Genomic DNA, 129,939 nt, shown 5'->3' with positions numbered 1-129,939 from the left:
TGCCTGTCAGGCTGGGGCCTGCTTCACGCCTCTCCAGGGAGGCTGCCAGAAACCCTGGACCAGGGCAGACCCAGAGTGGTGACTCAGGTGAGGGCGGGGCAGCGAGGGAAGGCTGCAGTCTAGGCCAGATTGTGGGGCCTGGCCAGCCAGGGGAAGGGGAGGGAGCACAGGCACCAGGGGCAGGGGCTTGGCCCCCTATCTGGGAGCGTGGTCATGCCTCCCTCGGCAGGAGGGCAGTCTGCTTGGCGTCGAGGCGATCTCAGGCTGACCAAACGGAGCTGATGCCCTGAACACCAGGCAGCCCTCTGTCAATGAAGAGCTTCTACTAAGGACAAAGGGCAGCCACAGTCCAGCCTGCGGCCAGGATAACAGTGGAGGTGGGGTGGGCTGGGGTTTGTCGGTGGGAGCCAGAGCCCGATCCTCTGGACTCGGGGCCCCACGTCTGGCCTCACGGTGGAGGAGAGGCCCTGGAGGCCCTAGGGGACCCTCGGGCCTAGGGGCTGACCAGAGCCACTGAGGTGGCTGAAGTGAGCAACACAGCTGCCTGTTATCCAGGGCCTCTGGGGACCATGCTTAGTGATAACAGATGACATTCGTCCAGCATTTTAAAGTTGACAAAGCACTTTCACAGCTGTAATTTCACGTGATGCTCGCATGAGTCCTGCCAGAGAGGTATTATTGGACCCACTTTACAGATGAGACAACCGAAACCCAGAGATTTGCCCAAGGCCACCTGATAGGAAGTGGCATAGCCCACCTGGGAGCCACGTCTACCCCCAGCGCCCTTGTCTCCTGTCCTGCCCCCACCTCGGCGCCCCCCCCGGCCCCCACAATGCACTAGGCTGCCTCTGCTGCCAATGGGATGAGGGTGGAGGTTGTTGTGTTGGGGGTAATGTGAGGACGAAGCGGGGGGCAAGGGGCCGGTCTGGGGAGGCAGGGAGCCTGGAGTGGGGACTGGAATTCATATGGGGAATGGGGGGCTGAAGATAAGTTCTGACCCCAGTTAGGTACTTCCAGAGGCTCCTTCCCCTTCCAGAATCCCCTGCCCCCTCCTGCAGAGAGTGGCAGGGACAGCTGCAGCCCATGAGGGGAAGAAAAGGATCCCCGTTCAGAGCCCGGTATCTTCACATCAATGAGCAACCAGCACCCGCCTCCCCTCTCCCCCCAGCCCCCCATCCAGGCTGCAGGAGGCTGGCGCCACAGGGAGCCTGGCACAGAGCCACGCAGGCCAGGCTTGGTGGAGGGGGTAGAAGACCAGCCAGACCACCCTGCAACTCAAGGCCCACCCTGGGGGACCCCTGCCTGGGCCTCTCTGCACATCCCCAACTGCCCACCTCTCTGACCGGCCGCTGAGAGTCCTCAGAGCTTGAGCTTCAGTCTGGGCTTCGCACAAGTCCACCCTTTTGGGCACTCCTCCCCCTCCCTACCCTGGGCTCTGTTGGATCCCGCTGGGTAACCCCACAGGGACCCTCCCCGGGTTCCTGAAATGAAGCTCCAAGGCCAGAACACTCTTCCCACCTTTGCTTCTGGTTGTTTGGGCTCCAGTACCCAAGGGACACAAGTGTGACCTTTAGAGTCACACAGTCCTGGGTTCAAATCCCAGCCTGGCCACTTACGAGCTCTGGGATCTTGGGCAAGGTAGTCACACATTCTCACTGAGCCTTTGTTTCTCAGCTGTAAAGTGGGAATAAGTAGCAGCTCCCTTGGAGATTTGCTGTAACACTTAAAGCATATGTATGTGAGATTAGACCTGGCACGACCCTGGCTCACAGATATTTGAATCACTGTCATCCTACCACCCCCGCCCCAGCATCAGAGGCCCCCACAGGAACCCACCCTTTCCTTCCAGCTTATCCCCCACCCTTCAGCCAGACTGGATGACTTGTGTCCCCTGAGTCCAGCCTACGCTTCCTATTTGGGGCTTTTACTGCTGCGCCTACGTCCTGGGGGGCCGTCTCCCCAGCTCTGCCTGTAGCCACATCCCTTTCCCAGCTCCTCCTGGAATTCCTCCCAGATCTCCCTCTCCCACTGCAGGCAGGATATCTCCTTGGCACTGCAGAGAATGGACTCTACTCCATTTTGGGTCCTTGCTTTATCCTATAAGCTGACTCATCTCTGCAACCCTCCCCATCTCCATGGGGGGCTTCCCCCCACCCCACCCCCTAGCCTGTGCATGGTAGGTGCCCAAAAGCCTATGGAGTGGGGCCTTCCCTGGTGGCGCAGTGGTTGAGAGTCCGCCTGCCTATGCAGGGGACGCGGGTTCGTGCCCCGGTCCGGGAAGATCCCACATGCCACGGAGCGGCTGGGCCCGTGAGCCATGGCCGCTGAGCCTGCGCGTCCGGAGCCTGTGCTCCGCAATGGGAGAAGGCCACAACAGTGAGAGGCCCGCGTACCGGGAAAAAAAAAAAAAAAAAAAAAAGCCTATGGAGTGCTGACCGTGTTCCCCCTCCGTGGAGCAAGTTCAGCCCATCTCCCTCCAACCTACTTGGACCCACTTCCACACGGAGCCATCACACCATCCAGCGAGGACAGAGCATTGCCATTCCAAGGGAATTTGGAACCCAGCTGTACCCAGATATGATAAAGAGAGCGGGAAAGTGGAGAAAGCAGCATGTTAATGGGAGCCAGCCCTGTGACTTAATCCAGCTTGACACGCTTGTGCAAAAGCCATTCACCGGTTGTCCCTCTGGCTCCAACCAGGCCAGCAGCTCACACCTTCCCCCATTCTAGGCTGTCGATGTGGAGGCGGTAGAAGCCACCCACAGACGCCAATCTGCAAAACAGACAGAGCCTGGGCCTCCACGCAGGGGCTAGGTGTAGGCTGTAGGGTTGGGGCGAGCAAAGTCGGGGACAATCGCTGAGCTTGGCTGCAGCTGACACAGGACTGGAGACGAATGCATCAGACACCTGTCTGTCTTCTGGGCTGCTCTCCCCCTCCATTCCCCCCTCCAACCTCTTTCAGAGTTTTAGTAAATTCCCTTCTTCGTTTCACCTGAACTGTAAGCTCCCTGTGCCTGATGAACAACTATTAGTACAATTACCCCAGTGTAAAGATGAGGAAACTGAGGCTCAAAGACATATAGTGACTCATAGAGTCACACCATGAATGCACAGCAGAGATGGGAACCCATCTGAGACCTTTTGGGCCTCCATTATTCTGGACTCTTCTCAGAGTCCCCTTTGCGGGGCAGTTTCTCAAGGGCAAGATATTCTCTGCAAACAAATTCCTGAAGCCAGCAAGTTCTGGAGGATTCAGGAGCAGAAAGCAGGCTCCTTCCTCCCCACCCACGCACTCCTAGTGATTTCGGACGCATGCAGCAGTGAACGGTAGCTGACAGTAAGCAGCAGCAGCAGCAAACGGTAGCTGGAAGCAAGATCTTAGTTCCCTGACCAGGAGTCCTAACAGCTAGACCTCAGAGGCCAGGGGCTAGGGCCTAAATCTCCAGTCCTTGCCTGCGTTGACAAGAATGAATTCTGAGGAGGAGGTGGAAGGTAAAGAGAAAAGTAAAACATCTATTGGAAAAGCAGAGTACGTGGGGAAAGACACACGGGCAAACTCTGAGAGAGAGAGTCGCGCCTTTGGGAAGTTTAAATCCTTTATAAGGGGACGGACGGTTTTCCGGGTCTTTGTCTTCCCTCTGGCCAATTGTCTCGTTTTGTCCCCCCCTCTGGCTAATTTGTCTCAGGATCCACCCCACCGCCCCAGGTGCACACACACCTGTCAGCCGAGATGGATCTCGCCGCAAAGGCAGCTGGGAAAAGCAAGACTCATTACGGCCTGGCGTCCCCTGATTTTTGAACCCCAAGGAGACTTTTTGCACATGTGTAGTGTCTCCCTTGCCCCAAGGGGGGAGGTTGTAGGTGATCTCTTGATCCTTTACTCAGACAAGTTTTAACCCTTCTTTGTTCCTGCCATGACTGTTATCTTAAGGTGTCCACAGGGGACAAAGCCTGGGTGTTTACCCTGCTTCTGTTGTTACTTCCATTTCAGAGAGCAAACAGGAGGCTGATTGCAAATGCCTACCTGGAGCCCACCTATCTCCTGTCTCAGGAAATGCAAACAGGAGGCTAGTTGTAAGTGTCTGGCCTGAAGTCCACTTTTTTCCTGCCCCACGAAATGTAAACAAGGAGGCCATTTGTAAATGTCTAACCTGGAGCCCATCTATCTCCTGCCTCACTAGTTCTTCGAGTCACCTCCTAGCTTTGGAGGCCCTAAGCAAGGTCACTGGCCACTGGCCAGAAGGGCCTGCTCGTTCCTGTTTTTTTCAACAAACCCCTAGTCTCCTTCCCTCCCTGCCTTGGCTCTGATGAGGAGGACCTGAGGCCCTTGCGGGGGCAGTGAGCCAGCCAGTGATGCCCCGTGAAAGGCGACTCCAGGGTCTGGCTCCCAGGTTCCAGTCTTTCTGGCACCCAGGGCCATCCCTATATAAATAGCAAAGGGCCGCACTCTTCCCTTCTGCCCGCCTTAGGTCTAACCTCGGTGTCTTCTGCAATTTGGAGCAGACAAAAATTGCTGGCAGCAACTGTTAAGAAGCCCCTAGAGTGATGGGAAAGGCATGATTCTGGTCTCTAGGCAGTTCCCAATCTGAGGGCGTTAACAGGTCGCACTTGGAGTCGGCAGAGAGAGAAAGAGCAGGGGGCCTCATGGCCGGGCAGGGGTGGGGTTGGCAGAGAGAAGGCGACTTGTGTGAGCCGAAAGGGCTCGGAAGGAGTTTTGGGCCGGAGGAAAGGCCTGGGGAGACCCAGCGGCCGGCGTGGGTGGGGGCGGAGGCGCCTGCCCATGGAGCAGGGTGGCTGAGCGGCTGGGGGAGGGCAGGACCCCGGTGCTGGAGGGCCCCCTCCTGGACCCGACTCCGGAGGCTCCAGCCGGGAAACCTAGGTCTGTGGGCCCTCCCCCTTCCCAATCCTCGGGTGCTAAAACGCCCTCGACATTTACGACTTCAGGAGGCTAAAGATCCTGAGAAACGAATCGCAGACCATATGGATTTGTTTCCTGGGTTAAAAAAAAAAAAAAATCCTTCTAATTAGTCCGGGAAAAGCCATTGGCCTGGGTCTCGAGGCCCCTGGATTCAATTAGAGCCCCCACGCGCGGGCCCCCACGCACACAGTCCTCCCCGCCCCCTCCAGGCGCGGGTTCAGAGGTGCCTGGAGAAGGGGCGGGGTCCCGACAGTGTTGTTTTTCACGATGAATTCGATGTTAAATCCCCTGCGGCTGTTGCGAGTCTTCAGCGCCCAATCCTCCCCCCACCCGGCCCCCTCGGCTACTGTCTCTGAGAAGAGAGGTTTGGGGACGGGACCTCCTTGGAGTCCCCTTCTCTCTCTGCCAGGAAAAACTTCTTTACATCAGACTAAAACGGAATCGTTGATCAAGTTGAAAGGTGGAATTATGGGTATTTAACCCCACAAATGTTTTTAAGAGTTGGAGTAAGCCTCTTTCTACGATACACGGAAACGAGCCCGAAAAAGCCCCGAACTCCTCCACCTGTGCTCTGGGTTGTCTCAGAGTCTGTCCCCTCGGTCTATAAGCACGCTCCCACTTTCCGCATCCTAGAACACCTTCTCTGAGCCCTGGCACCCTCGCAAGCCTCTGTCCTCTCGCCTTCCCGTCTAACTCCAGATGCCGGGAGAAAGAAGTTCACGCCCTCCTCCCTCCCACCCTCAACCAACCCTGCTGACCTCCATCTCCCCACCCGCGTCCCGCCCCAAACTGGCCTCTCTCCTTGTGGGACCCCGTGGGTGCTCCCAGGCCTCACCCTCCCAGCCTCCCTGCCCCCCTGCCCCTGTGCTCCAAGGGCCTGGTTGCCCCCGAAACGCTGTGCTCCCAGGACACAGCTACCTTTCCACCTGCTCCTCTGCCCACTGACTGCCCCGGGGCCGAAGCACTGGGTCCCCTTCTGGGCCGTTTACTCTCTCTAGCCCTGCTGTCTTCCTGGCTCACGTCCCCACCCTAAATGGCTCCCCCAAGTCTGTTACCTCAGCACCATCTGTCTCCTGATTTCCTCAGTTTTCTGGTTGCCTGAAAACACTGCCTTTTGCTTGTTCTACTCACACCTCCAGCTCAACGTGCTCAAAATGCAACAAGAATTCATTCTTTATCTACATCACCCCTCCAAAAGCAAGGCAACAGTAACAAAAGTTCCTCCCTCAGAGCTCTGTATTGTCTTTTAATATATATATGTATACAATTCAAAAAGCAGTTTTAGGTTCACAGCAAAGGTGAGTGAAAAGTACCAAAAGAGTACTGACAGTTCCCATGTACCCACTGTCACCCCAACACACATCTTCCTCCACTGTCTACATACCAGACCGCAGTGGTACGCTGGTTACAGGTGATGAACCTACACTGACATTTCATCGTCACCAAAGTCCATATTTACATTAGCGTTCACTTATTTATTTATTTATTTATGACTGTGTTGGGCTTTCGTTGCTGCGCCGGGGGCTTTCTCTAGTTGCAGCGAGCGGGGGCTACTCTTCGTTGCAGTGCGTGGGCTTCTCATTGCAAGTGGCTTCTCTTGTGGCAGAGCATGGGCTCTAGGCTCACAGGCTTCAGTAGTTGTGGTACCCGGGCTCAGTAGTTGTGGTGCTTGAGCTTAGTTGCTCTGCAGCATGTGGGATCTTCCCGGACCAGGGCTTAAACCTGTGTCCCCTGCATTGGCAGGCAGATTCTTAACCACTGCGCCACCAGGGATACCCTAGAGTTCACTTTTAGTGCTGTACATTCTATGGGTTAGGACAAATGTATAATGACATAAATTCACCATTACAGTATCGTACAGAATCGTTTCACTGCCCTAAAAATCCTCTATTTGCCCCTCCTATTGACCCCTCCCTCCCCTAATCCCTGGCAACCACTCATCCTTTTACTGTATCTATAATTTTGCATTTTTGTTATATATATAACATACAGTATGTAGTCTTTTCAGATTGACTTCTTTCACTTAGTAATATGCATTTAAGTTTCCACCATGCCTTTTCATGGCTTGATAGCTCTTTTCATTTTAGTGCTGAATAATATTCCATTGTCTTGATATACTACAGTTTATTCACCTACTGAAGGACATCTTGGCTGCTTCCAAGTTTTTGGCAATTATAAATAAAGCTGCTGTAAACATCTATGTGCAGGTTTTTGTGTGGATGTAAGTTTTCAATTAGTTTGGGTAAACACCAAGGAGTGCAATTGCTGGATTGTATGGTAAGGGTATGTTTAGTTTTGTAAGAAACTGTTAAACTGTTTTCCAAGGTGGCTGTACCATTTTGCATTCCCACCAACAATGAATGAAAGTCCCTGTTGCTCCACATCCTCGCCAGCATTTGGTGTATCAGTGTTTTGGATTTTGGCCATTCTAATAGGCGTGTAGTGGTATATCATTTTTTGTTTGAATTTGCAATTCCCTAGTGACGTATGGTGTTTAACATCTATCCCTATGCTTACTTGTCATCTGTATATCTTCTTTGGTTAGACGTCTGTTCAGGTCTTTTGTCCTTTTTTAAAAAAATTAATTTATTTTATTTACTTATTTTTGGCTGCATTGGGTCTTCGTTGCTGCGCGCTGGCTTTCTCTACTTGCAGTGAGCGGAGGCTACTCTTTGTTGCAGTGCGAGGGGTTCTCATTGCGGTGGCTTCTCTTGTTGTGAAGCACAGGCTCTACATGTGCGGGCTTCAGTAGTTGTGGCACACAGGCTCAGGAGTTGTGGCTTGTGGGCTCTAGAGCGTAGGCTCAGTAGTTGTGGTGCACAGGCTTAGTTGCTCCATGGCACGTGCGATCTTCCCAGACCAGGGCTCAAACCCGTGTCGCCTGCACTGGCAGGCAGATTCTTAACCACAGCACCACCAGGGAAGCCCTTTTGTCCATTTTTTAATCAAGTTGTTTGTTTTCTTATTGTTGAATTTTAAGAATTATTTGTATATGTTGGATAACTGTCCTTTATCAGATATGTCTTTTGCAAATATTTTCTCCCAGTCAGTGGCTTGTCTTCTGATTCTCTTGACATTGTCTTTCACAGAGCAAAAGTTTTTAATTCTAAAGAAGTCCAGCTTATCATGATTTCTTTCAAAGATTGTGCCTTTGGTGGGACTTCCCTGGTGGTCCAGTGGTAAAGAATCTGCCTTCCAAAGCAGGGGACGCAGGTTCGATCCCTGGTTGGGGGAACTAAGATCCCACATGCCACGGGGCAACTAAGCCCACGCACCACAACTACTGAGCCCACATGCCTCAACTAGAGAGTCTGTGTGCCACAAACTACAGAGCCACATGCCCTGGAGCCTGCCCACCATAACTAGAGAGAGAGGAAAAAAAAACCTGAGCACCACAACTAGAGAGAAGACCGTGTGCTGCGACGAAAGATCCTGCATGCTGCAATGAAGATCCTGGATACTGCAACTAAGACCCGATACAGCCCCCACAAAAAAAGATTGTGCCTTTGGTATTGTATCTAGAAAGTCATCACCATACCCCAGGTCAATTAAGTTTTCTCCTATTTATCTTCTAGGAGTTTTAGTTTTGTGTTTTACATTTAAGTCTGTGATCCATTTTGAGTTACTTTTTTGGAAGAGTATAAAGTCTGTCTAGATTCATTTATTTGCATGTGGATGTCCAGTTGTTCCAGCACCATTTGTGGAAAAGACTATCTTTTCTCCATTGTATTGCCTTTGCTCCTTTGTTAAAGATCAGTTGACTGTATGTATATGGCTCTATTTCTGGGCTCTATATTCTGTTCCTTGATCTATTTGTCTATCTTTCCCCAATATCACAGTGTTTTAATTACTGTAGCTTTATGGTAAGTCTTAAAATCGAGTCTTCCACCTTCAACATTGTTTTTCTCCTTCAATATTAAGTTGGCTATTCTGGGTCTTTTGCTTCTCCATATAAATTTCAAAATCAGTTTGTTGATAGCCAGAAAATAACTAACTGGAACTTTGATTAGGATTGCAATGAATCTATAGATAACGTTGGGAAGAGTTGAGATCTTGACAAAATTGAGTCTTCCTATCCATGAACATGGAATACCTATTTACTTAGTTCTTCTTTGATACCTTTCATCAGAGTTTTGTAGTTTTCCTCATATAGATCTTATATGTATTTTTTTAGATTTATATATAAACATTTCATTTGAGGGGATGCTAATGTAAATGATAATGTGTTTTTAATTTCAAATTCCACTTATTCATTGCTGGTGTCAGTAAGAAAGTGATTGCCTTTTATATATTAACCTTATATCCTGCAAACTTGCTATGATCATTTATTAGTTCCAGGTGTTTTTTTGTCAATTATTTCAGATTTTCTATATAGATGATCATGTCATCTATGAACAAAGACAGTTTGAGTTCTTCCTTCTTAATGCCTTTTTTTGTGTTATGATGTCTCTTTAATTTTAATTTTGGGCAAAGAAAAATCCTTTGATATGTGAAAATGATGAATTAGTTAAAAGCAAAAGAACAAACTCACAGACCCCTGAGGGATGGGGCCTTGCCCTTAATTAGGGGTCTCTTTGTTTTTGATTCTGAAAAACTCTGCTTCCTGGCATCCAGAAGTTTCATCTTCTTTCTCAAAACTAATTTTTGATGCCAACTTTAATGGAAATAGTCACATTTTTGTTTTATAACCTGCACTGCTCTAACCACAAAGGAGTGTGGAATGTTCTTGAGTGTGTTATTTAGGCAGGTTACAATCACTTTTGCCATCCTGGCAGGTATGTAAACCACTAATAAATAATGTTGTTTTTACTCCCACTTTTATTCCCGTTAAAACTGATGTAAAACAGTAACAAACAAACAAAACAAACTTTTATTTTCTTCTCTTGTTTTACTGCATTAGCTAGGAATTCCAGTACAATATTGAAAAGCAATGGTGAGAGGGACATCCTTGCCTTGTTCCTGATCTTAGCAGGAAAGCTTTGAGTTTCTCATCATTAAGTATGATGTTAGCTATAGATTTTTTGTAGATGTTCTTTATTAAGATGAGGAGATTTTCCTCTATTCCTAATTTACTAATGGTTTTTATCATGAATGGATGTTGAATTTTGTCAAAAGCTTTTTCTATACCTAGTGATATGATCATGTGATTTTTCCTCTTTAGCCTGTTGATGTGGTGGATTACATTAATTGATTTTCAAATACTGAACCAGCTTTGCATTATCTGAGATAAATCCCACTTGGTCATGTTGTATAATTCTTCTTATGCATTGTTGGATTCGATATGCTTATATTCTGTTGAGAATTTTTACATCTATATTCACGAGAGATATTGGTGTATAGTTTTCTTTTCATGTCATGTCTTTGTCTGGTTTTGGTATTTGGGTAATGCTAGTCTCACAGAATGAATTAGAAAGTATTCCCTCAGCTTTTATCTTCTCGAAGAGATTGTAGAAAATTGGTACAATTTCTTTCTTAATTGTTTGGTAAAATTCACCAGTGAACACATCTGGGCCTGGTGCTTTCTATTTTGAAAGGTTATTAATTATTGATTCAATTTCTTTAATAGATATAGGTCTATTCAGATTGTCTATTAGTGTTCTGTTCTCAATTGATGACACTTCTGCCCACACAGATTAGAATCTTGGCTATCATTGACTCCATCTCACCCCAATTTTTAGCTGCAAACCTAATGGTAGTTACCTTAGTTCAAGTCTCCCTCTCTCAAGAGTAACTGAGGGTTTAGAAGCCGGGTTCCAGGAGACTAAAAGTGTTGTTCCAACACTACCACGCACAAGCTATGTGACCTTCAACAAGACACTGAACCTCTCTGATTTCAGTTCTCCCACCCATAAAATGATGAGGGTTGGTTGTCACAGTCATGTTGTATCAGCACAGCACTCGGCTCTGCAGTGAACAATACTTACATAGTCAAATGCTGTTGTTTTGTTTGTTTGTTTTTGTTTTTCTAAACAAGGATTGATTTTTAGACAAATCACAGAAGGCTTGTCTGTGGTTACAGCCTAGAAGGTAAATGTTAATAACTGGATGTCAAAAGTGTAGCTCACAGTGGCTGGGAGATAGATGTAAGGAAGAGAAGAGACGTGGAGACCAATCATGAGGAAGTGTCTTCACTTCCAAAGTGGGAAATCAAGAGATTTCATCTCTGGTGGGCTGAACAAGTGGTAGAGGCCTTGATGTGTGATGTTGACATTGCAGGGATGAGGAGTGGAGGGTCTGAGAACAGTGGAGTGCAACCACATTTGGGAGGAGAAGAGGAAATGGGAGGTTAAGAGCCAAATCCTCATCAATCCTAAAAGGCAATCAATTAATAATGTCTAACATTGATAAGTCAAGGAAGAGAAATAAAATATTCACCAGAATATCGAAAAATAAAAATGGTTAAAATGGAGAGCAGGACCTCAGATTGGGACAGGGAGAGTTGTTTTTCACTTTAATCTCTTCTGTTTAATTTTTTAACCATATGCATATATTGCTTAGTTAAATTATAAGTATTTAAATAATTGTCTTCAGTTAAAATAAATTTCAACTGAAGAATTTTTTTTAGTTTTCTTTGAATTTTTTTTCTTTATTGAGATATAATAAACTGCACATATTTTAAAGTATGCAACTTGATAGTTTTGACACATGTATACAACTGTGAAGCTCTCACCATAATCAGGATAGAGAATATATCCATCACCCCTAAAAGTTTCTTTATACTCCTTTTAATCCCTCCTTCTCCTTACCCACAATGCAGTTACTGATCTGCTTTCTGTTACCACAGGTTAGTTTCTGTTTTCTAGAGTTTTATATAAATGGGATCATCTAGCATGTGCTAGGTTTTCTGCTTGCTTGTTTTTTGGTTTTTGGTCTGGCTCCTTTCACTCAGTATAATTATTTTGAGGTTCATACGTGTTGTTGCCAGTATCAGCAGTTTATTCTTTTTTATTGCAGTATAATATTGCATTGTACTACAGTTTGTTTATCCACTCAATTGTTGAATGAAACATTTGTGTTGTCTCCAGATTTTATCTATTACAAGTAAAATTGCTGTGAACTTTCATGTGTAAGTCTTTGTATATCTTTTTAAAAATTAATTAATTAATTTTTGATGGTTTATTCTTTTATTTATTTAGGCTGCGTTGGGTCTTCATTGTTGCGTGTGGGCTTTCTTTAGTTGCGGTGAGCAGGGGCTACTCTTCATTGCTGTGCACAAGCTTCCCATTGCGGTGGCTTCTCTTGTTGTGGAGCATGGGCTTAGTTGCTCCACAGCACGTGGGATCTTCCCGGACCAGGGCTCGAACCTGTGTCCCCTGCATTGGCAGGCAGATTCTAACCAATGCGCCACCAGGGAAGCCCTGTATATCTTTTAATATTCTCTTTTCTCTTGATAGACACGTCAGAGTGGAATGGCTGGATCATATGGTAGGTGTATATTTAACTTTTAAGAAACTGTCAGTTTTCCAAAGTGATTGTACCATTTTACATTCCCTTAACCGTGTATGAGAGTCCAATTCCTCCATATCCTTGCTGACAGTTAGTATAATCAGTTTCTAATTCTAAAATTTTAGCCATTAATAGCTAAGTTGTGGTATCTCATGGTAGTTTTAATTTGCATTTCCCTAATGACTAATATTGTTAAGCATCTTTTCATGTGCTTATTTGCCATCCATATATCTTCCTTAAAGTAATATCTTTTCAAATCTTTTGCCCACTTTTTTATTGGGTTGTTTGTTTTCTTACTGTTTTGGAAGTTCTTTATGTATTTCTAGATTCAAGTCCTTTATGAGATATAGGCTTTAGAAATATTTTCTTATCTTTAAAACAGATAACTTTTGCAGTGGTTAAGAATCCACCTGCCAATGCAGGGGACATGAGTTCAATCCCTGGTCCGGGAAGATCCCACATGCCGCAAAGCAGCTAAGCCCGTGCACCACAACTACCAAGCCTGCCCTCTAGAGCCCATGAGCCACAACTACTGAGCCCACGTGCCTACAGCCTGTGCTCTACAGCAAGAGAAGCCACCACAACGAGAAGCTCGCACACTGCAACGAAGATCTAATGCAGCCAAGAATAAATAAATAAAACAAATAATTTTTTTAAAAAATAAGCTTTTAATTTTAGAATAGTGTTACATTTACAGAAAAATAGTGCAGAGTTCCCACATATCCCACACCCAGTTTTCCCTGGTACATTTGTAACATTTGTTACAATTAATAAACCAATACTTCTACATTAATATTAAGGCCCATACTTTATTCAGATTTCCTTACTTTTTATTTAATGTCCTTTTTCTGTTTCAATATCCCATCCATGACACTACATTAGTCTCCTTAGGCTTCTTAGGCTGTAACAACTTCTCAGACTTTCCCTGTATTAATAACTTTGAGAGTTTGAGGAGTACTGTTCAAGTATTCTGTAGAACGTCCCTCCACTGGGATTTGTCTAATGTCTTTTTCATGATTAGACTGGGGTTATGGGTTTGTGGGGAGAGTGCCATTTTTATCATATTATATCAAGGCTACATAATACTAGCATTACTTATCACTGGGATGTTAACCTTGATCACCTAGCTGAGGTAATGTTTGTCATGTGTTTCTACTGTAAAATTACACATTTCTCCCCCTTTTCAAACTGCACTTTCTGGAAGGAGCTCACACTTAAGGGATGGGAAATTATGCTCTACCTCAAGAGTAGGGTATATGTTATTTAGACTTCTTCTGCATGGGAGATTTGTCTATTCTCCCCCATTTATTTACTTACTCAATAATTTATTTATATCAGTATGGACTCATGGATATTTATTGATATTTTATACATTGAGTTATAATCCAATACTACTTCGCTTATTTTGTTGTGCAAATTATTCCAGCTTTGGCCATTGGGAGCTCTTTCAGTTAGGTCCTGTGTTCCTTTGACATATCTTCATGACTGTGTGTGGGGGGAGGTTGTTTATTTGTTTTGTTTTGTTTTGTTTGAGCATTTTCTTACCTCTGGCACTACAAGATTCTTCAGGCTCATCTTGTGTATTTCCTGCCCAAGTCCTAAAAGCAATCATTTTTCTAAGAATCCCCAGTTCCTTTTATTGGAGAATGATATTAGAAACCAAGATCTGGGCATGAAGTGTGCTCATTTCTAATGGGTGTGGTTGCTTCTGGGCCCTCTCAGTTGACATAGCAAAGAAATATATGTATATATATGTATATACCTATGTATATAGATACATCTGTAAATATTTCTATATATAACCATCTGTATCTATTTAAGCTAAACATGAGTTTATACTAATGCCTCCAACTCTAATCCACAAATTGTTCTATCATTCTAGCCTCCTCTCCTTGCTTACCTATACCACTACACAGTAAGAAATCTGGCTCCTACAATCCACTATGCATTTATTTACTTGTTCAATTCCAGTAAACATACATACCAGTATCAGAATTGTGAACCTGTACCCCTGCAGGAAATAACTTTATCAACTAGAACCAGTGCTAATGTACAGTTTCTTCTGACTTTAGTGTTACACATGAAACTCATTCCCATATTTCCCAGAACTTTTTCTCCCCATCTCCTTTAGTGAGGTTGTCTCATACATTTGTAATAGATTATTTTGTCACATTCTGCATTCTTTTGTAACTGAGCAGGACCCTATACGGCCTTCCCAGGACAGACCCCCTCCCATGTCCTCTGCCTGCCTCTTGTTTAGCCTCCTAGGCCTTCCCCAAGTTCCAAAGAATAAGTTTAATCAGAGATGTGAGAAAATGCAGAAAGAAAGGAAAACAGTCAAGCAAGACAAAATAATAATAGTTTTGTCATTAAACAAAGTCAAGGACTCTTAGTTCCTCCTAAAGGGCTATAGACAATATTCTGAGCCATATCCTTTAGCAGTTTTGCAGATACTGAAACCAGGTGGAAAAAGTTAACTATATGCTGCCCACAAGCCATAGACCCCGACTGGTTGGAACTAGAAGGAACTAGAAGGTTGATGATGTTGACTCTTGATTACCTCACCACCAACCAATCAGAAAAATGTCCAAGAGTTGATCACACACCCCACAACCCCCTCCCTCAGCCTGTCTTTAAAAACCTTTCCCTGAGGGACTTCCCTGGTGGTCCAGTGGGTAAGACACGACGCTCCCAGTGCAGGGGGCCCAGGTTTGATCCCTGGTCAGAGAACTAGATCCGGCATGCATGCTGCAACTGAGGAGTCTGCATGACACAACTAATGATCCCGCATTCCACAACTAAGACCCGGTACAACCTAAACAAACAAACAAACACATAAATTAAATAAATATTTTAAAAATAAAAATAACAAAATTAAAACCTTGCCCTGAAAGCCATTGGCGAGTTCAGGTCTTTTAAGCACTAGCTGCCTGGACTCTGCTTGGCACCCTGCAATAAACACTGCATTTTCCTTCACCACAATCTGGTGTCAGTAAATTGATTTTACTGCACGTGGGGGAGTGGACCCAAGTTTGGTTCAGTAACAATTTCCTGAGAGCTCTCAACTTCCTAAAAGATTTTGTAAATTTGTATGCATTACAGTTCACTCTTTGTGCTGTAAGGTAATATGGGTTTTGACAAATGCAGAGTGTCATGTGTCCAGAATTACTGTATCACTATCCTAAAACAAAATCCCCTGTGCTTCACCTATTCAACCTTTCCTTCCTCCTAACAAACTCCTTGCAAACATTGATTTTTTTTTTTTTTTTTCCTGCGGTACGCGGGCCTGTCACTGTTGTGGCCTCTCCCGTTGTGGAGCACAGGCTCCGGATGCGCAGGCTCAGTGGCCATGGCTCACGGGCCCAGCCGCTCCACGGCATGTGGGATCTTCCCGGACCGGGGCACGAACCCGCGTCCCCTGCATCGTCAGGCGGACTCTCAACCACTGCGCCACCAGGGAAGCCCTACTGTCAGGTTTTAAGAGTTCTTTATATATTTTGGATACAAGTCCTTTTTTAGAAATGTGTTTTGCCAATAATTTTTCCCAGTCTGTGGCTTGTCTTTTCATTCTCTTAACAGTATCTCCTGAAAAGAAGATTTTTATTTTGGTGAAGTCCAATTTATCAACTTGTTCTTTTATGAATCCTGGTTTTGGTGTCATATCTCAGAAATCTCTGCCTAACTCAAGGTTATAAATTGCACTATCTTTTATCAATATTAATAATTAATATTTTATCAATATAATTAAAATCTTTTGTTTTCTTCTAGAAGTTTTATAAGTTTTACATTCAGGTCTGTGACAAGCTTTGAGTTTATTTTGTATGTGATGTATCATATGAGTCAAAGATTTTGGGGTTTTGGCTTGGGGGTTTTTGGGCATAGAACTGCCTAATCATTCCAGCGCCATTTATTGCAAAGACGACACTTTCTCCACTGAATTGCCTCTGTACTTTTATTAAGAAACAGTTGCCCATATATGTGTGGGTTATTTCTGGACTCTATTCTGTTCCATTGATCTATTTGTCTATCTCTGTGCCAATACTATATTGTCTTGATTACTACAACTTTATGATAAGTCTTGAAATCAGGTGGCATTAGCTCTCCAACTTTGTTCCAGAGCGGTACTCAGTCTAATCCTTCCCCATCACTGAAGTAACACCTTTCTGGGTACTCTACCCAATGCTGCATGAATTATGGCTTTTTCCAGTCTGGCTGGCGCCAACAGGCACTATTCCTTGATGGACACTGCTCTCTAATCCTTTTGCATTGTCCTTCCTGGCCAGGGGTGGTTTTCTTACCCACGTGCGCTGATAGGTTCTCTGCAGAACACCTGAGGGGTCCCCTCTGCAGATCTGGGGGTGACCTCTGAGCAGGTGTCTCCTCTCAGGTACCGTTTTCTGTTAACTCTAGACTCCTTGGTCTCCCTGGACTCACCTCCACTCCTCCTCTGCAGGAGCCCCTCAGGCTCTGCCTCAGACTCTCCCCGTGCACAGCCTAAAAACCCTCTCCAGGCAGGAGCTGGGGAAACTCAGGGCCCATCTCACGGTTTCCTATCTCTCAGGGATTACTGCCTTCATCGCCTGATGTCCAGTGCCTTGACAACATCGTTGCACATATTCTGTCCTGTGTTTGGGGTTGTTTTGAGAAGGCGGGCAAACACAATCCCTGTTACTCCATCTCTAAATCTTGCCATTGATCTGGGACTTCCCTGGAGGTCCAGTGGTTAAGACTCTGTGCTTCCACGGCAGGGGGCGCGGGTTCGATCCCATCCCACATGCCGCGCGGCACGCCAAAGAAACAAATCTTGCTGTTTATCAAGACTTCTGAGGATCTCCCTCTCCACACATGCCTCCTTGCTGAGTCTAAGACGACCCTGCCAGGGTGCAGGAAGGCGAGGACATGTTAGACAGAATGAAATGTGCAGGGCAGGGCTTGGGGGCTCATGCCAGTAGGAAACAGAAGAGAGAAAGGGGAGCAGGGGAGAGAAAGTCGCATGGCTATAGAAGAGCAGATGGGAGAGGTGTGGGATCCAGGGTAGAGCTGAGGAAATGAGACCCCCGGAGGCCCAGTGAATCACCCTGGGGCACAAGCTGGTACGTGGTAAAGCCACGGCTGAATCTGGCTCCGTCTGATCCAGGGGCTCAAACTCTGAACTGCTTGCAACTTGGCCTGCTCTGAGAGCCCGGCAAGGAAGATAAAGAGGGGAGAGAGGGGCTTGCAGGGACCTAGGCCAAGGGACCCTGCTGGAGGCTCGCAGCTCCCAGGAGTAGCAGAAAAGGTGGGAACAACTGGGTTTTCCTGGGCCCAGAAGGGCCTCTTCCCTCCAGAAGGCTGAATGGAGCCCCTGTTATGTGAGAGGCTTAGCCTTGGAGGCCTCCCAGGAGTCCAGAGCTCCCGCCCGGTGTCCCACGCGGTGCCGAGAGCAGGGGGGCAGAGGCGGTGTCTCATGGGAGACACAAGCCTTCTTGTGCCCCCGAAGATTCTGGGGGTCAGAACTGTTGTAGCCTGTAGTGTCAACCTGGCAACTTGCTGAACATTCAGAAGCCCAGCCCCCTGCCCCCTACGGGAGATGGAGATACAGATTCAGTGGGGCTGGGCCTCTGAGTCCCAGCTGATTCTTTGGCAGCAGGTGGTCTGGGATTCCATTCTGAAAGGCCACGGGCATCTTTCACCCAAGAGTGCCTGGGGAGTCAAGGCCTGGGGAGAGCACAGGCAAATGTGGAGGGAAGGAGCCCAGGTAGGCAGGCCAGAGGTACGCTTGGGAGGGGGCAGCTGTCAGCATCCCTTTAAAGTCTGTCGTGCCCTGGGCTCCCTCCCATCCCAGGGCTTATCTCTGGGTGCTGTCCCTGGATGGAGCTTTCTCTGGGGCACCTCGGGGTCCCTGGGGCAGGAGGAGGGGACAGATCAAAGGGCAGGCGGCCTAACAACGGAACTTGAGATGGCTTCTTTGCATCCTGGAGAGGCCCAGCCTGAGACAGGATGGACGGGAGCCCTGGGCCAGGGGGCAGGGAGGAGGTGTGAGCGGAGAAACCAAATCCTGGTGCATTCACTGTGGACAAAAGGAAGGGCTTGGAGAGGGGCTCAGCCTCCTCTCACAGCTGCTCTGGCTGGAGGCTTCCGGAAAGGTCTGGGGACATCTGGTTCAGGTTCCCTTCAGGGGCAGGAAGGACCCAAAGGAGGTGGTGGTTTGCACGCCTATTGGTTGGGGACCCAGGCCCACTTGCTAAACCCTGCTTTTAGCTGATTCCAAGTTACCCATACCCAGGAGGGGGCCTAGGAGCAGAGCTGGGGGCAGGGGGGAGTAAGAAGTAGCCCCCTGCCAGATTCTCAAATCCCAGACATCCCTCCTGGGAAAGCGGACTAGCCACTTGGGTGTAACACTATCCCTAGGCTTGGGGCTCCCCCACATCTGGAGCCCCAGCTGCTGACCCCCCGTGGATGCTGGGAACTCTTCCCACCAGGTCTACCTGGTCCCAACAACAGGAGCAGAGCCAAGGGAGCAACAACTCTCTGCTCGGGGCGCCTGGGCCACAGGCGGGAGCCAGAGCTCGGTAGGGGGTAATGGGGGGGGATCCGTGTTTCACCTGCCTCTTTGGTAATTTGGGGCCTTACAGTTGGTGTTAGGGTTGGGAGGGTATTTGGGATACAGCTACCCTTACGCCAACTTTGGTCTGAGTTCAAGGAGACCCAGAGACACTAGGACCCTCAAACTATGTACACCGCCCCCCCGCCCCCCGCCAAGGCCCCAATGAGACCAGTTGGATTCCACATAGACTCACTGGACCGAGCACCCGATTCAGCCAGGCCAGGTCTGGAGGTGGAGATGGGTGGGGACTGGGAGGGGTAAACCCAGCAGCAGGTGGGATGTGAAGGCCTGAATTCAGCCCCCTCTCCTCCAGGTTCTCTTGTAGCCCATGACCCTCCCCCCAGCATTCTCCCTGAGCCTCGTTGTTATCTAGACCACCTGGGCTAGTCGCCGAGTAACAAAGTACCACAAATTCAGCAACCGAAAACAATGCACATTTATGAGTTCACGGTTTCCATGGGTCAGAGTCTGGGTCCGGCTTAGCTGGATGCTCCGCTTGGGTCTCACAGGCTGCAGTCAAGGGGCCGGTCAGGCTGCATTCCTTCCTGAGGTTGGTGTCTTCCAGGCTCACAAGGTTGTTGGCAGAGATCAGCTCCTAAGGCTACAGGACTGAGGTTCCAGTTTTCTTGCTGGCTGCCAGCTGGAGGCTGCTCTCAGCTCCTAGAGGCTGCCCACGGTTCTTTGCCAGGTGGCCCTCTCCCAGACCTTCTCACTACAGGGCAGGTTACTTCTTCAAGAAAGACCAACAAGAGAATCTCTCTGACCTCAGGGAGGGCCTCAGTCTCCCTTTTAAGAGCTTTTATCTGATTAAGCCAGGCCCACCCAGAATCAGCTCCCTTCTGAGAACTCATACTCAAAAGATTTGGAACCTAAGTACAGCTGCAAAACCCACTTCTGAGGGGGAGGATGCTCTGAGCTGACTCTGGTCGGATTTTGAAGGCAACCGGGTTGGGAGTGGGTGGGGAAAGGGCTGCTCTGGCCGAGGGACAACCTGACCGGAGATGAATTTGGGGAACCCTGTGGCTGTTGGCCACAAGGCTTTCGATGGAAGGCTCGGGCCAGAGGGCAGATGCAGGAGGGCTGAGCACGGCAGGCTGGGGCAGCAATGGGGAGCCACAAACGTGAACTTCTGTGAGCCGGGGGAAAGACACGCTGTCCTGCCATGGACACAGCCGGGGAGGCCCGTCCCCGTCTCTAAACTGAGCCCCCACTACGAGCCAGACGCTCACAGTTTGGCGCTGTGAACGCAATACTGAATCAGCAGAGAGGGGATTTCAGGGATCCGAGAGACGAGTCAGGGACACAGACATCAACCATATCATCAATTCCATCTGGAATATGAGCTCGGAGGAGAGAAGAGGGTACTGTATGAGCGTAGATCTGGGCCCCGACCTAATCTGGTGAGTCCAGGGAGGCCTGGGGTGGGGTGAAGGTGGCCGGTATATCACACCCCAGCAGAGAACAGAGGAAACAGGAGAGTGCCCCCGGATGCAGTCTGAAAGCAGCCTTCCTGTCCCCAGCTCTCATCCTCTCTAATAGCAAAGGCCACCAGCACGCGCCCCTCCCGTGTGCCTAGCCCAGAGCCAGCACCCTCTCTCTGCCTTCACACGCTGAGAAGGAAAATGCCCTGTGCGGGCCCTCCTGCCCAGGTGGCAAAACGGTGTGTCCCCCAAAGCGTTGGGAGACCCTCTGTGTGACCACAGCAGGCCCAGGGGCCCTGACCCACTTCCTCGCTGCTCCGCACACCCAGCCCCAGATGTTCTCACACCCCGTCGCCCCAGACACAGCCCCGGACAGCTGCACAGCTGGCCGGCCTGTGGGAGAGTGGGCCTGCCAATAGCCCTGGGAAGGAGGACAAAAAGGGGACACCTCAGACAAACAGAGCTGGCTCCCTGAGCCAAAGCATACACCCCGGTCAGAGGCCTGAGCAAGCAGGCTGGCCAGGGGGGTGGGCTTAACCCTTTCTCTCCCAGCAGGGCTCCAAGTACACTCGTCTCTGCCACTGCCCTGCCTCCAGCCGGATGTCCCCGCGCCTCAGCCAAGCCAGCAGACTCTCCTGGCTGGACAAGGGGAATCTTTCCCTGCTCCCTGGGGGCAGGTTCATTCACTTTCATAGAAACAAGACACGGCTCTTGTCCCCAAGGAGCCAGGGTCTGGAAGTTCCTTCTGTTGTCTGACCTCACTCCCACTCTCTGACTTGGTCACCGCTGCCCATCTGCTCCGCCTCTGATCTCCAAGCAGAGGAACAGGAAAGGCGTCCAGGAAGAGCAGGAACAGAAGTGGCGGAGGCCCCAGAGCCTTGGTGACCTCAGGGTGTCACCTTGTTCTGGACGAGGCACAGTGCAGCGGGTGAAGCCTGGGCTCCCGACACAGCCCCCCACCCCCTGACGGTGTGGCCCTAGGCAAGATACCGCGGTCTCTGCTGACCTGTGTGTCAGATGGGAGTGAATGTCGGAGCTGCCTCCCCGGGGCTCAGAGGAAGAAAGAGGCATTTTGTGCAAAGAAACGGGCCTAGACCCATGGGGGCCTACGGTAAGCACTCAGACAGGGCTGCCAGCTGCCGCTCAGGTGACAGCGGGGCCAGCATGCTCCAGGCAGAGACAGACCCGAGCCATCTCAAACTCCCACGCTAGGGGCAGGGGCAGACATGGAACATGTCAGCAGTCAGCAAACGAGATCATCCCAGGCTGTGACGACAGGTGATAAGAAGGCATTCAGGAAGGGTAAGCTGTGACGAAGCGAGAGAGGGGCATGGACATATATACACTACCAAACGTAAAATAGATATAGCTAGTGGGAAGCAGCCGCATGGCACAGGGAGATCAGCTCTGTGCTCTGTGACCACCCAGAGGGGTGGGGTAGGGAGGGTGGGAGGGAGGGAGACGCAAGAGGGAAGAGATATGGGAACATATGTATATGTATAACTGATTCACTTTGTTGTAAAGCAGAAACTAACACACCATTGTAATGCAATTCTACTCCAATAAAGGTGTTAAAAAAAAAAAAAGATGGCATTCAGAGCAGGCTGCCAGGGGGGCCTGGACAGATGGATAAGAGGCAGCGTGGGGAGGGCCAGGGTGTTAGGGAGCAGCCAGTTGTCCATCTCTCTGAGTCTGTGTCCTGGCGAGCAGACGGAGACTTAAAGGTGAGTGGCCGCCAGGCCCCGTGACCAAGACCTCGCAGTCCTGGCAAACGCTCAGAGAGACATGAGGTTACAGGAGCACAGAGCAGTCATCCTTCATCCCCGGGCAAGCAGAGGGAGGAGAGAGGCTTGGGGCCATTGGAGAGAACGTTCAAGGCTGGGATGAGGTAGGGAAGCCCTGTGAGACCAGGTATGCAAGGCTCTGAATTCCAGAGAAGGAGCTGGGAATGGTCTCCTAGGGCAATGGAGAGCCATGGGAGGTTTGGGCCCAGAGGTGACAGTTCAGATGTGGGTTCTGGCTGCGGTGAGGAGAAGAAATTGGAAAGGCTGGCCTGGGGGGGAGGCAGGGAGCCCAGGCAAGGGCCAAGCCTATGTTTGATGGAGGAAAACCAGTAGTTCCTGGCGACTGATGGCGACCTGCAGAGGAGAGAAGCACTGGGTTTCCCTGAGCTGCGCTTTGACTCTTCCTGCCCCGTTCAGTCCAACACACCTCAACACATCTGCTGGGGGCGAGAGACAGCCATGAGCAAGCCACATGAGGGCCTCGAGGAGATCTTAGCCGGAGGGGAAAAGCAGACGTGACACAAACCGCTCTAAGAGTGGTGGTTTCTGAATTATTAAAGGAAAGTGGGACAGGCTGTCTGCTTTAGACCTGAGCTCCCTGAGGGCAGGGGCTGTGTCTCCCCTTCACACTAGAGATGCCTGAGGTCAGGACAGTGTTTTCTCCATGAGGCTGGAGGCTCCCTAAGAGAGGGTCTGTTTTCTGCTGGTCCTGGGGCTGTGGTCTGGCAGCCAGGCACCTGCCCACTCCCCACACCTCCCGAGGGGGGCAGAAACAGAGGCAGCGGGTCACGTCACCCCGAAACACTCAGCAGCCACCCACCATTTCCTGAAGCCAGCCCACGGCTCCCAGGGTGGCAGGACCACCCGCTCTATCTCAGAAGCATCTCTTGGGGTGTGACCGGGCCAGGGGAGGATCAGTTCCCCACAGAGGGTATCCGCTGGGGCTCACCACCGTCCCCAACGCCAGCCTCACCTGCCTGCTCTCCCCCAGCTGTATGCTCACTCAGTTGCCCATGTCCGGGGAGACTGCTAGAAGGGGCCCGGTGGGCACCGGGCAGAAGCCGAAGGTCCATACTCATCCTCAGGAGGGACTTGAGGGGGCAGGACCAGGGTTGGAAGAAGACCCTGGAGAGATTTTGCTAGAACAAGGAGGGTCTAGGAACAAGAGCTGGGAGACAGAGCCCCCAGCCTCTTGCCCTCAATTCCTGTGGGCCTAGGGCAAAGCTCTTGCATTCTATCAGCCTGTTTACCCACAAGGTGATGGGCCTGGGGGGGGCCACTGCCGTCCCTCCTGGCCCTCAGTCTTTTTTTATTCCAACAAGGACAATCATCTCAGAAAACTGTAAGGTCAGGAGACCTCATGTGAGAGCCGCAGGAAGCCAAATGAGAGGAAATGCTGTAGAGCATGAGGGATTTGAGGCTGACACTGAGGAAGACTCCCTGGAAGGAAGGGGCGTGAGCCCCTAAAGAGGCCCTGGGTCACGGCTTTCCAGGGCTCCCTCTGGCTGGGCAGCAGGAGGGACCTGTGGCCAAGGAAGGGGTGGGGGGGGATACCTCCTGCCCTTGTCGCCCGCGATGGCCAGACTTTGTCCTGATCAGGCTGGATTTCCCTTCCTGGCACTCATGAGGTTTGACCTCTGACCTTTGGCTTAGTCATGGGGCGAGGCCCTTTGCTCACTCATCCCATACCATTAGGATTGTGCGGAGCCCAGTGCAGGCTCTGAGCAGGGCGGGCAGTCTGTCTGATGGGGAAGACACAGCCTCTGCCTTCAGGAGCCCAGTGGAGGAAAGGAGTCAGCCCCTCCTTCAGGGGAGAGGCCTGTCACCTAGAGAAATGACCTAGGAGTTAGGCAAACACCAAACCCCCCTCCTCTGGAGGCAGCTGGACCCCCAACTGCGTGTGAATCTGAAACTGGATCAGGGAAGCAGGGCTGGCAGCATGCCCAGCAGTGAGTGCGTGTGTTGGGGAGCTGGTGGGGGTGAGGAAACCCCCGTGCATCCCCCTGCCTCCGGCTTGTCTGCAGACATGTGCATGGGTGTAAGGGAAGAGGGCTGGATGGGAGACTCTGTGCACATCCTTGGGCAGATATCCTTGTACCTGTGTTCAGGCCTGGGAGATGGATGTGCTGGGTGCGTGGTCCTCAGTGCTGGTGAGCGTGCTGTGTGCACAGGCTGCATGGAGGGTCTGCAAGGGTGTGAGGTGCAGCTCGTGCAACACGTGTGAGTGAGTCAGGATGCAGACTCCCCGGGGGAGTGGGGAGACTGGGCCCAGTGTCTGCCCCACGAGGTCATGCTGGGTAATCTGCCCGCCCTCCCTGGACCTCGAGTCCCCTGCACACAGAGAGGTGTCAGCAGAGGGCTGTGTGAGGCTTCCCAAGCTCCATCAGTCTGTGCTCTGAGCACCAGGGAAAACCCCAGGGGCCCTGCCTGCCCACTGCCAGGCCTTCTGTCTGCCCTTGATCCCTCGCCTTGGCGCCGGAACAACTGTGCCTGACCAGCGAATGCAGGCCGGGCCAGCTGTCACTGTGACATCCATTCTCCTCGGTGGGCCTGGGAGCTCCCACCCACCTCCCCCAGCTCCTCTCGCCCTTCTCCCTCCCTGCTGCACCCACATCTGGAAATTAGGCAGGATGACACCTGGAAGCATTCCATGGCCATGGGGTCCCGTGGGGTTCTGAGCCTTAATCCAGGAGCTGGGAGTTCCGCTCCCAGAACCCCCAGAGCCCCACTTTCCACTGTCTCTGCCCCCAGCATTCTGGGAAGATTCCTGGGGCCACAGCCCAGACCAGGAAGAAGGCTTCTTATTTGCATATCACGTACATCTGATTTGCATGTGCCTCCTGGTTGGCCATTTCTAAGCAACCCTGGAATTCGGATCTCACAGGACGCTGAACCTTTTCTAGGAGCTTACTTCTCTCTGTCTCCCCTTGACCCAGGTGCCTCCTAAAGGACAGACACACGCACAGAGACCCCTCCCTACACACACCTGTTCCTGCACACAGGCACAAGAGTATACCAGCCTCCATCTACATGCAAAAATGCAGAGTCCTGGTTCTTATCCCCGTGCACCCTCACCCTTGCTGTGTGGAATATGCGCTGAGTATACGCTCACACATGCTACTGCACAGATGCCCATGCTTCTGTCCTCACACACACTCAAAACTCACACACATTTGTCTACACACATGCCCCCACAGCCCCAGTGCACAAGCAAACACAACTCAGCTTCACGTAGGAGTTGGGGGACTGCACGCAGACTGTGTGCAGTCTGTGTGCCAGGGTGGGCTGCCAGTGAAGTGCCCTAAGCAATAGATCCCTCCCAGACCCCCAAGTGGGCAGGACTAGCAAGGGCACTGCTGTGTGATTGGCTGGGAGGAGACAGCACAGGTCAGGTGGCTGTTTTTAGTGGTTTTACCACCAGTGGGTCCCTGGTGGTAAGAGTAGCACAGTCAGAGTAGCAGTCCTTGAGAGTTTTGTCTTCCCTGAAATATGGCTCCATCCTGAATTTTCTGCATCATTTCTGTTGCTCTCACCCCAGGCCTCCTCCCCTTATTGGTGCCCAAACACAGCTTCCTTGGGTGGCCCTGCTTCTGACCTTTTTCTCCCTGCTCCCCACCAAGAACACCTCCCTGCCTTCCTCCACCATAAACACTCACATCTGTTTTTGTGCTGTGCTGTGCCCTCTTCCTGGATGGGCCTCTTTCTCTGTCCACCCAGCACACTTCTATACATCCTTCAAGTCCCACCTCGAATGTCAGCTCCTAGGTGAATCCTTCTCTAATCTTACCAGGCAGAAGTAATCTCGCTCCTCACTCTGAACATCGAAAGGCAGAGCAGTGGGGTGGAGAGACACGGTTGGTCCTAAATATCTGTACGGGGGATGCTTAGGGGCTTGGAGGCTGCAACCTTTCATTTATAAGGAGGGGACGGACTTTTCTGAAAACTGCAATTACATGGTGAGCATTTGGACTTCAATTATATTCTGTGTTCATTTTCAGCGGAAGAGCAGAAGCACAAGAATCAGACAATGCTGCTTCCATCCCTTCTGCTGTGCACCTTTGAGTGATTGTTGCAGCCTCTCGGGGCCTCAGTTTCCTTGTCTGTAAAATGGGCTCACTGTGGGGGATTATGAGAAGCCAATTAGAGCTTGAACACTTATCGCCTTAATTCCCATTTCATTGAACAGTAAAGATTAATTTGGCTCAAAGGATTTTTGCTCGCTTCTCTGTCTCCCCACTGGACTAGAAGTTCCTTCACAGCAAGGGTTGTATCTCTATCTACAAAATGGGGATAATAATGGGACAGACCTCATTTGTGAGGATTAAATGAATTAACTCATGTAATAGGCTTAGAAGAGTTTCCTGGCACTACTCAGTGTTCACTATTATAGTTATTACCACATACCTTGTCATTTAATTCTTACAGCAATCTTGTGTCGTTGGAGATATTGTTATCCCACTTTACAAGTGGAAAAGTGAGGCTTATAACATTTAGGAGCTTCCTTGCCAAGGTCACACAGTGAGCAAGTATCAGAATCTAGATTTGAGTCTGGATTTAGCAGAGTCTTAACCACCGATCAGGATGTGACAGTTCTGGGCAGACAGATCAAATGTCCAGCCCGCGACTTCCGGATACAGTTTATTTGCACATGCCCACACCCCTTACTGTGTCCCTACAGCACATAGGCCTGTGTTCCATCTGGACTCGGCAACTGATGACAGTGTTGGGCACCCTGAATAGGAGCTGCCCATTGGCCCAATCCCCACAGCTGACTGAGGTTCGTAGGTACCACCCTGAGAACAGGATTCCACCTGGGGAGGGGGAGACAGGGTGACGGCCCGGGGTGAAGTCTTTGTCCACACTGGCCCAGGATGCTGGTCGTTCGGCCCCACCCCACAAATCCATTCGGCATCCCAGCCCAGAGCACCTGGATGGAGAGACACTCTCTACCCCACGTGTCATACCGTGAGTGCCGGACACTCGTGCTGGAAAGCTTGACCTGGAATGTGTTTCCACGCAGCAGGCCAAGCCTCACGCACACCACCGCCCACCAAATACTCTGATGCAACAGCCTCATGGAGCCCCCCAGTCCTGTTGGGGAGCGCCCTGGGGGCAGCAGAGATCCAGGGAGGAAGGGAAACATGGAGCTCTCCAGTGTGTGTGGCAGCTGAATTCCTCCAGATCACACAGCCCGGCTCCCGGAATCAGTGGGAGCCCCTTTTCCTGGCCCTGCTGGGGGTTTAGCCAACAGGCATCTGGAGTCCTTGGATGTTCTGCTGAGGGCCTCTCGTCCTACCCGTGTGCCCAGTAGCTCCAGAGAGCATGGCCCACATGGCCAGAATCCCAGGAGGGAAAATCTAGGCTGGGGCCCAGCCAGCTCTGGGCTTGGGGAGAGAGCAGGGGAGCAGAGATTAGACGCAGGGGCATGGAAGGAATGATTTCTTGAACCCCCTTCAGGCTCCAAATCCAGCCTGCCCACTTCGGCCCAGGCTCAGAGAACCGGACACCCGAAACCTGTGGACACGGTCGTGACCAGGGCTGTGGAGAGAAGAATCTGATGGATGGGGAACCAGCGGACTGCGGGGCACACCCAGGACCTCAGCTTCAGCAAACGGCTCAGGGACGCACTGAGCCCAGCCAAGTACTGCGGTGCCGCAGCGCCCTCTGTTGGCCAGAGGCGGAGGCCGCCTGTCCAGAGCTCTGCAGTGGTTGGGGGAAAGCGGATGCCCGCAGGACTCTGGCCCAACACAAGTTCCCTAAGGACCCCAGGAGTCAGCGCCCATTGAAGTGGTCATCCGAGCTGGGAGAACCTTGGCGACTCCTGCGTCAATCCCTATTTTGTCGCTGGGAAAACTGAAGCCAAGAGAGGGGAGATGATTGACCCCCAAATGGGCTGGCGCCAGGGACTGGATTATGGGGCTGGCTAAATCCCAGTGCTGGTGCCATGGGATGGCCTGGGATTTCCCAGTCACCCCCACCGCCATGCTCCCCACCAACCACCCGGAATCGACCTACATCCGGGCAACTCCAGACAGCTCTACCAGCCTCGCCTCTGCCCCCAACCCTTCTACCCAGACCCCTCCTATAACAATTCTAGAACCTCCCTGTCTCGCCACCAGCCCCCTCCTCAGACACCATACCCTCCAAGCCTCTTCAGCACCCCCGTCCCCCAGACTCAGGAGACTACCTGTGCTCCCCAACAACCAACAATTTCCCACGTAAAGCCTTCTGCTTTTTTCTTATTTTTTTCCCCAGGAAATGAAAACTTCAATTTATTTCTTTTCTTTTTTTTTATTAACTTTATTGGATTTTCTTTTAAATTACAAGCCACAGTACTACATGTTCTTTGTAACAGCTAAACAAACCAGAGGTATCTAAAGAAAAAGTCGATAATCTCCTCTCTCCCTTTCCAGCCCCACACCCCTGAGATCACGAACGTGGTTGAAGGAGTGTTGTCTTTCCTTATTGCTCTAAGGCTGTTCACTCAATAGGTAGGAAGACTTGAAACCTGCTGTGCGTCCGGCCCTGTGCTAAGCCTGGGCTACTGAGGAAAATAAGACAACAGCCACGATGCCCACTGCCCTCAAGGGGCTTACATTCTAGAAGGGCGAGGAGAGACAACAGAGAGTAAATAAGAATATTTCAGGCAGCGATGAGTTCTCTGGGGGGGGAATGGTGGGGGGATGGGCTGGGGGTGATGGGTTCTGAGGCAGGGACCCGGCTGCTTTGGGTGGAATTGCAAGACAAGGGCTCTCTGAGGAGGGACATTTGAGTTGAGGCCCAATTGAGGGCACTGTAGGCCACTGTTCGAATGTTATTCGAAGGGCACCAAAAAGCCACTGAGCATAGGAAGGGGTTGCACAAAGACCCCTTGGGAGAATGGACTTAGGGTGGGCCAGTATGGCTGCCATGAGACAGAGGGAGAGAGAGAGAGAGAGAGATTTTTGCTTTTAGATATTCCTTCTTTTGATATAAAAATGGGCTTAGACTACATACATTGCTCTACTCATGTTCTTTTTCCTTCCAGTACTTCAGTCAGAAAATGCAACTCCAGTTCCAAAGGGTCAGCAGGTCACACACACTCTGGGCAGCCAGCACCCCTCAGCTGCCACAGCCCTGGTGGTTAAATCAATCTTTTAATTTTTCCAATCCAAAGGGTAAAAAATACATCACAGCAATTTAAGCAACAAAATTAATAAAATAGTATTGGATTATAACCCAGAGTGTAAAATAAATATCCATGAGTCCATACTGATTTAAATACATGATTGAATAAACTCATAAATGGGGAAAGAAGAGAGACATCTCCGGTGCAGAAGAATTCCAAGTAAATGATGTAGATACTTCATCCTGAAAGAGAAGCGTATAATCCCCCACTCCTTAACTGGGGGCTGCACATAACGACTTCCTTCTAAAGAGTATAGCACGGAAAGAGGCCGGTTAGGGAGCGGCGGATAATTTTACAGGGAAAAAGCCTGACGAACACTACTTCAGCCAGGCAATCAAGGTCAACCACCGTCATAAGTCATGTTGACAGAATCTGTTACCGAGTCCAAATTGGCTCGTACTGCTTGCCACACAACAGGCCAATAAATCGATGAGTTGTTCAGGGCAAGTAATAGCAACTTTATATGGAAAGCCAGCAGACGGAGAAGATGATGGACTCGTGTCCCAAGGAGCCATCTTGGCTGGGTTTGGATGCAGCTTCTTTTATAGAACAAAGAGGGGGAGGTGAGGAGGTAAAGTTTAAAAGGCAATAAGTTGCTGCAAATATTTCCTGGTTCCGGCCAGATTCTGGAGGGGATGTGTTAATTTCTTCTTGCCCGCAGCCATTCACAGGTGGACCTGGTCAGGATGTTTCCTGTGAGCTAATGCTCAGGCATGGAGGCAGGTTTCCCAGATATGAGCCATTATGTATACTTTAGGCTCTAGGCAACATCCTTTCACTGATTGACTTGTAGCAAAAACAATATAATACAAAGGTTAAAGTAAAAGAAACAGATCCAATATGCAGTCAGGTTTGTTCTTCCCTATTACATATGTACCCTTGATATGACGTGATAAGAATGGCGCTTTACCTCTGTGGTCAATCTCCCAAAAATGCATAGCCCCAGTCTATGAGAAAGAGATCAGACAAATTCCAGCAGAGGGGCATTCTACAAAAAACCTGACCAATACTCCTCAAACTGTCAAGTCATCAAAAATAAGCACAGTCTGAGGAAAGGTCACAGCCAAGAGGAGCCTAAAGAGACTAAATGTAATGAGGTATCCTGGATGGGATCCTGAGACAGAAGAATGTAAAAACTAGGAAAATCTGAACAAAGTATGGACTTTCGTTAATAATAATATACCAATATTGCTTCTTTAATTGTAACAGATGCACCATACTAATATAAATTGTTAATATTAGGGGAAACTGGGTATGGGGTGGGGGAAGGGGTGTCTATGGGAACTCTCTGCACTATCTGCTCAATTTTGTCTGTAAGTCTAAAACTGTTCTGAAAAAATAAAGTCTACTAGTTTAAAAAATTCATATCTCATGCAACTGACAAGGGCTTAATTTCCAAAATATACAAACAGCTCATACAACTCAACAACAACAAAAACCATAAACAACCCAATCGCAAAATGGGCAGAAGACATAAATAGATATTTCTCCAAAGAAGACATACAGATGGCCAACAGTCACATGAAAAGATACTCAACTTCACTAATTATTAGAGAAATGCAAATCAAAACTACGATGAGGTATCACCGATCAGCATGGTCATCATTAAAAAAATCTACAAATAGGGGCTTCCCTGGTGGCGCAGTGGTTGAGAGTCCGCCTGCCGATGCAGGGGACACGGGTTCGTGCCCTGGTCCGGGAGGATCCCACGTGCCGCGGAGCGGCTGGGCCCGTGAGCCATGGCCGCTGGGCCTGCACGGCCGGAGCCTGTGCTCCGCAATGGGAGGGGCCACAACAGTGAGAGGCCCGCGTACAGCAAAAAAAAAAAAAAAAAAAAAAAAAAAAAAATCTACAAATAACAAATGCTGGAGAGGGTATGGAGAAAAGGGAACCTCCTACTTTGTTGGTGGGACTGTAAATTGGTGAAGCCACTACAGAAAACAGCATGGAGGTTCCTCATAAAACTATAAATAGAGTTGCCATATGATCCAGCAATCCCACTCCTGGGCATATATCCAGACAAAACTATAATTCAAAAAGGTACACGCACCCCTATGTTCATAGCAGCACTATTCACAGTAGCCAAGACATGGAAACAACCTAAATGTCCATCAACAGATGAATGGGTAAAGAAAATGTGGTACATAAATACAATGGAATACTACTCAGCCATAAAAGAGAATGAAATAATGCCATTTGAAGCAACATGGATGGACCTAGCGATTATCATACTAAGTGAAGTAAGTCAGACAGAGAAAGACAAATACCATATGATATCACTTCTATGTGGAATCTAAAATATGACAGAAATGAACTTATCTACAAAACAGAAACAAAATCAGACATAGAGAACAGACTCGTGGTTGCCAAGGGGTTGGATGAGGGATGGATTGGGAGTTTGGGATTAGCAAATGCAAACTATTATGTCTAGAATGGATAAACAACAAGGTCCTACTGTATAGCACAGGGAACTATAGTCAATATCCTGTGATAAACCATAATGGAAAAGAATTTGAAAAAGAATATATATTTGTATAGCTGAATCACTTTGCTGTACAGCAGAAATTAACACAACATTGTAAATCAACTATACGTCAATAAAATAAGTTTTAACAATACATATCTCATTGTTGTTTTAAATTGTATTTCCCTGACCCCTTCTGAGGCTGACTGACTTTCTTTCCATACACATTTTCTGTCAACCGCTTGTTTATACTTCTGCCCACTCTTTTAATTTTTGCTTTTTTCTTATTGGTTTATAAAATTTTTTCATAGTAAGGATATTAACCGTTTGTCTATTACACATTTTACAAACGTATTTTTTTTTTCAGTCTGTTGTTGACCTTTCTATTTTGTTTGTGGAAACTTATGTCCCTCTGAAATACTTTCTTCTGTAACCAAATCTTTCTCTCTCTCTCTTTTTTTAAACGAGAAAGTCTTTTCTTTTTAAATTAATTAATTAATTAATTTGGCTGCATCGGGTCTTAGTTGTGGCATGCAGGATCTTCATTGTGGCATGAGGGCTCTTTGTTGTGGCACGCGGGCTTCTCTAGTTGTGGCGCGTGGGATCTAGAGCACAGGGGCTCAATAGTTGCAGCACGCAGGCTTAGCTGCCCCTCTTAGTTCCCCGACCAGGGATCGAACCCTCATCCCCTGCAGTGGAAGGTGGATTCTTAACCACTGGACCACCAGGGAAGTCCCTTTCTCTTTTTCATGGCTTCTGTGTTTCCTGTTCCCGCAAGGTTAAAGAATTATTCTTCTAATTTTTCTCCTAATATTTTTAAGCTTTTATTTTTCACTCTCAAATTTTAATCCATCAGAGATCTATTTTGTAGGTGTTGTCAGGTCAGAGGGGAGGATTTGGCTTTATTTCCTTCCCGATGGGTCACCGATATGGCAGCATCATTTATTAAATAAATCGACTTTTCCCCTAAATTGACGTTCCCCTTTAATAAATAAGTTCCCATATAGATCCTTACATCTGCGTCTGAGAGACTGAATTCCCCAGTTCTCCATGCTGTCATCAACATCCAGCTCAAGAGCCCATACCCACCTTCTCCTTAAAGGCTGTAATCCCCTGCCCCATTCCTCCAAGCTGGAATCAGCCTTATCCCCACCTGACTTCCCATGGAATTCATTCATTCAAATTGCATACACATTTATTGAGCTCCTCCTGAGTGTCAGGCATTGGGCCAAAGAAGACTGTCCCTGTCTTCTAGGAATTCACAGTCTGGGGAGAGAAGGGAGAACAAAGTGAGGACAGGTGACTCTGGGGGAACAGTTGTGGGAGAGGTGTCAATTCCATTCAGAAAAGCTTCAAGAAGGGAGTGAGGCCTGAGGTTGGTGAATGGTCCAATGGAGAGCAGGTGTTCACCAGACAGCCACGGAGGAAGGGGCCGCCAGGTGGCAAGAACTGTGTGTGTGTACAAAGGCACCGAGGCAAAGCAAAGCCTGGTGTGTTTGGGGAGTTGCAAGTGGTTCAGAGGCCCCAGGAAAGGAGTGCCGGTAGAGAAGAGAAAGCAAGGGGCAGGCTGGAGAGGTGAGCGTGAGACGGGCTGGGACCTGGAACCTGGGACCCTTTGCTGCAATGCTTGCCTCTGGACAAACTACAAGGGACTAAAAATAACTGCGTGCATGTACAGTTGGGGCAAATTATGGACAAAAAGATACAAAGACCAAAAATCCCAACTGCCACTTCTGAAGAGCCGAGGGCAGAAGCAGGGTACTGCGCATGACGCCGGCACACACCGCCACCGAAGGGGTAAGCGAACTCCCTAAGCTCCCCCTCAGGCATGACCCCTGGACACATATAAGGAACCAGCTTGCCCTCCCTTCGGAGCGCGTGAGCAGGGGAGCCTGTTGTTTGTTCTCGCTCCCCCCTGCTGCAGCAGGGGCCCCAATAAAGCCTTGCCTGAATTTCTTTTTTCGCCTCTGGTCAATTTCTATTGATTAAGGAGGTCAGGAACCCTGGTGGAGACAGAGCACATGCAAGTGTACTGCAGAGTCTGTCATTTCTCCTGAGAAGCACAGTGTGGCAGCGAGTGCACCGATGCTCAGTTCCCACCTCCACATTCCACCCAGGCTGTCATATACTTAGTACTTTGCTTTCAGTTACCTACTCTTTATTCCTAAAATAAATTAATTTTAAAGGGTCACTTTGTATCACCTCCATAAATGGGAAACCAGTATCCCTTGCTATAAATAAAAGAAAATAGAACAAAAGCCTTAAAAGGAAACATATTTCTATGAAAATTAAAATTGTTCAGCCGTACTATTTTTTTAAAAGGAATCTCCCAGCCAACACAACAAATACTTCACTTTAGGACACACTGGTGTGGTGAGTAAAAGCATGGGTTCAGCAAGCCAGGCCTCCTGGGTCCACATCCCAGCTCTGAAGAGTATTAGCTACGGATCCTCAGGGAAACCACCTTATCTCCCGAAGCCTCCGTTTTCTCATCTGTAAAATGTGGTAATAATAGAAGCTATTTCATTAGGTTGTGTGATTAAATGAGAGGATTTGGGTACCATTTCATGAATGTTCTCAGTATGCGCCGTCTAGTTTGGGGCTGCGGGAAGCCTTCCAAGGATTTGAAATAGGAGAAGGAGATCATCTAATTTGCATCTTGGAAATTAATCTCCCTTTGGCGTGGGGTAGGTAAGGAATGACTGGGAGAGACCATTCCGGGCCGCTGTGGTCCCAGTGAGCAATGATGGAGTCCTGAAGCCTCCAGTAGGTTGGAGGAGATGCAACTGGACATTGGGAAGAGAGGCAGGGGGCAAGGCTGGCACCAAGATTCTAATGAGGTGGATGGTGGCGCCCTTCAAGGAGGGAGGAACACAGGAGGCCACAGGACTGTGGTTCAGGATGTGCAAAGTATGATTTTGTATCATTGAAGTTGGCAGAGTCCGTGGAATCCCACGTCCAGAGTTGGCTGACTTTGGGCCTGGCGTTCAGGAGTGAGTAGGTTATGCCTTTGGGCTGAGGTCAGTCCCCGACCCCCAAGCCTGAAAGGCTGCCGAGCAAGCCAGTGCTGGTGGTTCAGGGCAGAACAGGGGTCAGAAAAGCACCCCCCAGTGGCGTCCTTACTGCTGCCTCTTCATGGCTGCAGCTGACCCTTCCGGGAGTGGCCTGACTGAGGTCCCTTTCAGCCTGTGGCCACTCCCAGGCTCATTCCCCCCGTGTTCTGCCCTATATTGAAATGTGGGAAGGGCTATGGCACCAAAGGGGAACAGTGATGACCCCAAAGGGGGTGGAGGGAGAATACTAGGGAAGTCTTCCTCCTGAACTCTCTGGGAGTCTCATCTGGCTACCACCCCCACCCTGGCCCCCTCTTCAGTGCCCTTCGACTCCCCCTGCCCCATCTTTGATCAGATTTGGAATCGGAAGGTCTTGATTGCATCTCCCCAACAGAAGCTCAGGTCAGTGCTGCTCTGGGAAGCCCTTCGACCTCCTGGGTCCCCCTGACACTGTCTGCTCCTCATCCCACCCCCACCCCCCGCCCCCACGCAGCGGTGCCCAAGAGTTCAGATAGGAGTTCCTTGAGTGGAGGTTCCGGTTGTCCTTCCTTCCGCCGCCAGGCGTCACCATCGGCCTGGAAATGGAAGGCGCAGGCAGGCCGTCTGGACGCCCGGGCGACCGTCGGAGGGCGAGGGGGTGATGCGCCCCGCCAGCCCTATGGGGGGGGAGGGGAGGGAACCCTGCGGGGTGGAGGCCTCGACCTCCGGAGGAGGCTGCCACTGGGCGCTCTGGACCCAGTGTCCGTCGGGGGTCCAGAGGGCCGCGCGCCCCTGAATTCGGGCCGGAGTGGAGGCGAACCCGAGGGCCAGGGTGCAAGTGAGCGTGGCCTCTACGCCCACCCTGCGCCCCTTCCGTGAAAAGGAAGCGGGAATTTCTCACTACGGATGTTGTACTGACCCTGTCCCAAATAAGGAACTCGAGGCTCCCTCCCCGTCTCAGTCGAGGTTATTTTCTCTCCAGAGCTGCCTCCCTGAAGCTTCCTGGTCCGACAGCGACGTGAAAGCCTGTGGTTGAATGAATAACTGAATGCGTATATAAGAATAGGCGGCATTTATTGAGCATTAACTATATGCCAGACGCTGTTCCCAACAAGTTTATACGTGGATCCTGTTATTATCCCTATGAAGAAACCGGGCACAGTGAGGTGTAGACACTTGCCCAAGATACAGTGGCAAATGCATGATTGGGACCCAGGGGATGTGGCTCCAGAGCTCGATCGCACAACGACGTCTCTCAGCAGCACAGGCCCTTCGTTGTCTTAAGGCGTTGTCATCAAACGCCTGGGCGCCGGGCACTGGCGAACGAGAGGGGGCGGCGCGGCGGGCAGGGGAGGCCTCGCCTTCCTCGCGGTGCAAAGCGCCCGCAGGCAGCGTCCCAAGTGCCCACCAGGTGGCGCGCTGACCCCACTCACGTCCGACACGACACGCCAGCGCGGTCTCCCTATCATCCCTCCGGGAGTTGGCTTTGACCACGGCGACCTGTGTCCAGCCGACAGGTGGAGAACAGATGACCTGATGCCAGGTGCGGGGCCCCTGCCAGGTGCCCTGCAGTCTAGCGGTGTAATTCAGGCCCTGTTTCTCCCCCTTGCTTCCCACCTCCGAAGATACTGACAAGTAGCTGGAAGGGGCATGGCCAGACGCCTTTTGTTCAAGTGCTTCACTGTTTACAAAGCACTATCCACCAGCTCGATGCTGATAAAGGACCAAGGTGTACATGTGCCCAGTAGAGAGCCAGATGTTCTCACCCTCACCAAGTCCTCACCCACACAGCCGATCTCAGAGCCAGACCCTAATCCAGGAGTGCTGGACCCCACGTCCTTATCCTTCCTCTCAACAAGAGCACACGTGGGAGCCTTTACAGCCAGAAGGTGGGCCCTCCTGGCTGGAGAGACCTGTGAGAGGCAGGGGCATAGACAAAATGACTCCTCAAAGCCGGAGGCAGGAGGCAGGTACAGTGTGGGATGTGAGTAGCTTCCCTCAGGCTTCTGAGGCCAGGGGGTTCCCACCTGCTTCCTGGCTCCCCTGTCCCTCCCCTGCCCCATCCCCCCTCTCTTCCATCACTCTCCCCTACATGACTGGCCCTGGTAGCCCCGTTCTGCACCCTCGCTGTGCTCTGTCCTTTGCGAGCTCCTCCCACTCTCACCTCTGATAACTCTCGAGGCTCACACGCCTCCCCGTCTGGTCCCTTCAGTGGGAACTCCACTCTGCACCCAGCTCTTCGCTGCCCCTGAGCACCTGAAGCACCTAACGCCACCTGTCCGGGGTGGGGCTCTGCATCCTCCCACAAACCTGCCCTCTGTCCTGTGTCCCACGGGGCAGAAAGCTGGGGGCATCTTTGACCCCTCAACCCCAGTCCTAGAGCCTAACTCCTCTCCATCCCACTCCTTAAATTTGTCTCTCAGGGCCATCCCCTCCTTCCCATCGCAAGGGGTTCTGCCCTAACCCAGGACGTCATCACCTCCCAGCTTCCAGTGTCACCCACTCTGTTAAATCCTCTGCCATCAGAGTGATCTTTCTAGTGATCGTTCTAAAGTGCAAGTGTGCCCCTTGTTTAAAACTTGTAAATTAAAAACTTGTAATACAAAACAAACACCTTAATCTCAGGATGAAGCCCCAAACCTTTCACTAGACCCATAAAGCCCTGAGCCATCCAGTCCCCGCCCATCTCTCTGGCTCTCTGTCTCACTCCCCGCTCCTTCACAATCCCTTACTGCCTTCAGCTCCTCCAAAGCACCAAACTCTTCCTAGTCTCTGAGTCTCAGCATGCGCTGTTCCCTCTGCCTGGAAGCCCCCCTCCCCAGCTCAGTGGCTGGCGACGCCTCCTCATCCTTCTGATCCCAGAGGAAACGTCACATCCCACAGAGCTTTCCCTGACCACTTCCAGGTAAAATGGGACCCCTACTTAGTTTCTCTCTTACTCAGAACTTGCTGATCTTCTTCCTTCATACCACCTTCCAACATCTCAGAGCTTGTGGTTTTGTATGCTTAGCTATTTAATCTGTCTCTCCCAGAGCCCAAATTCTCCACGCGAATAAGGACTACCATCTCTCAATCACAGCTGTACCCTCACACCCAGCCCAGGACCCGACATACAAGTAGACACCCGATAACTATTTGTGGAACAAATGAGTCTTTCATCTTGCCCTCATCAGAACCCCATTCCCAGCCTTTCTTTCATCTCTGGTCTTTGCATGAGTTGCTTCCTCTGCCTGGAAGGTTCTTTCCTTCCCCTCCCACCTGAGCTGATCCACATATCACAAGACCAATTTCTCTGGGATTCGTCCTTGGCCCCCTCTTTAGAATTAGGGGTTCCCTCTGGGCTCCCCTGGTTCCCTCTATGTAGCATTCTATCATAACACTTAAAAATTGCAATTTTCCAGGTAAACGAGAGATTGTTAGCAATAACGATCTACTCCCACCTCTCCCCCGCACCTCTCTGCTCCAAGTGGCTCAAGGGCATCCATTCTCTGCCTTTCAAAACCATCAGGAGCCCCATTTCCTATTTATTCAATAAGCGCTGATCAGGCACCCCTCTGTTGTTTTCTCTCCTGCAGCACTGGGGTGGTAGGGGGGAGGGGAGGCATATAGACAGGATTCTTCCAAAGGTGAGACTGAGGCAGGCGAAAGCATCAGAGGTGCTAAGCAAACGCCCAGCCAACCCACATCCAGGGTGCAAGGGGGTGCCAAGGAGGCTGGGGGCCATGGGGCGGGACTAGCAGGTTGAGTTCTTCCCCTTTCGTTGGGCATCTGCTGTGTGCAAGGTGTGGTGGGGAGGGCGTTGGGGATAAGGGGAGAGGTGAGCCTGAATGTCAGGCACACCTGGGGTTACCTCCAGCACAGCTGCGCACAGAGTTCACTGAATCTGCCGTCTGTCTCCCCACCCTGGGAGCAGATGGAATGACCAAGGTTGGGTACAGTTGCTGGAGGAATCTCGGCCAAACCCTGTGGTCACTTTTTTGGCTCTACCTTGCCAGGCTGCTCTGCTCCTTTGAGCTGCTGCTTGTTCCCTCTATCCTGACACTCCCCATACACCAGTTTATCAAAGTGGAGCCCAGAGACCACCTCCATCGGCATTACCTGGGAAAGGGGCAAAAATGCCTGGTTCTGAGCTCCCATCTGCTGACCCTGGGGTGGGACCCTAGCATCTGCATGAGTACAGTAACCTCTGCTTGGCACCCTCAAGTGTGAGAGCCCCAGGGCTTCTGCTTCTTCCAGGATCAGCCCACACGCCCTCCTTGCCCCTGGCTGCCGGTTTCTGCCTGGGATCCTTTGGGGGGGCTGCTCTTCCTCTGCCCACCCCTTAAATGCCAGGGTGCCCGGGGGTCCTCCCTCCAAGCCCCTTGTTCCTCTTTCACATCCACACCTCCAGTCCCCCCGGCTAGACTTTCTTCTGCCCTTGTTCGGCCAACAGCACCCAGACTTGACATGACTGATACTGACCTCCCCACTTCCCCAGAAGCCACCTTCCACCCCCAACACATCCTCCGCCATGTAGCGAGCATCCTGCCTATTGCCCAAGCCAGAAACTTGGGTATCATACTTGACTCTCTGTCTCCCTTCCTTCCTCATTTCAGCAACAGCTCAATCCTGATCTGCCTCCTAAAGATGTTTTCAGGCTACCCCTCTCTCTCACCCCAGACCATTGCATTTATCCCCTAACTGGTTCCTTTCCTCAAGTCTTTCCTCTTTCCAGTGAATTTTCCAAAAGCTTTCTAAAATGCAAATCTGACTATAATCACCAGCCCCCTTAAAACCCTTCAAACGATTTTCAAGGTCCTAACCCCCTTGACCTGCAGGAAAGACCTTCCATCAGCTGGTCCCAGCTTGCTGCTCCAACTTCCTCCCCTCCCCTCTGAGCTCCAGTAACAGCAAACTGCTTCCTGTTCTAGCCTCCAGACCTTTGACCATTCATTCAGTCCTTCGGCATCACCTCCTCCAGGAAGCCATCCCTCTCAGATCCCTCCCCCACCGCCCCCGCCACCCCCCACCCCACCCTGCATGGTCCTTGGTGCATCCATACTGCCTGGTAGAGGGATCTGTTATTCTACTCACCACACTGAGTTATAATCATTGATTTTCATGTCTCGGTTCCACACTATGCAGTGAGATCCTTGAGGGCAGGGATGATGTCCCATTCGTCTCTGTATCCCAACCCCTGGCCTGGTGCCTGGCACTGAGGACAGGCTTGGCCAGTGGTTGATGGATGAATGCAGAGGGGAAACTTGAAGGAAGTGACAGCCAGGAAGAGCCAATAGGGCGGTGAGGGCAAGGCTGGCAGGAGGCGCAGCCAGAGCAAATGTGTGGGGAGTAGAAAAGCAAGAGCTTCCCTTTATTGAACGCCATGACCGCCCGCCAGCCATCGTGCCTGTGCTTTGTTTGCACATTCGGTCTCATTTAGTTCTTGCAACAACAGATCAAGAAACTGGCATCAGAGAACCAAAGCAACTTGCCCACGGTCACACAGCCAGGCTTGGAGTAGAATCCAGGGCTGTCTGGCCTGAAAACCTGTGCTCTTTCTGCTGGGTCACACTGCTCTCCTGGGGATAGGACCTCCTGGAGATGGACAAGGAGTGGGCCCAGCTACACATCTGCCTAGCTGAGGGCCGGAACCAGCAGCCCACGCTCAGGCCGACAGCTTCTTCCTCCCAGCCGGACCAGAGGCTCAGAGGCCAGACAAGGATTTATCTGTTCCTCCCTCCCCAGGCTTTGGGTGGGGGAGGGGGGTCTTTGACTAGACATGCACACACACACACCCCCCACCGCCACCACCAGGGAGGGGCTGCTGCATCCCATACTGCCCAGGGTGCCCGGGGAATGCAGGGGGCTCTGTGATGCTGTCTGCGTTCTGCAGAATCTGTCTCCCTCATTGCACTTGGCCCAGGCTGATATTAAGATTCATCTGCATTCCCCAAGCACCCGCCTGGCAGATGGTGAGGGAGGAGGCTGGGTGTGTGCTGGGGGCTGCAGCCAGAGACCAAGCTGGGCCTCGAGGGCCAGAGCCGAGTGCCCACCCATCCTGCCCCATGGGCCCAGCCCAGGCTGGGGCTGCTCCACATGCTGGGGTACCTCCTCACCCTCACAGCCTCTGAGGGGTGCTGGGTGCTAGAATCTGACCTTTGATTTTTCTAAGGACTAAAGGGGCCCTGTAATTCCAGGAAGAAAACTCAGAGATGTGGGGGGATGGGGGATGGGCCCCACCTTTGGGAATCTCAGATGAGGGTCATTTTCTTCCTCTTCGCCTGGGAGGTTTGCAGAGACCGGTGGTAGAGACCCTGCTGGCATAGGAGCCCCACATCCCAGCCTGTGGCTCCCTGGATCACAGGGAGGGCGGTCGTGAAGAATGGAGGTACAGCCTCCAGGAAGGCCTTGCCCGCCTGGCTCCCCAGCTTCTCGGGAGGCTTATCCCTGACCCCAGACCCAGAATCCAGTCTGGACCCTAGTGGCCTTTTCAGCCCAGGGCTCCAGCCAAAAGTTTCCCATCACAGCGACTGGACTGAGAGGTATTCGGGGGAGGCGGGGAGGGTTATCCCTGCCCCTCTGAGTAAAGTAGAAGAGGAAAGGAACTGACTCCTGAACAAAAGGAGTACAGGCTAGACACCTAGAAGAACTTCCCTCAGCACAAACGCTACTCTTGCGGAGAGAAGTGGACTTTGGGCTGTGGGGATGGGCTACACTGAGGAAGATGTTCTTTTCTGGCTCTCGTAATGAGCCTGGGAAAAATGACCTTTCCAAATTCCAGGTCTCTTGGGATTCAGGGCAGGGCAGCAGATCCCCAATGCTCGCGACCGGGGACAGGCGCCCTGCCAGAGGGGTGGAAAAAGTAGTGTCCCTATTCCCGAGGCCACCACCCTCTCCCTTCCTCGCCGAGTTACTCCGCCCCCACATCCTGCCCCTCGCGTCCTAGGTCCCTGGGTTGCGGGCCGGCAGGGGAGGAGTTAACTCTGGAGGTACCGGCTGGGCTCACAGTACCTGCCGCCGCCGCCGCCGCAGCCGGTGGGAGGGACGAGGAAGCGGGAGCCGCCTGGGCGCCAGAAGCGCTCCAGTCTGGCGGGGCGCTGCGCGGGTAGCGGCGGCGGGTCTCGGCGCGGCCAGGGGCGTCCGCCAGGGGGCGCGCCGCGACGGGGCGGGAGGGGCCCTCTGGTCTGGGGAATTAGCACAGGGACGAGCGCGCGCGCTGGTCCCCAACACATCTGGGCGAGAGCGGCGCCGCTGGAACCGAGGGGGCATATCTGGAGCGGCGGAGCCACCGCGCAGCTGGGGCCCTTCGAGGCGCTCGGGGCGCCCATCTGGGACCTCGAGAGGGGGCCGTGCCGCGAGCAGCTGGACCAGGGGAGGGGGGCGGCGGCTGCACAGCTGGACCGAAGGGGGCGGGGTCGGTCCTGGGCGGCTGGCAGAGTGGAGGGCCGCGAGTGGCCTGAGACTGGAGCATGGGACGGCGCGCCTGAAAGAGCAGGGGTGAGGAAGGGCCTGGTACCCTGAGGGGGAAAGACGAGCGAAAGGGGCACGAGAGCAAAGGAGGAAGATGCAACTGACTCGCTGCTGCTTCGTGTTCCTAGTGCAGGGCAGCCTCTATCTGGTGAGTGGTCCGCGGGGAGCGGCGCGGAGGGGCGGGGGCCGGGAGGATTGGGGGAGAGCGCGGGAAGCTTCCAAGCCCGAAAACTTTCTCCCTTCCCCTCAGCAGCCCGGGGATGGAGCGGAAGCCTGGAGGCTGGGGGAGAGGGCGGGGCCGAGGCCAGAGACTGGACAGTAAGGGTTAATAGGGGCGGGGAGAGGGTGCTGGGCTGGCCCACCCACTCGGCCTCTGGTGGCGGGAGTGCGACGGGCACGAGGGAAAATGCCCGCAGCCTTCGCCAAGGGTTACTCGACCCCTTCCCGGGCCCCGGGCCGTGCGGAAGGGTGGTGGGGGATGGCTGTGGAGCTGATGACCTGCCAGGGTCATCAGAGCTGTGGGCTCTTCCCTGACCTAGGGGCCCCGGAGGGCCCCGGCGGGCCCCGCGCTCTGGGTCCCCCAGCGTACGAGCCAGTACAGGCGCGGAGCGGCCCCGGCGGCCCTCGCTGCCGCCTTCCCTCCCGCTCCCTCCCTCCCCGCCTGTTGTTTTCCTCTTCTCTCCCGGCTGCGCGCAGCCCGAGCCCCACAGGACCTGGGCAGGCGGCTCCCGCCCCGGGCTCTCGCGGCAGCTGAGCGGAGCGCCCAGAGCTCGCTCCTTCCCGGCGGCCCAGGACGCGGGGAATCAACCCCAGGCCCCAGCCCAGGGCTCAGCTCCCCTCCGACCCACCAACTGGGTCGGGTGGCCAACCGCCACCCACCGATCCCGTCTTGGAGAAGCCTCAGCCCCACATCTGGGTCTGCCCTTCTCCTCAAAACAATAATCACCTTTGCCACTGTGTGGAAGAAGCCCTCCCTTGTCACAACATCCCCACCCGGGGCCCCTCTCCCCATCCTCCAGCCGTTCAGCTGCGGCCGAGTACACACAGGTCTGCCGCCTTGAGCCCAGCCCCCAAAGCCTCCCCTCCTGCTGCCCCATCCTTGGGTCCTGGCAGGCAGGGCCACCGCACACAACCCCAGGCATGGCCAGGGCCAGAAAAGAGACCACAAACCCCTTTGGAGCCCTCCAGACCTCAGGCATCCCACATCCTCATCCCAGGGTCGCCAGCAAATCCAGATGCTGCCCAGCTGTGAGCTGGTGCCCCGGTGCTCACAACGAGACACATAGTGTGAGTACTCTCTTCAAAAGCTGAGCAAACCCACACCAGGCAGCTGTCCTCAGGAAACCTGGTTCACTCCAGGTGAGGCTGTCCTGCTGGCCTTCCCCACAGCTCCTTCAGGAAGCCTCCCCAGATGTTGTCTGTCAATAGAGCTGATGCAGCAGAGGCCAGCCAAGCCCCCGCAGAGTTTACAGGAGATCCCGTGTGGGGATGGGGTTTGGATAAAATCCCAATAGAAGGACCCATCTGGTTTGTGAGCCCGGGAGTGCAGTGGCTTGGGAGGGCTGACTCTGTGTGACTTAGCCTTGTAGTGATGTAACCTGTGAGTCTGGTGTCCCCATCTGTGAAGTGGGAATAATAAGAACTCCTACCTCCTAGTATAAGTAATGTCCTGGCATGTTATCACCAGTGGTCCCTGGAGGAGAGTTTGGCCCTCCTGGGTATGGAACTCACCCCAGGTCTCCCTCAAATCCTCCTGCCAAAACCTAAACTGCATTTGTACTTGAGAGAGAATTTCACTGGGTTCCGTTTTCTTTTCCATCATCTGTTGGTTCTCGTTGCCTCTGAGGGTGGAAACTATCCCAGGATAGGGATGCTGTCTCATCCAACAGACTAGAAAGTCCCAAAAGGCAAGGGCTGTACCTCCCCTGTCAAACTAGGGCCTCTCTCAGCATAGAGATGGAGCTCTCCTATCTGACTGGGGGCTCTTTGAGGGCAGAGACTATACCTCCCCCATCAGCCTGGGAATTTCACAGAGGCGGGGGGGGGGACTCTATCTCTCCTATAAGAAAGGGGTGCTCTGTCAGCACAGCTTCTTCCATCAGATGAGGGCTCTCCCAACATCGGGAGCTGGGCCTCCCCCATCAGACTCGGGGCTCCCTAGGAGTTGGGGCCATGTACCTCTGCTGCCGTGATCTCCTGGAGAGAATTCTCCACCATCCTTCCAAGATTTTGAATAGTGACCAGAGGCAGGACAGTGGGGAGAGGAGCTAGGGGTGACCTGAGTGTCAGAACATGAGAGGGAACCATGACACAGGCCAGAGTGCACACCCGACCCCCCGAGAAGGTGGACAATGTGCAGGGGCCCCTCCGCCCCAAGCCAGAGTGGAAGGGAGGGCAGAGAGATGGCGCCGGCGGGGTGGAGCAGTGAACCAGAATATTCCTGGGTCTCCTGGGGACCCAGGTCGCTCATTCTCCTCCCGACTCCCTCCACAGGTCATCTGTGGCCAGGATGACGGTCCCCCTGGCCCAGAGGACCCTGAGCACGATGACCCTGAGAGCCAGCCCCGGCCCCGGATGCCTCGAAAGCGGGGCCACATGTCACCTAAGTCCCGCCCCATGGCCAACTCTACTCTCCTAGGGCTGCTGGCTCCACCTGGGGAGGCATGGGGGGTCCTCGGGCAGCCCCCCAGTCGCCCGAACCACAACCCGCCACCGTCGGCCAAAGTGAAGAAGATCTTTGGCTGGGGTGACTTCTACTCCAACATCAAGACGGTAGCCCTGAACCTGCTCGTCACGGGGAAGATAGTGGACCACGGCAATGGGACCTTCAGCGTCCACTTCCGACACAATGCCACGGGCCAGGGCAACATCTCCATCAGCCTCGTGCCCCCCAGTAAAGCTGTAGAGTTCCACCAGGAGCAGCAGATCTTCATTGAAGCCAAGGCCTCCAAAATCTTCAACTGCCGGATGGAGTGGGAGAAGGTGGAACGGGGCCGCCGGATCTCGCTCTGCACCCACGACCCAGCCAAGACCTGCTCCCGAGACCACGCTCAGAGCTCAGCCACCTGGAGTTGCTCCCAGCCCTTCAAAGTCGTCTGCGTCTACATCGCCTTCTACAGCACAGACTATAGGCTGGTCCAGAAGGTGTGCCCTGATTACAACTACCACAGCGATACTCCCTACTACCCCTCCGGGTGACCCTGGGCAGGCCACAGAGGCCAGGCCAGGACTGGAAGGACAGGCCTGCCTGCACAGGAAGCCATCTGTCTGGATACTGGGCAGGGAGAGGAAGGGGCCTCAGGCGGGGAGCGCGGGGGTGGAGAGGAGGAGAGGCCGAGTGGCGCCAGGGCCAAGCCTCAGGTGGCGGGGAAGGGGTCGCAGGTGCTGGCCCCAACCTGAGGCTGTGGAGCAACCAGGACGCAGGAGCGCTGGCCGAGGAGTGGGCTCTCTGGGCAGCCTCCCAGGGCTTCCCCACTGAGCAATATAAAGACGCTGGGCCCAGGAGGCCCCTGGAGCAAGCAGACCAATAAAGTCATCAAGGGGAGCCTAAAACCTTGGCTCCCTCCCTGCCGTCCTGAGAAGGAACACCGCAAGGAGAGAGTTATTTCATCGGTGTGGACAGCAAGTGGGCACTGAAGGATGGCGGAGCTGGGGCTCCCTGGGAGCCAGCACGGGGAACTCTCCAGCCACACCCCGTGGGCCGACCTGAGCCCTCATCCTGGACTGGGGCTTGAGGCCGAAGTGGAGACCTTTGGAGTCTTCGATGTCTTGACAAAGAGACCATCTGCCCCCAGCCAGGCCACCCCTTTCCAAAATTCCTCCTCTTGCCATTGCACCCCACCCCCACCCTTGTGCTGAAGGGGACCCTCGTCCTTAAGCTGAGACGGGGGCGACCGTAATTCTCCCAGCACCAAGACCACATCCGTGAGCCACGCGCACCTCCTCCATCCCACTCCTTGCTGGCTCCTCGGGGAGCGACCTTATCCAGCGAGTGAGCCTTCCATAGCCAGGCTTGCCCATCAGCCCAGGTCTTGCCAGGACAGAGATGCTGCCTCCCTTGTGGCCCATGGGGCCATCAGCAGCTCGGGGCAGGGTGAGGCCACGCTGTGGCGGGTGTGCTGGACCTGTCCCGTAGTGTCTGTCTGTGGGGGTGGGGAGGGGGGAGGTTTTGTGAACTCATCAGTTCGTTGACTTCTGTGTGCAGACTCTCGTTCTCAGATCGAGGAATAAAGCTTTCCTGGGCATTGGACTCTGAGTGATTGGGGAGGGGTATGGGAGTGGGGGGAGGGCCACAGGGCCACCACCCCGTGGTCTGGCCAGAGTTTCTCAGATGGCAACAGGACATTTTCTGGAGTCCAGAGCTGCAGGGCTCCAACAGCTGCTGGAGCTGATGCTCCAGGGCTTCCCTCTCCATCCCCTTTCCAGCCACGAAAGCTGGGCCAGTGTTGTGCTGGGGCTGGTAGGGGTGAGGGTGGCATCTGCGAAGTAGCTGGGGCGGAGGAGCTAGTAGGTGGGATGGACCACATAAGATGTTCCCTGTCCCCTTCCTTGATATCCATCTGATGGGCCCACTGGGGTCTCAACACTCTGTCAGTATTTTGTTCTGTGGCTTTGGGCAAGTCCATCGTCCTCTGGTTCTCTTTTCATTTTTTTCTATAAAATGAGGAGCTTGCCCAGCCCAGAAGGTCAACTATGAGTGACCTTCTGAATCACCAAGAGGGTTGTTAAAACCCAGAGTTCTGGGTGCTACCCCAGAGTTTCTAATTCAGTAGGTCTGGAGTGGGGCCTAAGAATTTGCCTTTCTAGCGAATAATGAGTGCCAAGGTAGACACTGATGGTCCCAGCCTAGGCACCACACTCTGAGGGCAGCTCAGATGTCCTCTGAGTTCCTTTCTGGCTCTGGCTTCCGGGGACGAGGAGACACCTCTGATGCTTCTCCTCGTTGTGATTCCCAGCGGCTCCTCCTGCAGAAGTCTCCTGGGAAGGGTCCCTTCAGAGAATCAGGGGTACTGGGTGTTCAGTCTGATGACATGCTCGGGGAGAAACAGGCCAGGGTGGGGTAGGGACAGAAGGGGCTTGAAAGCAGCCACCCCCCTGCCCCAGCCCATAGGAGGGCCTCAGAATGGATGGCTGCCCGGGGCGCCTCATCTGGGAGTTAGCTGGGCAAACTCCATTCAAGTCCCATGTGGGGAAGGCTGGGCCCCCACTACCAAGATATCAGTGCCCTCTCTGGAGGCCATTCGAGATCTGCTCTCTTGGGAGGGCGGCGTGCGGGCCCCCTGGGTCCCTTTTGGCCAGGTGGCCAGAGTGACGAGAGTCCTAGCACGAGGGTAGGGTGCTCTGGCCTCCCGCAGCCTGTCTCCCCTGCCCAGCAGCACTTAGCACGGACTCTCGCCCTCACGCCGCAGAGCAGAGCTGGGTGGGGTCTCAGAAGTGACCCAGAAAGGGTGAGTGACTTGAGTCCACACTCCTATCCCAGCCTCCTCCCCGCCCAGCCACCGCACCGTGCTTGCGGGGGCGTCTCTCCTGAGCAGAGGTTTGAGACTCCCCAGCTCCTCCACGCCACCCTCTCCCTTCCCACCCTAGGGACAGGGCTCGGGCCCTGCCATGAGGGGCTTGGGCTTGCCGGGCTCCGGTGCGTTGTCCCACCTGTGGACACACACTGGAGACCGACCACGAGCACGTCCCACAGTCCTGTGGCTGCGCTGGGCCCCTCCTCTGTCCTGCCTGGCTGAACTGTCAGCAGGGCCGGGGGCCCTCTGGCCCACCCCTGGCTCCTGTCCTCCTGTAGAGAGCCAGATGCTGCCGACAGCTGGAGGGCTGGCCTGCCTGGCACACAGTTCTGCCTGCATGGTGGCGGGGTGGGGGTGGGGGGCTGTTCATTTCAGTAACTTCATTTTGCCCGCGTGCACTCTGCAGCCTCTCCCTCCTTTTCCGCCTTCCCCAGTAACCCGGGCGGCCCGTTTCAGTTAGGACCTTGCTAACAGATTTCCTCCCGAATCGTAATTCTGTTGGAATAGACTTTGCACCCTACTAGTCTTGCCATCACCAGGTACTTCCTGTTCCCCCCTGGTCCCCACAGAGGGAAGGGGTCCATCTAAGCATCTGGCTATGAAGGCACCAACCTCTTCCCCCTTGCTGAGCAATGTCTAGGGCATCTCCTGGGCAGACAGGCCCCCCAGTCCCCATCAAGTGCTCGGACCTCCCACTCTTGCCATTCAAAACACAGGAGAGGGCTTCCCTGGTGGCGCAGTGGTTGAGAGTCCACCTGCCGATGCAGGGGACGCGGGTTCGTGCCCCGGTCCGGGAAGATCCCACATGCCGCAGAGCGGCTGGGCCCGTGAGCCATGGCCGCTGAGCCTGTGCTCCACAATGGGAGAGGCCACGACAGTGAGAGGCCCGCGTACGCCAACCAAAAAAAAAAAAAACCACAGGAGAGCAGATTCCTCAGGAACAGACCTGTCTCCTGTCCCAGGAAGAAGCTCTAGGTTCCTATCCTCACCCCCAACCCTTGCCCCCTTCCCACTGCCTTCAGTGGCTGGCCTGCTGGCCCCGTGGCCCTGCTCTCCCATCTGCTCAACTTGGCTGGGGAGCTGCCCCAGGGCAGGGGCCTTGGCTCCTCTGTTCGAGTGCAGCCTCTGCGACAAGCCTACTGGAGCTCTTTGGGGACATGACCTGTATCTCCCCACCAGACCGGGGAGCCCCTGGGGCCAGGGTCTGTACCTGCCACGTCAGATCGAAGAGCCTCTGAAGCTAGGATCTGTGCCTCCCTCGTCAGGCTGGAGTCTCTCTGAGGGCAAGAGCTGCAATTTGGATGCAGTGGGGAAAGCTTATTCTTTTCTAAGCATCGGAACACCTGGAGGTGGTGTCGGCCCTCAGCCTTGTGCACGTCTGGACAAGGATTCCCACCTGGGCCTCAGCATCCCCATCTCTAATGGAGTGAATGTTCCCAGCGGTCTGTGAAGCTATTAAGAGGGAATACATGTCAGGTCAGCTGGCAGCGATGCTGAGTCTTCCTCTTGATGAAGTTTAAGGCAAAAGCAAATGGGTGCCTGGGTCCCTCCTCTGTCCCTCGTTACCCCCTTCCTGGGGATGAGCAAACAGGAACTGAGTCACCCACTTTCCCATCCTTGGCAGAAATGCTGGTAACCTTGCATGTGGCAGACTTGTGTGGCGAGGCCCACTGCTCAGAGATGCACGAGGTGGTAGGTGGGTAGGGAAGCTGGGGGAAGGGCGTGTATGGGGGTGGAGGCAGCTGAAGTTCGTGGAGTGACCAGGGTGCTGGATTATTGAGTGGGTATGTGTAGGAGGTTGTGGGAGACACAATGAACCAGTTGCTCTGTACTGGGGAGTGATCCAATGTCATGGCTGGGAGTAGGAGAGAGAGATGTTACTTCCGAAGGTTCTGAGTCCTCTGGTACTGCCAGGAGAACGAGGGGCTGGGGTGACGGGTGGAGAGGCACCACCGGCCCCGCTAGGTGGAGGCAAGATTGGTTGGGGACAGCACCTGCCAATTATACCAAAGTCCTGGAGTAGCTGCTGCCATCACCAAGGCACAAATGCCAGAGGAGACATGGCACTCAGCATCTGGGTGCTGGGTTCTGGTTCCACAGGAACCCCTGTTTCCTGTTGGCCTGCCAAGCTCAAAGGCTGACCTGGAAACCATCCAAGCTAAGGTGCCTAGTTCAAAGCCTCCCAGTTCATCATCTCAGGGCCGCCTGGCTAGATGGTCCCAAGCGACAAGCTAGCACCTCCTGAACCAATGAACTGACAACATGAGAGTTGCAGAAAGATATATCTGGATCCCAATTCTGAGTCTGTAATTTATTAGTCAGGTGCCCTGGACAAATGACATAATCTTCCAGAGCTTCTTTATGTGAAAAACTAGGGATCTACCATCTACTTTGGAGCATTGCCTGGAAAATTAAATGAGTTGCTCGACAAATGTTACTCTTCTCCTTTGCTTCTGGAGATGGGAGTTTGTGTTAACTTAAGCCTTGCTCCTGGTGTGGAGAGGTAAAAAGGCCCCAGGCTGGAGGTAGGCGACCTGGGTTCCCATAATAAGTGTGGCAGAGACCACTAATATCCATTTCCCCTATCTCCATAGTAATGGAATTCTCCATTTTTAGTTGGGCACTTGGCTGCCTGAAAAAAGATACTTCATTTCTTTGCCTCCAGTGCACCTAGATGTGGCCAAGTGACTAAGAACTAGCCGGTAAGCCAGTTATTTGGCAACTTCCAGAAATCTTAAGAAGTTGATATACACCCTTTGCCCTGTCTTCTTTGTTCTATCCTCTGTCCTGCTGCCTGGAATATGTATGTGATTGCTGGAGCTCTACCTGCCATCTTAAACCACGAGGGATAGGAGCCACACCCTAGAAGTGGCAATGAGCTGGAAGAAGTCCTGGTCCCTGAAAATTTTGCGGAATGGAAATATCATACCAGTCCTAGGCTCCTACCTTCAGACTTTCATGTGAGAGAAAAATCAAATTTCTCTCTTACTTCTATCAAATTTCTATCTTACTGGGTCTCCATTTCTAGCAGTTTAGTCTAGCTCCACTTGATTTAGTGGGTGTGGTTGAGCACTGCACTTCTGCGGACCTCAGTTTCCTCATCTGTAGAAATGAGAAAATGCTCACATATCTTGCCACACTTCAGAGAGGTTTTATCAACTCACGGGCAAGAAGGAACTCGGAAAAGCTCTGGTTTTCTGCCCCCTCTGCAGCACTGAGGCGCACAGCCGCCGTTTGCGAGGTGGAAGAAGTTGCTGCTGCACTGAAGGGGGCTCCCGAGAAGCTGAGAAGGATCCTCTAGCCCGGTCTGAAAGGCCTCCAGTCCCCAAATTCAGCCCCCACACATCTGAGTCCCCATCCACATTCTGATGTTGGTGACACACAATCGTTGTTAAGGGCCTGACTGATCCCAGCCAGATGGGATCCTAATTTAATTAAAACACTTTAATTACCTGCAGCAACACAGCTTTGGAAGTCCAGTGCAGAAGGGGGCCTGTAACGGGAGGGGGATCGTTGACAGGGCAGAGTCGGGGCTGCCCTTCCATCACTCTGGAAACCTGGGGTTGTAGGGCATTTCTCCCACCAGGGTGGGCACAAACCGTACGGAGCAGCCTGTGTGGCCCGTGCTTCTGGCTTGGTTGGTTGACTGCCAAGCGGGGAGTGAGGCCCTTGGGAGCAGAGTACCAGCCACTTGAACCTGAAGCTGTCAATGCTGGTTTTGTGCTTACACTGAGACCAGCACAGACTGTATAAGCTCAGGTCTGAGTCCCTCAAGACGCTGGCCCTGCCCGGGACAGTCTGGGTAAGAGCAGGTACAGTTCTGATTCCTCCTAATTGGCCTGGCTTAAGAAACAGGGGTACCTCTGTTTCCACCAAGGAAAAGCAATGCCCCTGTGAACTCAAGGTGTTATCCATCTGGGGAGGGAGAAGAAAGGGGGTGACTTAGGCGGGCTGCAGAGGAACCATGTGGTTTCTTGGGGTCTAGTAAGGAGCTCCCTTCCCCCAACGTGGTGCTGGCCCTCAACTGGCTTCTCCCTGTGAAGGCAGAAGGCAGTAGCCCAGGCCAGGCCAGAGCCTGCCAAGCCTTGGCAGGGCAGACTCAGAAACCTAGACTCCATGAGCTGGGCTGTTTTTAAGCCTTGTGGACATAATACGTTAATACCCTTCAGTTCTCCCTTAGCACTTATTCATTTAACAAATATTGTTTAATAAAGCCTCTGAAAGTTCCAGCTGGTCTCCATGGGGCCCGATCATCGGGGAAGAGGTTCAGTTCGCACTTGAGCCATAGCCTTAAAGGACATGTTCTATTGCGGTCAGCATGATGTCAGTGGCTAGAACTGAAGCAAGAAACCCCAAGAAGAAGAAAAAACTCAAGGGGAAAAGGTAGGAGCCGTGAGGCCCCAGCACTCCACACCCCAAAATTTCTCCTTCCGGAGCTGAAGCCGGGAGCACTGTAGTTGAACATATTCCGCGGTACCCAGGCCTTTTGGCTCCCGCCTTCCCATCCCCTTCCTCTCTTCCTGCATCCAGCCTCAACTCCCCACTCCGCCTTGCTTCCTCTGTTATCCCCCAGCATCCACGGCCCTCTTGAAAGAGACTGCTCCTACCTCCGACCCAGGTTGAGTCTGGAGTGCTATGTAACTGCCAACTTGGGGACTGTCGCAGCAGGAAACGTGGATGTGCCCCCAGACTAACTAGAGACTGGACATAGGAGCTGTCATTCCCCATCAGATCGAAGACTTGTGAAGGCGGGGGCTGTGTGTCCTGTCCAGCTGGCCTGGAGGCTCCCCAGAGACAGGAGGGCCTTACTTTGAGGCATATCTGCTCAAAGGTGTCCTGCACACCAAACTCTCCCTGGGGGGTCATCCCTGATGGGCCTCACTGGATGGGGTGCTGAGGCGCGATCACAGCCTTCACTCCGCCACCTTGGGAGAGGAAGTGACAACAGGGGGACAGAGCCCAGGTCCTCCTGGCTGGAGGAGAGGGTGGGCAGGAAGGGTGAGGACAGCAGAGGAGGAGGGCAGCATGTTGGTGTGTTGGCACACCCCTCCTCCCAGCTGTCCCGATATTGTGTGTTGTCTCCTCTAGAACAGTCTTCTGAGACCTGGCTTAGCTCCGGGGGCACAGTGAAGGGCACTGAGCGTCACGGGAAAAGCCAGGGTCTTCTGGCTCCTAACCCAGTACCTGCTTTTTCCTGACCCCAGGCTTCCTTGATCCGATCCCCTTCATGACTTGAGAGGTGGCCCCACCTGGGGAAGGATGGCCTGCGCAGCCGCAGGGAGACCGGGCTCCCCCTCCTTGGGGCCAGAGCAAGGCCATTCCTCAGCTAGGGTGTGATTGAAGAGAGTTGGGTTTGAGTATTGGTTGCCATGTGATCTCGTTCTGGTCCCCTCAGCCCTCTGGGCCTGGATGGCAGTCCTTCCCCCACCCGCTCACATGGTTCTTGCAGGAGCAGCTCTGGCAGCGGTGGCTCCGGGTCCGTGTAGGGCTATTGCCATCTGGCTGGGCCTCACGGGCAGGGGGAGAGGGCTGGTTTCTCCTTCTTCCTGGGGGAGGCTGTGGAGAGCAGCAGTTGAGAGCACGGATTCTGGAGCCAAGTTGCATGGGTTCAAGTCCTTGCTCTGCCACTTCCTAATTGTAGATTTTCGGCAAGTTATTGACCATCTTTGTGTCTCAATTTCCCCATCTGTAAAATGGGCGGGGGTGATCTTTACCTGTCAGAGGGCTGTTGTGAGCTGGAATGGGTAAAGCAATGGAACCGTGTTTGGCACAGCTGCCCTGAGTACAGTCCCAGCCTACAGCCCTCTCTGTTCCTGGCCAAGCCTGGGTGTGAGAGAGGGAGAAGAGTGGCCAAGGGCAGGAATGCACAGGAAAAAATACCCCTAGGGAAGGTCAGAAGTCTACAAAAGATGACTCATACAAAGGAATCTACTCTTCTTTTGATTCTGGTTGAGAAATGGAGCCCTTGGTTGTATTTCTACTGCTCCTTGGGCCCGGAATCCCCCCACCTCTGCACTCCAGAAGCCCCTGGGTACTTCCCCTGGGGACCTCGACTGGTAAACACGACACAAGGCTCGGGGAATGCAGGTAGCCAAAGGGTCTTTATTTAGAAGCAGAGTTAAAGACCCAGAGCATGGACATATATACGCTACCAAACGCAGGGTGGATAGCTAGTGGGAAGCAGCCGCATAGCACAGGGAGATCAGCTCGGTGGTTTGTGACCACCTAGAGGGGTGGGATAGGGAGGGTGGGAGAGAGGGAGACGCAAGAGGGAAGAGATATGGGAACATATGTGTAACTGATTCACTTTGTTGTAAAGCAGAAACAAACACACCATTGTAAAGCAGTTATACTCCAATAAAGATGTTAAAAAAACAAAAACAAAACCAAAAAAACCCAGAGCAGTCAACCAAGCAGTCCTCCCGAGGCAGCGGCCTAGGCCGCCTGCAGGGGCCCCTCCTGCCTTACTTTGCCCCACCCTCACCTCACCTGCCTTTATTGCCTCCACCCAGTGGATCAATTTCTCATCAGCCTGGATGGCCTGTGGTCCTTTGATGATACTCCTGGGAACTGGGTGTGTGAAACAGGCCCATCTTGGACTGTAGCCCCGAGGGTGACTCCCTGAGGACTGGGCCTTATGCGACCCATTTCTTCTACACTTTGAGAAGGGCCAAGGGCATGGGGTAGGCACGGGGCCTGGCAGTAAATCTTGTGACTCACAGAGGGACTCTGAACGCTCTCTATTGTGGGAGAGTCTTTCACAGGGACAGAGAGGAGAAGGAGAAGGAAAGACACAGGCCAAGGGGCAGCTAAAACCCCGACAGGCGGCATCTGCACTTTATAAATGAGGAGGATGCTGTTTGGGGAAATTGCGGGTAGGTGGAGGATACAAGAGTGTGGAAGGGTATATAAATGCCCCATTTACCAGCTTCGGCAGCTCCCAGGCCTGGGATAGGAGGGGCCTGCCGCCGCTGTCAGGTGCTGCCATCTGTCACATCTCAGCGGAGATCAGCACTGGAGGGCTCGTTGTAGGCAGGGTTTTTTTTTGTTTTTTTGTTTGTTTGGTTTTTTTTGTTGTTGTTTTTACTGCTGCAGGATCAGACTCAAGATAAGCCTGATCATCTTGAGTGGTACTGGAGACAGGGGAGAGAAATGTCTAGGAAATCATGGAAGCTACCATGCCCCAGGAGGAGGGAAGGACAGGGAGCGGAAAAGGAAAAAGAAAAGAAGCCAAAGAAGGAAAACCATGTAGAAAAGACGGCCTTGAACTAGCGGATGTGCATCACCCCTCTCCCCCTGGCGCCTCAAGAGGCAGCAGCTGCCCAAGAAACAGGGCTCCAGGGTCCCCAAGTTACTTACATCCTCTCCCCAAGCCCTATTTTCACACCTCCAAGCCAAAGTGCTTCTGCCCTGCCTCTTACCTTCCTCTCTGGAATGCCTAATGTCAAGCACTCCTAGCTTTTGGAGATTATAACAAAGCTGACGGTGATGATCGTAAATGAAGAGCTGTTCCAGGTGACTGAAAGGTCTGGCGCAGGCTGACTCTTCCTGAGACTCCCCCGCACGTTACAGCAGGTGAGAACCTCAGAGCTCGCAGGACACAGGGCTGGCCAGGGGATGGCTCTCCCTCTCCGCACAGGTAATTCTGGCTCAGAAGATCCCCGCACTCCCGAAGGTGCCCATTTCAGGGTCTCGTCGCAGATTTACCTTCCATTCCAAGAAATCCTAAAAGGCCATGGACCCTAAAGGCTGCATATGGCTTAGCGTAGGGCCAGCAATAACAATAGCATCAGGTGGCAGTTTACCTTTCTGGAGCCCGTGAATGGTATTCACCATGATAAGGACTTGATATGTGCTACTCATTAATTTCCACGGGAACTCTATGAAATACCCATTTTACAGAAGAAAAACTAAGGCTTATACATGCAGGTGCTTTGGCCAGGATCACGAGTGGTGGCAGGAGATCAGAGCCGTGCTCCTAGACTCCAGACGCTGTGGTCTCTGAACACCAACCTTGGCTAGACCCCCAGCGCTGCCTGCACTCTCACCGACCCTTCCCCAGCCACTAGGCTGATCACACCTCCCAGCCCCCACGCTATCCCAGGGATTCTCAGCCATTGATCTTATTTCCTACTTAACACTCAAAAACGTACAAGTCACCAGATGCAAGCTTGCTCAACTTCCTACTATGAGACAAGCCCACTTTCTTTAGGACTCTCCTCACACCCAGAGAGGGTGTCCCTCCTCTTCCTACCTATGCCCGCCCACCCGCTTCTCCTCCCAGTTCACTCAGAACCTCCCGGCACAGGTGGTCCTTTCTCTACTGGACCTGAAAGCTTTTAACTGCTTCCTCTCTACTGGATCCCTCTCGCCAGCTTTAAACATGCTCACGTCTCTTCCATACTATAGGGAAAAAAATGGAACTCCTCCCTCTACACATTTCCTTCTTCCAGTTTTGCCCGAACTTTTCATTCCTCACGACCCACCCACTCCTCACCTCACCCCGATTGGGTCCCTTCACTGAAATGGCCCCAGCTAAGCTCACTAATGACTTCCATGTTGCTACCTCCAATGGGCAATTTTATTGTTTCTCTTATTCTACTGCATTTGACACTTTTCACAGTTTTGTATTTGTTCTCTGACATATGTTTCCTTCCTGTCTATCTCTAGCCAACTCTTCTCCTTCTTCGTGGCTTATCTTTTTTTACTGGCTCTAAAATATAAGCGTTCCTTAAGGTTTAGGAACCTTTAGGTTCCTTAAGGTCCCCGGGCCCCCTTCTCTCTTCACTCTATACTCCTTGGTGATCCAACACACCAAGGGCTTCACAATTATACCTCGAAACAAGTATATCCCAGAACCATCTCTCCAGTCTTGATCTCTCCTCTGAATCCTAGGCTCATAAATTCAATAGCCCATGTGATACCTCCATTTGGATTTCTCAAGACAGCTCATAAGCAACAAGTAAAATGAATTTGATGATCTAATTTCCCTGTTTATCTTCCCACTGGTCTCTATGTTGGTGAATCCATCCTACTCACCTCTTTGTCCTTACTCTATCCAATCAGCAAGTTCCAACAAATTTGCCCCTAAACCTCTCTCAGATGTATCTCTTCTCCAGCTCTGCCACCTCCATAATTCAAGGTCTGCTATCTCTTGCCTTCCTCCATCCCCACTCTCAACATCAACTTTTCTACACTCAAGCCAAAGATCTATTAGAATAAAAATCTTGTCACCCCCTCCTGCTTAAGAAAGCTTCCATCATTTCCCCACTGTTCTTAGTAGAAGTACCCAGATTCTAAATGTGACCTATGAAGGTCCTGCCAGGTCTGGCTTCTAACTTGCTCTCACACTTCTCCACACTCCAGCCACCCAGGCTTCTCTGGGATCCTAGAACGCATGCACCATGCTCCCTCCTGAGACTGCGTTTCATGCAGGCGATTTCTTCTGTGTGGAATGTGACTCTCCAACTTTACCAAGTTGACAGCTCTTCATCCTGCAGCCCTCACTTCAAAAGTTGCTTTCTTAGGGAAGCCTTTCTGGATCCCCCAGATGAGACTAACTCCCCACTCCAGGCTCTCACAGTGCCTTACACATTTCTTTCAGAGCACTCACCATGGCTTGACGTCATGTCTTTGTGAGATTATTAAGGACACTCTCTTCCCCGTTAGACTTGTCAGGTCCAATGAGGGCAGGGAGCAGTTAGTTTTACTCACTGTTTATCCCTAGAAACGAGCACAGTCCCTGGCACATCATATATGGTATAAATAAATTTTTAGCAAATCAAACAGCAAGGGCTCTAAACATTCATTCTTAAAAGGCCAAACCAGGGCTTCCCTGGTGGCGCAGTGGTTAAGAGTCCGCCTGCCAATGCAGGGGACACGGGTTCGAGCCCTGGCCCGGGAAGATCCCACATGCCGCGGAGCAACTGAGCCTACGCTCTAGAGCCTGTGCTCTGCAACAAGAGAAGCCAAGACGATGAGAAGCCTGTGCACTGCAACGAAGAGCAGCCCCCACTTGCCTCAACTAGAGAAGGCCCAAGGGCAGCAACAAAGACCCAACACAGCCAAAAATAAAAACAAGTTAATAATTTTTTTTTTTTTTTTTTTAAAAAGAGGCAAAACCAATGCAAGGTTCTTAAACCTCAGTGGGTGTAGAAGCCCTTGGGGATCACCCATTGGTATGCTGACCATGCTCAAATGCCCTTTTTTTTTTTTTCCTCTTTAACTGTTGTTCAGAGGTAATGGCGACATGAACAGAGGTAATGGAGACATGAATGATACACTGTGGAGACCACTTCCCTGGAATGACTGGAGATTATATTGGATATATCAGGGGATGTGCCTACTTTTCATTAGTGTTTCAATAAAAATAAACACTTCCAATACCTGTAAGAAATAGCATAAAAATGTTTATTTACCCAGAGAGATTAAAATGTGTAATATGACTAGTGGTTCATGTATCAATGTCAATCTATCTATAAATTTCCAAAAAGGCAGTACTTCATTTTACCATTAAACTAGTAAGTGCATTTTAAAGTGCTGCAGGATAACAGGAAATAACAAAGCACAGATGTTGGAGGGCAAATGTGAAACCACACCAGTGGTGTGCTGGAACCAGTTAGTTCACACTGGCTCTGTAGAGCCATTCGTTAAAATTTTCAGAAATTTTGAGAGATGGTTGTTAAATGGCCCATTAAAACCTAAATTGCATTAATGTACAACTAACAGCAAAAGTAAAAAATACACAAAATTCATCTCTTCCTAATTATCTTACACTTTACCATTGCCTATGGCTTGAGGTTATACTCGTCTACCGTATCTGTATGCTGGCAGTACTCGGTAATGGGGAGCTGCACACCCCTTCCAACTCTGCACCCAGTAATGTCACCTCAAGGTTTGAAATGGCCATCGTGGGGGTATTTACACCACGGAAACTGGCAAACGCTACCAATCAGGGCTGACATTTTGGGGAACTAAATGTTACACCTTTAAGTAGCACGCCGCTGAACAAAACCACTGCCCAGAAAAAAACATTTTAAGGGTCTATAATAAATGTGAAGCCAACTTTTACTTGGAAGATAGATAGGTTAAAGAAGTACAGAAGCACGTGTGTGTCTTGAGGAAATCATTCTCAAAACTGTGTAAGGGTTGCCGGTGATTGTTTTCTCAATTTGAAGCTATAATTTTCCTACAGACATGACTTTTATTACAAACATCAATCACTGAAGTGTCTGTAATTTTATGGAACAACCTGTATACCATTACTTCTAAACAAACATAAATGTGTTGACTAAATTGAGACGTTAAGTTCTTAAGAGTGGGTGGGAGAGATTCCCTTCCTCTCTCCCTGCCAAACCTCTGGGAAGAGTGGCTGATACTCAAGCCATGTTTGCTTACCTTCTCATCGGTCTTGGCTTCTGCCTCCACCATTTGACAGAAACTGCTCTAAGGTAACCGCTGACCTCCTTACTGCTGAATTCAATAGCTTTTCAGTCCTCAGTGCTATGACCTCCCGCCTTTGTCTCTGTGGGCCACTCCCGTCTCCTCCCTTAGACTGGATTAGTGGAGGGAAAATCCTACCCCTCACCTCAAACCTAGCCCAGCGCAGCGTTTGCCACTTTCCAGGTGCTCAGGCACTGTTTGCTCAGTCAGTGGCCTGAGTTTTCATCTCTGTGACCTTGAGCAGTCATGAGCTTCTCTGGATGTGTCTTCTCAGACATGAAAAGAAGATGAATTATGTGGGGGCCCCTTTTTTCCCTGAAGTTTGTCAAAAGCTCACCTTTCAGGGTCTTGGGGGGGCTAAAGCTCACTCCATTTCAGCTGAGCATTATGAGCAGGGGATGTCCCCTTAGGCAAATTCTTCGATTTTCACTTTCTTCCTGGTCTGCGGGCCTAAGGCGCAAAGCTATTCCTTTGCCTGCTGCTGCTTCTTGGCCCAGAGCCAGGTTGAGTGACCTCGAGGATGTTATGGTTATCACCTTGGGATGAACGGGAGCCGCGCGATGCGCGATGCAAGCCGGCAAGCGTACGTACAGAACTCCCGTGAGGTCTGTAAGCTACAGGTCCTGGTGCAACATTCCCGTACTTGAGTAATGCATATTTTATCTTCATAATGTTTTTCCCCTGAAGTTGATCCCCCTTCAACTCCTTAGTCATTTCTGTTGCTTGTACTGAATTCCCTCAAGTCTAAAATTCTCTTTTCCTAGAGCTGCAGGAATCAGAACCAAACAGTATTCCAGATGCCACTTTCCACTCCAGCATTACAGGATTTACAGTGAGGGAATGATATCTCACATTATAATAGCTTAGCCACGTAAAGATCCCATCAGTCAACAACATTCAGGTTTCCGCTCTCATCTGGAGGTCAAAGCTTCTGGTTCTCCCAGCTCATTATCCCCAGTACTGATCATCCTACATTTGCTTCCTTGCTTACTGTCTCCAGGAGGTGTCCACCTATTGGGTCAAAGTCCCCAACGTGGCAAGGTCACTTCTGAAATTAAAAGGGGGGAAACACATCTACCTTGCACATACACATACATAAAGAGCCGTCCAACAATACTCACCTGAATGCTGGATTAGTCAGCAAGCCATTAGAAATGCATCTAAATGATACAGGGCAGGGTTCAGGGAAAAGTCATGAGATAAAGGAAACACACAGGCCTGGGCTGATTAAAAAGATAATTAGCTGTGGAAAATAAGGTTGGGCTCCAGCCAAGAATTTGTCTTTGACAAAGATAAACCAAAGGAGCCAATACAGTCATGTTGGGGGGATTTAGTTGCTGTTCTTTTATAGGAGTTGAAGAGCCAGAACAAAGCAACAGTCAGTTTCAAAGTACAGCTCAACTCCCCCCCACCCCGCCCCGATGTTGTTTTGCTCATAAACATACAGGCTGTTCCCTTTCATCTGCACAGGCTCACGCGGTATGAAGAACCTACAATAGGTTTAAGCCAGAATTATAAATGAATGCACAGAGTGGTGGTCAAGCCAGAGATCTTTTGGCCTAAGAAAGAATCTTTCTTGATGTCTCTGGCTGGAATTAAAAAAAAAAGGGGGGGAATCTCTTAAAGACCTAAAAGCCCAGCAGACTTACCAGTGACAAGGAAAAGAGAGGCCTCTCTTACCTGAATTGTTAAACCTCATAGAGGTGTTTGAAATGCCTAATAACACAGCTTTAATCTCTACATAAGGAACAAGAAAAATTTTCCGTGAATGGCCAGATAGAGGGGGGCTGACAATAAGGAAGGAGGGCAGTTGGGGAATGATGCCAGATAACAGTATTTGGACCTGAAACTGCAACTCCAAAGGTTCTGTGAAACTACTTGCCTGAAATATTGTTTTGATAAATAAGCCATATCCTTGTGGAATTGAAATCTCCAACTGTTCCACTGGCACGGACATCTCTGCAGTGACAGCACATGCCCCAGACTGTGGCGCTAACTTGAATTAAATTTCAGATGTGAGGGAGCTCAGGGAGGGGGTGGTGGCAGTCGGAGGTTTATGAACAGTATGCTGGGGTTCTGATGTTGTCGTAACCAGATGGCTTCAACTCTATCATTTAAACAGAAACAAACACGTCCAGAAAGAATATAATAATGACAGGAGAAGCATCAAACAGCTTCACCTGTACCCGAAATCCTAACTGCTTTGTACCCAACAGTAAAGCCCACAGTGGAGATCCCGTAAATTTTGGGAAATCCCAGAAGGGACTTTCATCTTGCCAGAAGCTTGATGCCAGAACTGCTACCCTCCTGAGGACATGTTCCCTGAACCTACCAGCCCCCAAGCCACAGCTTTCTGTGAATGAGGAAGGGCGAATCTGAAGCCTGGTTTGTCCTCCTGGATCCTCTGACAAACAGGCCAGCTGAGGCACCTTTCCAGAGCTTTTGCCCTTGCTATTCCCACAGAAAGAAAGCTTTACCTCAGATTGCACACCTAAACATTTCAGAAATGGAACTTCCTCCAGTTGCTTACATAACCTTTTCAGGGTATCACATTAGAAGAACTCTCGCTCAAGTTGTGTAACCTTAGGCATATCCCTCGGGGTTTCAATTTCTCTCACCTATAAAATAGGAAGATGCTATCTCTCTCTCATTTATCCTACCCAACCCATCGAGTTGTTGGGAAGTTCAAATGAGATACTGTACAGGAAGGTTTGCTGAAACGTGAGCAGTGCTGAGCCAGAGCGGTTACCTGAGAGACAGTGTGGGTACAGGAGACCCTGGGTACACCCTGGTCCCCAGATCCTCGTGCTGATCTGGAAAGTGAGGACTCAGGAGGCACAGGACAGCAGCCAGGACACGGAGAACTGGGCACTTGCTCACACAGGTGACACTTAGGAGGAAACCGAGAAGCACAAAGGAGTGGTTCCTAATGAGCAAATCCTGCCTTTGATTATACTGATGATAGGTCAAATAATACACACCTTGGCCCAGTGGCCAATGGTTCTCCAGTGTCCCACTACCCTGTCCAGCACTGCTGTAGGAAAGGCACAGGAGGAGCCCAGAGCATTCCTGTGAGCTCACCGGGAATTTGGACAATAACTTTTCTGCAAACACATCCAGTCAGTGACAGAACCAGTCAGAGGTAAGAATTGCCCTTTATTAAGTCTCCACATTCATGTCCCCTTGATATTTTTGTATTTACTTAAGGAGAAGGGAGATTGGGAACTCGGTCTTAAAACATGTAGGGTGCAGGAAAGCCCACTTCTGTCACTCGCCTTGGCAGAAGGAGCCTGATCGCTCAGTAGGACGTGGACTGTGAGGTAAGAAGGACAAGGGACCGGCAGATGCTGGCAGCTCACAAAGGAGACTTGAGATTAGGGAGACGCAAGAAATTCCTACTGCTTAGACATTTTGAGCATAATCTCTGAAAGCTAAAGAATCAAACTAGGCCTTCAAAATCCCTTAAGGAACTCAGACCCAAAAGACAAGCCAGGTGAGTGAAACAAAAGACCAGAGATACCACACAGTACAAAATAGTAATTATTTATATTTTCAAAAAGAAAAAAATTAACATTTGGAAGTTCTCCCCTGTAGGAAGAGGGGCGAATTGGAAGGAACAGGACTGGCTCCTATGCAGGTGGCAAGTCAGGTACAAACAGCTGAGCAATCTGGGCTGGGAGTTTTTCCGCACAGCATTAATAATAAAATTTCCTTTTCTCTTCTTTTTGCTCTGTTTTTGTTTTGTGTGTGTTTGTTTTTTAGAAAAAGGAACAGGGGAGAAGAAATAAAATCAGAGAAAAACGCCAAAAAACATTTTCCACAATATCTAAAAACAGAGAACCATAGTTTTTGTCAAGACAGTATGAATTCTGGATGAATTATTTTTTCCAGTTTTCAAGACCAATAAAGATTTTTTTCCAAAAGCTACCACATCAGAATACTCATCATCTAGATCAAATCAACTCCTTCCCCTTTCACCTCTGCTTGTTGTTTTTCATAAAAGGGTAACGGGACATATTGTGTTCTTACAAACAGTAAGTGCTAACAAGAGGGCTCTTCTGATACGCGCATGGTGGCGGTGAGTTCTCACAAATACCCAAGTTTTAGCGTAGCTGGATGGACTAAAACTTCTCTCAACATAAATACTACTGGAATCCAAAAACTGATTTTTGAGAAATTCTGCAAAAATCCTTTCTTCTTTCCTTTTCCCTTCTCTTAAAACTAAATGTCCTTTTTAAATTTTCTTTTTGCTCCAGGCACCTGACGATCTGTTCTGCTCAGTCAGATGCAGACAGGTTTCTCCAAAGTACCACCGCTGGGATGTCCTCAGGGCTAGCGCCTAAACTGAATCCCCACAGTACCAAACTCGGCCAGGCCAGAGAGAACACAGTGACGTAGCAACAGGGTTTTCATTAGGTTGAACAGCCCCGAGTCCCGGGCCCTTCCCTCCCCCCACCCCCATTTCCCCCAAGTTTATTTAGTGCTGTTTTAAAAGTCTGGGGCCACGATGCAGTCTTTTCCCCCCACAACGGAGTAGAAGCTCCACAGATTGCGCTGTCTACCTGGTGGTTTGTGGTAGCAACAGTGGCTGCTGCTTCTGGAAAATAAACGGAGTCTTACAACAGGCAGGATCTTAGGACTGCTTCAGGCGCTTGCGTGGGGGTCCCAGAAACGGGCACTGTGCTGAAGCCAGAGAGCGGTACGCCTCTGCCACCAAGTGGGGATGTGATACCACCATTGACTTCCACCCAGAGGTCTCCAAGACATCCGAAGCATGACTAGGAGAAATGTGAGAGATGGGTTACCAGAGGGGTGAATGAAGGATGAATTAAACAGCCACCTAGACAGCCGAATTTCCCAGGGCTTGATGTTATGGGTGTCAATGCTAGACGTACTCAGACAGAACCCTTAATATGCATGAGAATTTGCCTGTTAGACAATGTGCAGACAGGTGACCAGGTTGCGACTGTTGTAACTCTGAAAACTAGGACCCTGAGACACTATGTTCTCAATTACAAAAGGCGAAATGTTCCTCAGGCTCTTCTCTACATCATCAACGCTCTTCATATTCATTGGTGATACTGATAAAGAGGAAGAGCAAGACTTCTCTGGGTCAGACAGCTCTGAGCTTCCATCTGGCTTTGCCATTTACTAGTCCCATAACCACAAAGCAGGTCATAGCCTGGGGACTATTTGATAATCGAAAAAGAGGGGCTAATACTCACACTTCACTGAATGGTTAACATCGAAAAAGCACCAAGCAAGTGTCCGGCACAGAGTGAGCACTCAGGACAAGGAACACTTTGCTTCGAAACAGTCTTACAGACTTAGAGGACATCACTTCCTGTTTTCAGGGCATTTTCTGTGTTAAATAACGTTTACTCACCTACCCTGCAACCTCCTAGACCTCTCACCCCCCAGAACTGCTGTTTTGAGGGTTTTATTAGTAGGCCTCCTTCTCTTCCTGGGGCTTTTTCCAACTTTTGCTCCCGATCAAGCAAAGGAGTGTAACATGTCCCACTGAGAATTATTTCAGAAAGTAATATGGTCATTTAGGATGAAGGAACAGATCTACTGGAATTTACGCTTCCTCCTCAAAACAGTTACTTTACGACCTCGTCTCTGCTTATGCCTTCTCTTTTCCCCATTCGGCAGTCGACCACTGGACACTCTTACTAACTCATAAAAATCCACTCCTGCTCTCCCAGAGATCTGCATGTCTTTTTTTAAGCCGGTGAGTGTGAAGTAAAGATACTATCGCTTTAGGGGACACAGCTTTTTCAGACCAGCAAGTTGTCGTTTTCATCTATTCTGATCCTGCAAGGTAGTAATACACTTCACTCACCAATCAGATTAGCAAAACCATTTTTCACACTGTCAAGCTGAAGGAAAAGATGGACACTCTCTACTTACTACTAAAAAGCTTAATGAAGCTACTCACCTGTTTCCCTCACCCATTCAAAGTCTTCCTTTCTCATTCGTTAACTAACCCAACCACCCTGAAAGAACTTTGAAGATGACAACTCACTAGTTGATGAAATCCACTGCCTGAGTTTTCAACTGATCTGCGCTGTGGAGGTCAGCCAGGATGAGAATTTCTGCGGCGTTCTCCACGGAGAGGTTACTGCAGAGGGCATCCTCACACATGACCTTTAAACGCTCCAAGGCATACTGTAAAACACAAGCGTGGCTGTCGTCAGAGCAGGAATGGCTCTGGGCTGACTGCTACGGAAGTTGTTTTCTTCAGCTGTACCATCACGAAACTGGATACCTTAACAAAACTGCACAGACCATGAAAATGCTGCTACTGCAATTATAAAACATAACCATACTCCGAAGGCCGAAATGAACAGCCAAGATAACTTGCATAGCTGCCATTCAAGTTCTAAAGTCTATTAGAAAAGTGGCAATTATGGAATAGACCCATATCTTCAAGTTTTCCCCTACCCCGACTACCACTAAGGTGTCTCTTAAACCATCACCACCTACCCTTACGATGAGGCATTTCTCCGCTTCAAGTCAACGGGGACCTTACATTTAAATTTCTGCAATCCTTTTATTTAGAGCCAGACTAGGGTGCAGCACAGTCCTTTCTACTTAAGCATTGTCACCAGCCCAGCAGGATATTCCAACTGTCCCATCAGGCTGTGAAAAGGAGCCCTGTGGTGACTTTCACCAGCACCTCTACCACTAGTTATTCCTGAATGAGTGTCAACCAGAGGCCTCCTTTTCAACAGAAAAGGATAAATGGAGTCCTATCTTATGGCGGTTGAGGTTAAGATTCTTAGGGTAGAAGAACAAAGCAACAGAGACCCTGGATCCAGTTTCAGCCTAAAAACTTCCTATTATCCAAGTAAAGCGTATAAATAAATGTTTTAGGAAATGAAGGCCTAGGTTAATACTGGGCACATCTGATCTATCTGATTTGTTTTGATGCAACTGTACTACTTGCTCTCAAATATATTATGAACTTACTAAGGAACTTCAGGGAAGAGGGGGAAGGAGGGATAAAAGGAGGCACAAGATAAAATGTCATTAATCAGTTCATAGGAGAACGGTTTGCTCTGAGAGTATCCACAGTCTCCGTATAGGTCCCATCTTGAGGGCCTGAGAACTCAATGACACAATACTCCCTCAGGCTGAATCATGACGATCAAACCAAGACCATTTTATTGTTATGAATTCTGGGTGAGGAGGCATATCTGCTGGCACTGTGATCTCCTGCAGCAAAAAGAGAGTTTCATTGGTTTGGGGTGCAGCTTTAATTTCTTACATTTGAGTAACTGGAAAACAGTTTCCATGGAAAACAGGAATGACACTACACAAGAAGGAAATCAGGCTGCCGTCTTTGTTGTAAAAGACTGGAAAAGGTTAAGTAAATGTTCAGTCTTCATACAGTGCTGCACAGAACATTCATCTTATCCTTTCTCAATAAAATTATTTTAAAAGGACTTTTACTGTGAATCACTCTGATCCCTACTGCATAATTAGACAAAAGTAGCCATTTTCATCCCTTGGGGACAAAGTTTTTTTTCTTAATTATGCTTCTAAAAAACCTGCCTAATGGCAGTACTTACCCGAGAGACTGAAATTTTGTCTCCTAGGCCTGGGCTATGTATTTTGTATTGTTTTTGGTCTAATTACACATGTCCCCAGGAGACTGGAAAAACTCAGAAGAAGCTGTTTTAGCCTCTTGAGTAAATTCTAGATGTTTAGATCCTTCCGTGAAAATTTTCTTATTCTGTTTTCCTGAAGCTCACAAGGAGGTGTAAAGGTAAAAATGTTTTCAAATAAGCTTAGAGCAAGGAATGGGAAATTTTTGAATGGAATTTGAAAAACGCACCCTTCAGTTACCTCTCATTCATAAATTTAGAGCACTGCTGTGATTCAACTGCTTTAACTAACACATTGTACTGAAAAACACCAACCTTAGAATGTCAGTTCAGGCTGACCCCCTGCTTCCCGTACTTACAATAGGTTCCCAGTAGGCTCCCTGGCTGAGGAGGTGGAATGAAAACCCAGGGACACAGATGTCTAACCCTGGCTCTGAGAATATACAACTCTGAGTTTTCGTATTTCTGTCTAAAAATTTGACCTTGTGATGCTACTCATCCTTATGGGAGCTAGACGATGAGGGGGATAAGTGCCTGGTATGTATAAGCACAAGTGACTGCTTCACTGAAAAACAGAGGACGGGGAATTCCCTGGCAGTCCAGTGGTCAGGAGTCTGTGCTCTCACTGCTGCTGAGGGCCTGGGTTCGATCCCTGCTCGGGGAACTAAAATCCCACAAGCCGCGTGGTGAGGCCAAAAAGAAGAAGAAGAAGAAAAAAAATCAGAGGGCGAATGAGGCAGAATCATTATAAACTCATGTTTATAAAAAGCAGCCATTTGGGCTGTGTATTCTACTTCCCCAGAGCTCACAGCGAATATTTTCTTTCCGGTTCCACTGTAAGCAAGTTTCCTCTGGTCAGAACTGAGCTAGACTGGAAGGGTACAGGATGTTCACAGTGCTTAATTGTACTTAATAAAGTCTTGAAAGGTGATAAGAAAGATACAGCTATTATTCAATCCTTTTCACTGGTAGCACTGATTGGGTTCATATGCCTCATCCTCTACAAACACTCCAAAAAGATGATCAATAAAGATAAAACCTCCACTGTAAACACAAACACTCTCCTCAGGGGCGCTAAGGGAGAAGGAAGGAGATTACTCCCGTGAGTGAATCCTGAGAAGGCTCTGATGCTCTCAGGCCAGAGCCAGCTGTGCCCCTCAGGTGGGTGCTGCAGCATCATGGCAGGAAAAGGAGGCACCTCCAGCAGAGAACCATCTTTCTCATGGAGTCTATTGCTGGCCGGGTTTAAGCCCTTTAACACTCTTGCCTCAACTGCCCCCCAATGTAAGAGAAGCTTCCATAGGATAAATAGCAATCCTTTTACACACATACCCGCCCCCACTCCGCCAGTCACATTTCCTCAGACCACAGGGCCTTGGAGGAACAGGTCATTGCTCTCTCTGGTCTATCTACACAATGAAAGTCAGTTTCCCAAAGTATGTTTTGGGGAACACTAATCCCCAGAGGTGATCCTTGAGAAAAGTAACTCCAGGGTTAACTAAATTGGAGAAATTTGTTTATTATATTCTCTTTTAGAAAACTAACAGTACACACTGACATACTAAAGGATCTGAGAAAGGTCCTGCTATAAAAGAGCAATACAAAAAATACCAGTTTGACTTGGTATTTCATTAACCTTTTCCCCTCAACCCTATTTTGGGAATCACCAGCCTGTTGTTTTAGGTAATAACCATATTTCCTTAAGGGTAAGATCTACATTTTTATTTTCACACTTTAACATTTCTCAAATTAAAATGTGTCTTACAATCAAAGCATACATTTATTGTGGTAGTACCTCTTTTTTCCTAAAGATGTATTCATCATCTTACAATTCTGAATATGGTATATTCAATAACTTCTAAGGGAAAAGCTGAAAATGCTAATAAGCAGGATACTAGGTAAAAGTTATTCTCTTCCTGACAAAGTTTAAATAAAAGTTAATGAACTCAAGAACATTTTTGTAAATTACAAAGCCAAATTATAAATCCAAATGTTAGTATTATCTGAATCTTTAAAATCACTGTGGTTGAATTTGAGATTGGCAAGAGAAGAGAGGTAAACATCAACTTATCCTTCTTTTCCACAGTTAGGATGACCATATAATTTACCCTTCAAAGCAGGATACTTTTGAAAATAAAAAGGGTGCTATCAGTAACTGTGCTGGAACACAAGTGTAAACCAAGACTGTTCTGGCCAAACTAAGATATATGTGGGACTTCCCTCGTGGCCCAATGGATAGGACTTCACGCTCCCAATGCAGGGGGCCTGGGTTCAATCCCCGGTCAGGGAACTGGATCCCACATGCATGCTGCAACTATGAGTTCACATGCCGCAACTAAGAAGCCCACCTGCTGCAACTAAGAAGCCCACGTGCTGCAACTAAGGAGCCTGCCTACTGCAACTAAGACTGGTGCAACCAAATAAATAAATAAATATTTAAAAAAAACAAAACTAAGATATATGTTCATCCTGCCCACAAAGCAACATAAAAGCCCAGTCATGAAACTCAAGAGGTCACCAAAACTCCTAGTTTTGTTATTATTTTCCTGTTCTTATCTCACCTTGTCAGCAGCTGCCAGCAAATCATCAGCCATTTTGTCGAGGTTCGGAGCCTTCCCCGTGTAAATGAAGCACATCATTTCCTTAAAAACTTCAGGCTCCACATCATTGATTTCAACCCGATTCTATGCCAAAGAAACTAAAAATGAGAAACATTCCAACAGAACAAAATCCCTAAACAATTTTCATGATTTTAAGCTCTGATGAAGAGAGGAGCTCATATCATTTTAAATCTAACACGAATGGAAAAGTTCTCTTTGCCCTATTTGATTGTAATAGCCTTCTCTCCCATCATATGTACCACCTTTTGTTTTCTCAAATACAATAGCAAGACAACTATATCTTTGATTTTTCACCTTTCTTTTCCTCAGTAGAAACACATGTCTAATACCCTCACCCAAGACTATTTGGATGACCTGCCTGGAATAGTGATTCTGCTTTACCTAGAATGCTCCCAGACTACCTCTCTCTGCTCTCAGAAATTGTCTGCTCAGGGAACTGTACTCCATTTTAATAACATAATAAGACAAAAAAAAACGAAAATAAATCTGCTGCCAAATGGGGAAATGATCTGATTCTAGCCACCTATCTAAAAAGATGTATCTCTATCCTGTTACATACCTTTTTGCTTTCCTCCATTTCATGTTCAAACATGGCACTAAAAACTGGAGAACGAGCTACAAAGTGAAAGGAAAACAGAGACAGATATGGTTATCACACCAAAATCTCTTGGTTCTTCTGTTATGAAGAAGAGATCATAGAGATCATTGTCTTTTTTTTCTTTTTTGGCCGCACCACGTGGCTTGTGGGATCTTAGTTCCCTGACCAGGGATTGAACCTGGGCCAATGGCAGTGAAAGCACCGAGTCCTAACCACTGGACCACCAGGGAACTCCAGAAGAGGAGATCATTTTCTTTCCTGTCCCACTACTACAGAAATGGTCTTTTGTATCAAATTGTGCCAGAATTATAAAATTACTTTCTTTTTATATTATACAATAAGTGAATAATTATTATATAATACATAGGGAAAAAAAGAAATCACTTCTTTCAAAATAATTTATTGGCTCCATTCCAACCATTCCTATTTCAAGGAGATTACTCAAATTACCTATGCTAGATGACAATGATATCCCCTCAGTAGATCTTGGGGTTCAAATGGAAGGTCCTTCATGGTCTAAGCAGGGTGTCCTAATACCTGCATTTTTGCCTGGAACAATGATACCTACTTCCTCCGCTTCCAGGGACCACACAGCAAGGAGGTCAGGAACAGGGCTCAATGGCATCCGTTAGCTAGATGAAGTGCAGGCTTATTTATGGCAGGCTGTCTGTTCCTCCAAGCCATGCATTATCAACAGAGATGATAACGCCCCAAAGAGGTGAAAACAATCTCAGGTGTCACAATTGTTTGTGGCCCTTCAGATCTTAACCCAACTAGACAAAATCTTACTCCTTAGTACTTACTGTCTCTTAATTTTTTTCCTTAGGGGTGGGAATAATGAAAAAAGGTTCAGAAACAGCCATGCCCATTCTAGTCTAATGAACACCATGAAAAATAAGTAAACTTAATTTCAACCATGAAAGTAATAAAATGGCTAAGAACTCAAATTTTATCATGTCCAATAAATCAGGGGTTTTGGTGAAGGTTGAGACTACCAATCTCTACCTAAGAGAGGAGGAACAGATGGAATATACAGAAGGAGTTTCAGCTAACAGGCACCTGCAACTTTGACCTAATTTATGTCAGAAAGGACTAATTTTAGATTTGCCATTTTCTAACCATATAATCTTGGGCAAATCACGTAACCCTCTGAACCTCAATATTTTAATCTATTCCAAAAGAATATCAATTCTCATTGTTCTTATCTCGGAAAGGCTACAGACTATAAGGTACTATATAAACACATTAAGAAGCTGAAGACTAAAGGGCTGGTGCTTTTAATAAAGAGGGAAGGGTCCAAAGCAGCAATATGCCTAGAGGGATCAGTGGATAGAGAGAAGCTGATGTTATGAGAATAAATAAAATAATCTAGGGAGACTAAGTAGAGTGAAAAGAGAACTAAGGCAGACCCCTGGGGAATAACAATGTTTAAAGGGATGGGTGAAGAAGAGGGAGGCCACACATTAGAAGGAGCCAGAAAGCCAGCCAGAGAAACCAGAAGAAAGGAGTCAAATAACATATAAAGAGTCCCTCAAATTTAGGAACTAGCAGGTCTTGTAACTTTGGAAAACTGCTTTTGTGGCATGGAGGCAAACTGAGGATAAGTGGGAGGAAAGAAGAGAGAGAATTAATATGTTAACTCAAGAAACTTAGCTCTGGAAAATAAAGAGAGAATAACTAGAGGGAGAAGTTTGAGCATGTTTACAGGCTGAGCGTAAACAGGCAATAGGAGAAAGAGATGGCAAAGATACCAGGTAACAAGGGTCTAACTGGCAGAGTAAGGCTTCTGAGAAGGCCGCATGAAACAGAACAACAGTAGAAAGTAGTCTGCTTTGGACACGAAGAACACCTCCTCCACTGAGAATGCAGAGAAAATGCAAGTGAGAGGCAAGAGCTGAGGGAGAAGGGCCTTGATTTTCTCTTGGAAGAAGCAGCAAGGTCATCTTTTAGGAGGTGGAGATTAAAGGAGAGTGGTAAAGGTCTGAAGTGTCTATTGTGGAGAAAAAGAAAAGGAGCTGACTATGCATCTGTAGAAAGAGGTCTTGGCAGTGGCAATGCCAAGGGCCTAGCTGAGCACAGAGGCACAAACACAAGAGTTAATGACTTCCTTTAGCAAGTCTCAGTAACACCTAGTTGAGAGAGGGAACAGGAAGATGGTTAGACTGAGCCAGACAGAGGTTTTGCCAGGTGTGTACTTTAGAATGACAGGGCTGACGGTCTTGGTAAGAAATCTGTTGCCTGAAGATTCATGTGATTTCCTCTTACATCTTTTGACCTGAATATAATTTTGTGGCTGAAAGCTATGCTTCCCTGTGAGGTAAGGCCATCAGTCTGCCTCAACAGTTCCTGCTGTGTGTCACTCTTTCTGGTCTTAAAGACCAAGGGCCTATTACTAGAACAAGACCTGATCTTCCATGTCACTGGCAACATCCTCATTCTTCTAGTATGTTTGTATGGAAGAGAGGGCTAAGACCTCCAGGGCTGGGGACTTGGCTATGTGCTGGTTTAGTCCCGAGTCCAGAATCCTCTCCGTTACATCCTAAGTCCCTGTCTAGGGGATGATACCTGCTCTTAACCAGTGTTTTGACATCTAACCTCCAGGTGCAAAGGTATCCAGTACACATCATCATCCATTCCTTGAAAATGATGGCCTAAGTCCACTACAGAGAGAAAAAAAGAAGTAGCATTTTTATGGAGAGTAGCCTTTTTGGTTTTGACAACTAATGTCACCACAATATAAAAATATATTTAGCTGCAGTTTTTTTGTACTAGTTCAAAAAGCTGAAGTTATTCAAAAGGTGATTATGCAGCCTACTGTTTTTCCTTGTTTAACCACAACTAAAGCTCCCCGTGAATAAATACCAACCTGCTAAGATAGCTTTGTGAGCCTGGAATTCCTGGCCAGCAACACACAAACAACAGTCTGTGAACCGGGAATTCTCCCACAGTCCTCCTAACTCATCCGCCAACCGGCACTCAGGAACCTTCACCATATTCATGGTGTTCTGGCCAGAAATGTTGACAGAATCTTGCACCACACTCACCTGTGAAAGATAAGAAAACACAGTCCAAAGCTTTTGTTACCAGGAATTTTCTTCCCAGCAGGAGGAGAGATGACTTTTACCTTGTTGTGACAGTACATTTAGAAACTGACGTTAGGCATATTCTCTTGAAACCACCTTCACAAATGAAGTCTTTAACCTCTGGATCAAGTAATTTCCAAACTATCATGATCATACTTAATTCTACACCATCTCAGGACAATAAGGAGAGAGCCCCACAAATCTCCTTCTCTTCCAAACTTCTAATAAGCTCCTCCCCTTCCCTGCCCTGAAGACCTGGGCAAAACCCCCAGAGGGAAAAAATTGACAGAAACAGATGTTAAACCTCAAGTATTTACCTTATTATGCCTTAAGCAAAAGGTTAAATACAAAGAACTCTATAGAAACTACCATTTAAACTAAACTCTCCAGAGAAAAGAATCTAATAAGCCTAAAAGCACTTCACTTTTTTCAGTTAGGTCTGGAACATAAAAATAAAATGCAGCTTCCATAGGGTCTGGTAAATAATTGGCATTTCCTCACAAATGTTAGTTTAATGAACAGGAGTGGGCCTGGAAGATCTTGCGCAGTGATAACTGGGTGGGTATCCCACACCATTTATACCCTTACTCAGTCATTGGTAACAATGACATACAAGATGACTGGCTCCAGCTGGGCATGCACTTAGAGCTTTGGAACAGAATGACGGCAACGGGTTTGTAGAGGAACCCAACTTGCCGCTTGGCTTCAGCAGCAGCATGATTTAACCAGTTGAATTAACTGTTCAGTCTAGAGAAAAACCCTGGTAAGTTCTAGATGGATCAATGAAACATAAGTTTGTCAGGATACAAAATACAAGGATTTATAAACCATATAACATTATAAAATAAATGTAAATTACCAAACTGAAGATGAGACCCAACAGATAGTCTTCTGCCTGACAACCCTGGCTGTGCTTCCTCTCCTACACCACATTAGGTTAGAAATGTTAAAATGAAAGCAGAATTCACAAACCTTGAGAATCAGCTCCCCACTCTTGCTATTCCTATGAGTTAGATGAGAAAGACAGCTGAGGAACATCCTAAAATTTCTTTTAACCTTCAAGATGCAAGTCATCCCTTCCTTAAATGCAGTCATAAACCCAGAGGCAAAGCTAATGCCCCATCCAAATGACCTGTAGTCCCTTCTGTGTAGGAGTGAGGTATTTACTACCAGGTCAAGAAGTTTATTCATTTGTTTAAAACTAGCTGTTACGGTCTTGAGCAATGAAGCAACCAAGCTAATGAACTATGAATATGCTTAGCATTAGTAGCACATTTATCAGAGCCAGAGTATAACATTATTTTAATAGCCCAGGACCCAACACAAACCACCCCACAGAGATCATCCCATGTAAGATCTCTAATTTGGTTCAGCAACTTTCTCATATTAACACCCTTACTTTTTTGATATAATATTAACACCAAAAGTAGAAGTAGCCTACTTCCAGTTTTAGCTTCAAAATACTGCTGATTTAAAAAAAACAAACAAACAAATCACCAAGGAAAAGACCAATTAATTCCAACTTCCTCATAGGGAAAGGCAGGAATCTCTTGGGATGGCCAATGAAGGGAATGGAGAATGCTTTTGGCACTGGGTTCCTAAGCTTGAATTAAACCAGGCTGACAGGAGCCCAAAGTCATTAACACTTGATGGCAATTTACTAGACTGGGTAAAATGAACTGGCAAGAGCCAAGCTGATTTTCAAACTATGGTTACCAGTGGACTCTGTGCTGGTTACATGTGCACTTGGTAATGAGTGCGGCCCAAAGACTGTGACTCCTCTCACTGGGGCAATTCCTCTCTTCAGACACAGACAGGAACACAGCAGGAAGGAGAATGTACCTTTACTGTCTGAGCCAGACTTGTTGTGCAGATATATGGATGCCTGGAGTCTCCAGAGCTCTGAATGTCTGGCACCTCTTACCAACATTAAATACGCTTAATTAAAAATAAATTTTAAATGGCATACACAAATGAGTCTTCAGAGCCCAAACTTTTAACTTAGAAAGGGATTGTTTTCCTCTGCAAATGACGATGCTAAAATGATACCATTTTGAGAAAAACTAAAGATTTTTTTTTTAATGCCTATAAAGTTGACTACGGAGACTCATTCAAAATTGCAGCTGTGAAGATGACGTGACTGTGACATTTATGTCTTAGAAATGACTGCATGAAAATGTCTCAGGAAGGCTCTATAACCCTCTAAATTTCAAGTTGCAAATGGGCCTCACTTTTAAAGTCAATTCCTTTTCTTAAAAAAGAAAATTTCATAAAAGGCATAAAATTTCATAAAAGATTGTGCCATTTCTTGTTTACTTTGTCTACACATAGAATGTCAAGGTAAAACTACTGGAAATATATTTTTAATTTCTGTATAATTAAAACAATCCAAAAAAATAAACAGACAGCATATAGATTGTTTATAGCAGCAGCACTATTTCTAATCAAAATACTAGCAACAATCTAAATGTCCATCAGGGGACCTCCCTGGTGGTCCAGTGGTTAAGAATCTGCCTTCCAATGCAAGGGACGTGGGCTCGGTCCCTGGTCAGGCAGCTAAGATCCCGCACGCCACGGGGCAACTAAGCCCGCGTGCCTCAACTACTGATCCTGCACGCTCTGGAGCCCACGCGCTACAACTAGAGAGCCCATGTGCTGCAACTACTGAGCCCGCGTGCCACAACTAGAGAAGCCTGTGCACCGCAACTAAGACCCAAAGCAGCCAAATAAATAATTAAAAATAAATAAATAAATGTCCATCAGCAAGAGAATGAATAAACAAACCAATCAACTGTCGTGTGAATACACAACAAAACTACTGTACAGCACTAAAAATCAAGAATTATAGTTACATTCACAATACAAATAAATTTTAGAAACATAATATGAAAACAGAAAGTCCTAGATGACTACATACATCCTGACACTATTTTCATAAAGCTCAAAAATAAGCGAACCTAAACAATATATCGTTCAGGCATGCAAGTGATAAACAAGGGAATGATAAATAATTCAAAAGCGCTATTTATTATCATCATCTGAGTAGGGAAACAACAGGTCTAAGGGACAGGGGAGAAGCATATATAGGTCAGTTCTAAGTTATCAGTGATGTTGCTGGGTTGGGTGGTAGGTTTACTACATTACCATGTTTTATAACCTATAATGATAATACATATTTAATCACCATTTTTGTAGGTCAAGATCAAATATTATTAGCATTTTCATAAGTTCAACTAATATATCCAAATAATCCATTTAAAAAATGATAAAAAGAAAAATTAATAGACCCACATATTTAAAATTTGGCAAAAATACATATTCCCAGGCTTTGAACGGATATTCTATGTTTGATAAGGAAAGAGATGTTTTAAGAGTTAACTAGTATCAAGATATTTCATATTTGGTATTTCATATTTCATATGGTATTTAATATTTCAACTTTAATTGCAACATTACAAGGAGGCCCTGGAATCTTCTACCTGTCAGAGGCATATACATTGACGGTGGAATACATGTACATTTATTGCTAACAGCTACTTGTTTTCAATATAAATAAATGGAAAGAAGGTCAATAGAAGCTGAAACATTTCAAGTAGATTTTCTGTGGTCCAAATTATTACAGAGAAAATTAAAAGTGTAAAGCTTTCATGATTCTCTTTCATTACCAAAGAAAACCTTGGTAGAGCCCATGTTTCCTTGGGTAAATGGCATTCAGTTTCACTTAGTGTAGCACCGCAGACTAGAGATGGAAAATGGAGAGCTGACATAGCCCTGACACTAATTTGCTGCACAATGTTAGGAAAAATTACCTGACCTCCTTAGGCACTGCTTCTCTCCCCAGTAACATGAAATGAAGAGAAAAGAACGAACCTCGCTCAAAGGATTGCGATAAGAGACAATTAAGGGAATGCGTTAACTAAGCAATATCAACTTGGGAGAACTGCCATAATTCCTAACAGTCAGACAGAAAGATCACTGAGAATCGAAAGTGAACCCAGTGTGGCACATTACAAACAAGACGACCCAGTCGGCATTTTTCAGATTTTCATTAATAGTTTTACCACTGAAATACAGCCCAAACGCACAAATGTGTGATTCTCGGATTCCCTCTTGTGGCCTCTGGGAACGGACCAAAAATATCCACAAAACAACTGTACTTATTACTTACATCAGGACAGGACAGAAGTGCCTGGGCCAAATACTGAGTAAGGAATGGAACAGTGGAGTACTCATAACCTAAATTTGTATGTGGACATCAACTTCATAAAGGCCTCTAAATTATAAGAAAATACTAACTAAACCAATAATAAATAAAATATAAATATGAACAAAATAAATTTGTTTATAAATATTCTATTGATAGAGGTAGCAAAGGTCAAAAGGATAGAATTTGCACCAAAGGATGATCCAGCTCTGAAATGCACTAAGAACTTAGATGAGTTGCAGACATTTTTAAAACCCACACATTCAAAACACACCCCCCACGCAACTGTCTTGCAATGCTGAATGCTACTAAGTCCACAGAGAGCCTTGGAACAGAAACGAGTCTCACTAGGCACAAGCCCAAGAACAAGAAGCAACACTCAGCACCTGTGGCCAACAGAGAAGTGTGAGAGGAACAGATGGCACACCTGGTCCGATGGTAAGAAACCGATGGCATCAGCAGAACCCAACAGACGTTTCCCTGTTCAACATCTCCTCATTTTCAAAGTGTCATCTCACTTCCCTTCTAAGTCAGTAAGGCATTTCTAAACTTAACCACAGGATTTCTCCTAAGAGAATTTCATATGGGGAAGCAAAGAGAGAGTGCACCTCGGACTTAACTACAGGATGAGAGATTGCCAAGTGAGGGCAGGCCAACTGGTTTCCAAATCAAGAATGTCAACACAAGGGCTGGAGCAGATGGAATGGATCTGGTGATGGTATAGAGGGGAAGCATGTAAGAAAAGGCTGGACCCACTGTGGACTTGAAAATCCTACAATAAAGGTTTTGGTGTTGCCTAAAGCACCAGATGTGTTATTCAGAGGCGATTTCTCTTCCTTCAGAGAGCAGTTCAAAAATTGGCTTTCATTTCCAACAGAAATTAGAATTTTCCACTATTTTAATTTTTTTCTGAAATATAGGATCTCTAAGGTGGGTGAATATTAAATTGATGGTTTGTTTATGTAACATCCAACATCACATAAAACCACCTAATTGTTCTCATTTCTCCACTTGGGCAACTGAGTATGATCTATAACTACTTGGATTTATGTAGAATTCAAATTCCAAGTCCATCAGACAAAAAACAACTGCAAAATTTTATGTATTTTTACAGATGCCATCACTCTAGTATTTCCTTCTTTTACTTAGCAATTAAAAAGGAGAAAAGGTAGCTATTATGCAAACTATATTTTAAGTATTCAGTGTGACATTTTAATAAACTATAGCTCCCAAATTTCCTAATCACCAGCAACTATTCCGTGGAAATAGTCAATGAACTGTGACTTGGAAAAGAAGCTGGCTACTGCTGGCCAGGCCTCGTCTACAAAGGGGCAAGATTCCTAAGGGACACCTTTCCTACTGTGCAGGCGGTGACATGCTGTGAGCCTATTATTTGACAGAGCACACTGCTAGCTGGGGACCTTGCCTGCACCTTCCCCAGGAAAGCACAGTGGTCGTTTTCATAAAGTGATGTTGCTCAGGAAGCAGTCCTTGACCATACGATGTACAATCCCAGCTGACTGGAAGTTTTATTCATTTCTTACACTGTGAGCTTATGAGTATTTATAAATGTATTGATAACAGCATGAAATTACCAATTAGTATATACTCATTAAAGAAACCATTTTTCAACTCACTCTCAGTTTGGGAATTTTACTTCAAGCCTTCTCCTATAAACCTGAAAAAGGCTCTTTAGGTCATTGGGGAGAGAAGGACTCTCCTAACTGACTACAGATAACTCTCTCAGCGAACTATGAGTTAGAGAGCTTTATATAACCTTCACTCTAGAAAAAATCGTTCTCACCTTCCTATTTCACAATTACCAGCAAGACAAACTGGAGACACTCAACAACTGATTTAGTTCGAAAAGCAGAAAAGGAAAGTGCTCTATCAAACACACGTGGACTTCATACTCAAGGAGGAGCCAGAAAGCTCAAGGAACAAATATATTTACATATCTAGTTGCTGATCATCCTCCTCAGCTTAAAGTTAACAGTCCTTCCAAATGCTTTCTGAAAAAATACACAAGGAAAAAGCCAGAATTCTGACCCAAGCAGCTAAAAAATCACACATACCAAGACAGCGCACAACCTTTGTTTTTAAGAACAGTAACAGGTGGAAAGCTGAGATGCCCAACAACCTTGAAATCACGGCACAGCTTTTCAGTCACATAAATCACATTTGTGCAGCAGCACTCCACTTGGGGATTTTTCTCACTCACCATCCTTGACACAATACAATTACGTCTACTGATACCCATCAGGTCTGGGAATTGCTATTCTCACAGCGGGGTAAAAGGACTCACCTCACAGAAGAGGGTAAGCTTGTCATCAGGGAGAAGCCCATTGGCCTCATCCAAGAGAAAATCTCTACGGATGAATTTTTTGAATCCCCAGTCTTTGCCTTGCACAAACCTATATGCCCGTTGACTCTCTGGAGTGAAAAAAAAAACAGAAGTTATATTTAGGATTACTCAAAAAACCGTATCAAACCCACAATTGGTCAATATATAAAGTTGCCAGATGTGACAATAAAGAGTCGAACAAAGATAACATTTACCCATAGCTTTGGTTTCTTCTCCCTTGGCATTCAGGATGGAGAATTTGAATTTTGCTCGAACTTCACTCTTTGGACAACTGACCAGTAACAGGTAAAGTGACAGGTAATCTTTGCTCTCTTCATCTAGCCCTTTTGGGTTTACCCGCAAACACCTACCCAAAACAGAAAAAAAAAAAATGTCAAAAGCATCCATGTTTGTAGGCTCGTGAAAGGACAGGAGGGAACTAGAACACCCGAATGGAGAGGGAGATGTTAAAAAAAACAAAACAGACAAACAAAAAAACCCCAGGCCCCATAGCAGGAGATTCTGATTCAGTAAATGACTACTTGGAAATCACTTTTCTAGAGCAACCTGAGGCACCTTTTAAAAAGTAAACAATAAAGGGGCATCCTGGATTCTGACAACATATCCCATGCATCTCTTCCTCTTTCCTCATAATCTCCCAAATCAGTCTTTTTCCCCCTAAAATATTTTAAAATTCAGCCTAGACTCAATCTATTCTAATCCTCAATCTCAGGAAAAGCAGCCCCTTATTTTGTTGGGATTGCAGTGAAACCAGGAAAAAAAAGTCAGTGAGCCTTTCAATATCACCTTGGGAGAGAAAGAGAATTCTAGAGAAATATGTTAGTAGTAAATAATCTTTCATAGGTATTTTATCCATCTGGCAATAATATTCTAAGATTAAAATAAAGGAGGCAGTATGGAGGAAGCACAGACAAAAGTAAACTCCCATTACACAGGGTAGAGTTCAAAGCCAGACTTCTAAATAGAGTTAGAGATGCCAATATGTTACCTACCAGTGGATCAAAACAAAATTCAGACAGAATAGGTTCAACTCAGTTAAGTTGTAAATGTCATTAGCTGAACTGCATGTGGTTCAAACACGGCTTCTACCACATATAATACATAGGCCATATGTATCCTTAGGCCTTGCCAGTGTTACGGCACCTCTCTCAAACAGGTGGCCCAATTCAGTGCTTCTCCAGGAAGTGCATATGCCACATACACCACTACACAATTGTGCTAAAGATGCGGATTTAAATACAATGCCTAAGAATAAGCCTTCTCTCAGCACCTAGTAGTACACTGCTTATGTACATGGCGAAAAAGTACTAAACGAAAGGAGAGTTGTTAAAACTTTTCAGTGGGATATCAGAGGTCAAAAATGGTGGTTCATAGATATGAGTTCTGGTCTTTGTAGAGAGCACATGGTTGTATCCATAACTGCCTGCCCCTCCTCAAGAAAACACATGGTTTGGATAGGACTGACCCCCACTTCCGGATCCTATTCCCCTTGTCACAGGGATCAACTGAGGGAACCTAGATCTAAACCAATCAGTGCATTCTTGGCCACACAGTTCAAAGGAAGTTCAAATAATTTGTTGGATGGTAGCGGGTGATGCCCATTGCTACTGCCAGTCACCCTTCAACCACAAGGAAAGCTAAGCTTGAAATGTCAAACAGTGTGGAGAGCAGGGCAGAGCAGAGCACGATGGCATCCTTAACTTAACCATTGGGCTGTCTGCTGGATCAAACTACCTTCAAAGACATCCTACACCATGGGCATTCCAGGTACATAAGTAAAGAAATCTCCTTTATTGTTTAAAAACAGGCAATCTAAAAGTCAAGAGATATTACATTAAAATCTAGATCTCTTGCTTTTCTTGAAAAATCAGAAAATCTGGCAATGGTCAGCCCTTATTCACACATGCCTCTAGTCAGCTGGAGCTGAGTAGTCACCACTTCTTTTAGAAGGACATTCACTAGTTTGCTAAGTGGTCAACACTCATACCACGTATGGATATTATTTACAACACTTGTTCTCTTTACTCATTTACATTACCCTACAGCCATTTGAGTTTGCTGATCCCCTGATATACTCACTGAATTAATTCAACAAATATACAGTGAGCATGTGCTATGGATCAGACACCAGGGGATACATTAAGAACAAAACGAAGTCCCTGCCATCAAGGATCTTCCACTCTAGTCAGTCTCCCGTGAAGCCAAGCAAAACAGGCAACTTATAGAAAAATTTTTATAGCTAAATGTAGTCTTCCTCACCATTTCAGTTTATCATTGGCTCCTGATGAAAAGGTTGAACTTTTAATGACTTCACCCATTTCCTCCCGGCAAAAGCTAAAGTTATTGATGGTCCACATGTAGGAGAATTTCACTACTTTGATCTGTTGATAGAAAACCAGGAAGCAATTAAATAGGAAGTGGGCAACCTGAAAAACAGGCTGGAGATCAGGTAATTTTCCTCCTCCCTCCCTCTGCATAATCCCATAGGAAGATAGCACTGTTTGGTCAGCATGGAAGCTCAGCCTCTTCTGTCTCTCATCTACATTTTAAGAAATCTCACAGTGACCAACTGCTTTCATAACTGTTCTCAGCTTCTGAGAAACACTGGATGGAAAGTGAGAAAAACATGGACAAGGTTGGGAAAGCAGGTGATTAAGCCACACCTAAAATGAACCTCTGCTCAGAGCAGTTGTTTGATGATTTAGATGTTGATACCACTGCCTAGGGTTGCAATCTCAAACCTGGTTTCCCCCTAAATTGCCCAAACGAGGAATACACTTCCATCAAGGTGGATGTAGGCAGCAGATCCAGTTTCACAGAGTCCCCTCTTTCAACCTCCCATGAATGCCTAGGGCATTCAGATTCCTCATGGAAAACCAAGGCATGGAAAGCTGACAAGTACTTTATCTAACTGTTTGGCAGGTATGATCCAGAGAAAGCAGGAAAGCCAATGGAGAAGAGAAATCTGATTCCTTTCGTCCCCCAAAATCCTCCCAAGAAGCACCTACCTGTGTGTAACACCAGCTCTCAGCTACTGGGCCACTCGACATTTCTGCCGGAGGTGGAGGACTTGGAACCCTTGACATCGCCAGTTTGAAGGTTAAACAAGATTTCCAAAGTCAGGGGACAAAGACTTCTGTTCCTCTTCACCCTGGATGATGCAAGAAGCAAGAGAATTTTATTAGATTAATGGTATACTATCCTACTATTTCCATTTGACCTTCCAGAGACTGGAAACTTTGTCTCCTGCCTGGAATGCTCTACCCTTATCATTCAAATGGCTTCTTAGCATTCAATGTTAACCTCAGAGAAGATCACCTAACCTAGAGCAGTCTCCTCATCACAATGATATCACCCTATTTTAATCTTCTGCACAATACTATTTAATATTATCTTACCAAATGAATTTACTCAAAGGGTACTTAACGTACATCCATGAAAAGGCTACCTAAAGAGGAGACAGCATGGTGAACACCACATACAGCTTTACCACTGTATGTGGGCTCCTTCCCTTCAGGGTACAAATACTTCACTCCTAAAGGAAAATTACCTTGTTACCTTTCCAAATACTGTCTCATCTTCTCCTACACTTCAGTGCAAACTTATTATTAAGAATAAATAGTCTTCTGGGCTTCCCTGGTGGCGCAGTGGTTAAGAATCCGCCTGCCAACGTAGGGGACACGGGTTCAAGCCCTGGTCCGGGAAGATCCCACATGCCTCAGAGCAACTAAGCCCATACACCACAACTACTGAGCCTGTGCTCTAGAGCCCGTGCCACAACTACTGAAGCCCGCGCACCTAGAGCCCATGCTCTGCAACAAGAGAAGCCACCGCAGTGAGAAGCCCGCGTGCAGCAACGAAGGGTAGCCCCCGCTCACCACAACTAGAGAAAGCCCTTGTGCAGCAACAAAGACTCAACACAGCCAAAAATAAATTTTTTTAAAAAGAACAGTCTTCTATTTATCAACCCATTGCTAGCTGCTCTCTGTAAGGGCAACATTTATCCCTTTCTTAGATGTTTTCCTTTCTCTGTAGCATTAGAGATCTCTCTCCACTTATACTTCACTGGTATCTGATTTTCCAGATTCTTCTTGCTTTCTCTGTTCCTCTGTTCCATAGTATGGAGCTATAGGAACTCTCATACACTACTGGTGAGACTGTAAATCATTAAGTATATTTGGGGTAGGAATTTGCCATATCTAGTAATGTTTAACCTACTTACATGTTAAGACTTAGTAATTCTACTTTTAACTATATATGTGCTAAAGTAGTGGTTCTCAAACTTTAGGTGCATCAGGATCACTTGCTAAACAGATTGCTGGGCCCTGCCCCCCAGAGTTTCTGATTCAGAGGTTTGGAATGGGCCCAAGACTTTCCATTTCTAACCAGTTCCCAGGTGACCCTGATATGCCCTGGAACACTTTGAGAACCACTGTCCTAGAAAAACTGCACATGGGCACAAGAAAACATGGACAAGGTCGTTCAATGTGGCAGTTACAGACAAACTAAAAATCCATTAGGAGGGAAACAGATAACTAAACTGTGTTATTTCCATACGATGAAAAACTACTTCAGGATTTAAAAGTAATGAACTACATCTACAGCACCATGGAGATGAGTGAGATCTAACATGACACTAATGAAAAAAAGCAAGTTTGGGAATGTCATGTGCAGTACACTATTTATGCAAATTTAAGATTTATATATTATTTACAGATATATGCATACAGTAGAAATGAAAAAAATCATTGACAAGCTATGTATCAGACTCATGATGGGAGAGCAAGGATGAAGAATGAAGCTGGGAAAAGAATGTAAGACATTTCAAGTTGATCTCTCATGTTTTTTTAAAAATTAGGATGACCTGAGGCAAATATAACAAATGTCTTTTAGTTTGTGATAACTATTTTAGTAAATACTACCCTTTGTACTGTTCTGCTTTATCTTTAAAACATATTTTATTGGGACTTCCCTGGTGGTCCAGTGGTTAAGACTTCACCTTCCAATGCAGGGGGTGTGGGTTTGATCCCTGGTCAGGGAGCTAAGATACCAACCACATGCCTCTCGGCCAAAAAATCAAAACACAAAACAGAAACAATACTGTAACAAATTCAATAAAGACTTCAAAAATGGTCCATATAAAAAAAAAAAACTTAAATAAAATAAAATATATTTTATTAACTGTGGGAATAGTGTAAGGATGTACTTACTCCATCATACATTGTCTGGTTTACAATATACAAGGGAGAAATTTCTTTCCTGAACACCTGGTCTGTTTTCAGCTATGGACAGACAATATGAATCTATATCTGATAATGCTGCTCTCTTTGCTTGGCTACTAGGAAGCCTGAGACAAATCTGACCCATCTCTTGAAACGACAGGCTCATATGCTCATTCTACATGCTATACTCTACACAGGCTCATATGATCTCTCTACTATAGCTTTATTATTATTTTATTTTATTATTATTATTTTTTGGCTGCATTGGGTCTTTGTTGCTGCGTGCAGGCTTTCTCTAGTTGTGGCGAGCGGGGGCTACTCTTCGCTGCTGCACGCGGGCTTCTCACCGCCGTGGCTTCTCTTGCTGCAGAGCATGGGCTCTAGCTGCGTGGGCTTCAGTAGTTGCGGTGTGTGGGCTTCAGTAGTTGTGGCTTGTGGGCTCTAGAGTGCAGGCTCAGCAGTTGTGGCACATGGGCTCAGCTGCTCTGAGGCATGTGGGATCTTCCCCGACCAGGGATTGAACCCGTGTCCCCTGCATTGGCAGGCAGATTCTTAACCACTGCACCACCAGGGAAGTCCGAATAGCTTTATTATTTTCTTAACATTGTTATTCACTTTGCTATAATTCCCTGAACTGATTTATTTTACTGTTTGATATGTTAAGTATTTCTGGAAACTGCCTCAAATCCTTCATAGAAAGAGGTATAAATGAATATCAAAAAAAAAAATCACTCAACTCACATTCACTGGCCACTTAAGTAATAAGCATAGAGGAGGAGTAATAAGATATAGTTGTACCCGCACGGAGTAATACCATCAGTATTACCGGAGTCCCCATTGGTTTTAACACTATCCTACATGCGTTTATAGTTAAAACATCCCATGTAATCACACATGAAGTTAAGTCTTGTATACATGATGTGCTATTTCACTTAAACTAAGCACTGCAATGGAATTTGGGCCTCCCTGGTTTGTGCAATTCAGGATTCATGATAATATCAAGAAAAGAGACCTGTCATCAAGGTAGACTTGCATTTGATGGAAAACACATTCTCACAGAACTGTTTATTTATCTAGTAGTGAGTAAATGCACCTTAGGCGGTTTTACAAATCCCAGTTACCATTACTGCCAGTAGGAGCCAGAATGAATTTTCAAAATTACCAATTAAAACTATCTTTTGAGCAGGTTGGAATGAAGATGTGAATTTTACATGTTAGTTAAGAGCATAAAACTTGGCTCTGTAGGTGTGAGGTGCAGGCTCAGCTCTATATTGATAGATCATAAAATACTAATTTGAGTTTATTTTTGAAGTTTAAAAAAATACTTCAAATTTATCTAACAATTAACAAGTTAAGAATTCTCTAAGCCCAAGAAAAAGACAAGTTTAAAAACCAGTTTATTTTAATGGCTTAACTGTTGCTACTGAACCATGGTCCATTATCACAACCAGGAAAAAAATACAACCTTGCTTGGTCTTGGCCATTTCTACCTATCTTTTTTGCTTCTCATTTATTCTGTAGACAAGTCTTTGGTTTCTTTTAAAATATCACCAACCTTTCTTCCAATTTTTAAAAGTGTCCAACCCAGCAGTCAGTAGAACTGGAGAATGGGCTTTAGACTCTGAGGAGGTCTAACCACACAACCTGCTGGGAGGGAAATCGACTAGGACAGCACAAATCTAATTAATTTCACTCACAGCAGGCACCATGGGCAAAGTGTTCATAAGCAAAGTAGCCTGGCTGTACTGAACTCTTCAGCACTTCATGCCAACTGCCGCAGACGCCCAGCAGAAAAACAATTTTAGAAAAGAGGAGGTCTATTTGAGGGTCACGGTTTGAGAACCTTTGTAGGAGACAACTAGCACCAAAATATACTGTTCCTGGCTTCAAACAAGTTAAAACAAAACTGTCCAAGTTCTCTAATGAGAAATTTATTTTCCCAGGCTTAGCAAACTTCCCAGTATGCTGACAACTCAGAGGCTGAACATATCTGTTATATACCACCATTTATTTTCCTGTTCACTCTATTAAATCCTGACAATTTCATGTTGTTTAATATAATACACAAACATGCACAAGCTAGATGGCTGGGAACATGGTTTCTTGCCAAAGAATGGTTTGTTAGGGTCTTTTTAAAGCCTGTAACTATTTTTTCTCTTGGTTTAAAGCCTGGTACAGTTTCCAAGTAAGGAAAAATCCCAATGTTGTAACTATTTTAAACTTGAGAGACCTTTGCATTTTCCAAAACAGAAGATGCCAAAAAGACTTGACAAAAAAACAAAAAAAAACAAAAAAACCCCCAAAAACTATAGAAAGACTTGGGTATATTCATTTTTGAGAAACTTTTGGGACCTCAAAGGAATGTTTGTATTTCTTCTGTTACAGTGTCCTCAATCATATACAGCCCAGGAGGTAATAACTTCTTTCTCATTACCCCAAGGACAGATTATTACAGGTCGTACTGACTTCCTCTCTTGCAAGGTTTGAATGACTTCTGAATATTTGTTATGGGTAAACTTTTTGCAGATCAATCTACTCTAACAAAATACTAAATGCACATTTTTATTTTTCTTTACTTTTTTTTTTTTTTTTAATTTAGAGACTTCTTAAAATGAAACCAAGGGCAATCAAGAGAGACTTCGATCAGCAAAGGAAAGACTAGGGTTTCTCATGTCTCATGTCAGGTTCATGTTTCCTAAAATTTACAAGTTAAAGATGACTGCTTTTTTAAAATTGAGATATAACTGACATGTAACATTGTATTTTTAAAAAATTTTTTAACAGAGGGAGTTAGAATTGAGTGAATCTAAAGATCAAGAAGAAAAAAGTCAATAGCCTAACAGAAAAATGAGCAAAGAACAGCAAATGGTTTACACACATGTAAGTATCAATGGTTCTTAAATATGTGAAAACATAAATGCAAATTAAACCACACATTAATTCACCCAGTGAATTGGCAAAGATTAAAATGTTTGATAACACTTGCCCAGGATAAGAACATTTCTTTTTTCTTTTTTTTTTTTTTTTGCAGTACGTGGGCCTCTCACTGTTGTGGCCTCTCCTGTTGCGGAGCACAGGCTCAGCAGCCACGGCTCACGGGCCCAGCCGCTCTGCAGCATGTGGGATCTTCCCGGACCGGGGCATGAACCCATGTCCCCTGCATTGGCAGGCGGACTCTCAACCACTGCGCCACCAGGGAAGCCCAGAACATTTCTTATTAGAGTATAAATTGTTATAAACTTCATGAAGGGAAATGCTTATCAGAATGAATAAGAAATGCATATACCCTTTGATCCAACAATTTCATGTCTAGAAATTTATCCTACTAATATATTTAATATGACAAATATAAAACGTTTTTCAATGTGGCACTATTTGTAATCACAAAAACATGGAAATAACCTGAAAGTCCATCAACAGAGGATTGATTAAATAAATTATGATACAGACAATGTAATAATAATATCTATTTAAAAAAGGAATGGGGAAGCTCTTTCTATCTAAAGAGGCAGAAATATTTATGTATGTATATATGTATGTATGTATGTATGTGTGTGTGTGTGTGTGTGTGTGTGTGTGTGTGTGTGTGTAAAATATCTCTGTCTGTAAAGCTATACAAGACTCTAGGGACACTGGTTACTTCCAAGGAAGGAAACTGGGTACTTGAGTGGGAAGGAGAATTTCCACTGTTCCCATTTGTACTTACTGAATTTTGAACCATGTGAATATATTACCTTTTCAAATAATGAATAAAAATATTTTAAAAGGAATTAGCAGACTTCACAATTAATTCTCCTTGGTTATGAGATGGCTTATAAGTCAGACCCTTACGAGAAACAAGACAGGAATTCTTCAGTGACTTCCACTCCTATCCAAATAAAATCTACCTTTTGTCATGACTGCCAAAGCTTCAGTGTACCTCCCTGACCTCATCTAACACTTAACCCTTCTCAATCACCATGCTTTAGTCACTCAGGCCTTTAATTCTACTTGGTAAACACATCAGGCTCTTTCCTCAGCCTGGAAAGCTCTTTCTTCCCTCAGATCTTTTCACAGCTGGCTCCTTCGTGTCATTTAGGTGTCCTATCAGATGTAATATCCTCAGAGAGGTCATCCCTGACCACTAGATCTGAAGCAGTCCCCACTTCTAGCCTCTTCCATCACATTACCCTATGCAAATTTCTTTTTTAATATCACTATCTGAAATTACCTTGTTTTTATATTTTCACTTGTCTACAGTCTCTCCCACTAGAAGTTAAGCACAATGAGAGAACAGCATGCCCCTGTGCCTAAAATGGTATCATAATAGGCACTCAATAAATATTTGTTCAATGAAATTGCTGTTGACTAACTAGACTACTGTCTTTTGGGATCATATTTTTCCTTAATGAGCTCTAGTTAAAAGATTAAAGTTTGGGAGTTGCTGAATGAGTAACAGCTATAGGAATCCAAGCATACTCTTAAAACAAGAAAATATTTTAAAAAGAAAACTATCAGTTGATCTCCTATTTTGAAGAACTAATTTAATACATTTCAAAACTACATTCTTCTTTGATTAAAAAAAAAATCCAAGAAAAGTTGGGAGAAAGAGAAATGTGCAGGGCTAAATGGGAAGTTCTTGAACCTACAAGACAATAGTAATATAAGCACATCTTCCAGGATAAGTCGATCCCGAAAGAACCATTACAGCAGCTGTCAGAAACTGAGGACCTCTCAGTTATTTCAAGTTAAATTCTATACAGTAAAATTCCAATATACTGATAAAAATGAGGCAGATTCTTCACATTTATTTAGATTTGATCTATAATTTTCATATCTGACATGGGGTTTGATTCCCTTATAACTGACATGTAGAGAAACGATAATTAACATTAAATATATACACGTGTACACATGTGTACAGATATAAAGAGAGACAGAGAGACATACCTTTAAGACATGTATAGACACATTAAGTTTTTTCTATACCAGGCTAAGATGCAGAACATATTTTCTACCATAGCCAAATATTTAACTAAGAGTTCAACTGTTCTTGCAACTGTTGTGTATAAGGAAAACTTAGAAGAAACTATTGTATATAAGGAAAACTCAGAAACAAGTATAGTATTACATATGCATGTCAGTACCTTTAAGGTTTTCCCAGTTTACAGATCTCTTAGGGAAGCATAGACTCTGAAATGACTGAGGATTAGACATGCTTTTGTACATAAAAAGGCTCTTTTTCCTTCTTCTCCTCAATCTAAGTGTTACAAGATAAAAGTTTTATAGAAATACCCCAGCTAGTAAAGTTCATCCAAAGTCAAAATGAAGAGGAACAAGAAGATACATGAAAGAATTTCAAGTTGTGGAAAGCAGAGGAATAAACAACAGACTGCTCCCACTGACTCCCAAACTTCATCATGTGCTGGCTGTTCATAGCCTTACTGCCTTTCTCTATAGGTTATAAATAACTACAAAGTGTCCTTGTCCCCAAGGAGACCTCAGCAACCAGCTCAAAGGTTAAAATATGGAATCATTCTCAATATGGATGAAACTTTTCCAGTTAGAAAAAAAAAAATCAAAGAGCAGAAAAATGTATTGCCAATTTAAGTTAAGGGCTAGGGAATCATTCCCTCCCCCTAAAAACTATCCATTATGTAAGAGTTGTTGATATGGACATATTAGCATGATTCCCTACCCCAAAAATACATCCAGGGACAGCATGCTCTGCTCCAAATGCAGAGGTCTGTCCTGGAAAGAGGTAAGTGCCATTCAACAGACTTGTAGGATTGCATCTCCTTAGACCTTAAAAAGACTTCTTGAGTTTTTGTTTTGCTTTTTAATTTAGGCACAAATGACTACATCTACTTAACAACATAGAAGGAAAAAATTCCTGTCTCCACTTGGATGGAGGAGGGTCCTGCAGCATAAACCATGATGGCTGCAACAGGCACAGGTTTCACAAGGTCTGGGTTCTTTCCATCAGGTGATGTGCTGCTGTTGTTAATTACTAAACCCCTGCTAGGGAAACAAAAAAATCCTCCTCCAACTGCTTTAAAAAATAAAAATAAAAATGGCGGATAAGGTTCATAGGATTAAGCTTCTCCACACATCACTTTCAAAATCCATCATTTGGGAGATGTCTGAAATGGAATGACACGAATCCAAATCAGCAAACAAACCTGACTATAAAGGGGCTATTTCACTTCAAAGTGGATCTCAGTTCCAAAGGAAAACACCTTTAGAAATGAAATTAGATAGGCAGAGGCAATCAGCAACTTCTCTCTTTTCACAAATTATAATAATGTGTTGATTCCACTGAATGGCTTGGGCAAAAATCTCTAGGGCCACAAAGAGCAAACGTAGGAAAGATGAAGATTTTAACACATCCCACATGTTATCAAAGACTTCTCCTCTAGATTGAGAAAATTTATTCTAAAACAAGAGCTGGAACAGAATTTTTAAAAAGAAGAAGGAAGAGGAAGAAGAGGAAAAAAACCTTATGGCTAAGAAGACTCTATTTATTATATAATTATATTCCCAAAGCTGTTTTGAGATTTGAGAGACAGTTTTTCACCTTCTCTCTCCCCTCAACTACAATTATGAAGAACCTTATAAAATCAAATAGTAAACAGATGAATGCCTTGGCCTTAATACAATTTAAGCATGTCTAATTTGCAAGGAATTCAAAAACAAAAGAGTCATTTCATGAAACAAATAGGCAGAGGTTGCATAATCCCACAGGATCCTCTGGCCTTTATAGAAGCCAAATTCAACAAGCAGTTCTCTAGTTTGGCCATCGATGTTTCAGTCAAGCCATTTAAAAATATTTCTCGCTAACACAGTCTGGCTACAGAAAGGGCCCAAGGAATGCATACCAAAGAATAAATTCTAAACTGGTCTTAGGATAATTTGGAATAACTTCATTAACTTAGAAGCTGAAAAGACCCACCTGCTCCAGAGGATTTGGTCTACTACAAGGGCAACCGATCCTCTTCAGCATTTACTACTACATACTATCTAGCAGTACAGAATTCAGTGTTCTCTGGAGACTCTTACCTTTATGAGTGACACTTAGACCTCCCCCTACCTATGAAAGAGAGATTGAGGTATATGTATGCTTTACTCTTCTCCTTTAAGTATGGTCTTAAGTAACGAAATCTGATGCTTGTTTACATGGACCCATGTTCCTTACCTAGAAACCACCTGCAAAAAATAAATTCTTCCAAAGTTATTAAAAAATAAGCCAATTTCTATGTTAATGTTAAGGTTCTAACTAAACTAAATGGGACAAAGGATGAGAAGGAAGTTCTCAGTTTGAAGTGTTCATTCCAAAATTCATGACGCAAGGAAAAAGTAAAACCACACAGGCAGACAAAACAGGGGAAAGTTAGACAGAATGTCCGTCTTAACACAATTTCCTGGCTCCCAATGATTTTTGTCAGAATTTAAAAGATTAAAATGCAATAACACTTATTTTACCCAATAAAACTGTGTAAAAACATACATAAGCATTTGAGGCAAGAATCTCATGCCACAAAGCAAAACTTTTAAGATGCTAGCCAGAAGGGTAGAAACAGTTGTCTAAGTTACCCATAGAGAGATGAGCTCTAAGGTTCATACACAAAGGCAACCTGCTCAGAATCAAACTCCTTTTATATGTAGAGTAAAAGGGAGCCCATGAATTGCTTTAAGGTATCTCCTTTTATAAGCTGGAATTCAAATTTCCCTGAAGATCTTTTCTCAGGAGAAAATAATCTTACTCTAAAGTCACCATATCATGTATTATCAAAAAATTTAAATCCAAACATCTTTTATCCTCTCCATCATTAGTGTAAAGCCTTATCCTGTATGTACTAGTCTTGTTTACTACAGGAAAGAATATTTAGAATAAAACCTCTTTTGAAACCATTTATGAAAAACGTTTCTTTAACACTGATTGTAATGCTCATTATTTAAAAAAAAAAACTTACTTGCTCACCTTATATGACTTCCAACTATACATACTAACTGCACTGAAATTAAACAGTAGATTGCACTACAAGATGTGCATTTTTTAAAGTCATGATAAATATTTCTATGCATTTCATTCCACTTCTGTCCTCATGATCTTAAACTATGTTTAAAATAAAACTATGTAAAAACTCACCAAGTCAGTAGGAAGACTCTAATTTGTCTTGTCTAACAGGAAATCTCTGCTGGAAATAGAGATGATGAATCAGACTTAACAAGATTCTGAATCTCATGCAAGTCTTTACTTACTTAGGCTATTCTGAAAAGGGAAAATCTTACAAAAGCAGGTGATACATTAGCTAGGATTTACTAGTCAAAATTACCATTCTTATATCTATCTCATCACTAGTTCTGAGGGCTCTATTTTCTAGTCATCTCTCAAAAAGATTACACTTAGAAATTAAAGTCAGAAAAATTCAAGCTAATTTCTCTAATGAACTGGACTATGAGTACAGCAAAAATGAAATAAGTGGCTTGCCCTGTATCAACATTTACAAGATTTACAAGAGGGGAGTGACCACTTTTGCCAGCTACTGGCAAAAGAATTTTAGCTACTGCTAAAAGAATTACTATCAAGTTTCTATGTAAAAAACCCTTTATAAAAAGTGCTCTGGGTTGACCAGATGGCTTCACAGGCGATTCTATCAAATGTTTAGAGAAGAGTTAACAACTATCCTTCTCAAGCTCTTCTAAAATATAGCAGAGGGAAGAACACTCCCAAACTCATTCTACCAGGCCACCATCACATCACCCGGATACCAAAACCAGACAAAGATGTCACACAAAAAAAGAAAACTACAGGCCAATATCACTGATAAACACAGATGCAAAATCCTCAACAAAATACTAGCAAACAGAATCCAACAACACATTAAAAGGATCATACACCATGATCAAGTGGGGTTTATCTCAGGAATGCAAGGATTCTTCAGTATATGCAAATCAATCAATGAACAATTAACAAATTGAAGGATAAAAACCATACAATCATCTCAACAGATGCAGAAAAAGCTTTCGACAAAATTCAACACCCATTTATGATAAAAACTCTCCAGAAAGTAGGCATAGAGGAAACCTACCTCAACATAATAAAAGCCATATATGACAAACCCACAGCCAACATCATTCTCAATGGTGAAAACCTGAAACCATTTCCTCTAGGATCAGGAACAAAACAAGGCTGCCCACTCTCACCACTATTATTCAACATAGTTTTGGAAGTTTTAGCCACGGCAATCAGAGAAGAAAAAGAAATAAAAGAAATCCAAATCAGAAAAGAAGAATCAGAACTGTCACTGTTTGCAGATGACATGATACTATACACGGAGAATCCTAAAGATGCTACCAGAAAACTAGAAAACTACTAGACCTAATCAATGAATTTGGTAAAGTAGCAGGATACAAAATTAATGCACAGAAATCTCTTGCATTCTTATACAATAACGACAAAAAATCTGAAAGAGAAATTAAGGAAACACTCCCATTTACCATTGCAACAAAAAGAATAAATTACCTAGGAATAAACCTACCTAGGGAGACAAAAGACCTGTATGCAGAAAACTGTAAGACACTAAAGAAAGAAATTAAAGATGACACAAACAGATGGAGAGATATTCCATGTTCTTGGATTGGAAGAATCAACATTGTGAAAATGACTATACTACTTCCCAAAGCAACCTATAGATTCAATTCAATCCCTATCAAACTACCAATGGCATTGGTGGCTAGTGGTTAAGACACCACGCTCCCAGTGCTGGGGGCATGGGTTCAATCCCTGGTCGGGGAACTAAGATCCCACATGCCACAAGGCACAGCCAAGGAAATAAAAGAATTAACAATGTACTGTTAATAAACCAATAAAAAAAATTTACTATCTCCTCTTTGCTGCTTTCATTTAAAAAACAAAAACAGAATCTTTTCCTGAAAATGTAAATGCTATCTTTAACTGGTACACTGGTACAAATAAGCTCCTTTTACTTTGGTTAACCAAGTCTAGTTACTGTCAGTAATAGAATGAGCCCTCACCAAAAACTGTACTACGCTATTGACTCTAAAACAGGACAAGTCATGATCAGAAGATTTAGAGTAGCAAGAGTCAGGCCGAATTCATTTAACAGATATTTACTGCACACCAACTGTGTTTAAGGTTTTGGTTTCTCAGTTAATTTGCTAGAATGAACACTTTTAGGCCTAGTGGACTGGCAAAATTTAGGGTCTGGCAATACTGATAAGGACTGGGAGGAACAGGAACACGTTCACACTGTTGGTAGGAAGACAAATTAGTACAACTACGTTGAAAAACAGTTTTTTCTTATCTAATAAAACTAAAGATTGGGACTTCCCTGGTGGTACAGTGATTAAGTATCCACCTGCCAATGCAAGGGACAGGGATTCGATCCCTGGTCCAGGAAGATCCCACATGCCGTGGAGCAACTAAGCCCGTATGCCACAACTACTGAAGCCCGCACGCCCTAGGGCCTGTGCTCCGCAACAAGAGAAGCCACCACAATGAGCTTGCCGCAACTAGAGAAAGTCTGAGCACACGAATGAAGACTCGACACAGCCAAAAATAAATAAATAAATATTTTTTAAATGTTAAAAAAAATTAAAGATCTATTGTTTCATTTGTTAAAAACTAAACAATTCTACCCCCAAATATGGCCCAGAGAAAGTCCTGCACATGTCCATCAGCGCACATAAATAAGAACATGCACAGCAGCAGTGTCCCTAACAGCCAAAACATCAACAGTAGAATGGATACACAAATTGGGGTTATATTCATGACAGGGTTCTAAATGGCAATGAAATTACAGTTCTACATAACAACATGGATGAACTTTACAAACATATAGTTAGGTTCGGAAAGAAGACATAAAAGAACACAAACAGTATTATTCCATTTAATGTATATAAAGTTCAAAAACAGACAAAACTAAGTTATATTGGTTTGCAGTGAATCCTAGGTGGTAAAATCACAAAGGAAAGGAAACTACTATCACAAATGTCAGATTAGTGACACCTGGGTATGGGTTATGATCTAGAAGGAACACACAACACAGCAAGCTTCTTCTGGGTGCTGGCAATGGTATATTTCTAGGTCTAATTGGTGGTTATATAAGTACTTGCTTTTTATAATTAAACTTTAAACTATACAGTTATGTTTTGTGTATTTTTCTATGGGTTATATTTCAAAATAAAAATGCATTAAAATATGCAGGGGCTTCCCTGGTGGCACAGTGGTTGAGAGTCCGCCTGCCGATGCAGGGGACATGGGTTCGTGACCCGGTCCAGGAAGATCCCACATGCCGCAGAGCGGCTAGGCCCGTGAGCCATGGCCGCTGAGCCTGCACATCCAGAGCCTGTGCTCCACAATGGGAGAGGCCACAACAGTGACAGGCCAGCATACCGCAAAAAAAAAAAAAAAAAAAGCAATAAAATTACCCAATAGAGTATATGTGTGTGTATGTATGTGTATGTATATATCTCCTCCAATGTCTAAGGGTGAATATAGTGTCTTGCATGGAATATACCCTTGATTTTTTTTTTTTAAGACAGTTCAGGATGAGAACTCAGTAATAAAAGCTGGGCCACCCAGGAATGAATATCTAAAGACAGGCTTTCCTATTATACTTTCTTTCTCTGAATTTAAATGCAATACCTAAGATCTGTATTCCTGGGAAATTTTCGGTACTGACACAAATGTTTAAATCTATGTATGACTACTCACCAGGAGCCATTAGTTAATATCCAAATTATTATAAGAAACAAACAAAAGCTTTTGAAAAAGCAAAGCCAGGACACAAGTATTTTTTGGTATTACCTTTTTAGTTTAATCATGTCCTCTGATGGAACCTCCAATGATTTCCATCTCAACTCTGAGTAAAAGCCAAAGTCCTTACAATAACTGAAAAGGCCCTGCACAATCTGGACCTCATTACCTCTCTGGCCTCATCTCCAATTATGTTCTCCGGAGTTCACTGTGTTCCAGCCACACTGGCCTTCTCTGCTGCTGTTCCTCAGACAGAATAGGCTAATTCCTGCCTTAGGGCTTTGCACTTGCCCTTTTTTCTACCTGGATAACTCTTCCCCTAGATATTCTCTTGGCACACTCCCTCCCCATTGTTGGGGCTTTCTCTAATAACCACCATCTCTGTGAGGCCTTCCCTGAAACCCTTAAACATGTCATCCCCTCCTCCCTAGCCATAATCCTATTTCTCCTGCATTGCTTCATTTTTTTCTATCACAAAGTCATTTACCACACTTTACCTGAGATGTAAGAAGGCAGAATCTTCTCTGTTTTGTTGCTGTACCCAGACAGTGTCTGGCAAGTGGAATATCAGAAACAAATACTTATTTAATAAATGACTGAATTAATCTCCTCTTCTTTTGGATTTCTATCCTTGAAAGATTAGACAATAACTTTATACATTTGAAAAAAAGGCTTCCCTTCTCTGTAAGTCAAATTTATTAATAAAGTTTGTTTTACTAACAAGTTTCAGATTTATGCTCTTATTAGTACTGAGTCACAGGTAAGACATAAAAAGTTGATACAAACTAAACTGTATTTTCCCCTAAAACAAATGTGCAGTGCATGTTTTAATGATGGCAATGCTGGGAGAGCCCAGAGAGACAAAAGACAAGAGCTCTCCTGTACTGTTGGTGCCAGTGTGCGTCGCTATAACCACTAAGGGAATTACTCAACAAGATGTAGCAAACAGAGACTGAGTGATTGCTTCCTTTAGTTACACTTTTCATTACTTTAAAGTTTTTTTTTTAATGAGCATATTTTCTTTAAAGTCAGGAGAAAAGGTGTGTTAAATAAAGAATTATGCAAACAAAATATAATTTCAAGAAGAAGGTTCTTTATATTTTGATGCCCACAGAAACAGTAAAGTCTTCTGTTATGTATCCAGATGAAATATCCCAAGACTGTGACTACAGTTAAAAGAAAAAATTATTTTTGACTTAGGAACTAAAACTTTTTATACCAGAGTTTCCAGAATGGAAGGGAAAACAAAACTCCATGGTGTTAGTATTCCACATAAGAACATACTTTTATTCTAAAGAAAGATTTAAAATAACATTTCTCTGCAGCATAAAACATGGGATTGACAAGTTAAAGAGCAGGTAAAGAACTCCATTCAAACTTAGTGATTACAACATAAGAAAGAAAATTCACTGCCTACTGAGTGATTACACATACTTCTGAGTATACAGATAGAGCTTATACTTTTGGTGGAATACTTCACCTAAAATAAAGGCAGAATAAGCATAGATCCAAAGGTTACTTGCCAACCACAGTAACTTGTGACATGAATCATATCCTAGGACATAAACAAAACTGAAAGAAAACACACAGGCACCTGATATTCTACAGTTATATTTATTACTAAGATTTCCATTTTAAGGTCTTATCAATTACTTTAAAAAATACTTAGCACATAAATTCTTAAAGATAGTTGATATATTCAAGAAAGGAAGTCCTACTCAAACACTTCAGCTGGCGGAGTGTATTATTAGAGAAGAGTAACGGTTTTCATTTGTAACACTTTAACATTCCAAGTGCTCAAAGCTCTGAACAGGATCCACCTTTAAAGTGGGGGAAAAAAAAAAAACCCTGGAACATAAAAATTAAAAATACACCCTGGGAGGGCTTCCCTGGTGGCGCAGTGGTTGGGAGTCCGCCTGCCGATGCAGGGGACGCAGGTTCATGTCCCGGTCAGGGAGGGTCCTGCATGCTGCGGAGCGGCTGGGCCCATGGGCCATGGCCACTGAGCCTGCGCGTACGGAGCGAGCCTGTGCTCCACGGCGGGAGAGGCCACAGCGGTGAGAGGGCCACGTACCGCAAAAAAAAAAAAAAAACCAAAGAAACAAAAAAAACACCCTGGGATTTCCCTGGTGGCTCAGTGGTTAAGAATCCGCCTGCCTGTGTAGGGAACACGGGTTCGATACCTGGTCCAGGACCACATGCTGTGGAGCAACTAAGCCCGTGTGCCACAACTACTGAGCCTGCGTGCCACAACTACTGAAGACCGTCCTCTGTAACAAGAAAAGCCACCGTGATGAGAAGCCCACGCACCACAACGAAGAGTAGCCCCCGCTCGCCGCAACTAGAGAAAGCCCGCGCACAGCAACGAAGACCCAACGCAGCCAATAAATAAGTAAATAAATAAAATAAATAAATTTTAAAAATACACCCAACCTCACAATAATGACTAAAGTTTAGTGGATTAAAGACTCCAGAAAAAAATATAAATGAAAACCAGGGACTTCCCTGGTGGTGCAGTGGTTAAGAATCCACCTGTCAAAGCAGGGGACACGGGTTCGAGCCCTGGTCCAGGAAGATCCCACATGCGGCAGAGCAACTAAGCCCATGCGCAAACTACTGAGGCTGTGCTCTAGAGCCCATAAGCCACAACTACTGAAGCCCACATGCCTAAAGCAGGTGCTCCACAATAAGAGAAGCCACCACAATGAGAAGCCCGCGCACCGCAATGAAGAGCAGCCCCTGCTCGTCACAACTAGAGAAAGCCCGCGTTCAGCAACGAAGACCCAACACAGCCAAAATAAAAAAGAAAACCATTGGTCATTGAAACATATGGTCCCTGAATAAAATTTATCTGTAATAATTCTAATTTAAGGTAAAGGCTTACATTTTTTAAATGTCTAATTTGGCTAAGAATGCTCCAAGAAACTCTTTTGTAAATATCAGCTACATTTGGTTCATGATGAATTTGTAAGACAAGAATTGAATGAACTAGGTTGGAGATCAACCAACTAAATACTAGTCCTACATTTAATGAGTGGGAAGTATTCTAGGAGTTAAAAAGTAACGAAAGAAAACGTATAACGGAGAAAGGGAAAACGTGAGTAGTTACTGATGTTTATGAAAATCAGCTATTGGATATGAGACAATAAATATATAAAATGTTAAATGCAAAGTTTGCCAAATGTATCAGAGTCCATAAAGAATCCACAGGAAAAGAACAATTCAGAGCCTCTGGCCTTAGTAAAAGAAAACTGGCATTTTGGGCTTCCCTGGTGGCGCAGTGGTTCAGAGTCCGCCTGCCGATGCAGGGGACACGGGTTTGTGCCCCAGTCCGGGAGGATCCCACATGCCGCGGAGCGGCTGGGCCCGCGAGCCACGGCCCCTGAGTCTGCACGTCTGGAGCCTGTGCTCCGCAGTGGGAGAGGCCACAGCAGTGAGAGGTCCGCGTACCGCAAAAAAAAAAAAAAAAAAAAAAAAAAAAAAAAGAAAAAAGTAAACTGGCATTTCAAGTTAGAGAAGGTTTTCCTCATCCCTTCCTCTCCTTCAAATGATGATTGTGAATACCAAAGTGGTAAACCAAATGGGAGAATTCAAAGATATTTAGGACAAATATCAAACCACCCAAGCAATAACAAGGAAGAAAGAGGAGGAGGAAAAAACCATATGAGGTGGTTGTTCACTGAAGTTCTGTCTGTAATGGCAAAAAAAATGGAAACAATTTAAATATCCATCAAAGGGGTTTGGGAAAACTGTGAAATATTCATACAGAGAAATTAAAAAATGAAACAGCTGAAATGAGGGACCTAGATCTACATGTATCCAGATAGATAGATCTTGAAAAAACAAGAATAAATGAAAAAATTGACTGCAATAGAATTTATTTATACATTCACACACACACTCTGCACAGGATGCACACTAAATTTATGGTCATAGATTGTCTCTGGGGAGTGAGCTGGGAAAAAGAACTGAGAAAGTGAATGAAGAGGACTTCAGCTGAAGGTCTCACAATCTCTCTACTTTTTGTTTGGCTTTTTCTTTTTTAAAATTATTTATTTATTTATTTGGCTGCGTCAGGTCTTAGTTGCAGCATGCGGGATCTTCGTTGTGGTGCGGGATCTTTCGTTGTGGCACACAGGCTTCTCTCTAGTTGCGGCGCACAGGCTCCAGAGCGTATGCGTGGCTTAGTTGCCCCTGGGCATGTGGGATCTTAGTTCCCCGACCAGCGATCAGACCCCTGGTCCCCTGCACTGGAAAGCAGACTCTCAACTACTGGACCACCAGGGAAGTCCCCCAAAACAATGAATTTAGAGGGAAAAGTAGATTAGAAAAGCTTTAAAAAGTTGACATCAGAGTAGTCTGAATCAAACCAAAAAAGCCAAAGAATTCAGTCCAGATCTTCTCAATAATAAAAAATTTAGCTCTTGGTGAAATAGTTTCCCCAGCTGATGGGAACACAGCACCGGGGTTACTTAAGCAGAGGGAGTAAAGAGACTGACGTTATATACTTCAGTAAGAAAGCACATTTTTTTAAATAAGAATAATACTCATCCTAACCCAGTATATCCTCAGAGACTGTCAATCCTCACAAGGAACCATGTTTCCACAAGCACCTTCTCCTTCCTCTCCATCATCTACCTCTAACCTGAACACCTGTCCTCCCACTTTCCCTAATTTTACTCACTCTCCTCTAAGACCAACCCCTCCTTCAATCACCTCAAAGTATAGTACCTAAACTCAAAGACAGATTTTTAAAAAGAAAACTTGAGACTTTGGGAAATGATTTAAATGCTTTTTCTCCTCTTTCAAATCTGTTTTTCCTCCCTCTTGCTTCACTTTTTCCATTCCCCAACCTGTTTTTTTCCTTCTTTTCTCTGGCTGACCAACAGTTGCTTTCAACTGCTAGCAAGCCTCTGGCATGTTTATACTTTCCCCTTCTTAAGGAAAAGATACTCCAAGTAAATCAAACAAAATGCCTCTCCATAGCCCAAGAGCAAATAAAGGGAAAAGAACTTAAAAGTAAAAAATACTAACCATATTTTGCTGCCTTTCATTTTCATTATGGCTAGGAATAAAGTTCTAACTACCAAATAAGAGAGCAAAACCAAACTTACATTTTATCATCCTCATAGCATTTAAATTTATCTAGGGTCCTCTTTCACAAGTCACTTTGGTTAAGAATTATAAGGCCACTCACGGGTTCGAGCCCTGGTCTGGGAAGATCCCACATGCCGTGGAGCAACTAGGCCCGTGAGCCACAGCTACTGAGCCTGCGCGTCTGGAGCCTGTGCTCCACAACAAGAGAGGTGACAATAGTGAGAGGCCTGCGCACTGCGATGAAGAGTGGCCCCCCTTGCCACAACTAGAGAAAGCCCTCGCACAGAAACGAAGACCCAACACAGCCAAAAATAAATAAATAATTTTAAAAGAATTATAAGGCCACTGAGAATAGGTCTGTACAGTTGAGTACTACAGCCTAATGGAAACCATAACCTCAAGATTCACAGTAGAGATACAACCGGAGCACTCCCACTCCCGTCTTCCTTGTCTTTTTATTTTTTTATTTTTTGGCCATGCTAATTTTCTCTGTATCATTCAAATTTTAGCACACGTGCTGCCAAAGCAAGCGCTTCCTTATCTTCTTTAAAAGTACTTCTAAGGTCCTTTTGTGGTAAATGCTTTAAGCTATATAACCATTCCCTCACAAGCAGTATTCAACGCTTCACCATCTTCCAAGTTCTCTGACATTCATGATCTTATTTGGGATTTATTAGCAGCTCTGTGAGGCGTGCAGGGCAAGTATTTTACAAATAAGGAAACAGAAGCTCAGAGGTTGCAATCTACCACGGTTACATGGCTATTAAGGGGGCTGAGTTAAGACTGAAGTCTTTCAACTTATAATCCAATAGTTTAATTCCTGTGACTAGGTGATTCTTAGATGAGGTATTATTCAACACAGGGGAACTGGAAAAATACCCAATAGAAGATACATATATATGTGTGTGTATATATGTGTGTGTATATATATATATATATATATATATATATATATATATATATATATATATATATATATATATATACACACACACACCCTAGCTTTCAATTCTGATTTTGTTTTCAAGTGGCAATTCTTGAAAACTATGCTCTTTTGTTCTAACAAATTCTGAGCACAATTATTAATGACACCTGGGCAAACTGTTGATTGGCTCATGCCTACTTTCAAGACTAGACCCTGGGAACAAATCATATGTCCTCATACTTTTTAAAGGACTTTCAATATTTTAGCACCTAATCATCATTAATTTTTAAAAATAAAATGTCTACTTTTCTAACATGCCAGAGTATTTTCTAGTCTGAGTTTACAAAAATCCAGTGTCTTTCCCCCAGGAGATCTCTCTCTCCTTTGCCACAAGCTTACAGAATTAAAAAGCACAATTTCTATCATTCCTTAATTATATTCATTTGAAAAGTCTAACATGACTAAAATAGTAAATGGCATCATCTTCTATCCAGTTGCTCAAGCCAAAACCCCTATCTTCTCATATCCCAACTATCAGCAAGTCCTGTCAGCTGTCTGGCTTCCTAATACAGTCCACATTTACCCATCTCAAATTTTACCCATCTCTGTGCAGTTTTCTCTCATCTGAACCAGTGTTAACTGGTGTCTAACTGATCTTCCAGCTTCCTCTGTAGCACAATCTATTTGCCACACAGTAGCCACAATGAACTTTAAAAAGGTAAATCAGATCACGTCCCTCTTCCATTTAAACACACTTAGAATAAAATTCAGTCTCTTTACCTGACCCTATATAGGGTCCTATAAAAACTGGTCCATTATGCCAAATTTATCACCTATCCCTCACTCCAAACACACTGACTGGCCTTCTTTCTATAAATAAGCCAAGCCTGTTTCCATCTCAGGGTCTTAGTGCTATCTTCCCTCAGCCTGGAAGACCCTTCTCCTAGTTTTTCACATTACCTAGTTATTCACATAACAAGCAAGTAGCTTCTTGTTATTTATGTTTAGCTCAACAGTCATCTCTTTTAAAAAAGGCCTTCTGGGGACTTCCCTGGTGGTCTAGTGGCTAAGACTCCATGCTCCCAATGCAGAGGGCCCAGGTTCGATCCCTGGTTGGGGAACTAGATCCCTCAAGCATGCCGCAACTAAGAAGTCCTCATGCCGCAGCGAAGATCCCTCGTGCCGCAACTAAGACCCGGCACAGCCAAAATAAATAAATTTTTTTTTTTCCTTTTTTTAAAATTAGAAATAAAAAAGGCCTTCTGTGACCACAGCCAAAAGTAGCAGCCCCATCCCTACTCTTCCATGGATTTTTGTGTGAATAAATCCTCTACACTGTCTACAGTTTATAGAGCCTGATCATCTTCTGAGTGTACTTATAATACTGACATTCTGGTCCTGCAAGTCTGAACACCAGAACCTAGACAGTGGGGGCTCTGCTGAGATAACACCCAGTTCAAAGTCAGAAGCAGCCCCTGGTCTTTTTCTTGTTTGGGTCCAAGAGAAACTTGATTAAACTTTCTTTCTTCTTTTGGGTGTAAAAATTTTTAACAAAGCCATCCTTGATCTTTGAAACTTTTCTTATTGTATCCACTTAGACTTCTCTTTTAAAAAATTATAATATCAAGCCTGTAGACTCTGTCTTGCCTTAAAGAAATCACTAGTTTTTCTGACCACTAAGCCTTATTCTGTAGTACATAGTTTATTTTCTATCAATTAAGGAAAACAACTGATCATAATGGGACTGGGAGCTGAGATCTGTTTTCTGAGATGGGAAACTGGCTTACAAGTAGAAAAATAAAAGGTAGACGTAAAAGCATTTTTGGAGATGGATATATTAATAACAACAAAAATTGTAACAAATGCCTTTTGGGTGATAGTAAAAAAAACAAGAAAACTTGCTAATGCTACTTAATTCTTCAGGAGTAAAAGACTGAAGTGATCTGAGTAAAGTGAAGGGAGTTCTCTGCTATTAGCCTGAATACTCTTTGAGGGCAAGGGACTTGTACCCAGTGCCTGGCACATAGAAGGTGCTTCATAAACATCTGGTGAATAAAGGAATTAGCAATATATTCTAGAGATATAAAAGGATTTAATGAACACCCAGTAAAATGTTTTACAGGTTGTTTTCCAGTCTTACCTAATGCGACTGCTCAAATTAAGTCAACTGTCAGGATACCCAATTCTACTGCTCAGTCTACATTCGCAACAGAATTAAAGTGCCTATAGAAACTGGATTCCTCCCCAAGGATGTGAGGTTACAAAGATAAATTTGCAACTCTATTTGTTCTTGGCCCTCTGTAACCTCTTCTTTCTTTCAATTCAACCAAACCTTAACTGATTAAAGCTGCACAGATTTGACTCTGATCCTCAAGATGTAAAAAGGCTCTTTTACTCTATTTCCTGAAAACCCTTTCCTTCAAAGCAACGAGTCATCTTATTAGCTGAATCAAATTATTAACAAATAGAGGTCCCATTTTGGGAGAGGCTTATGGATTATTTAAATTTTGGAAGACTAAGATTTTCCCACCTATACAACTAGTAGAGTCACAGCAAAAAATAGATTTTTATCCTAAGTCCAACAACTACTCTGAGCATTAATAAATGTGTTTCCATTGCTTGAGCCCTAAAGTCAATCAACAATAAAAAATATTCATTGAATACAGTTTGGATGTCCAGTCCCATGTTAAATCACCAGCCTCACTACTACCAATTTCTTTGCTTGGTTTGAATTAAGAGAAAATGTTTCTGGCCTTGAAGAGCCAGGAAAAGACTCAACTTATAGTTAAAAGAAGAACTCATATTTTCAAGAACAGAGAGTTCCTCCTCAATATATAAATTTTCCTCCTTTAAACAATTTCCCTACCATCCTTTTCCATATACTTGGTGTTTAAATAGGAAGCCATTTAGAAGACACAAAAATTATTTCTCCATCTATTCATCCCTGGAAACTAGTTGGAACAAAAACTCAGTAAAATCAGTTTTAAAAATCTAGATAGTCAGCTAGTATTCAAATCAAAAAGGGAAGCTTTGGACTCTAGACACAAATTCATTTCAAATATTAAAAACTTATAGAACTCCTAAATAAACTCACTTTTAAGGAAAAGTTACAAAATGTAGGTAAGAATTAACACTACCACTTTACCTTTATTGCCAGAGGTAGTTACATGAAGATCTGTCTCACAAAGGTCAACATTTTATTGGGTCTTTCAAAATCAATTCTTCACAATGAGAAATGGACATCAGTTAAATAAACTGTTAGAACAGAACAGAACAGAACAAGTCAATATATTCATAAGCTCTTGCTGTCCTTGGGACCTGAATTCTAGTGTAGCCTTTATAGATACTTTGCTAAACCTAAGTTTTCTTATATTTAAATTGAGGGCAACTGTCCAAGGCTCTCTAAGCTCCTTTCTAGAACTAAAGTTCTAAGACCCTTTGGAAAAACTGTTAAAATTACATCTGCCTCTCTACATATATGCTTTTTAAAAAATAAAAGCAATATGTACTCAGTATAAATAATTCAAAAGTTATAGGAAACTATAATTGAAGAGTAAAAGTTACCTTCCAGACACCCAAATCCCTCCTTCCTAAGCCTAAAGACAACCACTGTTTTCTTTTGTAGCCTCAGAAACAAGCAAAAAAACACACAAAACCAAAAAAAGGCATGTACCAGCAAACAGACAGACACAGACACATACACACACACTCATACTCCTTGGAGGCACACACATACCTTGATCTTTCTAAAGGCTGCAAGGAATTCCACTGTACCCTGATGTGTGGTTTCTGGGTTTTTGCTACTGCAAACAATGTAGCAAATAGGTGTATCTGAACATAAATGCAGCAAGCCCAAGTCTAAGCACTGTTTATTTTGATAGATAATGCCAAATTGCTCAACAAAATGTTGTACCAATATATACTCCCCATCCACATGACTGACTGTTCAATTCTCCCACACCTCTGAGTACAAGGAAGCACAAAGAGTAGGTGAGAGTGAGCAACTTGTACTGCAGATTCTATTAATTCCAAGGAGATCAAGTTCTTAGATCAGGATGTGGATTTAATAGCATGTAAGGCTAAATTCCTCCACATATAATCTGGCCACTTTCACCCAGAGATGGATATCGGTACACTGAAAAATCAATTTAGTTCCTTATCTTCTTCACTGCCAGAGGATCCCTATTAATTCAGCTGTTTATTCCCAAGTTAAATGGAATAGTCCATGATCTCAGAGTTGATAAGTGTTAACAGAGCACACAGAAGTAACTCCTGGTGTATTTTTAAAGTGTTTTTTAATTAAATAATTGGTATAATGTCTAGCATGGAGTAGATACTCAATAAGTAACTGTTAATTAAATTAATGAGTGTCATCCACTTTGAAAATATCATCTTAGTTTAGTAGGAAGTATTTGCAAAGGACTATATAAACATCAGGCAACTCCAGGAGGAGCACATGAGTTTCTAAAAACAAAACACACATATATAAAAGTTCTCATTTTACTTTTCTATAATTTGTTATTTTAAGTATTTCTTTTTTTTTTTTTTTTTTTGCGGTACGCGGGCCTCTCACTGCTGTTGCCTCTCCCGCCGCAGAGCACAGGCTCCGGACGCGCAGGCCCAGCGGCCACGGCTCACGGGCCCAGCCGCTCCGCGGCATGTGGGACCTGGACCGGGGCACGAACCCGCATCCCCTGCATCGGCAGGCGGACTCCCAACCACTGCGCCACCAGGGAAGCCCTTTAAGTATTTCTTACATCTTCAGTTGTAGTATGCCATCCCATAGGGGGAGGGAGCAACAACTTTGGTCTTATACTGATATGTGGAAAAAGAAATTTAAAAAAAATTTTAGAACCAGGGAAATGAGGTATATCTAATGCAGTATGTTTTCAGCAGAAGCTCCCTCTAATTTTATAAGAAACGTGGGAAAACACAATTTAGGTACACCCACTATGAAATTATTCCCAACACATAATCTTTCGTTTCCTCATCCAAGTAAACCAACCACACCCAACACTAAATCTCTTAAGAAAACTGCCCCCAGTTTCTTCTATTACAGGGGATCACTAAAAAAAAAAGCCTCACAGTTTTAAGGATCAACACGAAGCACTCAAACCAAAGCCGACCTTACATACACTTACATGTAAAACTCACCAAACACAGCAAGTCCTATGCTAAGGGCCAGAAGCATCTTTCAAAATGAGGGAAGTCTTCTCAACCCTTGCTCTGACTACAGCACAAATTATTAATGGGGCCCAACTCCAGACACTGGGTTCAGAGCAGATAATCCAACAAGGCATCAACTAGGAAAGGGAGGGGCAGTTGAAGTAAATGGGACACAAAGTCAAATACCCTTACCTGGCAAAGGTAAAAAAGACCCTTACCTGGCAAGGGTCCTGCCCATGACATTATCAGAAAATCACGTGGGAGGTCCCCAAATTCCACCACTAACACCACCAAAAAAACACCCTTACCTGTAGGCCCTTTAAGATTGGTTGCAGCTGAAAAAAAATTAAAGTCTTCTAGGTCTTCTAGCAAATTCTACCTAATGGAGTTCAACATCCCATCTACCAGAATGAACTCCACATATTAGAAGACAAAAATTTTAGGTTAACAGTTTTCAAATAAAAATTATAAACCACAGGAAAAAAAATATTACAATCACATAATCAAAGAGGCAGGCCTCAGACTGAGATGAAACAGTTACGCCCTTCAATACAATCTACATTTTCCAAGACACACAAGAATCTGTTTCTTGGACTTGAGATTGGTATTAAGTGGCAATGGACTAAGACAGAAAAATGACTACCTGAAACTAAGCCAAAAATCAAATCCAAAGACACTCAATTTAACACTGAGCTTGCACATACTGTCACTAACAAACTAAAGCAACTATTAGTAGGGCTGCTATGTTAAATGGCAAACTACTATGACATAAAACAACGGATCATAATTGGCTGGTAGACAGTCTGATAACCAAAGTGCATATTTATTGGTTACTGCCCATACTTGCCAGAAGAGTTCAGCCAATCAGATCATGTAATACAAATTACTTCCAAAAGTAAGCAGTAGTTTACTTCTTTCCCCCACTGTATGAGTTTTTAATGAGCACGCACTCCATACGAGGCAAAGCAGTTAAGGCACAGTCCAGTGGAGGAAGGGAGGTGTCTTAGTTTTCCATTGCTGCATAAGAAATTATCAAAAATTGAAATTACATGTTCAGTGTCTTTAAGACTGCCACATAATTTATAATTAACCCAATCACTCCTATAAATATCTCATGTCTATAAACTTTGACTTTCACAACTGTTGTTAATTTCGCTAATTCAAAATATTTTTGTTATTCTTGGCATTAAGATACTGTTATCCTCATTCTTTATTCTAGAATGAAATTATAACCTTTATTTCAATCCCTACCATACTTGAAGGAGATGAAAACATTCAAAAAGAAATTTTTTACAATTATTTTAAAAAATACTGTAGATATCTATGGTGAAAAATCATTCACAATTTATTGGTGGAAAAAAAGACTGGATCAGTATAATCTGTAGACTCTTCAGATCCTTTCATGCCTCTCTGTCTTCAAGTAGTGATAACCAAAGTAGGAGAAGGATGTATAAATTTAAATCCACCCATTTTCTTACTTGTCAGGTTGGTCAAAGACTTGGTGAGAAAGTTTAGAAAAATTTGTTAATATGAGACTCTGGCCTTATAAAAAGTTCTAAACAGATCCCGTTAAAAGGATACAAAAGTATCCATAGAACTCTGGATGCATTAATTTATTTATTTAGCATTTTTATATACAGTATAATTTACCTTTTTGTGTACAAAATTTTTGACAGAATTCACATGTAACCACCACCAAAATCAGCATACAGAACAAAATATATGCTTTCAGGCAAGTTATTAATACTCAGAAAAACTCCCTGTACCTCAGACTCCTCACCTGTAAAACACAGGTAAGAATACCTCCATCATAAGGTTACTGTGAAGATTAAATGAGTTAAATACAAGTAAAATGCCTAGAGCAGAGCCTAACACATAATAAGTGCTCAGGAAACATCAACTATTGTTATTAGTGTTTTTTTTTTTTTTTTTGGTTTGTTTGTTTTTTATTTATTTTTGGCTGCTTTGGGTCTTCATTGCTGCACATGGGCCTTCTCTAGTTGTAGCGAGCAGGGGCCACTCTTCGTTGCAGTGTGCAGGCTTCTCACTGCGGTGGCTTCTCTTGTTGTGGAGCACGGGGTCTAGGGCACATGGGCTTCAGTAGTTGTGGCTTGCGGGCTCTAGAGCGCAGGCTCAGTAGTTGCGGTGCACAGGCTTAGCTGCTCTGCAGCATGTGGGATCTTCCCAGACCAGGGCTCGAACCTGTGTCTCCTGCATTGGTAGGCAGATTCCCAACCACAGCGCCTAGTTTTTTTAATAATACTCTGACACTAGGAGGGGAAGGGACTGAGCAGACACATTTTCTAGGTCATGGAAAAGACTGCCCCTCAATGTACCTTAATAAAACCCTCACCATGTACCTTAATAAAACGGCATTCTGGTTTATCTGTCAGCCCAATGTGAATTTGGCTAGCCACTTTTCTCTGAGACCAGTCAACTCTGGTGCAGCGAAGAAACAAGTTTAGTTGAAAAACTGAGGAATGGATCCTAAATCCTAAAGGCCCAAAGAAGTTAACAGCATCCTGAGAAGGCCTGTCAGAAGAGCTAGTCAGTCAGCTTATGACCTTGGTTCCCTCTAAAAGGCAACACTGGTCAAATATGCTTCAGTGAAAAGAATGTGATGCTAGGAGGGAGATACTTGAAGTATACCACAAATTAGCTTTAACACGATTATGTACTTTAAAGAGAAAGTCTGAGTTTTAAAAAGTACTAGTCAGTTCTCAATTATCCACACTAAAGGAGGTGAAAAGTGGTGTAAATAATTCAAAACAGACAGTAAGAAACGAAATCCTTAACATTCTACTTTAGAGTGTATTATGTAATTTTTCCTATAGATTTATAGGAAATTGCACCTGGATATGATCAACCTCACAGCATCCTCTTGAGGCTCAATCTTAGGCCACAAAATTCTTTCAAGTGAAAGTCTCTAAATGTCATATAGAAGTAAAAGGTGAGGCCTGGGCTTCCCTGGTGGCGCAGTGGTTAAGAATCCGCCTGCCAACACAGGGGACACGGGTTCAAGCCCTGGTCCGGGAAGATCCCACATGCCGTGGAGCAACTAAGCCCATGCACCAAAACTACTGAGCCTGCGCTCTAGAGCCCACGAGCCACAACTACTGAGCCTACGTGCTGCAACTACTTAAGCCCATGCGCCTAGAGCCTGTGCTCCACAACAGGAGAAGTGACCGCAAGGAGAAGCCGGTGCACCACAACGAAGAGTAGCCCCCACTCGCCACAACCAGAGAAAGCCCACGTGCAGCAACCAAGACCCAGCGCAGCCTAAATAAATAAATTTATTTAAAAAAATAAAAAAAGATGGGCGTCCCTGGTGGCGCAGTGGTTGAGAGTCCGCCTGCCCATGCAGGGGACGAGGGTTCGTGCCCTGGTCCGGGAAGATCCCACGTGCCGCAGAGCAGCTAGGCCTGTGAGCCATGGCCGCTGAGCCTGCGCGTCCGGAGCCCATGCTCCGCAATGGGAGAGGCCACAGCAGTGAGAGGCCCGCGTACCGCAAAAAATAAATAAATAAATAAATAAAATGATAAATAAATAAAGTAAAAGGTGAGAACAAATGAGTTTCCAAAAGTGAATCAGTCTAGACCTGGTAAGCCATGAGAGATCATCCAACTGAGGATTTTTGCTCCCACAGATATGAGGGTGCATTACTGTGCCTAAGGAGCTGGAAGTGGGTATCAACCTAACTGCAGGCCAATTTATTTCATAAAATCAAGGTATTCTTGAAAGTTTATGTAATAATCTCAAGTGCCAGAAGACTTCAGCAACCACCCTGTCTAAACCCTTCGATTTTACAGAAGAAACTGAGATCCACAAAAGTTGCAACATGCTGTCAAACTATATAATAAAATAAATATTTAAGTACTGGGAAGTTCATTTTTTTTGAGATATAACTGACATATAACACTGTGTTAGTTTTAGGTGTACGACATAATGATTTGATATACATATATATTGTGAAATGATTACCACAATATGTTTAGCTAATATCCATCATTACACAGTTACCAAAAAAACGTGTGTGTGTGTGTGTGTGTGTGTGTGATAAGAACTTTTTAAGATCTACAGGAAGTTCATTTTAAATAATTCACTTATATAAATAAATAACCTATATTTCTTGCAAAAAACAGACTATTCAGTTTGCTTAAATTGGGCCACATATCTGCTTTATCTTAAAGTTCCCTACTATACAACTTCAGATGTACCAAAAATAAAATCAGTCCTCTGGAATATAACTTAACTCCAATAGAAGCCTCTCCACTGCACCACAACATGAACCCTCCTTTCCAATTAGTCTAGCCGCATACTCTAGCCTATTTGTCAGTTGATACACACCTTTCTCAAATTTGTTCATACCATTCTGAAGGCCAGGAACATTCTCCTACCTCGTATCCGAATACTACTCTTCTGGATCCAGGTCAGGTTCCACCTTGCCTTGAAGCATTTCCTAATCACCTCAGTTCACTCTGAATTCCCATCATATTTACTGTCACTTTCTTGGCAGCTAACAAATGTTACTTAGGATCCCTTATCTGATAATATAAGATGCCCAGAATTGTAATTGTTCTTTGTAAGTGTTTTTCCCTACCCCTAAATTCTCTTTTGGTACGTGTAGTGAGAACATGGAATAGGTATTTAAAAACCAAACCAAAACAACTTAGATGAGAAGAGGAAAATAGCTGGTAAAAGGATAAAATCGATTTTTTTTCCTTTATTAACATGTCCTTTTGGGACTTTCCTGGTGGTGCAGTGGTTAAGAATCCACCTGCCAATTCAGGGGACACAGGTTTGAGCCCTGGTCCAGGAAGATCCCACATGCCTCGGAGAACTAAGCCCATGTGCCACAACTACTGAGCCTGCACTCTAGAGCCCATGAGCCACAACTACTGAAGCCCATGCACCTAGAGCCCATGCTCCACAACAAGAGAAGCCGCCGCAATGAGAAGACCGTGCACCGCAACAAAGAGTAGCCCCCACTCGCTGCAACTAGAGAAAGCCTGTGTGCAGCAACAAAGACCCAATGCAGCCAAAAATAAATATAATTAGTTAATTAATTTTTTAAAATGTCTTTTAATACTGTTTAAATATCTTTTCAACTATAAAGGTATTTTAAAAAATAATTAGGAAAATATGGAACATTGCATAATCTTCAACACAGCAATTCTGCTTCCACTTTAGGAATCCATCCTAAGGAATCAATCTGATCAGTGTATAAAGATTCATCATAGCATAATTTATAAGCAAAAACTGGAGAAAAAGGAAGTTCATTAGGAGGGAATGGACCAAATAAAATATGATGAATCCATACAACGTATTTCTATGTAGTTACTTTAAAAGAGTATTAGTAATGACAGGAAAATTTTAAAGTTGTTTCTATTTTTTTCTATTTCTCCATGATTTAATAATCAGAAAAAAGCAAATCTTTTCACTCTGAAAAAATTACAGTGTAGATTTGAAATAACATACAACTATTTACCACTTAAGAGGTGACACACTAGCTCATGAAGAGTAATCCTTAACAATGTATCAAAGTCAACATGTAATCAATTTCCCTGCTGTTTTCATGCTGTTTCTTCATGCCAGAAGTTTCTGAAATAATTACCAATAACTTTCATTGAAGGAAGTTTTCACCTATTCAGAGGACAGACATCTCCATAAGTGGTGACAGGACAGCAGTGAGTCAAGTCATCATCAAGTCAAGTTATATTCCAAAGGTCAATGACGACGACCACCACCAACACCCCATCATCAGACCAACAAGGCAGAGGGGAAATCCACTGAGTTAGCATCTCTGATCAACAGATTTGAATACTGGAGTACATGAAGACCAAAATGGTACTCTGTGTCCTTTTGTTGACAGGATTTCAAATTCAATGGCTCCCACAGCCATTCCACTTCAGATGCTCACTGACATTCTCATACTTAGCAAGGATCTCTTGGAATTTTTTCTACTTCCCAGATGCTAAGTTCCGAATTTTTCTCTCTGAACTTCTTTTCCATCTACCAAGAGGAAGGGAACACTCAAGACAAGAAAACAAGTACAAAAGCCCTGAAGGAGGACCTAGCTGGGCATATTGGAAGAACAGAAAGAAAGCCAGTGCAGCTTGAACATGGTGCACAAAGGAAAACTGCAGAAGAAACTGGAAGGGATGATATCACAGAGGGCCCAGCAGGTCATGATAAAGACTTTGGATGTTGTGTTTTCAAAAATTTTTCCACTCCCATGGTGAACCAATCTTATGTAAATAAAACCTAGATTTATGTTTCAAAGCTCACCTGCTCTTCCAAAACCCAGTGCAATAGATTAAACTGCCTGCCTGCTAAGCAGCCTCTCTTAAATGTCAATATATGCAAAGCCAAACACTATCTTTTTTCCCAAACCAGTTCCTCCTGACTATTTTATATCTGTTAACAGACCGACCATTACCCAGGCTTGACATCTCAAAGCTATCTTTCATTCTGTGTCTACTGTCCATACCCACTACATACAGGCTCCACAGGTCCCCAAACCTCCAACCTACTCTTTCTTTTCTAGTCCCAATGCCCCCATCCTAGTTCACACTAGAACCAATTCTTATTCAAATTACAGGAATAGGCTAAACTTCCCAGACCTTCAGTTCCTTCCCCATCAAATATATCCTATATGATGTCATTTAGATCCTTTTAAGACCATCAACAAGCAGGTTATATACAAATTTATAACCACAAGTTCTGACTTTACTTCAAGCTCCACTCACATTTCTGTCTACTTAATGTATTTATCCTCAGCCTCATTCACATCTCAAATTTTAACATGTCTAAAACTGAACTCCTGACCTCTGATCTTCCCTCCAAATCCCACACCTACTCCTCCCACTCCCATCGCAGTAAGTGGCACTTCTACCCATCCAATTACTTGAGCCCAAAACCTGGGAGTCACCCTTGACACTTTCTTCTCCCTAAACCCCCACATTCACTCTAAAATTAAACAGATTTTCTTTGACATACTTCTCAAATAATCTACTTCTCTCCATCACCTCTGCCACTGAGTTCCACCTGCAAAGATTCTTATTTAGGTGGTATGAGGTGCAGCCCACGCTTCAGGAGCTTTAAAAGCTCCCCTGGTGATTCTGGCATGCAGCTAAGGGCCCACCCTCTGCTCTACAGGTCCTGGACTCCGATGAAACACTCCAAGCTTATTTCTACTACTTTCTCCCTTGTTCACCTAACTCCACCCACCCTGACCTCCTTGCTGGTGCCTTGAACATGCCAGGCACATACAATCCTCCTGGCTTTTGCCCTTGCTACTCCCTCTGCCTGGAGTTTCTGGTTTACTCCTTCACCTTCTACTTCTACAGATATTTACCCAAATATTACTTTCGGGCTTCCCTGGTGGCGCAGTGGTTGAGAGTCCGCCAGCCGATGCAGGGGTCACGGGTTCGTGCCCTAGTCCGGGAAAATCCCACGTGCCGCAGAGCGGCTGGGCCCGTGAGCCATGGCCGCTGAGCCTGCGCGTCCGGAGCCTGTGCTCCACAACCGGAGGGGCCACAGCAGTGAGAGGCCCGTGTACCGCAAAAAAAAATATATATATATATATAACTTTTGTAGTGATTTAGTGAGACATTCCCTGGCCATTCTATCTAAAACTGCAACACCCACCTCCACCTCAATGTTCAGCATCTCTTTCTCTGGCTTTATTTTTCTCCTTGGGACTTATCACATTCTAACATAACATATATTTTATTTATCTTGCTTACTGCCTGAATATGCACTTCATGAGAGCAGGGATTTTTGTCTGTTTTGTTCCTTAACTATATCCCCAGCAGCTAGAACATCATCTGGCACAAGGTAGGTACTCTCTATTAAAAATTTAACTCCTCAGCAAGGCCTGCCCAGATTCCTCAATTAAATTTAATTTCCCCATTATACCCCATAGTAACTTATTCCTTTCCTTCATAACATTTACAGTAATTTGTAATTATATTTTGTTTATTTGTTGAAGTTCCTTTCCTAGAATGTAAATTCCATGAGAATAGGGATTTTCTGTTCGGTTCACCACTATATACAGCATTCCTCATGCTTAAGTGGCACAGAGCAATTTAAAAATTTTTCGATGAATGAATTAATAAATGATGGAGGTCAAATACATTTTCTGAGAGCACACTCTAATCATGTTATTGTTTCAATCAAAAACTTTCAAAGTCTCTCCACTCACCGCATTAAACCCTAACTGCCTGGCTTTGGTAGAAGACCTCCCACGTTCTGGGCCAATTTACTTTCCTGTCTCAGCTCCCATTTTCCCATGTGTCTTTTGCTTCAGCTACACTACACTGCTCATTATTTCCAGTACACACCCTATACTAACACTGCATTTCCCCACCTCCACATTTTTACTCATGACATTCCTTCTGCCTGAATTCCCTTCTTATTCCTGCTTATCAAAATTCCAGCCTTTAAAATACGTACCCTTCAAAACCCAGCTCAAATGTAACCTTCATAAAGATAGTCCTCCCACCCTAACTTTCCCAACTGAATGGTCTCTTCCTCTTCTTTTTTTGTTTTTGGCCGTGCCGTGGGGCTTGTGGGATCTTAATTCCCCGACCAGGGATCGAACCCGTGCCTTCTGCAGTGGAAGTGAGGAGTCTTAACCACTGGACCGCCAGGGAAGTCCCTCTTCCTCTTCTAAACACCAAAACACATAATACTGGTTTAATTCCCCACTAATTTCAGAACATACCCTCCCCCACCTTTTACAAACTCTTTCGTTTATAATTACTCAGTAGATACTTGTTGAAATGAAGTCAGTTAACACCACTAGTCCCCCTTCTCTGTCATAAAACACATTTAAATTTGGGGGGAAGGGGTGTTCTCTTTCACAAGACTCATTAATGACCAAAAAGACTTAAAGGTGAAATAGCAGATTCCTAGCCTTAACCTTCCCTTATGCTTTTTCTGAAAAGGCAAGATCTTCCCAAATGCAATTTTTGGAGCTCAGATTTTTTAATGTACTCAACTGCTTGAAAAAAAATCTTAAGCTGCACGTGCTACTCTGATGACATAAATTCCATAAGCCATATTAAAATGGGTTACCCTAAGATTATGACATATTTGAAAGACTACCTGGCTAAAAATCTGAATACCTTAAATTCTGCTGTTTGAAAACAATAATTACTAGGAAAATATTTCTGTTCAACAAGAAATCTGAAACTTTTTACGATCTTTTAAGTATCCCATTCATTTCTACATCATGTTAAATGATGTTAAGTAACACTACCAGCAATCCAGTGAAACTCTACCATGAAACACTTGTTGTACCTCAAATAATAGACTTTTGTTCCCTACCCACTGGGGTTCCCGAAGTGTAGTTCACAGATCCCTGAAAAGTCCCTTTCATTGAGTCTGTTAAGTTGAAACTATTTTCATAATAGTAAGAAACTACTGCCTTTTTCATTGTGTTGGCATTTGCACTGGTGATACAAAATCAATAATGGGTATAACTGTGGATGCCTTAGCTTAAATCAAGGTAATGGCATCAAACTGCACTAGAGTTATGTGTGTCTTTTACCATCATGGACTAGTGATCTTTTTAAAAAGTCAATTTCACTTAAAAATGTTCTTGATGAAGCAATAAAAATTATTAATTTTATTAAATCTGAGCCCTTGTACAGGTCTTTTAAATATTCTGTGTGATGAAATGGGAAGTATGCAAAAAGCACTTCTACAGGATAGTACATTGGTTGTCTCCAGGAAAAGCAATTGTGACTCTGATTAGTGAGCTAAACTAACTGCTTTTTTCATAGAACACTACTTTTACTTGGAACAAAGGGCAAACTGTGGTTATTCAGACATGAATATTTAGCAGGCATTTTCTTGAAAATGAAGTGATTCTGTCCCTTCAAGGAAAACAACTGATAGTATTTGTTGCCAATGATAAAGTCCAAGCTTTCAATCAAATATTAAAATTTTGGAAATACTGTAGCTGCTTAATAGATGCCCAATACTTACAAATTTTTCTGATAAGAAGAATAGTGATATTAGCTAATGTGGGTTTTTTGGTATTATATTATGAAACGTGTCATTTGGAAGATCTGCTTAACTCAATGAACCAACATTTCCTAAACAACCAATGCATGATATTATAAAATCATGTATCATGATATTATAAAATTCATGCAAATGAATTTTAATGTAACAGTAACATCGATATGATTTCAGATTCCACACTTCAACCTAACTTATGAAGAAACTACCAATTATCAAGTTTTGGTGTAGTATCAGAGAATAATATGCACAATTGTCTGAAAATACTCCTCCCTTTTCCAACTACAAGTCCTTTAAGGCCATATTTTCTTCATATATTTCAATCAAAACAATTTATCACATCAGATTGAATACAGAAGCAGATATGAGATTCTAGCTGTCTTCTATTAAGCTGGATATTTAAGAGATTTGCAAAAATCTAAAAATGTCACTCTTTTAATTTTTTATTATTTTTCATAAAAATATATTATTTGTGTTAATATGATAGCTTTTTAAGTAATTAATATTTTTTTAATGTTTTTTGTTTTAATTTCTAATTTAGTATCAATAGATATAAACCACATAAAAGCTCAATAATTTTTAAGAGTGTAAAGAGGGACTTCCCTGGCGGTCTAGTGGTAAAGAAGCTGCCTTCCAATGCAGGGGACACAGGTTCGATCCCTGTTCAGGGAACTAAGATTCCACATGCTGCGGGGCAACTAAGCCCGCACACCTCAACTAGAGAAAGCCTGCTCACCACAACTAGAGAGAAGTCTGCGTGCCACAACGAAAAGATGCCACAGTGAAGATCCCGCGTGCTGCAACTAAGACCTGACACAGCCAAATATAAAATATAATAAATAAATAAAACAAATATATATATATTTTTTTTAAGTGTAAAGAGTTCTGAGACCAGAAAGTTTTGAGAACCACTGCTTAAGAGAATTTGCCTCTGATTCCAGCCCCAAATTTCTTTTTGTATCCTCAACCAGAGTTGAACCTGGGGCAGATATCTGGCCCAGGGGAAATCAAGCCTTAGACTGACCAAATCAGATATTGCTCAGGAATCTGAACTAAGCTTCATGGATACTGAGGTCTGTTTATGGTGGAACGCTAGAGTCCATTAACTCTAACTGCTGAAGTATTGTACTTGGAAGTGTCTTGGTGCCAGCCCTTTCTGAAGCCTTGTTGTTCAGCTTTTCCTTGGATTCGACGACAGCTATTTCCTTCTAATAAATCTTTTATACGAGCTATTTTAAATAGGCTTCTTTTCCTTATGATCAAGAAAGCCTTAACACCATAGAACCTCAATGCCGTTACCAAAAGTGTTTCATCTGGTGTCCTTGTATGAAACAACAAATTATAACAAGATTCTCCTCCATCTGAAGATCATATTTCTATATATATATATAAAAATATCACTCCAACAAAACTAAAAATTGAATGGAAATTATCGGCTCATTCAGAATAAGAGACAAACTTAACGACCAGCTGCTGGATAAGGGAGGCTTGATTTTTTCTGTTTTGGAGAAGGCCATTATATCATGTCAATACAATTTAGACAGCAAATGGCTTCACTGAAATACACCAATCTGACAGGGTTTTTCAGAGAGGTTGATGAACAGAAAAAGAACAAGGTAGTGAGACCTGCCCTACCAGATATGAACAACTATTATAAAGCTATGATAATTAAGGCAGTGTAGTACCAGCACAAGATATGCCAACAGATCAATGGTACAGAATATAGAGAACACAGACACAAATCCTCATATGTTTGGAAACATGTAGGTGGTATTTAAAGTTGTAGGGGTTAAATATGACTATTCAATAAATGATGGTGGCGTATCAGGTTATCCTATGGAAAGGAAATTAAATCCCTACTTTGGGTTATCCTTATGAAAATAATTAGATCCCTACTTAACACCAAGCATCAAAATAAATTCTAGGTGGATTAGAAACCTAAATGTGAAAAACATAACTTTAAAACTTGTAGAAGAAAATACAGGATGTAACTATTACCTCACAAGAAACATACACCATAAAGGAAATAAAAATCCTACTTTAAAGTTTAAACTTAGTTTCAATAAAAGATAAAGTTAAAAAACAAATTAAAATATACCCATTATGGATGGCTATTATTTTTCTTAAAAAGCAGAAAATAACAAGTGTTGCCAAGGATGTAGAGAAACTGGAACCCTTGTGCACTATTGGTAAGAATGTAAGATGGTGCAGCCAGTACATTAAACTGTATGGAGGTTCCTTAAAAAAAGTAAAAATAGAATTAACATATAATTCAGCAACTCCACTCATGGGTATATACCCAAAAGAATTGAAATCAGGGTCTCAAAGAGATATTTGCCCGCCTATGTTCAGAGCAGCATTATTCACAACAGCAAAAGGTGGAAGCAACCCAAGGGTCCATTGGTGGATGAATGGATAAACAAAATGTAATTACATACATACAAAGAAGTATTATTCAGCCTTGGAAAGGAAGGAAATTCTGACACATGCTAAAATATGGATGAACCTCATGGACATCATGCTAAGTGAAATAAGCCAGATAGAAAAGGACAAATACTGCATGATTCCGCTCTTATGAAGTATCTAAAGTAGTCAAAATCATAGAAACAGAAAGTAGTACCTGTTTCTGAATACCAAGAAAAGGATTATGTAAATCTCAAATTAAGGAGATGAATGATTACATATATATCTATTTTTCTTTCAAAAAAATAGATTGATAGGAGGAATTAGAGGTCTTCAGAGAACTACTGTAAGCCCTTCTTTGACGTAGCTGGTGCTACAGCCTGAAGATTTACGCCAACAGCTTCTTAGACAGAAACAGTCAAGAATAAAGGTCTCTGGGACTTCCCTGGTGGTCCAGTGGTTAAGTCTCTGTGCTTCCACTGCAGGGGGTGTGGGTTTGATCCCTGGTCAGGGAATTAAGATCCCGCATGCTGTGCGACGTGGCCAAAAAATAAAAAACTTTTTAAAAGAGTTGTTGGGACTTCCCTGGTGGCGCAGTGGTTAAGAATCCGCCTGCCAATGCAGGGGACACAGGTTCGAGCTCTGGTCTTGGAAGATTCCACATGCTGCGGAGCAGCTAAGCCCATGCGCCACAACTACTGAGCCTGCGCTCTAGAGTCCACGAGCCACAAGTGCCGAGCCCACATGCCACAACAACTGAAGCCCACACACCTATAGCCCGTGCTCTGCAGCAAGAGAAGACACTGCAATGAGAAGCCTGTACACTGCAACGAAGAGTAGCCCCCACTCGCCGCAACTAGAGAAAGCCCGCGCGCAGCAACGAAGACCCAATGCAGCCAAAAATAAATAAATAAATAAAATAATTTTTTTTAAGTGTTAAAAATAAAAAAAGAATAAAGGTCTTCACGGTCAAGCAACAGTTACTGTCCGAATGTAAAATTCCCATTCTGTGGTCTGCATCCAGCTCTCCCAAAGCAGCATGACCAACTCTGCCACGCAGAGCAACTAAACAACTCCTGCCAATTCTATTAAAACATGCCCATAGTTGTAAGCAAGGCCCAAGTGTTCCCTAAAGAGGCTAAACTTCAGAATCTTTTTTCCTATAATGGGAGCTTGTCAAAAACAAAAGTAAACGAAGCTACTGGATCTTAGTAGCAAATGTATCAGCATAGCCTTTCAGAGTGATTCACCATGACTGAAAACAAACACAAGAAACAGGTGTGCTTCCCTGAATACACAACCAGAATTTAATATGGAGGCAGTATTGTTATAAAACTAGGCTAAGAATAACCTTATAAAATCTGAAAGTAAATATGACAAGATGGTAAAAAGAAAAATGAAATTCGGATAAATATCAGAATACTGTTATTGTCAGGCTTTGAATAACTTGAAATCAGTTAAGTTACTCAAAATACCACTAAACGGTAAGAATCTTATAAATCACTTGCTGCTAAGGCAGGAATTAGTTTAGCCCCTAAAACAGTTTTAGAATGTAGTTCCACTGTATCTTTCATTTATATTATCCTTCATTAGTGTGATGGATTTTCAGAAAACACTGTGGATGCATCAACATTTCTGAGTCCATAGTACACGATAAAAATCCACAGGATCCAGCACTGTTCCACACCCTGTGTTAAGACAGCTAGATATCAGAGTTCATGGCCTATCTGAAAATTTTCCCTAATTAAGAAAAATGTCTCTTTTTTATGATGAAATCTAGTGATAATGAAAAAAACATGCTATTACAGCATAATCTTACATAACAGTCCAACTGCGTTGGAGAAATGTGTGTAATTGAGGAAAAGGGAGGAAAGACAAACACATACTTGTACATATATACATATACACACAAAGATTTATAACAATCAAAACCCCATATCCCCAAGATACTATACACAAATTATCAGTTTCTAACTATATACAAATTATCAGTTTCTAAATTTCATCCTGTGTACCTTTCAATCTCAGAAAAAAAGCAAGGTTGCTCATGAGAGAAGAAACCCCCCAGTCTCCCCTATAGCTAACCTTATATTAACGATGTCGGGGTGGAAAGCAATGCTCTCTTCAGAGATACTACCTGTCTTTCACAAAGACTATTCAAGATAAGAAATCTGTGAGGTCTCAGATTCAGAATCCAGCAATGCCAGTGGCACAGAAGTGAGTCAAACACTAGGTGCATTGTGTTAAAAGAAAGGCACCTTTAGTTTTTAGAATTTGGTGCCAGAAACTCCCTAGGGAGATGAACAGCATAATTTATTAAAAGGGAATAAAATGTAACTTATGTATATATAAATGTACAGAGGTGAGGTGAGGGGACATTTGAGACAAGAAAACTACAAAGTGATCCGGGGACTTCTTTTACTAGAAGCATTCATACACCAAGCTTAAGGATTCCCATAGGTCAAATATGGGACATTTTGAGTATCAAAAAAAAAGCTATAATTATTGGTAAAACATGGACTAAATTAAAATCCACAAGTTTATAATGATACTAAAACCAAGAGAGCAAGAAAAAGAAACAATTCATTTGCTATCATTAAAGGTATACCAACTCCTTACTCAGAAAATTGCTAAAGGGAAAATTAAGAATTTACCTGAACTTTGGGGAAGAAATTATAATTTACTCCTAATTGATGAGGGAAATCTTTACAGAAGATGGAAGGCAAAGGAATGGCAGAATTAGAAAATTACCATTGTGTAATAACCAAAGAAATAACTGATTCAGGCAAGGATCGTCATCAGAAGGTGAAAGGTTGCTGGAGAAGTAAAATAGTATCATGCCAAAGTGTCACCACTCTACAGATTAGTTGCTAATCACAAAGGGGAAAAAAGTCTTCACAGTGGAGAGACCTGGTATTTATGATCTTGAACAAATTCATCACCATTAACAGTCAGACATTATGACATGATGTTTCTCTTACTGTGATGTGATACGAGGTACATAGCATCACCTATGAAGTATTATTACCAAAAATGTTTAACCTGAATCTAACCAAGACTTCATTGCCAGTTTGTAGGAAATACAGAGATAAAGGAACAAATTAAATGAAACTGTGAGGAAACACTCAGGAAATTCCAGAAGTGATATGTTATATAAGACAGATGGCCTGGTCTCTTCAAAAAGGCAATACTGCATGGCTCCTAAATAAAGGGTTCTAGATTGAGAAAGAGACTAAAGAGGGGACTTCCCTGGTGGTCCAGTGGTTAAGACTTCACCTTCCAATGCAAGGGGTGCGGGTTCGATCCCTGGTTGGGGAGCTAAGATCCCACATGTCTCGTGACCAAAAAAACCAAAACATAAAAAAACCCAGAAGGGGGCTTCCCTGGTGGTGCAGTGGTTAAGAATCAGCCTGCCAATGCAGGGGACACAGGTTCGAGCCCTGGTCCAGGAAGATCCCACATTCCGTGGAGCAACTAAGCCCGTGCGCCACAACTACTGAGCCTGCACTCTAGAGCCAGTGCTCTGCAACAAGGGAAGCCACAACAGTGAGAAGCCCACACACCACAACAGAGTGCCCCCAGCTTGCCTCAACTAGAGAAAGCCCATAAGCAGCAACAAAGACCCAACACAGCCAAAAATAAAAACAAATTAATAAATAAATTTATTTTAAAAAAACAGAAGCAATATTGTGACAAATTCAATAAAGATTTTTTAAAAAAGAGAGACTAAAGAGGCATGTTTGGAGAAAAAAATGCCAATAGCTAACAAGTGTTGTATTGGAGACAACTGGGAAAATCTGAACATGAACTGGATATTAGATGGTATTAGGAAAGTATTGTTAATTGCCTCAGCTGTGACAATGTAAGAACAATTAACTAAAACAATGTATTTTAAAAAGATGCATCTAAAGTAAAGTATTAAAGTATTAAGGTGTCGTGATATCTACAATATAAAGATTTATATATTATATGTAAAGACACATGCACATACATAGATAAAGCAAATACAGAAAACATGAAAAATTGTTGAATCTATGGGATAATTGGCATAAAGGTGATAACGGTACTGTTTTTTCAATTTTTCTGTATGTTTAAAATGTTTCACCTAAGCAGCTGTTAAAGGGGGGGGGTGCTCAAAATGTACTTCCTCCCGGAGGGGCTTCCAAATGACCTCGCCTCTAAATCGAATCACTTCTTTACAAAGTCCTCTCAGCATGTAACACAGTATATTTCTGTTCCTGTTCTGTTTTCTAATTGTTCTCTTATAATTTGATATATTCAGATTTGGTTTTCCAATAAAATTGTAAGCTCCTTCCAGCACAGACATCTTTTAATTATTTTCTATTTTCTCACAGCTCATAGTGAAGCACACATTCTGCAATTAGCAGACTTTTTTAAAGTACCAGTAGCGAACCGGTTTTCAAGGCAGAAACAGAGACAGATGTAGAGAATAAACGTCTGGACACCAAGTGAGGGGGTTGGGGGTGGGATGAACTGGGAGATCGGGATTGACATATATACGCTAATATGTATAAAATAGATAACTAATGAGAACCTGCTGTATAGCACAGGGAACTCCACTTCACTGTACAGTAGAAACTAACACAACACTGTAAAACAACTATACCCCATTAAAAAAAAAAAGCAAATAAAATAAAAATTTTTTAAAATAAAAGTACCAGTAGCAGTATTCTGTGCAGGCACTCAGAAAAGCACCTAACTAACTGGGTTAGCTTTTCAATTCCTCAACAGAATGGCAGTTCACTCGTATAAACAATTTTGAGTCACTGCTATCAAAGAGATCATCAAACATCACTTATGGGCTTATAGAATTTCACATAGAGAAACTAGCAGCAAGAGTTAAAGGGAGAAATTAGAATATAAGTTCTACATGTCTTCCTAGCATTGTTAACGGATTTCCCGTGTTACCCAGGCATACAACTTTATTCTCATGACATTATTCTTCAGTCCAACAATGTCTATCACCACCACCCCCATCTGCAAAACAGTGACAGTATTTATCCACAACTCCTGGGTGTAATGAATCTTAACAAGCTACATAATGAACTTTTAAAACTTAGATAAAAGAGTGCACAGACTTTTTTTTATTTCTTTTTTTGGCAGCGCCGCGCAGCATGCAGGATCTTAGTTCCCTGACCAGGGATCAAACTCATACCCACTGCAGTGGAAGTGTGGATTCTCAACCACTGGGCCACCAGGGAAGTCCCCTGCACAAAGATTTTTAAAATTTGATAATACAGTGTTGGTGAGAAAAGAGTCAGACTCATACACTGCTGGCAGGAATATATATACAACCTCCATGGGAAGCAATTTGGCGATATCTAACATTAAAAATGCATATATCCTTCCACTAGGAGTTTATCCAACAGACACCCATGTACATAAAAAGTACATACAAGGAGTTAATTGTAGCACTGAAAACAACCTAAGTATCCAATAAGAACTGGCTGAATGACGGTACATCTATACAGTGGAATATCTGCCATCTTTCAAAAAGGGAGAGGTACTCTATGCACTTTGCTAAATGACAGCCAAGATATACTAAGTAAAAAAAGCCAAGTGCAGAATAGTGGGTATAGTATCTTACCATTTGTATAAACAACAAATAAAAACAAAATACCAATGAATACATAGTTGTATATGCTTATAAAAGCATTATCTCTTGAAAGGTAAACAAGATACAGGTAACAACAGTTTCCTTTGAGGGAGGTAACTAGAAGGATGAAAGGAGGACAGGAGAAGAAAGATTCTTCCCTCTCTCTGTGTAGCGTTTGAGTTTTGTTTCATATGTATGTACATGTGTTACCTATTTTAAAGAGTTATTTTTTTAAACATGGCTCTGCACCAATTCGAATTATTTAATTAATACTTATCTTAACCTAAAAGCATCTCATGTCTTCATACCATGAAAATTTTACATGAGACTTCAGTAAATTCAACCAGATAAAAACACAGCATCCTACAGGACAGAAGCCTACTGAGAAGAGAAGTGGACATTTATTACCTCCATAGCTTTACTTCAAGATTTTACCAGACTACCTGATGGAAGTCTGGACATAGGCAACATTAAACATCTCCAAGCACCAAACTAACCACTGTGAAGAGCTCTAGAAGGAGAAGTCCCAAAGTACCAAATGGACACCAACCACTCCCAGCCTAAGTGTGAAGCTGTCACAATAACTTACACTCCTCAGTCTTCACACAAGGAAAAAAAAGATGAGTCTCCAGCTCTTTCCCAGCGCACAAGAAGATATATGCCCTCCAAATTCCTGTGCTTCCTCTGTGTCCTCTCTTGGCTCCAGCTGTAACCATGGCAACAGAAAACAGCACAAAAGACAGCTGAACCATGAGAAGGCCAGAGTTAAATGGGGAAGTGAAAAAAATATATATATACTTTAAGGCCCAAGAACATAAGGTCCTAGAGTTAAGAATGGCAGCAAAAAAAAAAAAAAAAAAAAGCCTTGAGAGGTCAATACCAAAGAAAGAACACACAAAGGAAAGAGAAGAGAAAATAAGGCTCACTAATAATATGTCCCATTCCTAAGTTATCCAGATAGGAGCCAAGGTTGGCAAAGACAAATGAAAAACACAGAAAATGTGCACACACACACACCCCAACAATTTAGTTATTTATTTCAATGCTATTCAGCAAACCTTTTGCTTGTAACAGCTTATTAACTCCTCACTCTGTTGTGATGGCAGAGGTAAGAAGCAGCAAGTATCCAAAGCAGTGGCAACACAGGAAGGAGCAAATTAAGAGACCAGGTATAATCTGCCAACTGAAAACCCAGGTTCTAGGTCACTGAAATATTATTGTACCTTAAAGTTAATTTTTTTAAATTGCTCTTTGTTATTTGCAAATGTGAAAGAAACACCACTCTTGTTACTTAAAACTAAAACGTCCACTGGGTAATTTATTGTCCACCAGTAGTTTCAGATTGCTTTTGTTTTCATGTGCTGTTCAGAGCATCAATAATGTACAGCTAAAACGAAAGCGCTAAGGAAGATCTTTTACCAAAAAAGAGGCAAATAGGTCACACAAAGTAGGAGGGCTGGAGATGAGAGAACCCTGACGTCTTGATTTACAATTACTACTCTAAGCCTTATACCCTTCGCTCTTTATCTAGTTCTGTGAGAATAATAAATAATTTTACTAAACGAAAACTCCCCTTACTTTCTTTTTTATGACCCTAGTCCTCCTTAGAAAGGCTACCAAAATCCCCTGCCAGAATAATTGAATGGGTTGGGGCACCTACTCCTAAATTTAGGGGAAGTTTGCATTAAAGATACAACATGACGATGGGAGTATCCGAGGAAAGAAAAATAATGCTAGAACTAGAAGTTGCAGTGACAGTTTCAAAAGAAGGGTCAGCGTGGGGCGTGTTGGCTCTGGAAGGCGTTTGTAGCCTGGGAGTCTCTAGGACAACACAAGATGCGAACGGTGCTTTGTCATAAACTCCTTCAAATAATTTAAATTCTCCCTTTTGGATAAAAGCAACAGGCTCACTATCTGGCACCAAGTCTAGCCCACTGCCCGGGAAGAAGGCATGCGCGTGGTCAAGGGTCTCTTTATCCCGCAGGTCCCTGCAACACAGCGATGCGCATGCGCCCCGAGGGCAGCAACCAAGCACCCCCGGCTCGTTCACACTCGCGCATGCGCAGTCACCCATCTCGCCGCAGGCGACAGCTCACTATTTGGCAAGGGGGATGGGGCTGGGAAAATTATGGGGGGGCCGAAGGCGGGGGCGCGTTTACGGTTGATTAGGCTCTGGCATTCGCGGGCCACGTAACCCGGCATGTGGGAAATGGGGCAGAGAAGAGTTATGTGCGGCGGGGGGGGGTGGGGGGGGGCGGGAGTGGGGGGGTCAGTCACCCCTTAAGGGAGACGCCCCCCCACACTCCGACAGGACAACCCTCTTCCTCGACTCTCCTCCCCCCACTCACCTGAGAGCGGCGGCGACAGCTGCTGGTCCCCGTCCCCCTGCACTCGCCTCATACTGTCCGCAACATCCGGGACCTGCGGAACCGCCGATACACAAATACACACACACTCGGAGCGCGCACACTCACACACACACACACACACCGAAACACACCAGCCGGGGCGTCATGGCGTCAGCACGTCGACGCAGCGAGCGCGTACCCGCCGGGCCCCACCCCGCGCGGCCTCCGCCCCCTCTACTCCCCTCCCCTCCCCTCTCTGGGTTCTCATGCCCCTCCTCCCTCTGCTTCAAGACTCCGCCTACCTTCCCTAGTGCGCATGCGTCCAGATTCTCACCAGGGCCCGAGGATTTGAGGGGAAGGAGGGGCCTGAGAAGAAAGAGGCGGGAACTAGGAGGGGGTCGCGTGCAGGGCGCGGCAGGCTTCGCGGAGGTGCGAGGACCAAATAGAGGCACACCAAGAGTGGGAGTGGGGCGGCCGTAACAATAAAGGCATTTAACAACAGCAACTTATACCAGCAAGCAGGGTGTGGATTACTAACGACTTTACCTCATTTTTTTTCTAACCAACTGTCAGTAAAATATTTTTTAGACTTTATGATGATGTTAGAGACTCTTTTAAGTAACATAAAACTGAGCATTTGGAAACAGAAAGGAGAAGGACCGTTCTTTTGAGGGAAGGCAGGCATATAGGTGGCTTAACTGAAAGGAAGCTGATTCAGTGACAATTTATTGTCTTGGACACATGCGTCCCCAGCTGGTCTCACATCCTAGCTCCCCAAGGGCTATCGTTGATTCCTGAGTTGAGTAAAAGAAAAAAATCTCAGGGATTTCCCTGGTGGTCCAGTGGTTAAGACTCCATGCTTCCACTGCAAGGGACATGGGTTCAATCCCTGGTCAGGGAACTAAGATCCCGCATGCCGTGCAGTGCGGCCAAAAAAAGAGAAAGTCTCAGAGCATCTTGACCCTGGGAGAAAAAAGTCATCTCCACGTTATTACATTAGAGTAATAATGTCAGTGATGGGATATTTGTTATTGTTACAATTCTTTCCTTTAGCTTCAACTTTAAAAAATTATTCTTGGGCTTCCCTGGTGGTGCAGTGGTTGAGGGTCCGCCTGCCGATGCAGGGGACGCGGGTTCGTGCCCCGGTCCGGGAAGATCCCACATGCCGCGGAACAGCTGGGCCCGTGAGCCATGGCCGCTGAGACCGCGCGTCTGGAGCCTGTGCTCCGCAACGGGAGAGGCCACAACAGTGAGAGGCCCGTGTACCGCAAAAAAAAAAAAAAAAAAAAAAAAAAAAAAAAAAATTCTTACTGAATCAAGCCAAATAATCTGGAACAGGCGTTGTCTCTTTTCCATACTGAGATTGTATCATTATGTAGACACGCACACAAATGCACGAGAAGGCATTGTATCCAAAAGAGCAACCAGATGAATCTATGGGTCGTGGGGTGACAAGGTGTGAGCCCTGCCTTGGGGATAGCTACCGGAAGCTCTGCTTCTGTGGGACTGTCTCCTGCCACATGCATCCTGGCTCCGAGTGGCTGGTGAGTCTGTTCAGCAGGGAAAGCTGGGAGCCCATGAGCAAAGCCACAGGGGAGGCTGTGACAGTGCCAGGCTGCCTTCCACTTTCAAATACGCAAGCACACCCTAAATCCCACAGC

General features: G+C 45.3%; 2 protein-coding genes across 13 annotated transcripts; one reads left to right on the top strand and one right to left on the bottom strand.

The window, feature by feature from the left end:
• Positions 1 to 41,976: 41,976 nt before the first annotated feature.
• Positions 41,977 to 46,512, top strand: NXPH3 (neurexophilin 3). Its single transcript, XM_059046373.2, has 2 exons — positions 41,977 to 42,416; positions 44,762 to 46,512. Exons 1-2 carry the CDS (start codon positions 42,363 to 42,365, stop codon positions 45,464 to 45,466), a joined length of 759 nt encoding a protein of 252 aa, XP_058902356.1. The 5' UTR covers positions 41,977 to 42,362; the 3' UTR covers positions 45,467 to 46,512.
• A 16,238-nt stretch (positions 46,513 to 62,750) lies between these two features.
• On the bottom strand, positions 62,751 to 128,583 carry SPOP (speckle type BTB/POZ protein). 12 transcript variants are annotated; one of them, XM_067021843.1, is made up of 13 exons: positions 128,279 to 128,459; positions 126,520 to 126,636; positions 105,858 to 105,967; positions 93,058 to 93,106; positions 82,716 to 82,858; positions 81,967 to 82,088; positions 79,902 to 80,053; positions 79,648 to 79,775; positions 72,922 to 73,099; positions 70,017 to 70,072; positions 69,398 to 69,520; positions 65,252 to 65,394; positions 62,751 to 64,001 (listed from the first exon to the last, which is right to left on the bottom strand). In XM_067021843.1, the coding sequence occupies exons 5-13, from the start codon at positions 82,791 to 82,793 to the stop codon at positions 63,857 to 63,859; spliced, it is 1,125 nt and encodes a 374-aa protein (XP_066877944.1). In that variant the 5' UTR covers positions 82,794 to 82,858; positions 93,058 to 93,106; positions 105,858 to 105,967; positions 126,520 to 126,636; positions 128,279 to 128,459; the 3' UTR covers positions 62,751 to 63,856. The 12 variants fall into 12 exon arrangements, with proteins under 12 accessions (XP_066877944.1, XP_066877941.1, XP_058902353.1 ...); XM_067021840.1 differs by having other exon boundaries at positions 93,058 to 93,103; XM_059046370.2 differs by lacking the exon at positions 126,520 to 126,636 and having other exon boundaries at positions 128,279 to 128,502.
• Between the last annotated feature and the right edge of the window lie 1,356 nt (positions 128,584 to 129,939).

This window comes from Kogia breviceps, chromosome 19 (assembly GCF_026419965.1).
Source record: "Kogia breviceps isolate mKogBre1 chromosome 19, mKogBre1 haplotype 1, whole genome shotgun sequence".
In the NCBI taxonomy this organism is placed as follows: Eukaryota; Metazoa; Chordata; class Mammalia; order Artiodactyla; family Physeteridae; genus Kogia; species Kogia breviceps.
Note: the sequence above shows the minus strand (reverse complement) of the source record. Positions and strands in the feature narration are given on the sequence as shown.

Excerpts from the sequence above, each read along its gene's own strand:
- SPOP (XM_067021841.1), bottom strand. The coding sequence starts at position 82,793 with ATGTCAAGGGTTCCAAGTCCTCCACCTCCGGCAGAAATGTCGAGTGGC. Across the intron at positions 80,054-81,966 it reads GCCAATGATAAACTGAAATG|GTGTTTGCGGGTAAACCCAA; the intron begins GTGAGGAAGACT and ends TGTTTTGGGTAG. Across the intron at positions 69,521-70,016 it reads AAATGGAGGAAAGCAAAAAG|AATCGGGTTGAAATCAATGA; the intron begins GTATGTAACAGG and ends TCTTTGGCATAG.
- NXPH3 (XM_059046373.2), top strand. The coding sequence starts at position 42,363 with ATGCAACTGACTCGCTGCTGCTTCGTGTTCCTAGTGCAGGGCAGCCTC. Across the intron at positions 42,417-44,761 it reads TGCAGGGCAGCCTCTATCTG|GTCATCTGTGGCCAGGATGA; the intron begins GTGAGTGGTCCG and ends CTCCCTCCACAG.